The sequence below is a fragment of the Fistularia commersonii genome, chromosome 16 (assembly GCF_037954325.1).
Source record: "Fistularia commersonii isolate RoL2024-O1a breed Wild chromosome 16, RoL_Fcom_v1.0, whole genome shotgun sequence".
NCBI classification, from domain to species: domain Eukaryota; kingdom Metazoa; phylum Chordata; class Actinopteri; order Syngnathiformes; family Fistulariidae; genus Fistularia; species Fistularia commersonii.
In genome coordinates, this window is record NC_141299.1 from 1,829,663 (window position 1) to 1,930,930 (window position 101,268).

Sequence of the window (101,268 nt, forward strand, 5' to 3'; positions counted from 1 at the left end):
CCCATCACAACCTACCCTCCGGGAGGAGGTGCAGGTCGCCGGACGCCGGCAGGACCACACACACCAGCCGTCACTCTGTTGAACATATGAAACCCCACAACAGCTCACACAAACTGGCATTAACATCTGCATCTGAACAGCAACATCTGCATCTGAACTTCATCACGATGGAGACTTTATATCTCCTCATATCAACACACTGTCACTAGCTGTTGCTAGCTTTTCACACTATATACAGTCACTCCGCGTTTAATGATGACGATCTGTTCCAACGTCTGCACTGTTACACAAATTTGTCTTTAAGTGAAGGATTGCCTTTCGGTCAACTCAAATCGTGATATATAAATAGTATACCGTACAGCCTTATGGTACACTAGCCTACCATAGCCTAAAAGTGAACCTACTGTCAGTGAAAAGTTACAAGTTACCCTCGCACAATGTTGGTAGTGCTGACTGAAAGAGACTTTGTAGATGCTGGCTATACCTCAGCGCTGCCAGTTACCTAAGCCCAACTTATCGCACACAGCTACATTTTGGGTGCATTTAGTAGTTTGCAGACGACTCCTTGGTGATAGGACACGTCACCGGCGGAGATGAAACAGCCTACAGGATGGAGGCGGCCAGTCTGGTGAAGTGGTGCGAGGACAACAACCTCAATCTCAACAAGGACAAGACCAAGGAGATGATAGTGGACATGAGGAAGGAAAGGTGACCCCACTGCTTTCTCTGCTGAGTATCTACCACCGTAGGACCACATCCAAAGACCACATCCACCCCCAACGTGGACTGTTCACACTCCTACCCTCCAGCCGGAGGTACAGGAGTGTGAAATGTAGAATGACACGATTAAGGAGCTCGTTCTACCCGACTGCCATCAGACACTTCAACAACTGACACTCTTTCTTCTCCCTGCACATGTAAAGTCTGCTGCCACTTCATTTGCACTCAGACTGCACTCATCCTTGCATTTGCACTTTGTGAGTTGAATACCAAGCTGCACTCAAACATCTTATTGCACTGTACTCTACTCACGGTTCATATTCATATCTATAATCATATTTATAACAATGTTTCCACTCTCCTACCAGCACATAACCCAATGCACTGCAGACAGCAAAGTAGGAATTTAACTGTACAGGGAAACTTGTTTCTACACCGTACATGTGACAATAAACGCTTTGAATCTTGAACCTACGCTCGACTGCGCTGCCACTGTACACGGCGCATATACACTGACGTCGCAACATCAAGATATTTTCATGAAATGAGTATTGGTCAAAGTCATAACTCCGAGTTAACCAAGTATGTTGTTAAGTTGGGAGTGACTGTATATGTACTCGTTGTAAACGCTGTATATACAGGGCTGTCGCAGAAAATTAGAATATTGTGATAGAGTTCTTTATCTTCTGTAATGCAATTAAAAAAACAAAAATGTCATACATTCTGGATTCATTACAAATCAACTGAAATATTGCAAGCCTTTTACTATTTTAATATTGCTGATTATGGCTTACATCTCAAGAAAACTCAAAAATCCTATCTCAAAATATTAGAAAATCGTGAAAAAGTAATTTTTGTTTTTTTATTTGCATTACAGAAGATGAAAAACTTTATCACAATATCCTAATTTTCTGAGACACTCCTGTATACACACTTTACACTAGGGATGTCAAACTCAAGGCCCCTGGTTCAGAGCAGTTCAGAAATGTTCAGCTTCACCTTGGCAAGTGCCACTCTCATGACATTTTTGCAAGGAAGTGTTCCCTTAGTTTTGCTGAAGCTTTTTTGGAGGACATAATTAGTATGGTGGGATTACAATATTAAGAAAGAAATCACACGACGTATCGTCACGACAGTCACAAGGTGACGACCGAGAGCACCAAAATCCCTGCAGCACAGACCGACCAAGCTATTCAGCGTGATCACCTGCAGCAGGTGAAGGCCAAGCAGGTCGTGTCATGGCCGATTCTATGAGTCAGGTGTGTGTTTCGACCTCCGCCGAACCCCTGGGGTTCGATCGAACCCAGGCTAAAAACCACTGCTATACATACAATGTATGTACTGTAGGGATACCCTGTATATACTATATGGCCAAAAGTATTGGCAAATAATCAGAATCAAATGTTCCAATCACTTCCATGGCCAAAGGTGAATGAAATCAAGCACCTAGGCATGCAGACTGTTTTAACAAACATTTGTGAAAGAATGGATCGCGCTCAGTTCAGTGAATTCCAGCGTGGAGCTGCGATGGGAGCCACCTGCGCGACAAATCCAGTCCTAAATAATCCACAATCAACAGTCAGCTGGATTAGAAGAACATGGCAGCATTTTGGAACGACAGCAACTCAGCCATGAAGTGCTAGGCCACATAAACTGACAGAGCGGGGTCAGCGGATGCTGAGGCGCATAGTGCCAAGAGGTCACCAATTTTCTGCAGAGTCAATGGCTAAAGACTTCAAAACTTCATGTGGCCTCCAGATGAGCTGAAGAACAGGGAGCTTCATAGAATGGCTTTCCATGGCCGAGAAGCTGCATCCAAGACACGCTTCACCAAGTGCAATGCAAAGCGTGGGATGCAGCAGTGTAAAGCACGCCAACACTGGACTCTCGAGCAGTGGAGACGCCTTCTCCAGAGTGACCAATTGCTCGTCAGTCTGGCAATCTGATGGAAGAGTCTGGGTTTGGCGGTCGCCAGGAGAACACTAATTGTCTGACTGCATTGTTCCAAGTGTGAAGTTTGGTGAAGGGCTTGTTTTTCGGGAGCTGGGTTTGGCCCCTTAGTTCCAGTGAAAGGAACTCCGAAAGCTTCAACATACCAAGACATGTTGGACAATTCCATGCCCACAGAGCTGGGCCCTGCCTTTTCCAATATGACTGTGCACCAGTGCACAAAGCAACCTCCATGAAGACATGGATGAACTTGACAGTCCTGACCTCAACCCCATAGGGATGAATTAGAGCAGAGACTGAGAGCCTGGCCTTCTCGATCAACATCAATATGGTGCAAAATTGCCATAAACACACTCTAGAAGCTTGTGGACAGCCTTCCCAGAAGAACTGAAGGTGTTCTAGCTGCAAAGGGTGGACCCACCTCATATTGAACCCTATGGATGTCACGGAGCGGGCGGACTCGGACAGGGAACCACACCACCAGAGCTGGATTTAGATCGAGTCTCTTTATTTCTGACCAATTCTCGGGGTTTCGCCGGGTCGGGGTCCGGAGGGGGCTCTCGCAGGGTCGGGTGGAGGATCGCAATTCTCCGGCGCCAGGCGGAGCGTGCCACCGCTCTTTATGGAGATCTTGATGAGCGGCAGCTGGACGCTGCTGCAGCTGATCCTTAATTGGGACCCAGCCGTGTCTCCTCTCGGCTGCCGAGAGGAGATCCTGACAGTACCCCCCCTCAACGGGCGCCTCCCGGCGCCCCGTGGAGCCGGCCTGGGTGGAACTGCCGGATTAGTGAGGGGTCCAGAATCCGCCGAGCCGGAACCCAGGACCTCTCCTCCGGGCCATAGCCCTCCCAGTCCACCAGATATTGCAGCCCCCTACCTCGGCGGCGAACGTCCAGGAGGCTGGAGACTGTGTAAACGGGATCACCCTCCAGAACACGGGGAGAAGGGGGATTGGGAACGGCAGGGGCCAGCGGATCTTCACGGACCGGTTTGACCTGGGAAACGTGAAACGTGGGGTGGATCTTTAGTGAAGGCGGGAGTCGGAGACGGATAGATAATTGCGGTGATTTCGAACGGGCCAATCAATCGCGGGGAAAGTTTTTTGGGGGATGCCTTCAGAGGAGGGTCCCAGGTTGAGAGCCAAACCTTGTGACCGGGGGTGTAGATCGGCGCCGGTTAGCCTGTGTCTGAGTTCGCCGGGAAGCATGCGAACTCAGACACAGGCGCGTGCCTGGCGCCAGGTTCGAGCGCACCTGCGGAGATGGACACCGATCGAGGGAACCGCGATCTCTTGTTCGTGCTCGGGGAAACAAGGGAGGTTGATAGCCATATGCACAATGAAAAGGCGAGAGCTGGGTAGCGGCGCTGGGGAGGGTGTTGTGCGCGTACTCCACCCAGGGAAGGTGGTCACTCCAGGAGCTGGGGTTTCTCGAGGTGACGCAGCGGAGGGCTGCCTCCACCTCCTGGTTCAGCCGCTCCGCCTGACCGTTACTTTGGGGGTGGAATCCGGACGACAAGCTGACCTTGGCCCCAATTGCTAAACAAAAGGCTTTCCAAACGCGGGACGTGAACTGAGGACCTCTATCGGAAACGCTGTCTACGGGGATGCCATGAGCGCGGAAAATGTGAGAGACTAATAATTTCGCAGTGTCTAGTGTGGAAGGAAGTTTGGGTAGTGGAATGAGGTGCGCAAATTTAGAAAAACGATCAATAATGGACAGGATAACTGTGTGTCCCTTAGAGGGGGGTAAACCAGTAACGAAAACTAATGCAATGTGGGACCAAGGTCGTCGGGGAATCGGGAGGGGCAGTAACCACCCCGAGGTAGGTTGAGTAGAGGACTTATTCTGAGCACAGACGGAGCAGGCTGAAACGTACCGGCAGCAGTCACAGGACATGGAGGGCCACCAGAATCTCCGCCGCGCCACCCTCAGAGTTCTGTACCTCCCTGGGTGGCACGATAGCTGGCTGGAGTGGGCCCACCGGAGGACGTCGGCCCAGGCTGTCTCCGGGACGAACGTCGTCTCCGGGGGCCCGGCCGCCAGAAATACCTGGTTCCTTTGAGCCTGTCGGACCACGGCTTCTACATCCCAGACTAGGCCGGCTAGGTGGCACGGAGACAGGATGGGCTTGGGTGACTCAGAACCCTCCTCTTTAGAGTGGACACGGGACAAGGCATCAGGCTTAATATTTTGATCACCTGGTCGGTATGACCGGGAAAAGTTGAAGCGATCGAAATAGAGCGCCCACCTGGCCTGTCTGGGGTTCAATCTTTTGGCGGTCCGCAGGTACTCCAGGTTCCGGTGGTCGGTCCAGACCAGGAACGGAGTCTCCGCCCCCTCCAGCCAGTGTCTCCACTCCTCCAGTGCCGGCAACTCCCTGTTTCCCATGTCATAGTTCCGTTCGGCCGGCGACAGCTTCTTTGAAAAGAAGGCACAGGGATGGAGCTTGCTGTCCCCGTCGGAGCGCTGAGACATCACTGCCCCCACTCCGGTATCCGAGGCGCCCAAGCGTTTCGCCGCGTCGTCTCCCTGGAGAGGGTGGTCTAAGACCTCCCTCATCTCCGCGGTGAAGGCGGCATAGGACCGGCACGGCGGCCCGTCCTTTTGCCACACCGCTGTCCCCCAGGGTAGTGCAGCTCCGGTGAGTCGGCTGATGGTTTTGGCGATCTTTTGTTTGTCCGTTTGGTAGGACATCGTCTGCAGACCAAACACCAGTGAGACCTGTAGCAAAAAAAATCACCACACTCACCTTGGTCTCCGGAGTATTGCGGGGGATCTGGCACATGAGGTTCCTTCACGGGAGGATGTTGAGGGGCGGGTTCCAAAACAGGGGCCGGTGGAGCGGGTGGATTCTGCAGCTGCGACATCTGGGCTAGAATCGAGGAGATCTGGCCCAACTGGGTGTTGATGTTCTCAATCTGGCTTTGACTTTGGTGCAGAGCGGTGGCTAGGTCGCACAGTGTCCTCTCGTGTTGTCCAAGCCTCTGGTCTTGCATGGTCAGGGCTGCTAGCAGGTCGCCCTCGGGGCTGGGATCGGGTACCGGTGATGGGCTCCCCGGGTCCATACTGGCCGGAGAATTCTGTCACGGAGCGGGCGGACTCGGGCAGGGAACCACACCACCAGAGCTGGATTTAGATCGAGTCTCTTTATTTCTGACCAATTCTCGGGGTTTCGCCAGGTCGGGGTCCGCAGGGGGCTCTCGCAGGGTCGGGGTCCGGGGGTCCAGTGGGGGCTGTCGCAGGGTCAGGTGGAGGATCGCAATTCTCCGGCGCCAGGCGGAGCATGCCACCGATCTTTATGGAGATCTTGATGAGCGGCAGCTGGACGCTGCTGCAGCTGGCGCTGATCCTTAATTGGGACCCAGCCGTGTCTCCTCTCGGCTGCCGAGAGGAGATCCTGACAATGGATTAGGAATGGGATGTCACTTCAGTTCATATGCAAGTCAAGGCAGGTGAGCAAATACTTTTGGCCATAAAGTGTGTGTTACCAACACACACCTCCAACAAGTGGAAAGGTTTTAATTAACTGTAATTTTCCCTTTTCAGATGAGATATGATTTTATTGATCCCACTAAGGGGAAATTACAGTCTTTATGTAGTTTGTAAGGACCAACCAGTGACAGAACTCCCCCGCCATGACAACCGGTGATTGTTTGTTTGTTTACAATTGGTAGGTAACAGATAGAAAAGGGGGGGAGTGGAGACGGGATGGAAGACGGCGAGCGGCGACGGCGAGCGGCGACGGCCAGCGGCGACGGCGAGGCTGCGATGGTCAGACTGCATGTCAGAGCTGACGCCTCCAGCCCTCCCGCACATTCCCCACCACCGTCCCACAATCTGTCTATCATCCCCAGGCAGACACATTGCAGCGTTCCGCTCTGTGAGAGCATGTGTGTGTGTGTGTGTGTGTGTGTGTGTGTGTGTGTGTGTGTGTGTGAGAATGAATCAAAGTTTTTGAAAAAGAACGCTTTACATTGAGTGTGAAGGAAGCATAGCGATGTTCCACGGAGGCAGGTTGTGTTTTAACTGAGGCACAAAAGAGCTAAAAGATTAGATAATCTTGGATCTTCGCGCAAAGTAAGTCTCTCCAAAACAAGGCGGTTGCCTAGCAACCTACCTTTTTGTTTACATGAAGCTGACGACATGCCGATTCTGTCTCGGCCCTGCAGCCAGACGTCGACGTGACAGATAGCGGCGGAGACGCCAAATGAGAATTTGAGGAAATAAAATGTTGTCCGTAACCACAAAGGGGATGTTTGGGGTCCTAGGAAGCCGTGGACTGCAGAGGATAGGGGAGATGTTTGGGATCTGGACAGCGGTCTTCCACTGGCACGGGAATCCACGTTTGCTTTCAATGGCACGAGCCGCCTAGTTTGGAGGGGAAAGGCACCGTCAGAAGCGATAAAAACCTTCCTCCTGATTTCTTTCTTCTGCAGCTTCTCCCGCTCATCTGGAAAGCATACCGTCTTCGCCGCCGCCATGAGTTTGGCCATGAGCACATCACTGCTAGCTGCACGGCTAATTGTTTCATGGAGATACTGGGGCGGCCATGTTGGCTCTAGGTTAGATGGGTGTCACTGTTTCACTGTGCAGAGATGAGAAGATCTGGTCTCCAGAAACCAGGTCGCAATGGCCTCCTCTAGTCTTGACCGCCACTGGAAACTAGTCCGATGGACAATCAGATAGATATTTGAGGTCCTTCAGAGGCCGAGAACTTCTTCCTTGAGGAACAGCAGTGCAAATACACCCAATCAAAGGAGGAATGAGCTTCTTCTGTCTTCGGGAGGACGATATTTGGGAGCTTATTTGGACCCAACATCATTCGACAAGAACAAGTGGCGCTTGAGAGATTCGCCAACAAGATTTGAACAATTCAACAAGATGGCTCTCATTTTAGCTGCTGTCAGACACAGAAGATCCAAGAAGCGTCCAGCTTAAATTCCCCTTTGGAGGTTGCCTCCTCCAGGGGATCCGGTGAGGGACCACAGCAGCGATTGGTAGGACATGTACCTTACAATCCACACAAAGAACAAGACAGTGGAAGCTACCTCAGCGTTCAACCATGGACTACCTGATGGTTGAAGGGTTTATATCTTCTCCCTGCACTGAGTGGCCACTGAAGAACCCTGATAGCTTACTCCAAAATACTCTGGCCAAAATGTAGATGTTCCTCTGCAAGCCCTTCAAACCCCTCTGAGGTGCACCAGGCCAGAAGAGCTTGGACCTCTTCATCGCCCCGTTTCCCCCTGCTTCTGTCCTTTCAGCCCCAAGAAAACATTTGAGCAGGATAGATCTCAAAAACGGTACATGGTCAGCAAGAAGTATCTTATGATGGCTTTGAGCTCCACCAATCACCCATGGAAGAAGAAGAAGAAGAAGAAGACCCTGCCTCAGAGTAGGACCTCAGATGGTTGTAGAAGCTGAGGACCATCATCCCTGGTTCCTCTGCTTTTCCAAAGCACCAGGAAACAGACTTTGTGTGCTGTTCAAGGAGCCACGAGAAGCTCCTACAATGAAGACAGAGGGCGGGACCTCTCTGCGAGTGCTGACCGGGGGAACCCAGGGGAGAAAAGGCGGGAAATGACTGTATTGTTCAATCAGCCGATCGATCAAATGATCAATAACCCGGAGCTCTGGGTTTACTGATCCTTCTCGATGTCACGCAATCGAGACACACCCGCCGCCGGCTTATGGCGGTTCAATGGCCATGAGGGCGCAGGGAGCATGCTCGAACATCTGAGGTCACCCCGAAAGAGTCACCTGGTCAGTCAGACCTTATCAATCGCTTTGTTTGGTAAGACAACACACAACTACAGTCCTTAATCCGGCTGAAGACAACTTCTAGAGAACCATCTGAGGGAACCAGAAGATCTGAAAAAGAGCTCATTCCCTTGTTAGTGTGTTTCCAACACAGGAAGAAGAAAAAAAAAACGCAGATTAGCGCTTTGCTAACTACTCATGAAGAGCACATGGAGAATATAGTCACACATGCACACTCACACACACACACACACTCACACACTTGGAGGACTTACATTGGTCTACGTGGAGTGCTGATTCTCAGCCAGCCACCGCTGCCAGCAGCCCATCATCACACATTTCACCTGGCAGCCCGACAGTCCAGCACTTTGCAGCATCGCTGGTAAAGTGTGCGTGTGTGTGTGTGTGTGTGTGTGTGATATGCTAATGTCTCCGGGAGGAAAGTCACATGGAAGCTTCCGTGATCATCTCTGAGGACACGGTTCAGAGGTGGACACCTCCAAACCTCCAAGACCAAACACAAGCAGCCACCAGCTCCACAAACACTTGCACTCAATCATGTGACCAATGCAACATGACACTACTACTACTACCACTACTAATGCTTGTACTGCTACTGCTACTACTGCCCCACTCCTACTACTACCGCAATGACCACTACCACTGTTACTACTAGTGCTACTACAATTACTACTACAGCAACTGCTACTGCAACTACTACTGCTACCACTAGTGCTACAAGTACTATTACTCCTAATACTGCTACTAATACCCAAACTACTACCGTTACTTCCATCACTACTACAACTACCACCACCACTAGTAATGCTACTACCCCCACTACAACTATTACTACAATAGTGCTACAAGTACTATTACTATTGATCTTACGACTACTACTATAGTGAGTACATTGGTAGACGGATGCTGGAATTAGAGCCGTCAGACAGGAGGTCTAGAGGAAGACCCGAGAGAAGATTTATGGACGTAGTGAGAGGATATGAAGGTAGTTTGTGTGAGAGAGGAGGATACAGAGAATAGGGTTAGATGGAGAAGGTTGATTCGCTGTGGTGACTTCTGAAGGGAAAAGCTGAAAGAAGAAGACTACGAGTACTACTACTCCTCCTACTACTACCGCTACTACAACTACTACTACTACCTCTGCCACTGCCACTACTACTGCTACTGCAACCAGTGCGCCTCAACTATTACTACAACTGCTACTTCTACTTTTACTAATACTACTACCACCACATCTATTACTACTGCTAGTGCTACAAGCACTATTATTACTGATATTACTACTACAACTACTACTATTACTACTATGAGTGCTACAAGTACTATTACTACTACTACTGCTACTACCGCCACTATTACAACAACCACTGTTACTACTACCACTACTACTGCTACTATCCCCATGTCTACAACTACCACTATCACTACTACTGCTACTGTTACTACTACCACTACCGCTACTACCCCCATGTCTACAACTACCACTACTACTGGTACTACTACCACTACTATTAATACTACTACTACTAGTGCTACAAATACTATTACTGCTGATACTACTACTACTGCTAGTGCTGCTAATGCCCCACTACCACTGCAACTACTATTGCTACTTCTGCTACTACTACTACTGCTACAATGAGAAATTATGATTCCAAGAAAGAATGGGATGGTTCTCAGGTTCATTCAGAGAACATTCATCCAATCATTCATACATTCATTCTCTGCTGTTTGTCCATCACCAGTCGGTCTCAGATCTACATCTAGTGACATCCAATCATTCACCCTCTCATTCACACGTCTGTCCAATCCAGGGTCTCCTGTGAACCTCCATGTTTTTTGGACAGCGATTGGGACCCTGAGAACCCTGAGGAACCCTATGCCGACATGGGAGAGAACATGGTTGGGAGAAGGAAGCACCGTCCATCCAGCACAGACAAACCCGTCACATTGATCCCTATTTCACCTTGAGACAGGAGAAACACTTGTGACAGGAACAGATGGATGGGTGAGATCTTCAACCACGCCCAGATAGTCGGGCCATCCAACTGGTCATCCTAAAGAGCGTCAAGATCCACGCTGACTTTGCTCAAATGGGCTGAACGAGGACCTGCAAACACGGCGGTTCTAATTAGCTGCCCATCTGGGAGGACGTTTGGATTTAATAGACTGGTCCATCTCTATCTGGCAAATGAAAAAAAAAAAAGAGACTCACTCCACTCGGGTTGAAAAGACGATTCCAGCCTCGCGGTGATGGCTTGAATATTTAGTGGGTTCTTTCAGAAACGCGCGGCATCCGCATGATGGAATGTGACAATCAAGATGAAGGTGCGGGCAGGGGAAGGGCGGAGGGACGTGGAGAACGGCCACAAGCACAGAAGGGACATCGGAGTCACGGCCGGCTGGAGACGTCTCCGAGCGGGAGAGGTTGTGACAGAGAACTTCGGGGGTTTCGTCTGCGAGGTAAACAGCGGACGGCGGCTGATGAACACCATCTGACAGCTCGTGTCCTTCAGGCGTCTCCACGGCAGAACAAAGTCCAAAGAGGACTTCTTCCATCAAAACGGTGAACTCCACTTTCGGAGTCTCAAAGAGTTTCATGCCGGATCACACTCATCCATTCACACATGGACCGAACATCTCGGGGTCCAGCGTCCCCGCTTGAAGATAACTTTTGGTGAGAAGATAAGAGGAGATGGGGATGGAGCCATCAACCTTCTATGAGATGGTTGAATAACGGTTGCCGTTGTTTCTGGGCTATAAGCCGCTACTTTGTTCTCACGCTTTGAACATGGCAACTTAAACAAAGATGCGGCTACAGCACTTTAACGTAATAAATACACACCAGTACAAATCTTCTCCATCTGGCTTTTCCTTTCAGAGGTCGTCACAGCGAATACACCTTTTCCATCAAACCCTATTCTTTGGATCCTCCTCTCTCACACCAACTAACTTCATATCCTCTCCCCATCAATCTTCGCTTTGGTCTTCCTGTAGACCTCCAATTCCAGCATTTGTCTACCAATATATTCTCTATCCCTCCTCTGTACGTGACCCAGCCATTTTAGTTTATGTCCAAAAAAAAATCCAAAAAAAGTCCCGTCCCTCTGACGGACTCATTCCTGATCCTATCCACCCTAGTCACTCCCAGAGAGAACCTGGACATCTTCATCTCTGCAACCTCCTACTCTCCTATCTTTTGGTCATTGTCACTGTTTGTAGACCATCTCACCAATGTCTCTTCCACCTTTCCCTTTTATTCTGGCTGATAGTCTTCTATCTTTCTGTACCCCCGACACTTTTCTCCACCCATTCCAATCTGCTTGAACCCATCTCCTCACCTCTTCTCCACACTCTCCGTTGCTCTGGACTGTTGACCCCAAGTACTTGAAATCTTCTACCTTCTTGATCTCCACTCCCTGTATCCTCACCATTCCATCCAGATTCCTCTCATTCCTTCCCTTTTCAGAGCATACCTCCACCTCTCTGGATGTTCCTCCACCTGTTCTCTGCTCTTATTACAGATTACAATGTCATCTGCAAACATCATGGTCTTTGGCAATGACTGGCTTACCTATTCTGTCAGCCTGTCCATCACCACTGCAAACAAGAATGGTACCACAGCTGATCCCCGATGGAGTCCCACCTCCACCTTGAACTTCTGTTACCCCTACAATGAGCATACATGTCCTGCACCAGTCAAACATACTTCTTTGCTACTCCAGATTTCTTCATACAATACCGGAGTTCCTCTCTTGGTCATATGCTTTTTCTAGGTCTATCAGTAACATACACAAATATGTACTGGAAATGCTGTTTTCCAAACAGTGGGAACAACACGGCAGATGAAAAAGATGAGTAATATGTTACGGGTGATTCAAAGACTCCGGTGCAGAGCAACAAGACATGAGCAGGACTCAGAATTTAGTAATAAATATTTAATGATACCCCAAAATACAAACAGAAATGGAGCCAAACAAAACTGAATAAGGGACAAAGGACGACTAGCAACACTAGTGAACAGGCTAACAAACTGAAGGAGACTAGGTTTAACACTAGTGAACAGACCTAAGTGGCGATTCAAGCAAACATTATCAATTATTGAACGGGCTACGAACAAACAAGCAAATTTAGTAAGGCAAGGATTCCTTATCTAAACGATCCTACGGCACTCAACTGGTGGGAAAGCGGTGAGTCAAGCAGGGGGTTCCAGGCAGGCAGAGCACAGTGTGTGGCGGTGGAGTTGGATGAGGGTGTAGCAGACCGGTGGAATGATCCAGGGGTTCTGACGGACAGAAGCTGAGCTGGCGAGGGGGAACTAACAACTCTAGTAGGTGAACAGTCTAGGTAGTCGCATGTGTGACCCAGTGGTCATCGTTGTGGAATGTAACGTTCCGGCGATTAGACATCCGGTGTGTGCGGCTTATCAGCTGCACCTTGTTTGCTGATTGTCAATTGCTTCCACCTGTCTGCCTCACCGCCACATGCCCACCTGGAATCAGAGAAGGGAGGAACAGGGAGAACACAGACATTGCTTCTAGCGAACATTCCTAGTGGACGTTACAGTACCCCCCCCCCCCCCCCCCCCCCCACGCGCACCTGGAGGTGCGCGAACTACTCGCTCAGGCCTCCTCTTATGGAAGTCCCTAATGAGCGTATGGTCGAGGATAAGGCGACGGGGAATCCAGCTCCTCTCTTCAGGTCCATAACCCTCCCCATCCACCAGATACTGTAATCCACGTTCCCGTACGTCCAACAGTTGTCGGACCGTATAAGCAGGAGCATCGTCTATGATCCTGGGTGGAGGAGGGGGACGGGAGGGGCCAGTGGGCTCTCCTTGACAGGCTTTACCTGGGAGATGTGAAACGTGGGGTGGATCCGCATAGTTGCAGGCAATTTTAACCGTACTAGGGTTAACAATGCGGTCAATGGGAAAAGGCCCCACAAACCTGGGAGCCAGCTTCCGGGATTCCACACGTAGTGGAAGGTCCTTTGCCCGGAGCCAAACCCTCTGACCAACCGAGTATTTAGGGGCTGGAGTACGATGTCGATTTGCCTGCTTCTGCATCCTTTGTGAGGCCTTCAATAAGGAAGCTCTGGCCCATCTCCAGGTCCTTTCGCACTTCCTAATATATCCCTGGACGGAAGGAACATTGATCTCTTGTTCCTGTGAAGCAAACATAGGGGGCTGGTATCCTAAAGAACATTGGAAGGGTGAAAGTCCAGAGGAAGAGTTAGACAGAGTTGTGTGCATATTCAATCCAGGGAAGTAGAGAACTCCATGCAGAAGGGTTCTCAGAAGTCATGCACCTGAGAAATGTCTCTAAGGACTGATTAGTTTGTTCAGTCCGACCGTTGGACTGGGGATGAAACCCAGACGTCAGACTGACCGTTGCTCCCAAGGCCGAACAAAAGGCTCTCCACACCTGCGAGGTAAACTGAGGACCCCGGTCCGAAACTATGTTCGCAGGGATCCCATGGAGGCGAAACACATGTAAAACCAAAAGGTCAGCAGTTTCTTTAGAGGAAGGGAGCTTAGGCAGGGCAACAATGGTCAGTATGGTCGTATTTCCTTGAGGTAGGCAACCCAGTGACAAAGTCGACTGCAATATGTGACCAAGGTCGACGAGGCACTGGTAAAGGGTGTAGGAGACCTGTGCTGGGCTGAGTAGAAGTTTTATTAGCGGAACAAACAGTACAAGCAGCAACAAACTCACGAGTATCTTTTTCAATAGTTTGCCACCAAAACTTCTTTGGGAGTACCTCTAGTGTCCGGGAGGTGCCCGGATGACATGTCATCCTAGACGAGTGGGCCCACTGGAGGACTTGGGAACGAACAGAGTCTAGTACATACAGCCGATTTGGAGGTCCACCACCCGGATATGGGTTCAATTTCCCACACAAGAGTAGCAACAACACAGGTCTCAGGTAGAATGTGTATAGGCTCACCTTGAGTCTCCAAAGTAGTGAACTGACGAGAGAGGGGGTCAGGTTTAAAGTTCTTGGATCCGGGACCGTATGTCAGGGTGAAGTTAAATCTGCTGAAGAACAGTGTCCAACGGGCATTAACTCTTAGCCGAACGTATGTACTCCAGATTACGATGGTCGGTCCAGACAACAAACTGATGTTCAGCTCCCTCCAGCCAGTGGCGCCATTCCTCCAGTGCCATTTTCACCGCAAGCATTTCCCTATTACCCACGTCATAGTTTCTCTCAGCAGGAGAGAGGCGACGGGAGAAAAAGGCACATGGGTGGATTTTATGATCAACCGGGGAACGTTGAGAAAGGACGGCTCCGACTTCAGAAGCATCTACTTCCACAATGAATTGCTGACTGGTGTCTGGCTGGATGAGAATGGGTGCAGAGCTAAACTTGTCCTTGATTATTGAAGGCTTTGTCTGCCTCGGGTGTCCAAGAAAAGGTCTTGTGAACAGAGGTCAGGGAGGTGAGGGGGGCTGCAATCTCGGATGAAACAACGGTAGAAATTTGCAAACCCCAGGAAGCGTTGTAGTTGCTTGCGGGTTTCCGGCATTGGCCAATCCTGTACTGCGGACAGTTTCTGTGGATCCATCCTCACTTCTCCAGCTGAGATGATGTAGCCCAAGAATGAAACTGTGGATTTGTGGAACTCAACTTTCTCAGCTTTCACGAACAGGCAGTTTTTCAACAGGCTTTCAAGTACGAAACGTTCATGTTGGTGTTCAGCGAGACTTTGGGGGTAGATCAGAATGTCATCCAGGTAAACGAACACAAACCAATTAATCTGATCCCGAAGAACATCATTAATGAGATTCTGAAAAACTGCCGGGGCATTTGTCAAACCAAAGTGCATCACCAAATATTCAAAATGTCCAAGGGGGGTGTTGAAGGCGGTCCTCCATTCATCTCCCTGTTTAATCCAAATCAGATGGTAAGCATTGCGAAGATCCAGTTTTGTGAAGATGGTTGCACCATGCAAAGGGGTGAAGGCTGAATTGATCAAAGGAAGAAGGTATGTCTTCTTCAGTGATCTGATTTATTCCTCGGAAGTCAATGCAGGGACGAAGACTCTTATCCTTTTTAACAAAAAAAGAATCCAGCACCAACAGGAGACGAAGGCCGGATGATTCCGGCAGCCAGGGACTCTCGGATATAAGTCTCCCTAGCAGTCTGTTCAGGTTTTGAAAGGTTATACAGGCGGCTAGTGGGAAGGGTGGCTCCAGGAATCAGCTCTATCGTACTATCATACGGGCGGTGTGGTGGAAGTGAAAGGGCCTTTTCTTTGCTAAAAACTGGAGCTAGGTCATGGTACTCACGAGGAACTCCTTCCAAGTCTACTGCAGGGGGAGAGGTGAAGGAACTGGACTGGCAGGTGTGAGAGCTGAATGCAGACAGGTTTCATGACAGCGAGGATCCCAGGATATCACCTCCCTTTTTCTCCAATCCAGGTGTGGGTTGTGTAGCTGGAGCCAGGGGTAGCCTAAAACCAACGGAGAACTGGAGTGGTCGATCAGGTAGAGGGAGATGGTCTCTCGATGGTTTCCAACACTCGACAGGGTAACAGGAATAGTTTTTTGGGTGACTTGAGCGAAGTCGAGGCCATTTAAGGCTCGAATCTTCAATGGTTTAACAAGATTTTCCACAGGTACTCCCATTTGGAGAGCTAACTGACGGTCAAGAAAACTCTCTTCAGCTCCAGAGTCAACCATGGCTTGAAGAGGGACTGACTGATCCTGCCAACAAAGGGAGGCTTCGCACTGTAACCGAGGTGGGGATGGAAGGGTGGCTCGGCTCACCAGTGATTCCCTTTGTCTTTTACCAGACGGAGAGGACAAGCGATGAAGTGACCAGCCTTCCCACAGTACATGCAGGCATTGGTGTCCCTGCGGTGCTGCCTCTCCTGTACCGACAACTGAGTGTGACCCAACTGCATGGGTTCTGGATCAGGAATATGGGACTTGCGAACAGCTGGTGGTTGAGGAACTGGAGTAGAACGCCGCAGCTTCTCTCGGCGACGTGCTCTCATCCTATTGTCGATTCGGATCGCCAAAGCGATCATCTGGTCCAGACTAGTGGTGGCATCCCGAGTGGCTAATTCGTCTTTCACTGAATCATGCAGGCCTGCATAGAAAGCTACCTGGAGAGGTTCGTCATTCCATCCACTAGATGCCGCCAAGGTACGGAACTCTGCCACGCTGCGATTTCCTTGACGGAGATTCAGACGATTACTGGCATCTCGACCCCTGATGGAATGATCAAAAACCTTCATTTCAGCCACGAAGGCGGGGTAGGAGTCGCAGATGGCCTCATGACGCCTCCAAACCGCTGTGCCCCACTCTCTCGCCTCACCAGTGAGTAGGCTAACTAAGAAGGCTACCTTGGCTCGGTCAGAGGAATAAGAAAGAGGCTGAAGCTCAAAAATCCAAGAGACCCGAGTCAAAAAAGCCTCACATGAATCTGAGTCACCGTTAAAGCACTCGGGGACTGGAACACGCGGCTCACGTGTCGGTAGAGGAACATTCAAACTGGCAGAACTAATTGCACCTGATGGGTTAACGGTGGCACTAACCGATTGTCACCTGAGAAGTTAACTGGGCGATTTTACTAGTTAATTGGGAGACTTGGTGTATTACGGCACTACTGCTTTCAACAAGATTCTGCGGCAACGCTTCATGTTGACCTAAAATGGCTCCTTGACTAGCTATAGTTCGTTGTAAGGTAAACTCAGGTTGCGCTGTCTCTGCGCCGGTCTCGTTGCCCGCCGAGTTCATTTTGGCCGGAACGTAATGTTCCGGGTGATTCAAAGACTCAGGTGCGGAGCAACAAGACACGAGCAGGACTCAGAATTTAATGATGCCAAAATACAAACAGAAATGGAGCCAAACAAAACTGAATAAGGGACAAAGGACAACTAGCAACACGTCAACTAGAAAATCTAGTGAACAGACTAACAAACTGAAGGCGACTAGCTTTAACACTAGTGAACAGACCTAAGTGGCGATACAAACGAACATTATCAATTATCAAACGGGCTACGAACAAACGAACTAGCAAATTTAGTAAGGCAAGGATTCCTAATCTAAACGATCCTACGGTACTCAACTGGTGGGAAAGCAGTGAGTCAGGCAGGGGGTTCCAGGCAGGCAGAGCACGGTGGAGTTGGATGACGGTGTAGCAGACCGGTGGAATGATCCAGGGGTTCTGACGGACAGAAGCTGAGCTGGCGAGGAGGAACTAACAAATCTAGTAGGTGAACAGTCTAGGTAGTTGCATGTGTGATCCAGTGGTCATCGTTGTGGAATGTAACGTTCCGGCGATTAGACAGCCGGTGTGTGCGGCTTATCAGCTGCGCCTTGTTTGCTGATTGTCAATTGCTTCCACCTGTCTGACTCACCGCCACACAACGTCACATGCCCACCTGGAATCAGAGAAGAGAGGAACAGGGAGAACACAACAGACATTGCTTCTAGCGAACATTCCTAGTGGACGTAACATAATAAATAAGACAAGGAAAAGTCCATCCATCTATTTTTTTATCCCCGCTTTGTTCTCCTCCGATGGCTCTTGGTCTTGCTCCTGCGCGCTAAAACAGTTAAAGTCTTCTTCTTCCGTGTCGGAATTGAACAGCCTCAGAATTTCATCGGTCCGATGTGACGAGGCTAAATGTTTTGCCGGCGACAAGCTCGTTAGCCCCACAAAAATTAGCCCCAGTGTTCAAAGCGTGTGGAAAAAGTAGCAGTAATTCTGACACTGAGGAAGATCACTTTAATGGTTTTAGTGGCTCAGAATAAAGATGACAATCAATGACTTTTCCTGGTAGGCTACATTTTTTTTTAACAAGACGGGTTACAGGCGCTGTTCTGGGGGGGGGGAGGCGCATTTATGGTATGTATTGAATTAAAAGTTAAAAAAATATATTTCTGTGTAAATATCTCATGTTACAAATGGACACTTGCGGCTTTTACACAAGTACGGCCTGTATATGCAAATTCTTTTTTTGGTAAACAGAAGCTGTAGCAACCTGAGCCCCACTTTGTCGGCAGGCTAAAGTGGCGTCTGCTGACAGATCTGACATCTAGCTCCTCCGTCAGCCAGAGGGAGGAGGAGGAGGACCGGGACGGACCTGATCTCGCCTTTCAAAAGGGATGGCGCCCGAAGTGTAGGTGCACCGTGTTCCTGGACACTTCCAGGAATAACGCGCACAGGCAGGTAGGCCTGCTGAGGGACGCTCCAGAAAACCCATGTCCTTCAAGGAGACACCTCCCATGTCTTGTTTGCACTCAAATCACATCCATGTCTAAAAAGAAGAATGACGGCGCCCAATTAGCTTAGCATCTCCAACGCCACTTGGCTCATCACCTGTGCAAATACATCACCGCTGGTAAATTCTTGTACATATTGTCCGACGCCAGCGGAGACTTTATCTTTTGCGCTAACCCAATCTATCATCACACAGTCACACACCTGCGCAGACACACAGCCGCCGATGGCCGCCGGCCCCTCGCACCTTTTAACTCCCTGTCAGGTTATAAATGGGCCTCGTCCCGTCTTGGGTTTCCTAATTGACGGCCCCGTGGCATCCCTGCGTGTCCCGGCGGGTTGGGAGCCTCTGAGAACCAGAGCGAGAAGATTCCCTCACACTTACCCTCTCAATCGCAGCTGGACGGACGTCCCCCGACACCGGCAGCCACCAAGAAGATTGTTTTCAGCGGCGATGGGACACAAACAGTGCTCAGCAGATGTGATTAATTCAAGCGGCATTTGAACCGCTATGAATGACTGAATGTTTTTGCATCCTCTAGCTGGATGAATGGTTGCCACGGCGTGACAAAGCAGATCTCTTCCCCAAACAAAGTGGCCACTTTGGCCAGGAATGTGGCCAATGACCCCCGTCCAGAGGATCTGAGCCGTGGAGCGGTAATCACACCCACAGTGGGTGATATGACAGTGGGCACAGCAGTTAGCATCTCCTCCTTACAGCCAGATTTGCTCTGCTTGGATTCCCACAGGAGGGCTTCCTGTGTGGAGTCTCCACGTTCTCCTCAGGGTTCTCCAGGCTCCTCACACTGTCCAAGCACATGCAGGAGTTTCACTGGAGATCCCGCATTGTCCAGACGTGTGAATGAGAGGGTGAATGGATGGATGGATGGATGGATGGATGGATGGATGGATGGATGGATGGATGGATGGATGGATGGATGGATGGATGGATGAGCGAATAAACGAATGAATGAATACCCCTGTATTACCGCTTTCACTCTTCCACACCAGATCCCATTCACCAGCAGAGCTGCCATGCCAGAAGCTAACCAGACCATCAGGAGTAGCTGGAGGTCCAAGGAGGCGCCTGAGGAGACACCCTGCTTCTCCACTTGGTTTGACCCGTTGACTTTGTGTTCCTCATTGGAAGAAGATAAGAAGCACCAGCGAGCAAAGCTGCCCTGCAAGAGGTGAGGTTGACAGCGGCAGCAGGGGCCAAACTACAGCGAGAAGCATTCAGGAGATCTCAGTGAAGGAAGAACCCTGAATAACATTTGATAGACCATGATCTCATAGACGGGTGGAAGGAGGAACGAGGAACAGGAAGTCCATCAGACATAACGGAGACATCTTCTTGCAGGAGAGCTCAAACCTCTTTATCTCCATCTCACCTGCTTCCATCTAACCTTCTCCTTTCACAACCACAAACTCCTGTCCTCCTCCCTCCATCCATGAACCTCCTCTCTGGTGTTCCTCCAGACCTCCTTCCAACCTCAACATCCTTCCACCCAGATCTTCTCCATCCCTCCTCTGTCCAGGTCCAAACCATCTCGAAATGGATGAAGAGACTTTCCAACCCTGCACACATATCTCCGCCTCTTCTCCACCCTTCCATGACTTTGGACCTCCACCACCTTCATCAGCAATCCCTGGAGCCCCAGCGCTCCACCTGGGCTCTTCTCACAGACCAAAATATGATATAAAAAATGAAAACTAGCTCAGTGGAGATGTTGGATTATCCCAAAGGTTTCTTAGAAAGATGTTTGGATGAAGTCCTTTTTCTCCAAAGTGGATCTACAGTGGATCTACCTCCAGGTTCCAGGAAGAGCAGTGCGAGCCGTGACATGTAGCTGCATCAGTCCACGGGAACCCGTTCAGAAACGATAAATGTCCTTCTGATGACTTTAGTGAAGATACGTTCTCCATGATGCCCACTTGCATCAAACAAACACACACACACACACACACACACACACCTTATGTTCTGTGCAGCTACAGCGAGGCCTCCTAATCTCTGCTGCCGTCAGCGCCACCTGAGAAAGTCTCCATGCCTGAGACAAAACAGCAGATCCCAGACAAGAGTAATGGTGACACACACTCACACACACACACTCACACACACACACACACGGCAGACCATCTGATGGTAACGTGGCTTTCCCACGCTCCACCGTGTCTCCAGGGAGCCCCAGACACCTAGCAGGACTATCAAAACAAACTGGAAGTGTGTGTGTGTGTGTGTGTGTGTGTGTGTGTGTGTGTGTGTGTCTACATGTGGTCCACTATCACCTGTTGCATCCAGTGCAAGGTGAACATCTTGAGCAGTCCCATTGGAGCCCCGTTCCTCTAAAGGAGACGAGGGTTCTGTAATGGTCTCCTCCCGAACAAAGGAGGATCCATCAGATAGCGGCTTATCTGCATGCGTGAGGAGACAAAGGGGCTGAGATGTTGGCCGTCTATCTCCTGCCAGAGGAGCGTTCTGGTTGACGGGCAGCCACAGATAGAACAGACACGGAGGTCGGCGGCCCAAACCGCAAATCCCCCTCCCAGACCTTCACGTGATCCTCCGGGTAACGTGTGAATCTCCAGGGTTTTCCACGACCGGCGGCTCGAATGGCACCGCCGTGGAATCCATTATCTTTTTTACGGCAGGGATGGAAAAACAAGTACGACACCGAAGACGAGCGCGGGCATTCCTACGATGTTCTCCGTGACCGGATCCTAGAGTTACCTGCCGTGGAGGTTGGAACACCCAGGACAGGAAAAGGCCTCGACGGAGCCGTGGGAAAAACAGGCCTCGCACGAGGACGCTTGATTCGGATCCTCTGGATTTCACCGGGATTAGAAGGAAAACTGCAGAAGGAGAAGGGAGGCGGCTGAAGATCCAGGAAAGAAAGAAGGCTATTCTTAGATCGGTGTTTTCCATTTACTTTTGCACGTTGTAATAAAAAAATTTACAGGAAATGTAAAAATGTGTAGTATATAAGTGTTTTCTCAGTCAGTGCATGCAATGTAAATGACCACAGAAACATTCATTCATTCATTCATTCATTCATTCTCTGTACCATTTATCCTCAGGGTGATGGAGGACAACCATTTACCCTCTCATTCATGGCAAAGAAGACAGAACCATATACTCATTCATTAATATATCATAAAAAAACCCATTCACCACAGAAACGATTCATCCATCCATTTATTGATTCATCCATTGAGCCAAACATGCATCCATCCATGTATTCATTTATTCATCCATGCATCCGTCCAATCATTCATTCATTCATTTATTTATACATTCATTCATTCATCCATCCATATATTCATTCATCCATTGATTCAGCCCTTTATTCATTCACTCATTCATTCTTTCATCCATCCATCCACTTATTAATCCATCCATCCATCCATCCCTTCATTCATTTATTCATTAATTTATTCATTCATCCATCCAATCATTCATCTAGCCACCCATTCATTCCCCCATATATCCACCAACTTATTCATCCACCCATCCATTCATTCTTTCATCCATTCATTCATCCATCTATCCATTTATAGATGGGGTGCGGGTGTTCTTTCATCCATCCATCCATCCATTTATTGATTCATCCAGCCATTCATCCATCCACTTATTAATCCATCCATCCACCCATCCCTTCATTCACTTATTCATTAATTTATTCATCCACCCATCCATTCATTCTTTCATCCATCCATTCCCCCTAAAGCTTACCTTGCTTTTGTCGGCCACATCTAGACATCCAACCATTCTCCTTCTCATTCACACATCTGGACAATGTGGGGTTTCCAGCGAAGCTCTCGCATGTATTTGGACCGTAGGAGGAACCTGGAGAACCCTGAGAAGAACATGGAGACTCCACACAGGAAGACCTCCTGTGGGAATCCAAGCAGGGACCTTCTGGCCGTGAAGCGCCAACCGCGTTCCATGTTTGACAAATGCTAACGTCGAGCTGATTTCAGGTTGTAGCTTCAATCAACCAGTAGCATCCTTGGAACGTGTACAAAATCGACATCGGGCTCATCAACATTTAAAGGTCCACCAGAGCCCGGGTTAGCTTCTTTGCGTCAGTCGTTCCCGATCATCTCTAATAAAACTCCTCCTACTTCCGTTTCGGAGCCGACGTTCCTCCTCACTGATGTTTGATGAAAGATGGCAAGGCTTTGAACGTCACCCTCCGAGCCGCCTTGGCAGCTGCAGAAATGAGGAGCCACTGGAGATTTCATTAAGGCCGAGCTTCTCAGAGAAGCTCTCTTCTCTTTGGAAGCACCAGAAGCTTTCCTTCTCCTTCAGAACCTTGCTTCGCAAAAAAAAAAAAAAAGACTGTGATAAAAATGTGCTTCATGATGAACTCAAAGCCGAGGAACGCGCTAAGGAATGAGCGCCTACGATAGACTACCATGTTTGCAGATGACATTGTGATTCGCCGTGGAGGTGGAGGTATGCTTTCCAAAGAAGATGGGCCGAGTTTTGGAGCAGCAACAAAGAATACATGTCAATGAGAGGAACCCAAGCGGAGCATTATGGAGCATGGAGAAGGTGGAGGAGTTGGAGTACAGAGGGTCAACAGTCCAGAGCCATGGAGAAGGTGGAGAAGAGGTGGAGGAAGGTGCAAAGGTGGGTCAGAACACCTGGAGATGAGGTTTCAGGTGTGAAATGAAGATGTGGAGGTTGGTGGAGGAGATCAGGAAGGATGGAGTCCATCAGAGGGACAGCACATGGTAGATGTTCAGGAGCTAATGTCACACTGAGATGGTTTGGACGTGGACAGAGGAGGGATGGAGAAGATCTGGATGGAAGGATGCTAGAGGTCGGAGGACGACCAAGGAGGAGGTTTATGGATGGAGGTGAAGAGGACAGGACGTTTTGAGAAGAGATGGTTAGATGGAGGCAGGTGATTGGCTGTGGCTATTCCAGACCAGAGCAGAAGGATCAGAAGAGCGCAGTAGGACCAGAACGTGGAGGTCTGGATCTTGTCTCTTGTGAAAATAAAGGACAGGAAAACCTCCATGGAGATGTTGCCCAGTTGGTTTTCTGGGAGAACCACGGAATTCTAACAAATTTTCATTGTAAGTGACTTGTGTGAGTACAAGTTCTACAAGAACCTGAAGAACCAGTACTCGTATGGAGTTAAAGCACATGTGATCATCTTCTCAAATCCCTGTGGGAACAACACCGGCTCCACCATTCATCCGCTACCAATCACAGCCCTCGGCTCGTCAGATGAAGAGCGAGCGACACGTCTTATTGGACCAGGATGTTGGAGGCGTGAGGGAGCTGTGTGTTGCTATGGTTACGCTGTATCCCATTCATTCTTTCATTTTCTTGATTTGGTTCTTCTTCTACCTGAACATGTTAGCGGGAGTAGGGTTAGAGGTTTGGCTACTATGGCTAATAACAGCCACATGCTAATAGCTGATATCATCCACCGCAAACAATGAGATTTCTCCATTAGTTGTCTTGATGCTAACGCCGCGCGACACTGTGACAGGAGCCAGGGGATGGAGGGGGAGAGGGCGGCTTGGAAACACCAGACCGTCGTCCTCCATCAACAACCCACCGCACAGCCACATCGGAAGCACGTATCCCTCGCCGAAGGTTTTGTCCGAGGGCTCGGAGAGGAGGACATGAAAATGAAGGAGAGCGGCAAGCGGCGTCGCCAAGGCGGGCGGAAAGGGGAAACCGCTGCGCTGCGCGATCTTGAAATAATGCGAGTGGACAAGGGTGTGATGCCCGGCAGATGTCCAACAGTGAGCTCCATCTGAGACGCCGCAGCCGGAGACGTTCGAAGCATCCAAAGTTTGTCGTTTTGAGCGGAACGCTCCGGCGCCACGTTGACGTTGGGAAGGTCGTTGGTTGGATTCCCACAGCCGGCCTTCCCAGATAACCGTGGTCAGGGAAGTTCTTCAATGCTGAAGATATTTGAAAACAGACGTCCCCAACCGGCTGCTGACCATCTGCTAACAGGACGCACAGAAAGAATGCAGTGTGTTCAAATAAAATGAATATTTTCTTCTGTTTTTGGGTATTTTATCTTGAAAAGCTGCCTCACTCCTGCTCTTCACTCGGTCAAAGGGTTTTTCGGCAAGCTCATGGAAAGGAAACTCCAGAAGGACCTCAGAGTGCCGGCAAACGGAACTGCTTTTAAAAGAAAATACAACGGACCCTCGCTACTTCCCTTTTTTTTTTTTTTTTTTTCATAATTTGGTTCTCACGATTTACCATTTCGCGTTTTCTTGCATGAAGTCTGCTGGCGAGGAAGAGAAGCAACAAGAAGAGGAAGAAACCGAAGAGAGCTGTACTTTCTTTCTGACATTTGGCTCAACTTTGCAAAAGAATTCATTTTTTCTAGTTAATTATTACTTTCAGCACAAAAAGCAGCTTTAATAGCTAAACACTTGACAAACAAAAGCTGTTATAAAACAATACAATCCACTCTTCAGACGTCAGTTTACACATTCTCAGCTGCATCTCCCGTTAACACCACATTTCAACGCCCTGTTCACTTTTACAGCACGCGTTATTCATTGCTTCTGAACGGCAGCGGGCCACGGTTAAACCGCTACGGAAAGATTAAAGAACTTACATTATTTCTGTTTTATTTATCATCAGAGTCTGAACGATGTGTTGTTCAAGTTCTTGCAGTTCCCTCCATCTATGACTCATGTCAAGACGCTTGTCTCGCTCAGGTGATGCATTCATGCTAATATTGAATCCGCAAGCATTATGAGTAAAAAAACAGACGTCCTTGCAAAGGGGAAAAGGCCCAGTGAGGAGAGAAAACTGCATTTAACAGACAAAACCAGGAGAACGACTTCGAATATGGATTTATCACAACGGGTGATTCCCACGCTGCAGAATGTGCAGCGACTGGCTCTCCAACAAAAGCAATGAAGCCTTCAAAACTGGAGAGCAAGCATTAAAAAACAAGCCTCTGGACCAAAAAAGCTGGTATATTTATATATGAATACATATTTATTCACAACACCTTAAAGGGCGGTCAATTTTTTTTTTTTAATTTTCCTTTTTTTTACATTTTTTTTTGTCTTGCTATATCCTGTCTTCTCCCTTTCTATTTATATTTAAACTCATATTTATTTCCTTTTTTTTTAAATAACTGTTACTCTGCTGTGACAAAGGAATAACCCCTATGGGAATCAATAAAGTTTATCTTATCTTACCGTATATTGTTGGACTTTAACTGGTCCGTGGTGGCAAAAAGGTCGGGACCGCTGCCGTATGGCTTCACTGTGGATGGCAAAAGAAGGCATTTTGTTGTGTTTCAGACTAAACGCGTGGCAGTAAATACTTCAATCTAGAACTCGATGCTACATCCCATAATGCAAAGGAATGAGGCATCTATGGAATCCATCTTCTTTCCTCCATCCTTTCAAACGTCTCAGATTTCAATTCTCAATTAAAGTATAAATTCAATTTAACTGCTAGTAAGAGGAAGATCCTGAAGCCTGATTATAAATAATCAGGAGGATTTCCCATAAACAGTGTGTGTGTGTGTGTGAGACCCCTTTGCAAATCAGCAGGATTGGTAGGGAGGAGACGAGACGAGACGAGGGAAAGATGATGGAGACGAGTTGTGGGTGAAGATGGAGGAGGAGGGATGGGTTTGGGAATCCATAACCTCCACTAATGAGGGAAAATGGCTGCAAGAGGCAAAAGACGCAATTAAAACCCCTTATGGATCGTTTTGCTTTGGTTTCCATGGTGATGTGCCTTTTTCTTTTTCTTTTTTAATTTGTTGACTGATTGGAATCAGCAGGCACAGCATCAGCGTGGGGAACCAGAGTCTCGTTTTGTCCTTGGGAATAAATATTTGAGCAGAGCTCCAGGATGGGGTTCTCGGCCGAGAAGGGTCAGGAGGTTAAGTTCCTCCGCCTTCCATCTTTAGACTCCTTTCAAACCAACCTGCCAGCTGAGGACAGTCATGGTTTTTTTTTTGAAAAGTAACTAGTTGCTTTTGATACTTAAAATAACCCAAAAATGGTCTCCACAAGAGCTTTCATCGCCTCACGGTTTTCAAATCGCTTCACACTGGATTATAGTTACCCGTTCACACACACACATGCACTGGTGCCATAAGTATCAAATGGATAATAACAAAATTTTCATGGAACGTAATTGCCATTAATATAATTGTAATTAATCATTGTTTATTTTTAAACTTATTTAGATCTGATTTATTCACACGAACACGCACTCACTGGTGTCTTAACTATCAAATGGATAATAACAAATTTAAATGAAAATATAACTGCAACTAATATAATTGCAATTAATCAATATTTATATTTTAATCTTTATTTAGATCTGATTTATTCACACACACACACACACACACACACACACACACACACACACACGCAAACACTCACTGGGGCCTTAACTATCAAATGAATAATAACAAAACTTATATGAAAATATAATTGCAATGAATATAATTGCAATTAATCACTGTTTATATTTTAAACTGTATTTATATCTGATTTATATACACACACAAAAAAAAAATCAAGCTGCAGTGCCATAACTATCAGACAGATAGTAACAAAAATTGCAATTAATATAATTTATATTTTGAACTTTACTTTGTTAACTTGGTTCTTATCTATCTTATATGTTATGTTTTATTACTGCACGGTAAGATAACTTCTTCTGACGACTCAAAATTAAATTGCACTGCATGCGCAGCACAAGAACAATGGCGCCACCGTGTGGACAAACGTCGCTACTGCATCCCGGTGTTTTGTTTACTGTTGCCAGGCAACAAGCAGAGAACTCCACTGGGGACATGGCGGCGGCGCGGAAGGTGGACCTGGTCCACCAGAACGCCATCCACGTGGAGACCATCCGGAAGGAGCAGCGGCACCAGAGGCTGAACTGCCAGTTCAGCATCAACCCCCATCGGACAGGTGAGCTCCACCTTGCAGAACTCTCTTCACCTCCAGAGAAATCAACAGACCAGATGTTCAACGTTCTCGTTCTTCTTCATCAGTGCATATCCTGCCGGACAAACCCATGTCCAGGAAGCCCACGGAGGCGGTCAGCGAAAACGGTACGTCCACTCTTTTCTCCTCAATACAAACTCTAGTGTGGAAACCGGTGATGGAGACGAGGGATCTTCCACGGGACTGTGGAACCAGGTTGGTTTTGTGAAGGAAACTGGGCTGCGGTCCGTTTAGCACAAGTGAATGGAGATGTTTAGGGGGGTAGAAACGGAGATGAGAGAAGCCATGGTGGTGTGGAGATGCTGAGGAGAAGTTGTGAGGGTTCAGGAGGGAGTCCATCGGAGGGACAGCACAGGTCAGGTGTTCTGGATGAGGGACAGAGAAGATCCTCGATGGTGTTCGAGGAGCAGAGCAGACGCCTTCGGCAGTTTGGTCTCTCTGGCAGCGTCGCCGTGGTAACAGAGGGTCTCCAATAAATTCACCCGCTGTCATTTTCCAGCCGACTTCATCGAAGCCTTCCACAAGGCTCGCCAGGAGCCCAGCAGGAAGTATCCCCGGCCCCTGACGGAGAGCCAGGAGATTGGATGGGTGTCTGCCCCACTGGTGAGTTCTCACACACACACACACACACACACACGCACACACATTCTCTCTCTACATGCATTAACACCAGTTGAAAATGAGCTAACTGGCTAATACTATTAGCTGCATGGCTCCGCCCCTGAATTTTAAACTGCAAACTGCACCGTCTAGTTACGGCCACTAGGTGGAGCAGAGAGCCATCAATGCCATCTGACACGGCCGTGAGCAAGGAGGATTTTTAAAAACAAAATGCACAAATCTAACTAAAGTCTTTATATATTTGCAAAAAATCAAAAGTACAAAAACAGGAATGAGGTCAGCAGGTGCTCACATCCCCCCCCTACAGATCCCGTCCGACCGCAACGACCAGAGGTTACACTTCCACCGCAGGAGCTCAGACGTCACCAGGCACAAGGAGTCGGCCCTGCGCGCATCAAATTAACTCCGGATTAAAAGCAGGTGTTGCTAAAACCGCTGGTTGACGCTGGTTTATTGGGTTTCAGGGGGTGTACCTGCACGGATATCACACAGAAATCACACTGCTGACAGACAAAGGTCAAAAGTGGTGGCTGCCAAAAAAAAAAAAAAAAAAATCGAAACTCAGAAAAAGAAAATTAAATAAAACCATGTAGCTTTCCCCCAAAGGCAAACAGGGAATCCGAAGCTCGGACTGTCCTCTCCACGGTTCATCGCCCCACAAACGCCTTCCTCTGGTTCCCCACCCGGACGCAGAGGACGCGTTTATGCCGTCCTCCGCGTCCTTCCACGCACAGAAGACAAGCTTCACGAGAAAGTCACAAAGAGGTCCTGGCTCCTCCGAGCCTCCCGGGGGAAAAAAAAAAGCCCCCGATCCAAAGCGGAGTGGACGGATCAACCTCTACGAGCGAGACTTCATCTTCCTGCGCACAGACTTTCCTGGGCGTTTCTGAAAGGCAATGCAACATAGATTAGTGTCTCCACGGCAACAGAGGTGTGCTACCCCACGAGTATGTGGGGGTGTGTGTGTGTGTGTGTCATACCTGTTTCCCTCCTTTGCCCTTCTTCCCGGCCTTCCCGCCCTTGCCGTGGGCCACCTTGGCGTTGAAGCTAGACACGTCGTTGTGGCTCTCCTTGGTGTTCCATTTCTTTCCGCTCTTCTTGCCGCCGAAGCCAAACTTCTGGTCCTTGAACTTTCTCTTGGCATTGGGCCTGAGGAGAACCGGAGGGGGTCAGAGGATGCTCAAATCACAGGAGGGGCCAGACTCCTGCTCGGCATGGAGCCGTCGACTCACCCCTTCTTGTTGGACGCCTTCTTGGAACCCTGAGAAGAGTCTCTGCCCGCCGCTTGGTCTCCTTCCAGGAAGTCCAGCTTGTCGGTCATCCCTGGGAAGGCAAAAGACAGATACGTCCATCAGCAAGTTTCAACCGGCGCAGGGAGTTCGTTCCATCCGTCCAAGAGCTGACCTTTCTGGAATCTCTTCACAGCTGTCATCATGGCCTTCTTCTCTCTCTGCCTCTTCTGGAGGACTTCAACTTGTACCTATGAGCAGAGAAGCATCTCGGTGACTTTCATTGATCATCTTCTTCCGACTGTATCCAAGGAGTTACAAGAAGACAAATGGACTAGGCCGGGACCCACCTTCTTTCCAAACTTCCTCTGCTCCCGGATCTTTTTGGCCTTCTCGGATTTCTCAATCATGGTCTGCTTGGACATCAGTTTCGTCCTGATCTGGACGGATTTGAAATAATAAAAAAGGTTTTAACGTGAGATTGACGGAACTTGGCCGAGGTCCATCCAGGGATCTCGTTCAGATGGATGTGACAACATCGTGACGATGGTTATTGTATTCCGTAGGAATATATTGTTGCTTTAATGTTGATGCCTTAATGTTGATCCCTTAATGTTGATGCTTTAATGTCGACGATACGTATACTTATAAGCGGTATCATCCAACCAATACTGGGCTTCTTCCTCTTCTTATTCTCACTCTGGAATATGCTCTGCCATTAAAGCAAACACCCGTTCTAACGTCCAACTGATCGGTCTTGTACACACGGTACATTTCTCGAACCGAGAAACATTACATGGTGTCAGAGTAAAAGGGAAACTCAAGACGAAATGGACATGTCTGGATTGCCTTCGCCCTGCATGGACTGGGATGCTACGAACTTGCCCGAGGCATGGTGTAAGTTCAAGCTCCACGTCGAAATGATGTTGTCTGGACCGCTAAAGAAAAAAGGGGAAGACGAAAAGTGCAGCTATCTATTTCTTAGGGTCGGAGAACAAGGCAGAGATATCTACAACACATGAACACTAACGGATGGTGAACGTAAGACATTACACACCTACTACAACCGTTTTGAAGAATACGTTATGCCAAAGACTAACATTATCTTTGCACGCTACAAATTCAACGAAAGAATTCAGGGACAGAGCGAACCGTTTGAACAGTTTGTTACGCACTTTAAACTGCTAGCGCAAGATTGTAATTTTGCAAACCGCGATGAAGCGATAAGAGATCGTGTTGTTTTCGGCATCAACTCGCCCAGAGTAAGAGAAAAACTACTCAGTGTCGGATCTGATTTGACATTAGACAAAGCAATAGACATAGCGCATTCTCATGAACTAGCGCAGAGCAAGAAGAAATGCTATCCAAAATTCATATAGGCCATATGGGAACAGAAAAGTGCAAGCAAAGAGCTCGCGACATAGTGTTCTGGCCAGGGATGAATATACAAATAGAAGACATGGTTGCGAAATGCCCAGTGTGTTTGGAGCACAGACCAGCAAACACCAAGGAGCCCATGATCAGCCACATGATCCCCAACAAGCCATGGCAAGCAGTTGCTACCGATCTTTTCACCTGGAACGACTACTACATTGTTACCGTCCACTACTACAGCAGATATTTTGAGTTGGACAAACTGCACAACACCACTTCGACAACAGTCAAACACAAACTCAAAGCATCATTCGCAAGGCATGGTATTCCTGAACTTGTGATCTCAGACAACGGCCCACAATACACAAGCAGGGAGTTTGAGGCATTTGCAAATACGTGGGAGTTCAAACACGTAACTTCAAGTCCACACTACCCACAGAGCGATGGTCTTGCAGAGAAAGCTGTCCACATCGCCAAGACGCTTATGGAAAAGGCCAAAGTTGATCGCAAGGATCCCTATTTGAGTCTACTTGAGTACCGCAATACACCCATTGACAATTTCAAATCATCAGCCCAGCTGCTGATGAGCCGACGCCTGAACTCAATTCTGCCATGCACCTCACCAGCTCTCACCAGCTAAAACCAAAAGCAGTAAGCCACAAAGCTACTCATAGCATCAGAGCCTCTCGCCAAAGCTACCAAAAGAAATATTATGATAGATCCTCAAAGCCACTCTCAGCTCTTCATCCAGGACAAATGATTCGCTTTCGGGACAATGGACGTTGGAAACCAGCTGTTGTTGTTAGTACAGCAGACAGTGCCAGATCATACAACATCCAAACACCAGACGGAGTTCAATACAGGAGAAATCGTCGCCACCTGATGGACACTTAAGAAACCGTTCCCACTGGTGACCACTTTGAAGTTCAGCATGTACCTGAAGGGACTGACTGTAACTCGAAGTCACCACCAACTACAAGCTACCATACTCATTCTGGCCGTGAGGTCAAACCTAGAGTCATTTAGATCTATAACCTTTGTCTATGTTTACCCTACATTTTCAGTCTATTTGGATAATTGTTTAATGTTGCATACAGGCCACTTTTACTATACTCTATTTTGTTCCGCCGTAAGCTTTACCAGAGACTTAGTGCTTCCTTAAAAAGAAGGGGGATGTAATATTCTGTAGGAATATATTGTTGCTTTAATGTTGTTGCTTTAATGTCGATGCCTTAATGTTGATCCCATGATGTTGATGCTTTAATGTCGACGATACGTATACTATATAAGCGGTATCATCCAACCAATACTGGGCTTCTTCCTCTTCTTATTCTCACTCTGGAATATGCTCTGCCATTAAAGCAAACACCGGTTCTAACGTCCCACTGATCGTTCTTGTACACACGGTACATTTCTCGAACCGAGAAACATTACAGTTACTTTCTGAGAAATCGGGGTCACCTTCTGCATCTGCTGATCAGACTTTGCCATCTCCGCAAAGTAGTCCTCGGGCCTCTTGGTGGGGATGCCGTGCTTCTGCAGGAGGGGCAGGGCCTCCAGGACAGTGGCCTGTGCCTGACGGTAGCTGCACAAGACAAGCATTTCCAGGAGCCATGAAGAGTTGGAGGAAACAGAGACAAAGAGGGAAGAGTTTACCACCCATCTTCATGCCTCCCAATCAAATATCAGAGGAGAGTAGTGAGCACTGAACACTAGCGCTTCGTTTCGTTGGTCACCATCCCCTTCGTGTATCTTATTCTGGGGTCTTGGAAACTCCAATGTTATAATGGAGCAGAATAAAGGCATTCATTGTCTGTGAACATCTAAAAGCTGCACTTTGAACCAGGAAAACCCTGCATGTCGGACTGCTAACATGGCAATAAAGTAGGTGTAAAAGCGAGGCTGTCATTTTTACATATCCGCAGTGTTATGGAGACTCACAAGAACATCTCTCTTTGAAAGTCATCATTTGCGTTGACCCCACTGTTGCTAGCATTCTGAGGTTTGGTTTCGACCATGGAAAGAGTATCTTCCACGGGCACGTTAATCAGATCCAGCCTCTCCACCCATGGAAGGTCCTTTTTCAAGTCAGCCAGACACTGTCTCAGGCCCTCCTGCAGAAACCGTATTAAATTAATAAAGAATAATTATACTTTTCCCATGCAGGGCACCAATATTTAAGGGTTAGCAGCTCACTCACCTTGTTGTTGACCAGCTTTTTGGGTTTATTTACTACTAAGTTCATCCCAGGTTTCAACAATCCTTTGGAAAAGGCGTCCTGGAGCTGTAGACACAAGAATTGCGAAACGAAACATACGGAAAGTTGAGCCACAGAATTGAAACGTCTTAATAGTGCAGCTGAACCAGGATAAACGTGTTAAAGTGAAAAACATTTAAACTAAACACGCGGTCAATTTCCCACAAATCCAACCTAGCTCAGTTAGCATGCTAAAGCTAAGGTGCTCCAAAGCACCCGACTGACCTCACTGTCGGACAAATCGCTGTTCTCCTCATCCGACTGCCCGCTGGGCAGCTCATCGTCCTCCACTAGGTCCATGGCTTCAATGTCAACAGTCATACGAGAGAAAAGGTGGTAGTATTCTGGAGATGTTTGCTATAGACGCCGAGGACTTAGTGCTCATATGCAGCGGGCTGCCGATTCACGTGGGGCGGAAGTGAATGCGGAAGTCCCCCAAAGAAATCGCTTCGGGCGGAAAAATCCAGCAGACGGAAGGTTCCTACCTTGGAAACACACAGTGCATTTCCTATAAAACTCACGGGAAAATGATGAAAATACAGTGAAAATTATAAGTACATTAAATTTGTAACGATTTTGGTGCATGTACAAATGTATTTATTTATACATTTATTATTTCTTCAAGTTTTTTGTGCAGTACCAGTGTGTACCATTCGGAGGTGCTGGCAGATAGATAGATAGATAGATAGATAGATAGATAGATAGATAGATAGATAGATAGATAGATAGATAGATAGATAGATAGATAGATAGATAGATAGATAGATAGATAGATAGATAGATAGATAGATAGATAGATAGATAGATAGATAGATAGATAGATAGATAGATAGATAGATAGATAGATAGATAGATAGATAGATAGATAGATAGATAGATTAGGATTAGTTCCTTAGTTGCAGGCTGTTGATGTGCATATGTATATAAATGTGAAAATCCATGATCTCCTATGATCCCCCTGAACTTCAGCCATATTCTGATATAAACATCAAGGAAGTGAAATGAAGTGAAAAGTTAATGTTACAGTGCAGCCTGCGGCTCAGCGTGCATTGTGGAAAGATAGGAAGGCCTATCTTTCACTTTTATGTCGCATAAAGTCAGTGTATATCTACCGCCTGCAGTCATGGAGCAGTCATGAGTAGATGGTTTGCAGTTCGCGTCGCGCTGAGCACTACCTGCATGCTAATGGTGTCCTTTGGCCATGGACCATGAAAGTAACTGGATCTTGCTCCAAATGAATTTAGAGCTTATCAAGGACCCAAACGTGCTTTTGCGCATTTTGACTCCTCGAGCAACCGTAGACGCAGGACGACCGCCACTCTTAGCCTTTGGCATACCTGCCCTGTCTTACCGTCACCAGGTTACAGGTTCATCTAGCCGCTCACACACCATAACGTCCTTCAAAATAAAAATGCAGCTTCAAAACACAAGGATACTTCACATGGAGTGTCAAAGAGAAGAAATAATGAATGCAGACAATTCCCACGTTCACATCGCTGTCGTTGTTTGCTTTGAATTCCACATGCTGTCTGTCTATGTTATATTATATTATATTAGCAAATCAACCTTCTCCCTCTAACCCTATTCTCCTCTCTCACACCAACGAACTTCCTATATTATATTATATTATATTATATTATATTATATCATATCATATCATATCATATTATATTATATTATATTATATTATATTATCAAAGTCAGATTTTTTGTCAATGTACTGGACATACAGAGGAATGGAGAAGATGTTTGTCACAATCCCACGGGGACAATTAAAATAATAATCAAGTTCAAATGAGCAGTAAAGTGCACTGTTACATTCAACAGAAAATATCAAATTATGAGGTATGAAGTATAAAGTGCACGCAGATACAGAGTGATATTTGCAGAGGTTTAATGCAAATGTCGGTACCGTTATATTATATGATGCCATTATATGATATTCAATGTGTTTGCCCCGATCTGCAGTGATGTGTTTTGGACTCGGAGTTGATGTCTGCAGCTCCCCGTGTCTAATTCTGCATTTTCTCGTTCATACTTCATCGGTGCGGCTGAGAGGAAGGGACAGCAGCTCCATCACTTCCCCCAGATAGACAGAAGAAAGACCGACGACGGGGGCTTCGGCGATAACAGGACGGCTGCTTTCTTGAGACGTCATCAGTCTCTATAAGTGACTTATCCCCCCCTCCGTCCTCCAAGGCTTCAAAGCAGAATCCGCGCCAGAGTGACTTCCCTTTCGTTCCGATGGAAATCAATATTTACTATTTGTATTTCATTCGTTCGTCCTCTGCGTGGTCAGGGCGCCATTCTGCCACGTCTTCAAAAGCGCAAAAAAAAAAAAAAATGTAATTTCCATTTCTGTCATCGGCGCCGTCTCCCGCCGTCACCGCTCGTTTCCACTTCCTGACAGGGAGTGAAAACTCCTCGCTCGCTGTTATTCTTGGCATCTGGAGGAACACGTTCCCCCGCAGAGTGGAGGCTGAGGTCGGATGAAGGGTTTCGCAAATTCTCTCATCCTGATCGGTTCTTCCAACCGTCCACTCATTCCACTCATGGAGAGCAGGCATCACCTTGTGGTCGCTTGCCATCAGGAGCGACTTGGGGTTCGGCGTCTGGCCCGAGGAGCCGGGGATGGAGATCACCGGAGGGACGCCTCCTCCGACGGCCGGTCGAGGCAGAAGGCCGCCTCATTCGGCTGGGATCTGTCTGAGCCGGCGGGTTTCTGCGGATCATCTCGCGCTCCAGATCTGCTCGACGTGGGAGGTGTCATCTGGTTCGGGATTGTGCCGCGTAGAAATGAAATCTGACTTTTTTTTTGTGAAAAGGCATGACGAAGAACGCTAACCCTTCCGTTCTGCGTGACGCAGCCAGGAAGATATAAAGGTGGGCTGCGCTTGTCATTACATTGGGAGATTTATGGATTCTGCAAGGGGAATAGGAGCAGGCTGTAACTCAGCCCCCGTGGAGAACGAGGGGTTCGGCTTCACGACCGACCGGTCAAGATAAGATTCAATCCATTTGACGTCCGACGGCAGTGGCTTTTCTCCTTGTCACTCCGAAGGAGGCGGTCGGGCAGAAACTCATCGGGAAGCGCAGATTTGTTTGATCGGTCGGCGTGAAATTTACATCTTTGGAGATGTTCACCTGCGGTTTAATCAGGGAGCTCCCGCGAACGCGGGAGGCTGCCTCGATCGCTGATCCGAGACACCCTAATTGATAGTTGGGATGTTGCCGGCCTGAAAAAGAGCCCCAGGAGGCGAGCGGATGCGGGAGGCAGGAAAATACAAAGAGCGCTGAAGCGGAGAAACGAAGGGCTCTGAACCAGGCGGAGGTGATGTCAGACATCCTGGCCGGGAGACAAGACGCCTTATAACTCAGACCGCAGACCATCAGGCGCTTGTTCATTAAGTGCTCGGTGGCCACCGAGGTCATTAAGAACACCGGCCGGACGGCCGAAGGCCTCCGGGCCGATTCCTCCTCCCGCGAGGTCCCGAGTCAAACGCCTCAAGATCTCGTCGGGTCGTGCCAGGATTGTGAAGGCTTCAGGCGGGAGAGGAAAGGACATTAGAAAAGACAGAGCGGACGGTTATACGGGTCCAGGGTGAACCCCGCCTCTGGTCCAATCACATCCACGGCTGCGGGACAGGCGGTCCAGATAATGGATGAACAAAATATATCCCCATCCTCTCCTTCATCTAGAGACGTTCCTCAAACGACGAGGGAATTTAACTCCTGATGTCAGTCTTACCAGATACGAGCAAAGTCATCCTCGTGCACGCATTCACTGGAATGGCACGATGGGATTATCCGGGAAACAGGCTGAAAGCGTCGAGGATTATTTCGAATTTGAATGGATTACAAGGCTGCTGTCGCGCAAACAATCGTTGGAAAATACTCTTTTAAAGCGCGTTCAATTTGAAGACGTTAGAAAACGCGTACCTTTTATTTTTCCTTATTTTGAGAATAAGTTAATTTGTGGATTTTTAGATGAGAGCCATTCCGTAAACAGATTAATCGCAGGGCCGCTGAGAATTAATTTAGATTAATCACAACAAATAGCCATTTGTTGTTAATTGGATTTCCTTTTGTGTGCCAAAATGCAAAGTTTTGGACTCCTCCCAGGCAGGAGGGCCTGATTCTCCTCATTTTTGCGTCGCGCGCAGCCAAACGGCGAGGCGTCCGCAGATGGCTGAGGAAGCCAGCAATTAGGCACTGTCGTCGGGAAATTGGCCGCTATTAGCAACGAGCGCGGATCAAACTGAAAACACCTCGGGCGCTCCCCCGCCCGAGGACTCGCAGTTTGTGAAAACGTGGAAAGTAGAACTCTAGGCTGCAGTCTCTCTGAGCGGTGGGGAGGGAAGGGAGGCGCGACCCTTCTTCATCTCCTATGCTAATGTCCTCCGCTTCCGAGGCACATTGTTACTTTCAGTCAATAATGCAAATCCTCGGTTGACTGTCGCTAATGAGCTGCGCACAACGGGAACGCGAGCGGCACCTCTTTTCCTCGATAAGAAAACCCACGGATCCGGATGCAGGTGCCGCGGCAGCTCCCGGTGGCGTTGCATGCAGGACAACCCTGCAGCTCAGCTTACACAGTGAAATATCATGCTTCATAAGGCTGCGTGATTTTCTTTCAAGGGAGTGTTTTACTCTCTGGCCAATCAGTGTTTTATTTCCCGGAGTGCTCGGGTGTTCTATCACCCAGACAAGGCATTTTATGTATCAGTGCTCCTCTGGCTCTCCTCATTTGCTCCAATCTCTCTTGCGTTTTTTGGCCCAAATGAAGTGAAAATGGCATTGTCGCGTTGCAGCGTCCTGGCGGATTACTGACGCCGCGCAAGCTAATGGCTTTTGGAGCTCGGCGGCGGGCCGTTATGCCGCCTGTCCTTCTGGACATTTTTTCAGGCGGAGGGAATTAAAAACAAAATAGAGATGAGCTCAAAGGGCACTTGCGCAAATAGGTTGATGTCCTGCTGTCAACATTTAGCATTATTTCAATGGATGAATGCTAGAAGCTATTAGCTGGCAGACACCGTAAATCCATGTCTGCCGGCAAAGACAAGTGTAAACAGTTTCGAAGGTTTATCGCTCTATAATAATAATAATAATGATAATAATAATAATAATTATTATTATTATTATTATCATCATTATCATCATTATCATCATCATTATAATTATTATTATAATTATTATTATCATCATTATTATTATTATTATCATTATTATGTTTATTATCATGCTGGGGATGGGTTGGTACTGTTACCTCGCAGCAAGAACGCCTTCGGTTTGCTTTCCATCGTCCCTCAGCCCTTAACATCAAATTAATAGAATTGCAAAATTAAACCAACATCAGGCGCAGCTGCCGGTTAGACGGCCATTCACTGCTCAGCCATCACAACATTTAGATGCGGCAAGAACGTATTAGCCCAAAATTGGCAACGGTTTCATATTTTCCACTCTCTGTGAAAATATTTGCGTTAAAAATGTAAACATCTGAGCTGGGAAAGAGCAAACGCTCCCATGCTGGTCAAGGGAGCTTTGGATAAGAGAGATAAACGCCTGACTGATGTCCAAAGGTGTCAGTCGTGTTTAGCGCTGGAATTTGCTGCGCTAGATTAATTATGAAAACAAAATGGAATAATTCACCACAACATAAATGCACGTTACGCACAAGAACGTCCACACGGAGCGGGGGATGAGCCAGGGTTCCACATGCTAACCAGGTGATGTGTTTGTTTGCCATCACCTGGTTGGGGGGCCTCAGGGATCAGCTTCAAAAAAGGTCTCCTGTGCAGATGCACGTTTGCAAACTCCACCTTCCTCCTCCACCTCCTCCCCTGGCTCCATCTTCCATCTCCGTGTCCTTCCGCCATCCTGACACTGATTGGAAGCGAAGAGATAAATTAATGGAGGGGGCGCTGGGTTGCCAGCCTGCTCTGACGAAGGACATCCATGGAATTTTTAAGGGAAGTGCCACGTCAACTTCCATCAGTGCCGGAGCAGCAGGGTGTGTGTGTGTGTATGTGTGTGCACGTGTGTGTGTGTATGTGTGTGCAGTGCTAGAAGGGGTAACGCAGGGGCCCATGCATAATCACCTTATTACATTCCTGTGAATGGTATAGTGAATTGATCTTAGTAGCTCCCTCTGAAAGATGAGGGTGGAGAGGTGGAGCGAGGGAGTGGAGGAGGAGGAGCTGGACATGAGAAGAGGAGGAGGGAAAAACGGGCCGGTCTGATGGAGGGAAAGGAAAGACAAGGAAAGATAAGCTGCGTGCTTTGATTGCTGTGGAATTGCGGCTTCTGTCATTTTTCCACTCGTCCGTAAAACTCTTTCTTTGGACCGCTCCCTTCAGGAGATGCCGCAGCCAATCACGTGCTTCCATCCGACCCTCTCCTCTCACGCCGCAATTTTCCTGTCTTCTCTCCCTCCGTCCACCAACCTTATCTTTCGTTCCTCTAAGGTTTAGAATGGAGCCGAAGACCTTCTCCCCGTGACGCATTAGCGCTAAACGCGGCGCCACCGTGCTAACATACGCAAACATGTTTTTCCATTTTTACACAATGTATCATATCTTCATATCCATGGATATTTAATTACATCAAAACAGATATGAAATACGCTTAATTCATGATGTAAATAACTCAATTACCAGCAGTGACTATCTTGTCTCGAAATGCTAACATGAAACCACTGCTGGAAACTGCCAGCAGATCAGTTACATGTTTCTCCTGAAGTAAGAAGTGGAAAATTAATTTTTCAACAAGGATAGTCATACCTAGTACCCCCCTCTGGTAACCTATTTCACTCAGCTGTGTTTGCATTTTCAACATGGACAGCAAAGAAAGTAATAAAAGAAAAAAAAACAGTTTTAGTTGTCTGCTCGTCAGCACTTTTACCAAGCGAGTGTATTTACTATCAGCCCAAATGTACGGCATCCATTACATGAAACCGCTTTTCCTGCACACCCTGGAGGAAAACTCATATTTATTCATTTCTATTTCCTCTCACCTGGGCTTCTTCCCCTCAATTTGGTTGAGTTCTCGCTGATTTTTCAAAATAACAGCTTTTGGAAATGGAGTATTGAGTTCGAGTGCCGTCAACAGCTCCGTTTGAGGCCTTCAATGGGAAGCGGCCGCCACTTTTACGGCGCTACAGTATATGCTAGATAGCATTCACTCGTTCACACACACGGGTGGAGCCAAGGGAGGTGTGAACCGGACCAGCGGGGGTCACTTGGGTTTGTGGCGTCTTGCCCAAGGACGCCGCAGCAATGGAACCATGAGATTGTTTGGAGCACAAAATTCGTTTACATAACTAGAGGGACTTTCTTTACGGCCGTTAAGACAACCAAGGGGAGTTTACGATACTTCCAGAAGTGATGCCACAACAATTAGGACCCCCCAACCCTATCTGAGGTGAAAAAGAATCTTATAGGCTAAAGGTAAACCAGATACCACCAGCTCCAAATAAGGGCGCCAGAATCCTACCTGAGGTTCAGTCCATTACACGCCGGGAAAGGAACCACCAACCGTCTGGTTGGATGGACGCCGACTCTGCCAACGGAGACCAATCGGCCCAAGGGACCCAATATGACCCATCGGAGTGTTTGAGCGCGCCGAGAGTGAACCCACAGGACGGCAGCAAGTAGAAGTGTCCCGAAGACGAGGGGGTTGGACTGTCGGATGGAGACGACTGCACTTTTCATTGACCACCGGTGAAGACGACCCCCCCTTGTAGGTATCCGCTCCAAAGCAGGAGCACAGAGCCCAGACAGATGGCGGTCATGTTCTTGGATAACTACTCACGTTACCGTGAAGTATGATTCTTGTTGATGCACGCCGCCTGTCTTTGCTGAGATCCTTGTGGTCGCCTCTCTTGCCGTCACGTCCTCCTCACAGATAACGAACCAATCCCAAAGGCGGCTTGGAATTCGTGCGACCCAAGAGGAAGAAGAATACCGACATGGAGGAAATGCAACTAAGTTGGTTAATTTGGTAATACCGCAACTAGCTTACGCGGCACGCCCTGACCCATCTTCTCCAGGAGAAGCCCTGACTGCCCACAGAGGAGCGCGTGCATAGCGAATACACAGTCAGCAACTCTCCGGAAGGCCCAGCAGTAGATCATCATTAGAGCCAATCAAAAACAAGAGTACAGATTGTTACTTCCTGCCAGCCGGCCAACTGCTCCATCTGGCCGCTGCTCGGGTGACCGCCTGAATCCCAAATGCTTTATTTTACAGGGAATACGGAGAAGCGGTGGACACACACGTGGAAACCGACGTGGGTGTCTCAGGCATTTTTTCTTCTCCGGGCGTCGATCCCTACGAGTTGACCGCTTGTTCTAACTCGCGTCTCGTCCGTCCTCTCCCTTCTCGGTTTTCATCCCTGCTGTGTCTTTGTTTCCACCTCCCTCCTCCCTCCTTTAGCCCTCGCTGTGTTCGTTCACCTACATAATTGCTTTCCACGCCGACTCATTGTCCGGTCATTTATCTCCGCTCTCCCTATCTTTATGATTACCACTCTGCAAATCAGGTCCCCTCCGTCTCTTTGTGCCGCCCGTCGGCCTCTGCACCTCCACCATTCTGCTGCCGAATGGCTTTCAGCCTTCCCGCCAGGTGCCGGATGTAAGGGGAATTATTTGTGCCCTATTGTCGCGTTGGACAGGTTGTCTGTCGGTGGGATTACAAAAAAAAAAAAACCTGCGCTATTTTCACGATTCCTGATGTGCATTCGTTTTCAAGCATTACGGTTGACTATCCCCCGGTCTGAAAGGATGCTTGGGGAGGAGGTTTGAGTGACATCTACGTCGGCCATTGTTGCGAAGAGGTAATTGAGATACAAAACTGACTGAAGTCCTTTTCTGTGGAGTCGTCTTCAGATCTCCGTCTGAGGGGACGGACACCCTCTCTTTGTTTACAAATAGGCTAAAACCTTCTTTTTTGAGATAGCTTGTAGTAAATTTTAGCCTAGCATGTGTCTACTTCCTCCCATTTGGACTTGCGTCCCTTCATCAGTGCACGACTGCAACATCTTCTCCAGAGTCCCTGGGCTCTCATTGGACAGGTTCCCAGGGGGCGTGGCTTCATCTACTGCAGCATCATCGCCAGGCGTCCGTCTTTGTTATTTCTTCTATAAAAATTAAAGATATAATTGTGTTATTTCAGATATTAGCATGTAAGTGTTAGCACGAGTGGTATTAATGCCCTAATATCACCTCTGTCACCATCACATTGGTGCTTCCCATCTCTGCCCATCTCCATCTTTCTACCAGTGGAGGCAGAAGGCCGTCCGACTCTAGATAGAATCTGTCCGACGTTTGTGCGGCAGCACCCCCTCCTTGGGGGGGTGTTGGGTTGACAAGTGGATGGAAAAAGTTCTTACCAACATCTTCGTAGCTCATTGTTTCACCGTCACAACCACTGGGAAAGACAGCATTCCTTTTTAAAAAGCCATATAGCATACGCTTGCCCGCTATGATTATACATCAGAAGATGAAGCCCTGGCTGGAGAAGGCTGGCATCAGACTGTGCTTTTCAGCGAGGGAACGAAACGGACGGCGCCTCCCACTTCTGTTTGCCAAGTTCATTAAAAATACATTCATATCAGTGCGATAGGTAATCACCGAGCCGGCCGCGGCTGGAACCCAAGCGATGGAGAGGACAGGAGCTTGGTTTTGTGTTTCTGAGGAGGCCTCCCAATGTGCGTCTGACTCTCCCATGGCTTCCGAACCAAGACACAGAGCAGCATGCTTAAATGAATATTAATAGCCTTTAGTAAACCCAGATATGTAATTACCAGCTCCAGGTGAACGCCAGACAGCAGCGACAGCTGCGCCGCTAATGAAGATCCACATCCACGCCTTTTCTGTTAAAGAAGCCAAAATAGCTTCTTTCGCCAGACGAGCGACCCAAATTTGCAGGTCTCAAGCCGGGAGGTCGAGAGCGTCACCCGTCTTCACCCCGGACGAGCAGAGCATCTGCCAAGCTCCGGCAAACCGCCTTCACTCCTAATATGACCACAAGGATCAAACACGGAGATGGACGTGGTGAAGCTCCGCATCGGCTAGTCTCCAGAGAGGAGCGCAGGACTGGAAAAAGACAATCCGGGAGACAGATGAGATGAGATTCTGTGATTTCAAGGTGTCTGAACACTTGAAAAGAAGCCTCGGTACCTGCAGGAAATCCTCCCGAGCTCAAACATACAGTAGATCATCATTAAGGCGCTGACAAGCCGGCACGCTGGACGGCTGCCGCCGGGCTGAGGAGAACTCCGTCTTTATTTTTCCCCGTGTTAGAACAGTAATCAAAGGTATGATAATCACGCCAGCGTTTTATTTTTACTCTTATCTGTTCCACTAAAAGGAGCATTTTTTTTTTTTTTTTTTTTTTTAAACCGGAGTTGTGTTATCCCATTATCCCGCTTTTCTTGAGCTGAATCAATGTATAAGAAGGACACGGAGCCACGCGGCAGCCTGCTGCAGCTAACACCTACATGCATATGTAGATTTATATATATACATATATATATATATATATATATATATATACATATCAGTGACATGCAGTCAGTGGAGGCATGGGAGCCCGGGCCTCACCTGACATCATGGTAAGAAACAAATGCAAAATTAAAAAAAACAAATTAAATGGTTATATTTATTCAGTGATTTGTACTATAAAGTTATTTTCCACTTAACTTCGCCATTTTTAGTTGGTTTTTTTTTTAAATCGCTGAAAAAAAAATTCACACTCACTTTTCAAATATGAAGAAGAGACATGCGGTGACACAGCAACCAGCTGAGCCCACTATGGATTGCACAATGGTTATTCTAGCTGTGCTGGCATGCTATGCACTGAGACGGTATTGCTGTCTCTGTGTATGTCACTATTAAAAAACAATTTTAATATATGAACTAAATTTCCATTGTTTAGCTGATGTGTATAATGTTTTTCATCAACAACTGTTAGGTGTTTCTTGTGCTTAGCAATCATAAAACGACTGCGAAGAGACAGTGAGACGTGCTGTAACGGTGCCTCGTGTCAGGGTCATATATATATATATACATACAAATTGAGGGGAGCATCCATGCTGTATGCTCTACAAACAGTGACAATGACCAAAAGACAGGAGGCAGAGCTGGAGGTCGTAGAGATGAAGATTTTTCAGGTTCTCTTTGGGAGTTACCAGGATGGACAGGATCAGGAATGAGTCCATCAGAGGGACGGCACATGTTAGATGTTTTGGACATAGACTAAGATGGTTGGGTCATGTAGAGGGGAGAGGAGAGATAGTGAATATATTGGTAGACGGATCCTGAAATTGGAGGTCTAGAGGAAGACCAAAGAGAAGATTGATGGACATAGTGGGAGAGGATATGAAGTTAGTTGGTATGAGAGAGGAGGATCTAGAGAATATGGTGGTGGATTGCTGTGGAGACTCCTGAAGGGAAAAGCCCAAAGGAAAAGAGGAATTTGTCAGAAGGGTGTAGGACATGTATGACCGAAACAAAGTGATGACTGAGATGGTTTGGGCATGAACACGCCTGTGTTCATTTCCAAACAAATCAGCCTAAAATAAACTCAAAAAAGTAACCATCCGCATGATGAAGTCCATATTATTTAGATATTACATGAGATTGTAACCCAGGTGAAGATAGCCATTAGCTAATAAATAAGAATAAATAATGGGTAGAATTTCATCATTTTTTTTTTGTCATATTAGTAATATAACAATGTCTAAATGAGATAAATAGGATTCAAAATATTATTGCATATTATTGGTGTCATTTAGTTTAATAGACTGTAGATCTATCAGCCAGTCAGAACGCTGATAGACATTTTGTTCCAGAAGTTACAAAACAAACAAACAACAACAAGGTAAAAATCTTGATATAGGAAGTCATGCTGTCAAGTTGATGGAGAGAGTGAACAAAGAAAGGAACAGATATTCATCACTTCTGATGAATCTTTCAAAGCGTTTTATTTCAAGTTGATAGACTGTGTTTACTTTGAACATTTTCCTGCTAAGTTTAATGACTTTATGTTTGATGTGTCATATCTTGAATATGTTGTCATTGCAATTTAGGGTGTTCATTTCCTATTGTGTTAATTGAGATGCTTAATGTAACTCATTAATTACACTAGTTGAAATAACCTGCTATTAGGAGGATAATACTAATACTGGATTTCTTGACACTAAAATAGGCCTATGTTGATTTAAAAGATAACTGGTTAAAACATTTACCTTTTAAACATTTTAAAGGAGGACCTGAATAAGAACCTATGATGGACAAAGACTGAAAACAGAATTTAAACTGAGCTTAATTTAGATACTGAAACTAAATAATCTATGGAAGAATAAGAAATTCATATTTATTTCTTTACTTTAAGGGAAACAAGGGTTGAAACTGAAACTGAATTTGTATGTCTATGCAAATGATTTTGTGTACTTAATGTTGTGTCTGTGTAAATGTCTGTATGGTACCAATTGTACCATACATGTAATTACTACTATTTCTAACTACCTCAATTCTTTTTGATAAACAAGCCGGCATTTAAATGAAATATTGGTGTGTGGTGTCTCTTTATCTTTTAACCATTTTAACTGCCCTAGGGCTGGTCCAAACCCCGTTATATCTGCAGTAAGTGCAACAAGATGTTGCTGGAGACGGGGAGAAGGTTACGCTAACGCCAATACTGGTGGCTTAGCCGCGGCTTGATGAACAACAGGCCGTCATCTTTCATTCATCGGACACGGCTCACGCTTCAGTCAGCGGAGTATGAACGTATGTAGGGTCTCGAGTCAACCTCCTGCACGCTTGCATCATTGAAACCCGGGTCCCGCTCCAGCTCCGCTTCTTTCACGTTTACGACGAGCACGTTTCTCCCCCCCCCCCGTCAGTCGAGCGTAGCACCATAAATGTATATGTCGTCTTAAACGTCCGGAGGAGCCGCAATAAAAGGTGGCGGCTGTAAAAAGTCTATGAAAGGTCAGGTGAAGCTCCTGGCTGAGTGGGAGGGAGAGGAGAAGGAAGGATACGAGTGGGGATTTCATAAGAATACAACTATCAAGAAAAGAGGAGGCAGCCTGCAGCAGCACCTCAGCAAAACTGTAGCTTTGTCTTCGTTTTAAAGTATTTTATGATTTGAAGTATTTGGTCATTTTTAAGCATTTAAGTATTTTAATTTATAATACTTTTTAACTATTTTTTATCCCTGTATATATTTCGGAGAGACTTTTTTTAATAGAAGATATTTTATTTTATTTTATTTTATTTTATTCTGAGATAGCCTGTCACTGTCTTGTCCTTGTAAACAATTTCCCAAGCTTGGGATCAATAAAGTGCATTTCATCATCATCTCAACTTGCCTTTTTTTTGGTTCTGCTAAAACTAGCAGCAGGTTTTACCCGTCCATTGGACTGCCGTTTTTAGCGGGAGTTTCCCAGTGTGAAACCTCGTCCAAAACCACAGAAAAAGTCATGACTCAGGACCCGTAATGATTTTGTCACTGCAATTTGCGAGTTTCTCCGTTGGGCCGCCTACCGGCCCCTCCTCCCCCAAGGGGGGCTTGTTTTATCCTCCCATCCTGGAGGAGCTTTCATTTAAATGGAAATTAGACACCGGGTCTTATAGATTAAGGATCAGGTGGCCGATCTGTGCCTGATCGGTCGTGTGTGTGTGTGTGTGTGTGTGCAGATGGCGTCCTCTTGAACGGTGTTTTCATCACCTTGCGGTTTCAAAGTGCTTAACACTGGATCACATTCCATCCATTCACCCATTCACACACACTGATGGTGTCAGAGCTGCCGCGCTAGGCGCTAGCCACCCCACCTGGAGCCAATGGGAGGCGGTGGTGCCTTGCTCAAGGGCGCTTTGACATGCAGGCCGGGGTGGGAATCGAACCGGCCGCCCACCTCGCATTGGGATGCTCCGCTGCTTGTGTGTTTCCATCAATCTATGAAAACACACACTTGTTAGGAGCTTCTAGCTTCTACTTCGTTGATTCTTCTTGTTGAATTGGGGCAGAGGGGCTGTTCATGATCTTTGTCAAAACAAAAAAAAACATCTGTGAAAAGAAGAGGGGGCTTCGGACACAAACGTACAACGGCGTACCGTGATCAATACCAAGACGGACCGGGACCTTCTGCACCTTCCGAAAAACCAGGAAAGACCCACCACCAGGAGCAGCCCCCCGGTAACATCCGCGTGAGCTTCAGTTCATGCGATCCGACAGGTTTCACTCCTGTTTCACAAACCAATCCAGGTAATCCCATGAACATGTTGCTTCTTCAGAGCAACCCTTCCATTTACACAACAAGTCACCATAACCTAGACCCGCCCACAACCCTGGCGGGGTTAGAACGGAAGAAACCTGTGGGATGAGGGCTGAAACGTCTTCAAGTGAAGAAATTCAAGTCAAGTTGGCACGACAAGAAGATTTCGACCCGAGCCGACGCTGAGATAAACCCAGGAGGGACCAGCTGACCTGAGCGGAGCTCTGCAAAGCTGCTGGGAAACCTCTGTAGGACTCGAACGGCCGGGAGGATCACAAACCCATATCTAAACCCAGAGACCCTCGAGCCATGACGACATAGAATCGCGGAAAACCTAACGGAAAGACGCAGCCCTGCCGGATAAACTCAGACTCTGCGTGTTCAATCATGGCGAGGCTGGAAGGAGGCAAACATCTAAACCGCCGTGTTCCTTTCAGGGTCAATAGCTCATTAAATAAAACACAGCCGCGGCCCGAACCCTCGGGGAGCCTACGGCACCCTGCACCCGTCATGTGACCATCACCTGTCAATCAATATCAGCAGCTGACATCAGCATTTCCCTCAGCTTCAGATCCCCAACATGACTTTGACTTTCTCAATGCCAGCGGCTTCAGTCTCCACCTCTTGTCAGCACTTGAAACCACCGTTGCTCGGCTCTCACGGATTTTCAGAGAAGCAATAAGAATAAAAGTTTCTCGCCCTCTTATCCACATGTAGGGGGCTATTCAAGGAGCCTCCATGACCCTCCTGCACGTGAAGGACCGCGGGAGGAACCCGGAGAACCCTGAGGAACCCCACGCAGACACGGGAGAACATGGAGCCTCCGGAACGGATCGGCGGGAATCCAAGCAGGGACCTCCTTGTCTCTGACCACAGCAGCAGCAAACTACTCAGATCTCTGATTTTCGACATCACCTCAAGCTTCTGGTTATCGGACACTAGGGGGCGCTGTGGTGCAGCGGTTAGAGCTTACTCCTCACAGCAAGGAGGTCCCTGGTTGTATTCCCGCAGGATAAGCAATAAAAAAAAATGAATAAAAAGATCCAAATGATGAATCGGAGAGGTAAAACACAGAAAAGTGGACAAGCGGAACGCTCTAAACATCTCACGGATCGTGTGAATCGGCAGACAAGATCCTAAATGTCAGGATAGATAATATAGAAATACTAAAGATTTTAAATCTATTCTTCATCCTAATTTTATCGCAACAATTAAAACAATAAAATAGTCTTATCCCTGGTCGGGCTCTCGCATGTTGCCGGAGGACACCGGACACCGGAGCTTTCAGGTTACACACTCATGTCTAATGCAAGATGTTTGGCGAGCCAGCAGGTCACAGGCTGCCTGAGCACAAGCCTGGTGAGAACCAGCTATGGAACGTGAGAAGCTCTGGAGGGACGGAAGCTGCTCAGCGCAGTTCCTCAGGTGCTGATTTTGCGCGTCCAACAGCCGCTCGGGTCACCCGGAGGGCTCTCGGCCCAGAGGTGGGGAATGATGGCGTTCAGCTCTGTGCCGGTTTGAGCCGGTCCAGATGCGGTGTACTGCCGGGAGATGTTGGTGGTGGTTTCCAGAACGTCCTCAGACCTTCCTCCACCATCTTCTCTCTGTGGGAACATTTCGCAGGTCCCATACCTTCTTAGGAACCAGGCTGCACGGGGACAGCAGAAGAACCAGGAACCATCTCATTGCCATCTCAAAGGCGGGGTCTTTTTCCAATTGCTTGGTGGAGCTCATAAGCCACATTCATTCTTAGATACTTCTCGCAAAGCGCCACCTTAAAACCTCTCCTGGTCACAGCTCAGATGTTTTCTTGGCCTGCTACGCCTCCGAGAATCTTCCAGGGCTTGCAGAGGAACATCTACATTTTGGCCTGAATAAGTGCGGAGTTAGCTGACGGCTATCAGGGTTCTTCCGTGAACGCTGTGGCAACTTCCACCTCCGTGTTGTCTTCATCTTCATATTCTACTTCTTTTTCAGTGGTTTGTTTTGGAGTGTGGAGCTGAAGTTGCAACCCTACTGTGGTTCTTCACTGCCTGTGGGAGTGCACAACTATGAAGATACACCTGGAGGAGGAGGAGGAGAAGAAGGCAACGTCCTGGAACCAAACTGAAACACTTCTTGGAACTGCAGATGACAGAATACTTCTACCAGGTATGAAGGCGTGAACGCAGCCTTGATGAACATGTGATGAATGAAGAGGTTCTGGTTCTGGAACTATGAGGATTCACATATTCTGGGAGTTAAAGGAGACGGGCTGCGCTGTGTGTGTGTGTGTGTGTGCGTGTGTGTGTGCGTGTGTGTGGACACCAGTGCTGACAGATTGTGGTGCATCTGTTCCTGAGAACACTCCCCCTCTTACTGGAGTGTGTCTGGATGTCTAATAAACACAGATGGAGTGTGTGTGAGGGGCACCTGGAGATAAAGCTGGTACATGATGAAAAGCAAGTCGGCGGTAGCGGCGCGGCGGCCTTCTGGCGGCTGTGTACGGCCGAGGCGACGGAGGATACATGCATTTTCATTTCACTACACTTTACCGTGACCAACTGGAATGTACCAGACCACTTTCTAATGCAATGGGGGCGTGTGTGTGTGTGTGTGTGTGTGTGGGCCCGAAGCACTGTTATTCAAAACTTTAGATTAACTCTGCACTTCAACCCCTCGCTGAATTTCAACGAATGCCCGATTTGGATTTTCCACCGCGGTGATGGGAGACGCTTTTAGACGGGAAAGAAAAAAAAAAACACCTTTCCGCCGTTTCATTTCCATAAAATATGGGAGAATCCGTGGGTAACAGTTTGCCCTCCAAGTGCTAATTCATCTCCGCGTGTCGGCAGCCACTTTAAATTCAGTCAATACAGATATTTGATCAGCGGGCTGCTCGTAAAGCAATCTGCATTAGAGGACTTTAAAAGCAAACACAAGTTTCGTTTTTAACGTAATCGCATGTTTTTTTTTCCCGGCGCCCCACCACCACCTCCCCGATGAGAGGGGGCAAACACAAGAACCTCCAGCTCCACCAAAACTGCATGAAACCATCAGATTTAGTTTTTTTTTAATAGATTGGACTATTTCGCAGCCTCTCACAGACCTGGTCCCTGCAAGCAGACGGATATACTTTCCTGCAGATCATTTTCGGGACTGGAAAAGAGCAAGGAGGCGAATCACAGATAGTCACGGGTGCGACAGGGAACCGGGAAAATAATGCATTATTAAAAAGAGGGGAGGAGACGGAGGTCTTCCAGGGACCAGCAAACACACTACAAAGTGGACCATCAACTGGTGTCACTGTGGAAGCCACCTTCTCCTCTGAGCTGAGTCACAGACAGTCACCTGCCTCTATCTAACCCTCGTCCAATCACCTGCCTCTATCTAACCCTCGTCCAATCACCTGCCTCTATCTTACCCTCAGCCGATCACCTGCCCTCATATGACCTTCGGCCAATCACCTGCCCCCATCCAACCCTCAGCCAATCACCCGCCTCTATGTAACCCTTAGCCGATCACCTGCCCTCATATGACCTTCAGCCAATCACCTGCCCCCATCCAACCCTCAGCCAATCACCTGCCTCTATCTACCCCTCAGCCAATCACCTGTCCCCATCTCACCTTTTCCTCTCATACATCTACCCTCCCTCCATCCATGACCCTCCTCTCTGATGTTCCTCCAGACCTCCTGCCCGGCAGCTCCAACCTCAGCGTCCTTCTACCCAGATCTCCTTCATTCCTCCTCTATCCATGTCCAAACCATCTGAGTCCAGAACATCGAGCATGTGCCGTCCCTCTGATTGACTCCTTCCTGACCCTCTCCATGGAGCTGGAGAAGGAGACTATTCACATAAAGCTGGACACCGCCGTGTAAAATAAAGGGTGAATCGGAGTCTGAATACCAGGGTTGGTGGAAATGCCTGACCCTCTGCTGGAGGTCAAGCCACCTTTTGGGCAGGTCTTGTGCCCAGTGGGCCGCCAGCGGTTAAACATCTCTCCGTGGCTGCTCAACATCATCTTCTTCTTTGAATCTGCACATCACAGAGAGCCAGAGTTGGACATTCACCGTGAAGAGGAGTCAAACCCTAAAGAGGTGCAGCCTTCTCTTTCCCCTGGGCTGCACCCATGTTCTTCTCCCACATACCAAATCAACTCCACCCGTCATTTTCCCCACCCTTTGGTCTATAAATAAGGCTTTCTTTGTCTACACGTACCCTCTGTGGTAGCACCTCCGTTAGCAACACGCTAGCTGTGAATGAAGCACTTGATCTAATTTTGGATCGGAGAATAAAAGGCTGGATGTGAGGCGGCGGCGAGAAGGAAAAAAAAGTGTGGAATCAACAGATGGCGGTGAACGGAGAGCTCAATCGGCCCGCGTGGCTCCTCGGTGAGACCTTCAGGAGCTCCATCAGATACCTCATGGGCATGATCATGGTGCACCAAGAGCAGGAGGGATCAAACATGTACCTCATAGTTTTGTCAATGTCTGTTGCAAATTATTCTGTTTAGCAAAGCCACCAAAGCATACAGGACGGCCCCAGCCTGGTGGAACCCAAGAACCTCGAGGAGGAACATCCTTGAGGGGAGGAACCAAGGCTCCCCTCGGAACAAAGGAACCAGTTGCCGTAGCGTGCCAAACACAGCTGGGCCCACTGTGACAACAATTATGGACTCCAAAGTACTCAGAGGTACTCCAGAGTACTCAAGAGTACGTCTGAGTACTACGGAGCCTCCCGCTGGTTCGTCCCGGCGAGAGACGAACCAGTACTCCAGAGTACTCCGGGGTACTCTGTAGCACTTGGACTACCATGACTCCAAGTCTACTTCCTCTTGGAAACTCCCCAACTTGGGGTTCAGGGTCTCCAAGCAGGAACCCCACTTCATCGCTGAAGTTCACACTCGCTGTAGCTGCCATGTTTGTTATGGCACCCGGACAGGAAGTGCCCGGCATGTGCACAGGAAGTCCTGTAAATGCGACTTGGACTTGGAAAATTTGGACTGAGAACCTCCACAGACACTGAAGTAAACCTGTTTTGGACCAGAGGGTGGGATGGAGTGAAGATCTACCATATAAAAGATGATTTATCTACAGATGACTTATCTTATTCTGGAGGGACCATCCGTGACACAAGTGACTGGAGGAGGAATCTAATGTGCTCTTGTCTTCAAGGTCAAAGGAGACCTTAGAAGGTCACGACAGAGGACAGGAACGGCGGAGTCACGTGATGCATCGGTTGATCGATCAGTTCATCGATGAGCGCCGGAAACCTCTTTTTTTTTCACCCCCGCCGTCAAACCCCGCTGCTTCCGGTGTCACCTCCCCGTGGCGCACGCATGCGCAGTGTCCGTCCTCCCCCTCCCTTCCCGCCCGGCGCGCCGGCTCCGCCCACCGGCGTCCCCCGCCGCCGCCCCCGCCGACGCCGCCGCCGCCGCCGCCTCTCCACCTGCATTAAAGCGGGGCGGGAGTCCGTCCTACGCGGAGACGGTCGGCGGGAGGAGGCGGGACGGTTCGCGGCGCACCGAGCTCCGAGGGACGGACGGGAGAAGGAACCGGAGCCCGGGCGGGAGGAGCGCACACCACCGCCGGGGAACGGAGCCGCGGAGGACCGGCGGGGAGGTAAGGACAACCGGAGGCTCTCCGCAACTTTTCCCTCCGAACAAACTTTACTGTTCTCCTTCCCCGAGCAGCGAAAGGAGGTGAAGATCTTCATCCTCCTGCAGCTGCACAACCTTACAAGGATATTTCATTTTACTTCTTTTAAATTCAAGCCTTGCAGAAAATATCAATTTAAAGCTGTTATTTTAAGTATTATTTTCAAAAAAGTCCGATATCACAGCATAACCTTTGCACCGGCGGGATGTCCCGCACCGGACGGAGGCCTCGAACGCGCCGCCGATCACAGGTCTTCTACCTGGAGGTCGGTTCTGCTGCATTATGGAAAATCCATAAATCGCGGCGAGGGGAAGCGTGCGTGATGCTGTATTCAAAGTTACAGCGATCGGTGGCCGATCGATGCGGCCCCCCACCGACCCCCTGCGGCCGGATCTTTCGGGACATCTCATCCCAGGCCCGGGATGGATCACATCAGGTCCCTTTTGTTATTACTTAAATAAAATAAAGCCTCAGAGGTGAGCTTGGAGGGGCCACAATAAGCCGAGACGGAAAACGACATGTGATGGACGTCGTTAGGAGTCGCCGGCGAGCTCAGGACAAGAGAGCGGCGCAAACACAGGGTGATCGGTGATTGAGTCCGGGCCGACTAATAGGAGACCGGGCTTTGCAGGTGTGTGTGTGTGCGTGTGTGTCATGGATGCCAGGCGCTGAGTGGAATAGAGACTGGGACAGAATCTTAAACATCCCAGAGAGGCATTTTGTTTCACCGTCAGCAGATACAAAGTCAGGCAATACTGTCGTCAATAGCAGCTGGAGTGTGTGTGTGTGTGTGTGTGTGTGTGTGTCCTCTGTCCCTGGACAGCGTGTTTCCACCTTTCAGCATCATCGGCTCAGCTTTACTCGTGTACCTCGGAGTTGGCGAAGGATTAAATTGTCCAATTTCGTGTCGCAAAAACGCTTTTTGAAGGAAACTTCTTGAATCCTGAGTCCGGTATGGCCCAGCCATGCAGATGACTGTTCTCGCCTCTCGCAGGAGAGCCGCGACGTAACGAGAGAACAATGTTGGATAGGGAAAGAATATACTTTGCAAAAAAGGTAATAAAAGTACCCGGTTGAAATGGATGACGCCATAAGTAACTGGCACATGAGACAATCATAAGAGAAGGTCCGGCCGAGACCGGATGAACAAACGCGGTGCGGCCCAATAGCATCTCGGAAACAAGATCATTCGGTTCCGTCTTCTCCACCGAAGGCCCTCGTCTCCTTCTGCGGCAATTCTTCCCATCGCTGCGGAAATCCTGTCGGCCTGATTAGCTCACCTCATAGCTCCAGTCCGGCACAATGGTCCCCTGGAAGCCCTCCGGACCGCCCATGCACCTTCCTGTTATAGTCTTCGTCTTGGAAATCAACAATAGAGCCGTCTGGCGCCGACACCGAGTGTTTATTATGATAAAAGTGCCCGTCTACACAACAACGGAACATTCCAGTCATTTTCAAACCGTTCCACGTGCAAATGGGTGACGTTTTGAGTCCGATCTTGGTGCACGGCTGACCGTCGGGACCGCCGGGTCGCTGCAGTACACATGCCGGACCAGCAGGCGGCGCCGGGATTTCTCGGCGTAACGACCAACACGGGAACCACAGCGACCGTAAACAACGGCGAGCAATCGGATATTTGCACGGGCCGACAATGAGGTGGAGTTATTGCTTCCAGCGACCCTGAGCTACAAGGCGCCGTTGTAAATCTGCGTCGAAAGAGTCGATAGCTTGAGGAGAACGAGCAGAACTCCGGAGGACGCCATCGTTGTGATGGCCGACCCGCCCTTGCCGGCACGCATTCCCATTTTCAGGCGCCGCAACGAACACTGCTAAGGTTTTAAGTTTGCACCCGCTTGGTCACTTGGAAACTTTTCAAAGTCCAAACAGACGCCTAACTCGGCACGGGAACCCGAACTGGCAGCAGCTCCGACAAAAAAAGAGGCTAGAAATCAAGCAGAGATGATGTGACGAGGAACGGGAAGAGCTAACCGCTACGCGTCTTTCTGGGCTCTGAAATCGGGAACAGGTGGAGACGATCAAGAAGCGTCTATCCGAGGGTCGCGACGGTCAGCGCGGCATCGTGGACGCTTTACTCAACGTTTCCCCGACAGAACAGCCTTCGCTGTCGTCGAGCTTCAGATTTTATGATCTCGATAAAAATCGTACCGACCGGTGTCTGAACATTGATCACTGTCGCCGCGCCAGATATCATGTCAAAGTCACGTAACGATCTGCTGGAGGCGGGCGCGGCCCACGGGAAACCCTGTAACCCGTGCTGCCGGGTGGATTATTCATTGGCAATGAATCCAAAGTCCTCTTGGAGAGCTCTTCATTGGGTTCTCCGGACGAGGACTGTTGTCAAACACAATAACTTTCTCACTTTGAAAAATGCTGTTTTAGTCTCGGGATGTTTGGAAGATCTGTGGCCGGTGAGGGAAGAAAAAAAAATAGGGGTTCAATACTTGCTCCAGCGGCTGTGAAGCGAAAAAGCAAATCATATCTTATCGGGGTCTGGGGATCAGAACGTCCCTGGATGCGGGCGGACGGACCGGAGAGGAATCCCATCACTGAACGGGTGACCTGGTGCAGACACACCTGTTGGAGGCCTCCGTAAAGATCCCCTCCCCCAGGCTGCAGGGATCACATTCAGATCAGGAGTTTGTCGCAATCAGTAAAAGGGCCTCCTCCTCCTCCTCCTCTTCGCAAAGCAGCTTTTTATTCTGTCTTTTAGAGAAAATACAATATCCAGTTTACCCAAGGCTTGAGCGGGCCGTCTCGGGGGCTTTTCCCCGACAACTCTGCGGTGGTGTTCTGCCGTGATTCACCGAGTTGGAACGGCCCCATATCTGGAACCCGACGGTTCAGTCCAAGGTTAATCGGAAATGCGGCTAAACAGGCGATATAAGAATCTCTTCGCCTCGCCGTCCCCACAAAAGATGTACTTTTAAAAATGTGTATTAATCAGCACAAACACCTTCTGGTGTTATTTAATACCGCAGTTCCTGCAGAAGGCATCATCTAGAGACATATTACAGCATCAGCGTAACAAATTGCCAAGGTGAATTGGTCTGGTCTCCCTCAAATCACCTCAGATTTCGAGGCGGAGGGGGGAATAACAACCGAACCCTCCTCCGGCTGCAACCGGCTCCACCTCCGACCGCCCAGAGATGCTCAACCGATTCCCTCAGACTCGCAGTAAATCCATCCCCATCTTTTAGTTAGTCATTTAAAGCAAACATACCCTTGAGGTCGGTCGCTCCACTTCAGCGGCCGAAAAAAAAAAAGGCCTCGGCAGGGTTGGGCCCTTCCTCCTCCTTGATATGTCCTGGTAGTCCGTTGCGACAGGAGCCATAAAGGGAACGAAAATTCTGGCTCCCGTAGAGTGAGACAAGGTGTTGGTACAGAGAAATGGAAGAAATTAAATTGCGAATAGAGCAGGTGAATAAGGCTGGTCCACCGCTGACGCGCAACGGAAAACGAATCACAGTTCATGTAAACTGCTGCTTGGTGTTTCACAAAACGAGGTAACCGGGAAGGCGGCCAAACAGGTCGCCGAAGTCAAGTTACACCCGTTACGTTTGCACGGACGCAGGTGTTCCTGAAATATTTACCGGTCGTACCTACATGTCGCCCGCAGTGACCTGTCGCGGCGACGGTCCGCAGACGCCTCGGCCGTCATCGGAACTGATCCGGCAGCCGCTGTGAGAGCGGTAGCACGTTGTCACAAATCATTAAATCAGGTGGACAGTGGGACACGGAGAGCCGTGTCAACAACACCATCTGAAACAAGAAGTGGACAATGGCCTACTACAAAAAACGACTTTGCGGATTGTGGAGTGACTCAAATGTGGACGATGTCGTGGAGCCGTCCATAGAGTCTCACCTCCAGAGGAGGTCTGGAAGGCCGAGAAGTGTGCTGAGTGGTGCAGGACATGTATGAGGTGTGCTGTGGAGCGGTTGAAGGTGGGAGCAGCTCTGAACTCCTTGTTTGCAGTGGTGATGGACAGGCTGACAGATGAGGTTAGGCAGAGACCTCCATGATGTTTGTCGATGACCCTGACCTGCTGTGAGAGCAGGTGGAGGAACATCTTGGGGGATGGAGGTGTGACCTGGAGAGGAGATGGACGAAGGCTAGCTGGAGCAAGACAGAGTACATGGGTGTCAATGAGAGGAACGGGGAGTGGAGATGTTTGAGTACGAAGGATCGGCAGACCAGACCAACGGAGAGGATTGAGGAACGTGCAAGTAGGTCGGAACGGCTGGAGAAAAGTACCAGCCAGGTTGAAGGAAAGGTGGAGAAGGTGGTTTGGAGACACTGAGAAGAAGATGTTGAGGTTCCTCTTTAGGAGTGAGGAGTCCAGAGGGACAGCAGATGTTCTGGAGATAAAGTCCCACCGAGATGGATCGGACGTGTAAACCAAGAGGAGAACAATCTGTTGTGATTCAGAGCAGAAAATCTGCAATGACTGAACCCCATGAATCCAAGCCGGTGGCCTCAGCAGGCGTGGAGAAGAAGAGGAGCGGCATATTAACCAGAGATTGATGACCTTCTCAATGCTACAGCCGACATTCATCTCCAGCACGGCTGCAGACGGGTTCCACCTCAGAGCCCACGCGCATCATTTCATCAACTTGTTCCACGTCCTCAAACCTGACAGGGGAACGGTGATCTCCGCCTCAGGAGAGCAGACCTGGAAGTGTTCCCGGCGTCCCCACTAATCAGGTTCTGACCCCTCACGGTGCACCGTGACAATGGGTTCTCCATGGCAACCATGAGTGATAAGAAGTTTGCGAGATGAAGTGCTCAGGGAGTCAGGCAGCAGGAAGGTGTGAAAGCCTGGGAGATCTGGAGAAGCGGAGTGAAACCCCAGGAGAGGAGCTGGAGGGCAGTGAAGAACGAAGGCTCGCCGGTCACAACAACGTAACGGACACGTCTGGACACGTCGCACCACCAGAGCCGCTCGCTATCAGCTAATAAACCGCACTGAGGAGCGTTAGCCGAGCCGCGTTCGCTAATTAGCGCCGAGCCAAAGCTAAAAACGTGAACAAAGATCGGACGAAGCAGTTATTACTGCTCTGACAGTCCAGCAGGGGTTGCTGCGGGTCACAACGGTATGTCTGCAGCAAAACCTCGGGTCGCATTTAGTTTTTAAAAGGTTTCTATCAGTTCTCCCCCTGTTTGTCATGATTTCTGAGGTGATGCCTGACCCAAACGCAAGGACACTCCAGGAGGTACGGTGTTTTAGATTACAAGGAAGATGAACGGAGGGCTGTGCAGGGTCCGGGTTGTCTCGGGGGTCACGGGACTCTCAGGAACAAGGAAGTGGCGAGGAGAGGTGTCGGTTTCTGGACGTAGGAAGAAGCCTAGTTTGGGACTTCCAGTTCTGAAGTCAGGAATGAACCAGTGATAATGGATCTTACTTTGGAGATGATGACCACCAGGAAGGGGCGCATGGACTCGAGGAGCGGGGGTTAATTTGGAGGTACCCATTCTAGACAGCAATCTGGCGTCGAGCTCCTCTTAAGCTCAGCCCGGCGAGGCTTCGTGACTCGAAGCGGGGCGTTGCACCGTAACTGAAATCCATTGTCCTGCTCAGTCAGGCTCAGAGCTGAAAGGAGCCGCGTACAGACGCAGAACCTCGGTTGCCAACACCGTTCTGAATGCACGAGTAGATCAGTTGACTCGGTCTAACTCAAATTTTATTGTATTCGATGTTGTCCACTTGGCGAATAAAGAATTTATCTTGCAAATGAGGTGGATCATCTGCCGGTGACGCTGCTAGTAGGGACCGTTCCAAACGCGGGAAGGTGAGCAGGATCCCGCTGCGCCGCCGAGCTGGGTTTCCGGCCAATAAAGAGCCCTCTGTCTCTGTCTTGTCTTAGATTTCCAGCCGGTGAGCCGTGGATGAGCCGGGACGGTGACTCAGCCATTGTCTCCTCGCCGCCCGAGAACGTGGAGAACGACGAAGGAACCGCTATTTCTGCATGAAGACTCTCTTTTTTGAATTATCCTAGCCGCGCGTGCAAGACGACCGTCCCCTCCACGCAGCCCCGGGTTCCCCCCGGCTCCCGAATGACAGCCTCGGAAACATCCGTTCCCCTTCCCTCCCGCTCGGGCCGGCTTTCCGCTCGCTCCGGCCCCCGCGGCGCTTGGCACCGACGCCCATCACAGAGACAGATGGAGCCGACCCTGACCCCTCTCCTCGCCCGCGGGGACGCCGGCAGAATCCACGGCTGACAAGAGGAGAGAGAGGGGGCCGCGCGAGGGCGCGGGGAGGACAGTTTTGCTTCGTCACCGCATCGGCCTGGATTGTCCTGCAGCTCCGCCCGAGGCCCGCAGGCGGGAACCCCCGCCGTCTGCGCGACTTTGCCCGTGAATGAGCGACGACGGACGAGGGCGGGGATGACAGCGACGTGAGGCGCCATTTAAAAAAAAGAAGGGGACGCCAACACCTGAAGGACTCTTCAGAAACCGCTCCTGGACGTTTGCACTTTCCCCCCCCCGCTTTCCGTCGACTTTTTCATTTTACGCAGCCAAGAGCCGAACGCCCCATCCCGAAAGAGCCGTAACGGAGACGCTAACGGCGGGCGACATGCCCGGGGCGGGCAGAGCGGGGGAGCGGCGGAGTCCCAAAGCTTCCCAGGTAATTGGAGTGCAGAGCCACGCTGCCTGCTTCCCCCGCTGGTGACCTTGCAGAGCGGAAACTTAGAGGAGGCAGACGGCGAGAGAGGAAGGAAAGCGCCGCCCGTCCGATGTGTACCGTTGTGGCGCGCGTTTCCCCATCATTAGTCTCGGCGCATTAGCATACAAAAGTATCTCACGTCAGATACGCTCAGCTTTCCCGACGCATGAAAGGAATATCCTCGCCGTCCCGAGTCTGTTTGAGGGAAATGGCGATAATGATGGCAGGAGACGGAAAAGAAAAGGTGTGTGCAAGCAGACACCGTCCGGCGTGTTTGTGTGTGTGTGTGTGTGTGTGTATGTGGAGTCACAGGTATGCTCACCGTTAAAGATGTGATCCGTCTTCTGTCTTTTTTTTTTTTCCATTTTCTCGGCTGGCCTCACAGCAGAATACAACCATGTGTTTTACGAGTGGACGGGGAATATTTTCCAAATCAGAGATTACGGCCCGTTACATTTCAGGGGAGAACAGAAGGAATGAATATTATAAATGCATTTAAGGGGTTTTGACGATGTGAATAAATTCCAGCCGGAGACTATTTGTACAGACCATAATAATACGGCAGATCGGGAGGCATCGGGCCGCGGCCGGGCTGGAGAGGATGTTGTTTCCCCGGCCTCCACCCTCCTCGCAGCTCCGCCTCCACACCCAAAACAGCAACGGTGTTCAATTAAGGCACTATTTCTGTGGCGCTACCTGTCGCCGCCGCGCTCGAACCAGCCGGGATTAATTAGTGACTCGAGAAACACACACACGCACACACACACACCGCCTAGCGACTCCGTCTCCTGCTGCCAAACGAGTGCGTCAGACGTGAACGGCCGCACGTTTTACCACCTCGCTCTCTCTTTTTCTATTTTTTTTCTCGCCCGGAACACAACATGACACCAATAAACACCTCTCCTGCTCTGACATCACACACACACACACACACACACACCTCATTTCACAGCTCGTGCACGCGTCTCATACACCCCCACTCCTCCTCCATATCACAACCAATAGGAATATGACACTGTGTTCAGTTTAACAGCCTCTGCTGAACAGGACAATACAAGAGAAGGCAAACACAACATGCCGAGCAGTGTGTGTGTGTGTGTGTGTGTGTGTGTGTGTGTGTGTTAACAAGCGGTGCAGACGGCGGGGTGAGCCGTCGCTCCTGTCAGCTGGTGTTGGGGCCGCGTGGATTTGTGCCACGCGCCGCTGACTTTGATGGAAAGAAAGCCGCTGACAGCTTTTTAAAGACAAGCTGTCAACAGCCATAACCTTGAAGATGTTTGTTTTCGTGCGTGTGTGTGTGTGTGTGTGTGTGTGTGTGTGTGTGTTTGTGTGGGTGTTTACATGATTGTGTTACGGCTGTGTGACGAGGTTACAAACCACCCTGGGAGATAAAATATGCTGAGGCAATAGAAATATTGAGGAGGGAGAGGGAACACAGAAGAACCCTGTGGTGAAGCGCCGGCGATGATTTGTGGAAGAAGATCAGCCAGGAGGAAAGGAAAGGTTGAGGAGATGGAGGATAGAGAGGCGTGGGGTCGGGTTTGGAGACACTGAGGAGAAGACAGGAGGCTGCAGAGGTGAAGGTATGGAGGTTCTTCTTTGGGAGTGAGGAGGATGGAGTCTATCAGAGTGACAGCAGGTGGTAGATGTTCTGGAGATAAAGTCAAACTGAGATGGTTTGGATCTGGACAGAGAAGGGATGGAGAAAATCTGGGTAGAAGGATGCTGAGGTTGGAGGAGGTTCAAGGATGGAGGGAGGAGGAGAGGAGATGGTAGATGGATGGCAGGTGATTGGCTGTGACCTCTCAAGGAAGCAGCCAGAAAGAGAAGAACTACGGAGCGTTGCATGAAATTAGAAGATACCAGGTCTCTGCTCAGTGAGTTAAGAATCCTCATCAACACCTGCTAGAGCAACAGCAACGGAAACATGAGTTTATTTTTTCACACACACACACACACACACACACACAATACAGTTGAGGAATTGTAGTCAAGTATCCATCTAACTCAGATGGCACCCAGGCCGAGGCCTGAACCTGATCTGCGCGTGTGTGTGGAGGGTGCGCACACACACACACACACACACACACACACACACACACACACACACACACACAACCCCCGTAACCTTGACGACTGCTGACCACACACTCAGTCAACCCGACTGGCTGGATTCGCACCCGATATCTGCAGACGCCATGCAGACATTTAGGACCACGTGAAGGCCGAGATCATGTGATCGCTGACGTGCAGAAGGGAAAGGAATGTGTGTGTGTGTGTGTGTGCGTGTGTGTGTGTGTGTGTGTGATATCCACACACACACACACCTCCCGGGACGGGAGCTTCAGGGGGAGGAGCTCTTGGTTTTGGGGGTCCACATGGTCGAGTTTGGTCTCCAGGAAACCACATCAGAAGTGTGTGTGTGTGTGTGTGTGTGTGTGTGTGTGTGTGTGTGTGTGTGTGTGTGTGTGTGTGTGTGTGTGTGTGTGTGCATGTTTTCTGTGTGCGGGAGGTTATTGTTAATGCTATTTACAGCTGATGCTTGTTTTATACAGCTGCCTCAGTAGTGGCTGCTCATTAGCATAGCGATAATGAGAAATGGAAAAGGTTGCAAGTGTCAGCACACAACACACACCCGGCTTATTTTCTGTGCGTGTGTGTGTGTGTGTGTGTGCAGTCAAAATAGCAAGTTTAGAGAAACTAGGGAACTGACTGTGCGTTTTGAATCTATCAGAGTTTTGACGGCTTCTTTGTGAATCCAGCAGGCCTGGGAGGACCAGGAGGTCCGGATCTTCTGACCCGTGTCCTCTTCTTTCAGGGGTCACAGAACATCAGCTCTGTCTCTGGACGCCGGCATCAGGAGGAGAACGTTTGCTCCGACGGTTTGCGGCGGACTCCGGAGTGACTCCGACCCCCTCGGCTCTGTCGGCCGGGGATATTTTCACCCATTTCGTCCTTTTTTGGGTTTGAGTTTCAAAAATCTCAACCGGGGGGTGGAATTTTTATGGTAGAACTTCCCGGCGACCGGATCCGATTCTTCTGGAAGAGTCCTCTCGTACTCCAGGAAGGGGAAGCGGCAGCGGATGCCGTCCGTTCCCGGGCGGACCGTTCTTCATCTGCAGCGGAGGGGGTCTTTTCCATCCGGCCGGCGGAGGCGGCGGGATGCCTGAGCCGGACAGCTTTTCCCCGCTGAGGGGCCCGAACTCCGAAGGCCCCGCCGACCCGGCGCAGATTCAGCACAACATCCTGGAGGAGCAGGTGGAGCTGTGGTGGTTCAGGGATCCCGGGAAGTCCGTGCTCTGCTACAGCGTCGCCGTGTTCCTCATCCTGGGCTGCGGGCTGGGCGGCGTGGGGCTGCTCTCCACGACCACCAGCATTTCCAGCGAGTGGCGGCTCGGCGCCGGCACGGCCCTGTGCCTGCTGGCCCTGGGGGTGCTCCTCAAACAGCTGCTCAGCTCGGCCGTGCAGGACATGAACTGCGTCCGCAGCCGCCGGCGGATAGATCTGCTCAAAAGCGGCGGGTCGTCCGACTTCCTGGTGGTCCTGGTCACCGGGCTGGCGCTGTTGATTTGCGGGGGGGTTCTTCTCCACTTGGCGCTCGCCAACCACATGCCCAAGCCGGGCCGGGCGCTCAACGACATGTACATCGCCGGAGTGGTGCTGCTGGCGGGCGGAGGCGCGGCGGTGTCGGGGATCGGGGTCTACTCGATGGCGGTGGTCCTGCTGGAGAGGACGAGGCACGGACGAAGGCTGACGGACAGGGTTTTGAACGTCTTCACGGTCTCCGGACATATCGACCGCCAGGCTCGCAGAGAGACCACCTCCAGTCTGGCCAACCTCATCTGAACGACGGACATGAGCGGGAGGCGGAGGTTCTTCCTTTCTGTACTTTTGGGGGAAACCTCCTCTAATCCATCTTGGAGACGTTGTAAACTTGAGGGAAAGAATGGTCCAATCAGGTACGCGCTTGTTTGTCTTTCTCAATAAAACTGTACGTCCGATGTTTTCCACAGGGGAAAGTGCTAACGTGCGGCTGATGATGGTTCTGGCTGGACTTCATCCAACAGCGAAAGAACAACCCAGAGCTTTTAATCTGCCCTATTCCAGAATCCCGAACGACGAGTCTCTTTTAAAACTCTCCTCTCACAAACGCCGAACGTTCTGCAACAACCTGAGAAGTGACTCCGTCCTGGGCTTCTGAGGACAGAACAGGGCTCTTTGCAGTCATTCGTTCGCCTGTCCTGCACTCGGGGTTGCAGCCTATCCCTGTTGTGATTGGCTGGGAGGCGGGGTTCACCTTGGACCAATCACAGGGCCTCATACAGACATACGACCATTCGAACATCCGGGCTATTCGGGGTCTCCGATGAAGCTCCCGCGCGTCGGGAGGAACCCAAAGCCACCCTTGGTCATCTGTCTGCTTCCTGTCGTCAATAAACCCGGCGGATGCGTGCAAAGGCACGGTAACGCTGATCATTCCCTGAACGGAGCTGGACGATGGGGGACGGAGCTCCGGCCTCCCCTCGGCTCCAGGCAGACGTTCATCACGTCACCCTTCATCCACGCCCTCTGCGTGTCCTCATAAATCCCGCAGGGAAGGTCGCTCGGTGAGTTTCTCTGGGAAAATCTGCACCTCAGCAAACAACCGCTGACGGACAGAATCCCCTCCCCAGGTGCTCGTCCCAACCGCTCCTCCGCACCATATAGGAGGGTCGGTGAGAAGCTGGTGAAGAGATTCTTGGGTGGCGAACCACCGATAGATCTTTGGCTCTAGATGTTCTCCTTCACTCTTCTCACAATGATGAGGACGAGAAGGCGCTTAGAGGGACGTCTCCATCCTTCTGGAGTCATCTCAGCGCTTTAAATCTACGCTTTGTGTTCCAGCTGACCTGAGCGTGGAAGATATCCCAGAATAGCGCAGATATCTCTGAGGACTTCGACACACACACGACTTTGTACGGGAATGCGCGAGTATCCTGGAGATAAGACGCGTTCCCCGAAGAGCTCGGAGTAGCCGACGGGAGTAAACAGGGCCATAAAGGCCGGCGTTATGAAGGCGTTCCACAAGAAGGAGGTCACGTTGAGGGTCCATAAAAGCCGCCTGAGAGGTGTGCACGTTACCGAGGTGCACCTGATGGAACACAAACACCTGACTGCTGTAAAAAATAAACAAATAACACGTTTCATAAAGCAGGAGGAGCTCCGCCTCCTCCGAGGCCAGATGTTATCTTGCTGTCACAAGTGCTCCGTCTCCGTGACGACGGCGGCGGCGGAGAATCTGGATCCCAGGACTAGAACATTAAAACTATTGCGATGTTAAAAATCAATGGCCGACCCGAAGGCCAGAACCTCGGCGTGTTTCAGCACACAAACACTGCAAGGAACTTTTATCGTGTTTATTTCAGGTAAAAGATATAAAAGTAAACCGCTACGACCCAAGGCTCAGAAAACAAACTGTCAAAATGGTTCATAGCCACTGGGGATGGAACCACAGCGCACGCGCGCACACACACGCACACACACACACACACACACTCCTATGAATTGGGTTTCTGAGAAAAGGGCCCTTTGTGTCAGAGGCTCCACCGCAGGAAGGTGGACGGATCCTCGTGCTCGGCGGCAGATAAAGCAGGGTTTTCTCCTTGGAACATTTTCAGTCACACTTATAGGTGTGTGTATGTGTGTGTGTGTCTTTCAATATTTTATTTTATTTATTTATTTATTTTTAATTCGGGCAGCACATAAATGGCCTGGAGACAAAAGGGGGGTCACACAGTTAGCCATTGTTGGCGGAATGACGGACAGCAAGCTGGAGGCGCCATGCACGAGGCGGCGGACCAAAGGGGATGTCGTTGCCAAGCACGGCTCCCTCTCGGGCAGGGAGCAGGACAAAAAAGAAGAAGGGAAGAAAAAAAGACATCACTCACAGGAGTCCTGCAGTCCTCCCCGAGAAGCGCCCGCCTCCTGACCTGCAGGGTCGGGTTGTTTGTCCCCCCTCCGTCAGAGGGAACGTGGCAGATTTTCTTCTGCGGAAGCTTTTCGGGGATTAGTGTCCTGATGCTGGATGTCCTGCGCACACAGGAGGTGGGTTTGCACTTCATGTTCTCCAACGCACTTCAGTCAGAATGCGCCTCAAAAGTGATCTGCACGAACCTCTCCTCCAAGGAGGGGGAGCGCCTCTTAGGTTCAGGTGAAGTCTCACCATTCATGACCTCTGTGGAGTCACATGAGGAATATTTAATGTGTTATTTGACTCCTGCTGCAGCCCCATGCCCAGCAGACAAAGCAATGAGCTAGGAGACCACGTCGGTGAAATCCTCAAACAAATTCTTCAGACGACCAAACACTGATTAATAAATGATAAAAAGCGGACGTGCAGCCTTCAGGGGTGTCAGAGGACTGACGCTTTTCACGCAGAGGGACGGTGCAGCTTCCATGGCCGGTGCCTTGGGCAATACCGCGCCTTACAAATGGTCGACCGGGACTGGACGGCGCTCACGGTGCTAAAGCTGGACGGACGTGAGCAAAGGTGTCCTACAGGCGCGGCTGGGTCGGAGCGCTGATGGAAGTCAAAGCAAAGGTCACATGGAGATGTTTTCCTCCAGGTTAAATGGAGCGCTGGTGTGAGTACTGAGGAGAACTTCCTGTCCTCGCCGACGGGACGGCGTCCGGATCGGCATTTCCTGCGCGCTGCTGCGTCTTCCCTCCGCAGGAGGAGCAGATCGACCCGACCGGCAGCAGCGGCGTCCTCTAGTTAGTCCGGAGCTGGTAATCTGCAGAGACACAACAGCGAAGCGTTAGCGCACCGCTCTCCTCCCCTCAACCAAACCACATTAGCATTAGCATTAGCCTCGGCACCGCTCGTCAGCTGTCAATCATATCCATCTAAGGGGATTCGTCCACTCAGGCGCGCTGACTTCCAGCCGAGACCCTCAGCAGAGCAGATGACCTGAGACTCCTTCCTCTAGATCTTAGAAGTAAAACAGATGCTGATCCGGATCCAATGAAGCCGTTTTGGACCAGTGTTCATGATCACCATGTATCACGGATAGCCTGGAGGAAGATACCTTCCCCATGGAAGGGGATGTGGACCCAGAACAGATACAGGACAGATATTCATCCCTCCATTCATTTAACTGGGACTTTCACTGAATTAAGTCCCGAAACAGCAGAACTTTGCTGTTCCTCCAGACTGCAGCGCCACCTGGTGGTCCTGCACCTCAGGCCAGTGGACCCAGACCTGCTGTCGGTGCAGCAACTGCTTCCGGTTGTGATGTTCAATGTTCACAGGAGGAAACAAATGCCCAGTCATCAATCCAGGGGGTCAGCGAAGGGGACACGGGCAAAAGTATGTGTGTATGTGTGTGTGTGTGTGTGTGTGTGTGTGTGTGTGTGTGTGTGTGTGTGTGTGTGTGTGTCCTTTGTTCTGCTCCACTATGATCTGTTAGCTCGTTGTTGCAGAGTCAGTCTGGTCTCATTTGACCCCGGGAGGCTAAAGCTAACAGCTAAACGGCCGTGGATGGATAATGAGATGATGGATGGGCTTCCATCTCCACATCATCTCCATTCGCGCCTCATCAGAAGCTGCCGGTCCAGGGGGAGCTATGAGAGGCAGCCGGATGCTGATGTCTCACTGCCTTTTCTTTGCTTTGGACAGATGTGAGGCTGCAGGTTCCTCCTGGGGGCACGCAACCACTTCGATGACTCTGGACCATGTGTGTGTGTGTGTTAAATTGAGCCACATTCAAATCTGGACAGAGAATTTCCACTGGTTCTCAGAGGGCATCCCTCCAGTGTGCGCTTGGTACCAGACAGCACCACGCTCCGTATAAAACTGCAGAACTACGTTCTGGAACCGGAGGTGCTTCTAGATGGGTTTGTGCTTCTCCGTGAAGAAGCCATCTTCAACCAAGAGCGAATGTGTGAACGTTCTCACCTCCACTCTGTGTGATGTAGCGTACCCACGGCAACGCCTGGTAGCCGCTCTTCTCGATGATCTTCAGGTAGCGAACCTGGCGGACATAGACGGGCTTAATACAAATATGTCAGCACACATTCACACACACACACAAGTGATGAAAGTGAGAGGACAGTGTTAGAATTGAAAAACTCCTCCTACCTGAATCCCAGATATGGTGAAATAGGGGATCTCGAAGTTGACGGTGATGGGCCTCCGGGCCTCCAGCTCGTCGCTCTCCACGCTGGGCAACCCGAAGTGGGCCCTCATCACGTACTCCTTCCCTCCCTGCACCGGCAGAAGAGAAAAGTGACCTAACTGAGCACGTGTCAGGAGATGCAGGACGTCTCCTTGAGCGCTCGATAACGCTCACAGTCGCATAATGAGGAAAAGGAAAAATTGAAGAAGCGGAGGGGAAAACACTGATCTGCGGGGAAATGTGAATGACCCGTGCCATTCCAGGAGAAGCGGGCGAGGGTCTTCAGCGGACGGCGGCATCTGCGGTTTCCACGGTGACGGAGCCGCCAATCAGCGGAGACAGCGCTTTCTAGCGGCGGTTCCACACTCACGGGGAAAGACTTGATGTTCCACTGCACGGCGCTCTTCTCTGGCAGCCACTTGGCGCTGCCTGTGCCGGTCTTGAACCTGGGCGAGTCGGCGTCGCCGGGCACCGGCACCAGGATGGACACGTTATTGGCCGTGGAGCGGCTCTTAAAGTGACTCCGCGCCTGCAGGACGGAGTCAGAACGGAAAACACTGAACATCAGCTCAACACGTCTGAATCTTAGAGAAACTCTGGACATCAGTCACCACACCCAGCAGCTGCTTCCGGTCACTTCGGCAGTGATGGATGCAGCATAAATACTAAATAACTTCTGCTGGCAAGTTGATAACGAACCTGTGTGTGTGTGTGTGTGTGTGTGTTATCCATCATTACCTTCACCTTGATCTCCACGCGGCTGTGGGAGAACTTCTCAATCACGCTCTCGATCCATATGAGAGGCTTCACCTGTCAGAGCGAGAGGAGGGGAGGACAATGTCAGAGACACACACTCCGCCGGGACCCGGAGGGGAGTGTTTGTGTGTGTGTGTGTGTGTGTGTGTGTGTGTTTCCCCAGTGAGCTCCTCAGCCAACGCTGACCTTGCCTGCTTCACACCTCATTCTGACACCAGGGATGGAAAACTGAGCCATAATAAACAAACGGAGCGAACGCAGAACGCACATCATCCAGGAAGAGCAGTGAGGTGATACACACGCACACGCACACACACGCACACACACACACGCACACACACGCACACACACACACACACACACACACACACACACACACACACACACACAGTGTGTTTAGTTGTCAGGTGGTTGTTGATCTTCATGCAACGATAACCCCCTGCTTTGCCTTGCTCCGTGCCTGCTGGCTAAAGGCGGGACAGCGGCTAACGGACCGAAACATTTAGGGGAACTTATACCCAGAGTGTGTGTGTGTGTGTGTGTGTGTGTGTGTGCGCGCGCGTGTGTGTGTGTGTGTGTGAATTTGAGTAGATTTAAGCGGATCATTCATTGGACAAACATCAGACCCCGGGGGAAGGAAGGGTTCATCTCTAAATGATGAGAGAAAACTACTTCCTGTTTTGTTTTGGGTTTTTTTCCCATGCAGAATATGTTGTTGTTGGTGACTTGAGGAGACAGTGCTGAGGATATGTCTGCTTTCACTCTCTCTCATAGGTCCTTCTTTCTGCTCAAACAGTTTTCCTCAATAAATCACATTTTAGATACAAAAGTGATCATTTTTATTAAAAGCCTCTTTAGCGTGGGAGGGCTTCTCTTTTTTCCTCCAGATGAACTGAGAGGAAAACAAACACCAGACAGGTGTGTCTGGGTGTTTTAACCCCAGTGTAAAAATAAAAACTGCAACAAAAAAAGGGCTGATTTTTGGCTGTGAATCTACTGGTTTGGTTCAAATCAACATTCAGAGAGTTTCGTATGAGGAGCACACGAACTCTGCGCGTGTGTGTGTGTGTGTGTGTGTGTGTGTGTGTGTGTGTGTGTGTGTGTGTGTGTGTGTGTGTGTGTGTGTGCAGGCCCTTACTGTCGTGTTGAGGCGGTAGGACATGAGCTCGCTCTCGCCATCCGGGGGGATGAAGGAGATGGTGCGGTCATTCTCAAATCTCGACAGACGAACGCACTGGTGGAACTTCACGTCCTCCAGCTCCACCGCCTTACTCTTCTCTCCTGACACACATTCACACACACACATCTGGCGTGAGTGAGCGTTTTCCACCCAAGGTCAAGGTGATGATTACAGCCCCCTGCCTAACACACACACACACGCACGCACGCACGCACGCACACACACACACACACACACACACACACACACACACACACACACACACACACACACACACACACACACACACACACACACACACACACACACACACACACACACAGTCATATTTCAATCTCTTGAAGATGCCTCCTGACTGAGATTGGATATGTAGCGACTCAACATTTCACTTCACATTAACCTTAAACCGAGTTGTCAGTCTAACAGGTGACACGACACACACACACACACACAAACACACACACACACACACACAAACACACACACACACACACACACGATGCTTCTGAATCCATCTGCCATCCTCTTCCTCCCTGCTGTACAGTGTCTCCATCTCCACACACTCTCAGCGTGCTTCCCAAACTGCTACCGTCATCTTCTCCCCCTGCTGGTCCCCGTTCAGCTTCTTCATCTTCATCTCCACCATAACACACACACACACACACACTGGATGTGGACTTGTCAAGGTTACTTTCTGCTCTCACACGACGTCCGAGTGTCAGAGCAGCTCCCGGCTGATCCATATCCAACCCTTTCCAACATGCCGAGTGCAGAGAGACGGTTGACCTGGAGTCCAGAAGACCTCCGGCGTCACACTGCATCTCCAAGCATCAGATGCTGCTGCAGACCCTGAGCTCCAGGGACGCTTCCACTACTTTATCAAAGTATTTACTCAGCTCACGAATTTGGACATTGTCATCCAACCTTGTCATATCTGCAGCCTCCTTAGACCCCCACCACCATTATCATCATCATCATCATCGCCGTCTTCATCTCTGTCCACGGCAGCTTCCTCCAGTCTGCAGAGGACCACAGGAACAGTTCCCTGTTCTGCCATGACCCCTGGCTCCTTGCTCCGCGGCCACCTCTGCACTCGGCATCTACAAATGTCTGCGTCTTTGTGTCTTCTTATTTCACAAACCCATCGTGGAGTTCAAACCTTCTGGAATAGAACCAAGACCAGTGTGCGTTTCGTCCAGCACGTTCAGACCACAGTGAGACGTGGGTTCTTCACCAGTGGGATGAACACAGTGGCCATGCGGTTCACCTGGAACCAGTCCTTCTTCAACGCCAAGCTAAAAACTAAAAACAGGAGTGGAGTGAATGCAAATCATAGTTTGTGGAATCTGATCGGAGAACTGATGAATCCAACAAACACGTGTGTCGTGTAATCGCTTAGCCATGATGCGGTTTGTTCATCTACTTGGTGCTTCTTCAAAGGCTAAGGAAGAAGAAATAGGGTTTTCGCTGTCTGCTTCCCCCTGAGCCTCAGACAAAGCCTCAGGAGTGCAGCTCCAGGTGCATCGTCTTCTCTGAAAGCATCTGCAAGCTGCTGGAAGCCTGATGTTCTCCTCCTCCCAGCTAAGCTGACAGTGGAGGGCCTAAATCCTCCATGTAGCTCCTCAGCCCTGCAAGCACATCTCAAGGAACGTATGAATGAACATCAGAAGATGTGGATGCATTTTTTCCTGCCCCCCCTCCCATCTGTGTTAGTGTGTGTGTGTGTGTGTGTGTGTGTGTGTGTGTGTGTGTGTGTGTGTGTGTGTGTGTGTTCACAGAGCTCTCCTGCTCACTTATTGCCTGGTTTTTGTGTGTTTTCCTAAAGCACGCCTGAGCAGAGCAGATCTTACCCCTGGAGACCACCCTCTGTCATCCTAAAGGTCATCCAGGACCAGCTGTCACACACACTAAGGTGTGTACCCGTGTGTGTGTGTGTGTCGGGGGAGATGTGGGTCCCCTGAGGTTCACCACCTGCCCTCACACATCCATTAAGACAACAACAGCAGCCGGCGCCGGGACAACCGACAAACAACGGCACTGTCATCTTAAGCGGGGAAAAAGAACCTCAAGATTGCAATTTTTGTGAGATTAATTCAAATTATATTTCTAGTAATCATCTGTTTAATCAGGACATGTGGCCGTGTTCTAATTTCACTTCCCTGCAGATGCTTTCTTTTCCTTTTCTGAGCACTGCCATCAGAAGAGTGACTTCCGTCTGGGAGCCAGAACGAAGGGCAAAGCGTTCCCCAAAAAACAATGCAAACAAAAGAAAGCAAATGTCTCCCGACCCCATGTGGGGTACAGCCGACGAATGTAAACAATGTAAACGTCTTCCTCAGGGATGTGCGGTCAGGGGTGGCAGGTGAGACTCTGCCTCACCCACATTATGAAAAAACAGTGATAACCATTTTTCCACTGATCTGATTTATAAATGTATTTTCTGTCTGATTTCAATCATGTTTCAAATATTCTCAAGAGCAAATCGCTGCATTTTTGTATTTCCTGATCAAATGTAAGTAATTTCTGCACACGCAATCTGTCACAAATTGGGTTGCGTTTCCCAGTATGTCGCCTGTAGAATGCTAGTAGAAAGATTGATTATGTTATTCTTTCCACCACCACCTTCTGCAAGCTGTGTAAAGTATTAAGCGTAAGTGTGTGATACAAATATTATCGCTGATCGGAAAATAAACCGTCGAGAAAAGTCATGAGGTGAGGCAGGCAATACTGTGCCTCACCTGCAGGGGGCGTATGCGAGTCCCTCGAAAAGCAACGTAGGGTAAAATAAATAGAAAAACAAGGTGGACTTTTACGACAAAGTACCAGAGCTTTTGGTGGAGAAGTATATGTGCCTGGACTATAATTAAAGAAAAGACCACAAATTGTTTTCAGTTTAAAAAAAAAATGAGATGAAATTATTGGGAATAAGAAACTCTTTCGATTCAAATATCGTTCCAAAGGTGCCTCACCGGCCGTGTACCTTACCACACGCCATCGGTTTTCCTCATGTAGCACTCGCTGTGTGACAGCGCACTCATACTCGTACAACTAATTCCTACACTTGTTCTGTCTTTTAACATCACAGAAGCCATACGCCAGAGTGATGGAGGCATGCTTTCTTAATATATTTGTGGGAAATGTCGATGTAACCATGAAACGGCGTGAGCCGAGGACGCCTTGGCCAGGACTGGCCGCGTAAACAGAGTCCAATGACAGTCATCTGGTATTCTGGGCTTCTGGGTGGAGGCCAGCAGAGGGCAGTGCCTCACCGTTTATCCAGGCTCTCATCAAGGCTGCACCCAGATGAAAAATGAAAAAAGCTGCAGATCCTACAAAGAGGATCATCAGAGGAGAAAAGCAGTCTTTTCACCTGCATGTGGGTTGATCAGGTAATGTCATCATCAGGTGACTGGACTGGACTGAGAATGGATCCTCAAACCCTAAGCCTCCATCTCTGAGGAGGAACTCAGAGGCGAGACAGGGAACGCATGAAAAGGGGCGAGGAACGGGTGGATTCGATGGAAGAGGACGGTGAAGGCGGTGAGGGAGGATAAGAAACATATTTGACTCACTATCATTTACAATTCAGTTTTACAGAATATGATATGGAGAGAACAACAGGAAGTATCCTGGAGACGGACGCATATAGAACAAGGATGACAGATGTTCACTTGAATTATTATTTTGGAGCTTTTCTACTACAGAGGCAATTAAAGAGATCGCTGCCTCAATACACAACTCACACATAAACACACACACACACACTTAATGTTGTATTTGCACGATCCAATGATAATAAAGCCTCTCTATTCTGCAAACACACACAGACATACAGACACATCCACACACTTAATGTTGTATTTGCACGATCCAATGATAATAAAGCTTCTCTATTCAGCGAACACACACACACACACACACACACACACACACACACACACACACACACACACACACACACACACACACACACACACACACACACACACACACACACACACACAGACACCCTTAACATTAAGTTCCCGAGTGGAGTGGTGTAAAGGTCAAATGACTGGAATGGCCTGAAGACAGAGACACGCTCTGTATGTGTGTATGTGTGTGTGTGTGTGTGTGTGTGTGTGTGTGTGTCCAGCTGACTTGTCATGCTTGTATTGCATCACGACCATAACATGGACAATATTGGACTTGACTTTTGTCCTCCCATCCTATGTTGAGCTTTGACAAATACTGAACCTTCATCATGTGCCTGAAAGTGATGTTCACGTGAAAGTCAGAAGAAGCTCCACGCACCCTTTGTAGTGAGTCTAGTGAAAGAGTGAACAGATTATGAAATGTCAGTACTCACTGCCAGTGATTTCAAACAGCACTTTGTCGTTGAGGCCAAGGCGGAGCTCGGGCATCCCTGAGAGGACCACCCTGAGCTTGATGCTGCCCACAATCTCGCTCCGCAGGACGCTGCCGCTGGCGCTAACCTACGGACAGGTGGGGAATCACACCCACAACCAGAGTCAGCGCATTGTGGTCATTTCAACGAACTCTGCGAGGACCCGCGTAATAGAGAAAATGCCAAAATAGCTGACAACCAAGAACGACAAGACATCAGATTCCTGTTGGCTGACAACGTGGACCCACCCTCTCCCTTAGGAACTCCTTCACAGACCTCTGCTTTACTACCAGCAACATGGCCCACTCAGTTAGTCTGTGTGTGTGTGTGTGTGTGTGTACAGTTCCAAAATGTAAAAGGGGGATAAAAATGGCTGTATACTTGCAATGCATTTCTGTCTACTGTCTCATCCACTCATGTGTTTAAGTGTACAGAATGTATGTTAGACTGGTGCAGGACATGTATGCTCCAGACTGAGATGGCCAGACTGAGATGGTTGGGAGGAGCGATAGTGAATATTTTGGTAGATGGATGCTGGAATTGGAGGTCTAGATGAAGACCAAGAGAAGATTGATGGATGTATTGAGAGGAGGATCCAGAGAATAGGGTTAGATAGAGAAAGTGGCTTCGCTGTGGAGACCCCTGAAGGGAAAAGCCCTAAGGAAAAGAAGTTCAAGTTCAAGTGTACACACACACACACACACACACACACACACACACACACACACACACACACACACACACACACACACACACACACACACACACACACACACACACACACACACACACACAGTCATGTATTTTCTGAGTGGGAAATAGTCAAGTATACCGAGCCAAATTTACTGGAACAAAAAAACAATTGTAACCTCCTATTTTAACCATTATCTTGTGTAACGGTCTGCATCCAACCTTCACTTTGTGAGTTTTCGCCTAAAGCTGCAGCCAACTCCTCCCGTGTCCATCTGCACTTTCTCAACTCGCACACAACTGTTTACAATCCACTTTGCATTCTCCCTTTCAGCGTGCACGCCCTGCTGGTGCTGTTTACATTTCTCTGCACTGTTTAAATCTCACTGCAATAATTTGCTCACTACTCTTTCTTGCTACCTCTGTGGCTTCATGGCGGACAGCAACGTTTTATTACGTGGGAAAACACCATCCGATAACAAACACTTTGAGTTTTGAATCCTCAATTGTCCTGGATGTTCGTTTTGTCACGCAGAGACATCCGATGCACTTCCTGAGAGCTCAAGGTGGTGCCAAAGAGAATATTTCCTCACCAGAAGATTCACCGATTCAATCACGTCCATGAAGACTTCGTTCTTCCTGTACTTGATGCCCTCAGAGCGCCACGACACGGCGTTGGTGACGGTGGCGGGAGGTCGGACGGCCCCGGTCTCCAGCTTATGGCCCTGCTGGGTGATGTACCTGGGAGGTATAGACGGGGGGGCATGAGGGTCGGGAGCACAAACAGCTACACGCTAAGAGCTGAAATTAAACAATTATAGATTTATTTAAAATTCAAAAAAGACACAACAGTGGAACAAAGTTTCCATCTGGAAGCCTGTTCAAAATGGGCATTTTTAATGAAATATTTCTCATTCATAATATTATTTCAGGACTCCAAAAAACACTTTCAGCTCTTTTTATTTATTTTTCTAATAATCATTATTTTGTTTGGATTTGATGTTCAGGTCACTTCTTGATTTTGAGAATAAAAAAATCTTAATCAAATTTCTTCATAAAATCTGGTGCAACTGGTGATTTGAGGTTGCATCTGTGGGTTAAAAGTTGGGCTATTTGATGTGTTAAAATGTTTTAACCGTGTATTTCTCCATTGCCCAGCCCTGACAGGCTGAGATGTAAAACACGCAAGTGTCTCCTTTCCCAGCCTGGATCCCATCCCTCATGTTCCCTTTATGTTACTCACATCCCATGATTTATACCGTCCCCGGCGCACTAACACGCCCGACGAGCTGGGTATTTGTGTTGTATCAGGATTACTCGTGTGTGTAATTGGAAAACCGAGACCAACGTAAATCTACCGTGACGGCGGCTGCAGATAATTCTGTAACTTCTACGCACTGTTTGCATATATTCTGGGCCATTTAGGATGACTTTGTGAACCAGAGGCCTGCATCGGGGGGTTCTGCGCGAAACCGTCCTCGAACACGGACCTACTTCTACACGTGCGTCATCATCGTTCAGAATATTTAATGTAGCACGATTTCATATCATCTGCATGAGTATATTAATGCAGACCAGTGGGTTGTGAATGCACCAGCCCCAATGCAGCGGTCCTCATAGTCCTGCCGTCACACAGAAACACAACAGGCTTCATCTGTAATCACACACACACACACTCCTGTAGCCTAGTTGGAGCCACTCCTTCAACTTCTGACGTGAAATTTGTTTGGAGGTTCAATGAAGGAAGGATGTTAGATATTAATTCCACCTTTTACAAACAAATTGTAAAGCAAACATTGATCATTTACTTAAATTGGGGGGTGAATGCTTGTTTTTGAGGAACGCGGTAACTGCTGCTCCACACGTGCAGCGATAGAAAGCCCTACTTCGTTGCTGCTGCTCTGATGTACACATGTTTCTGATGCAGCTGCTCAGAATTCCAAGCCCTTTGCACCGGGTCAGTTTGGAGGTTGGATGTTCACCCAGCTGAGGTTCCATCTGCAGATCTCATGGCTGCATTCTCCGCGACAGCTTGTTCACCAGCGTCTGGGGCAGCCCGGGGCCCCCATTGTGTCCACGGCTGTGAAAGAACTGGGGAAAAATGCCCCTCGAATCCAAATTTTGAAGCTGATGGAGCGCTGTGTCGCCAATGCAAGGACTCCACATGAATCCCCCCTTTGCATCTGCCACAAGAGACGGCCACTGCATGCCAGGAGGTCACGTGGACCTCCATCTGTGTGACCTCTCTGACTTGCTTCAGCTTAACATCCATCTCATCCTCGCCAACCTTTTGTCCTTTTTCCTGTCCAGATCGGAGTCAACAGGTGCTTCTGTATCAGCAGTACCTTCTGAGTTAAGATGCCATGGATGGATGGATGGATGGATGGATGGATGGATGGATGCAAACACCTCCTCTTGTGTTTTCTGCCCCACTTCCTCCAACCTAGAAGCCTTCATGTCGACATAGAGCCGAGACTGAAGGTGGTAGGAGACGACAGGCGGTGACGGGTGGGCTCGGGCTCGGCGGTTTGCTGTGTTTGCCCCGATTCTCCTCACAAATGCTAATGGAGGGGAGCTGGCAGCAAACCAGCACATTAGCATCACAACGGCTGTCATAACACACACACCATCACAACCATTGCGTTCATGTGAATACACACAACTCAATGACCGCTTGAATTCACCTAACACACACACACACACACACGCGCACACACCCTCCTGCCTTCAGGCTGCTCCAGTTCTTTGACCTTTACACCCCAAACTGTACAAAAAAGTACTGGTGAGAATAGAATGTGTGTGTGTGTGTGTGTGTGTGTGTGTGTGTGTGTGTGTGTGTGTGTAGTCTGTCCATTGTCGTCATGTCCGAATGTGAACAACAGCCTTGCAATTATCAATTCCCTTCAGACTGCAAACAACACACACACACACGCACATGTACGCGCGTACACACGCACAGCTGAACCTTAATTCTCAAATATGCACTCATGGAATTCATGTTCCTGGAGAACATCCATCTCCATTGGAGCCATGAAGGGGCTGAAGAACATGGGAGAATAAATGCTGCAGAGGGGCAGAGACCACACTGCTGAGGACCTGCTGAGGACCTGCTGAGGACCTGCACACCAGCTCCAGTGAGACTGCTGAATTAGTCCTTAGAAACTAATGTCTCCAAAAGGAGGAAAATCTCAACAAGCCAACGGGTCCTGAGAGGAGCAGTTTCTCCATTTCACTCCATCCCTCCAGATGGGTTTGGGGCCCGTGGAGCACCGTGAGAGGCTGGGCTGTCCAGCACAGCTTCATGTACAAAGGAAGCAGCTGGGGTTGCAGGATGGTAATGGAAAAATACTTGAAACATGTCACGCAATTTCCCAGAACAACTCCTTTGTCTTCTCACAAGTGGGCATTTCCCTTTGCACGACTTTGGCGACTTACTCCTGAAGGATCTTGCTGTCGGTGGTCTGAGGGAACCCGAAGTCCATCACTTCGTCCAGGAGTTCATACACGGTCACAAAGTTGTCTCGGATACTCTCCTCCTCCAGCTCCTTGAAGTACTCCTTGAATACCTGCAGACACACAGAGGACGGACAATATGTTTGGAGGAAAAGCACAGCGCTGTCCAAGAAAGAAGGTTCTGGTGTCATTTTCCACCTTAAATCTGTGCGAAGACATCACGACCCTGGAAGACACTTTAGAACTCACCTGGGCATTTTGCGGCCCGCGGGACACGTCCGGCCCGTTTTACTTTTTTAACTATTTTCTTCGAATAGTTTAATAAGCATTTTCGATCAATATTGAATTTAGAAACTCCTTTTTTTTTTTCCTTTTGTTTTATTGTGTGTGGATGATTACACTCACAGTAATGTCGGTACATTTATATGATCATTAATGATTTAGAAGTTGAAATAAAATACTCAAAAATTGAAATATTTAAATTTCAATTTTCATTTTGTTCAACTTACATGATACCTAGTTGTCCCACGCATAAAAAATTAAATAAGAAATGTGACCCGTTAGTCCTTTATTCCTCTTGGATTTAAGATAAGATTGTGACTTATATTCACGATAAAATTAGCGTGTCATAATCCTTGTGTCATAAATGAATTTATGTAATATAATTGAATTACATCTTTGAGCAACAGTGCAACATTTGACATCAATGATTAAAAAGGTCACATGAGGTTCAAGACAGGCTGAGGACAGCACGAGGTGGAGGTACCTGGACGATCTTGTACAGGAAGGAGTAGACCAGAGCGGCGTTGGCATTCTTCCTGGTCATCGCCACCACTGGCAGGAGGACTGTTAAGGGGGAATGTTCATCGGCAACAAGCGCAGTGGTCTGCACAGTGCAGATCAAGGTCTTTGAGCGATTTCGACGGTAAGCTAAACACCGCCCTGATGACGGACAACTTGGCCGTCAATTTGTGTGGTCAATACAATGTTTATCCAGTGCTTTACATCCTGTATTTGCAGACATATAGACCGTGCAGTGACAGGTGCCAAGAGAGGAACTCTGGTATTGTATGAGCAAGTCTGGAGACGCAAAGAAGTATGTTGGACTGGTGCAGGACATGTATGCTCGCTGTGAGACAGTGGTGAGGTGTGCTGTTGGGGTAGCAGAAAAGTTGAAGGTGGAGGTGGGACTCCACCAGGGATCAGCGCGGAGCCTCTTAGTCCGTTAAGGTTAGTCGCTGCATGAATATTGGCCAATAGTGCCAGTGTATTCAGCGCGTATTTGAATTTTGGCGTAAAGCCTGTCACAACTCAGAGTCATCGTTAACCGAGTACGTCCACCTGTGCATTGCAGCTAGAGCTTGCTTGCATCTGAGCAAGGCGACCGTGACCACGGGATCAGCGGAACAAAGAATGAATTGATGACCTGTGACCGGTTACGGGGTGCACGCATTGATCTAAGCTCCTGGGGTGTGTTGGGAATGGTAGGAGAACAAGGCCCCAGGCAGGTCCAGCCGTCTCAAGCAGAGCGTTAGGAAAAGCAATAAGCAAGGAGTCAAGTATGAAGCCGAAAGAATCACGTGTCTTACGGAACACCCGGGGTGGAGATGAGGGGCCGGAGCGTGCACCACACGTTGCGCAGTACAATGCAGTGGAAAGAAAGCAGTCTTCATGCTTTCCTGCTTGGAGGATACAGTAGAGGTTGCTATGTTTGATCCACAGGAAGTGGGAGGAGCCGTGGGCGACCACCGGCGTCATCTCGGCGTCTTCCTCCCTCTTCACCAGGATGGGCATGAAGTGGTCGATCTCGTTCATGTCCATGTTCCCCATGTAGTTCCGACAGATCAGCACCTGGGTTGGAAAAGAGAAGTAAACCCGTGGTTACCGTGCATTTCCTGGTTTGACTCTGAGCTCTGAAGCTTCAAGGTCCTGCAGGTCCAAACAGCTGCTTGGACCTACAGGATCAAGGCGCAAACCCTCGTCTGACAGCTAACAGCCACCCTTTTCTTAGAGGAAACCATTTGAATGACATTTTCACTAAATAAGAAAGGATCTGCATCGAAGATCACGTCAAGAAATATGAGCAGAAGCAAAATGGGGAGCAGTTTAATTCCATCTTATGGTTTTGTCACTAATACACATTTCAAAATGTAATTTGCATCGAGAAAAAAAAAATACATGTTTTTTTTTTTTTTTCCCTAATGAATTGCCTACTATGAGTTGTTTATGGAGTTACATTTAGTTGAATTTTATTTCTTTTAATACCCGTGTTCCCCGAGCTAAGCACTGCTCCCGGGGGTGTTTTCGGGCTGTGAGGAAAATATATTTCTCATCCTTTTTAGTCACTTCTGGTTCAATTTAGGGACATTTTTTGCTAATTTTTAATCAAATTTGATGGTAATTTCATGCTAATTAGCATGAAAAATTCATGCTAATTTTGTGGGATGTTGCGGTACGTTGATCCAAATGGTCAGGTAAACATCTCCCGAATTCCATCAAAGCTTATAGCTCCACAACAGAGCAGTTTTTGCGATGAAATGTCACTGTTGCGATTTTAAATTAGCTTACAAAGATAGAGACTGTAGGCACTTCTCAGTGTGAGGACACACACACACACACACACACACACACACACACACACACAAAGCGGTCCTGCTGCAGTCTGGACCCAGAATGAGGTGGAGACAGGGATGAAAGCTCCTACGCTTCAGGGATCAACATCACAGATCCACAAAGAGCTTCCTGTCCTTCAGACGGAGACAGAGGGGTCACCCAGGGGTCAGCGGCTCCAAAGGTAGGAGGAAACGCACGTGGAGAAAGGGCCTTTCTGGGAAGCCCAACCATCTGAGGAGCAGGAATCAATGAGAACAGGCCGGTGCTCGGCTTCAGTCAGAGGGGCGTGGGGGTCAGAGATCACCGGATGAAGACAATGAGGAGGTATCGCGCCAAAGACTAGCGCGCTGATGCGCTTCCCTGGGCCGAGACACGGAAGCCGCCCTTTTACTTCCAGCACAAAACCTGGGTGAGCAGCCGCAAGTTGCCAAGGAAGCCGCTTCTGCTGCTTTTTTTAATTTTTTTAATGCACAAAGCCGCTTCCCGGCTGCAGGCTGAGCACAAACCTGCTGACTCAGCCGTCCGGGGCCGCGGGCCGCAGCCGCAGGAGGACACCAGTGAATTATTTACCACACAGATGTTGGGTATCTTCTTCAAAGATGAAGAAACCCGATGCTGAGTCGCTAAGCGTCTCCTTAAACTTTCTTTGTAACGAATGGCAGGTGCTTTGATACCAACAACAGCGAGTATGCTTGGTCAAACAGCTCAGTGGCTTTCCCCATGAGGAGGACGCTCACACTCAATGCGTGGAAACAAAGAAAATTCACCTCACAGAAGATATTGCATTGACATGCATCACGCTTGAAAATGGATGAACGGCTTCTGTCCAAAACACAGCTTTCTCAACAGTCTGAAACTCTGATAAAGCCCGCCTTTACAATCTGCGGGAGGGGGGACAGACAGCAGAGCCTCGCTAGGATGACCGCTGACAGTAAGCGCTGCAGACGGAAGACCACGCCGATCAAACCGAATTGAATATCTCACAGAGAGGTTTAGTGATTTAAGCGAGAGAAGCCTGAAATCGATTGCACGGGGGGGTGTTAAATAGCTAGAGAGCAAGGCAGCAGTGAACGTAATCCATGCAAGACCTTTTCCGTGAACAGAACCTGCAGGATACAGATCACTGAGGAATGCCTGCGGTCAGACGGTCAGCCAGAGAGAGAAGCATCCAAGACATCGCGTTTCATCGATACGCCGGATCTCCGCTCCCCCATTCAGGCTGGACCAGAAAGCCATGCAGCTGCAGACGGAGGAGGAAGTCCTGCACCGGACGTCTGCCACCCAGACCGGAAGCGGAGACCTTCCCTCTGGACGCTAATGGCCAACGCGGCCTTAGATTTAATACAATTATTCTTTTTCACCCAGATACCAGGCGTGTTGTTCACGGAGCGACACATCACAGCAACATGTCAAGGACCAGCACTGCGGACGCACATTTGTATCGATTTTATTTCCAGGAAATGAGACTTCCAAGGTTATTAAAAAGGGTTTTAAACAAAGAAATGCAGAATTTTTGTCATAGGCAAGTATTCTAAAAAATGGGATATATTTGCACAACTTTCTTGATTGCGTTTTCAGAATTATTCAGACACTCTCTGCTCAAATTTAGTGTCTGCCAGAGACACACCACTGAGTGACGCTAAACACAAACTGGACTTCTGTTTTTCAGATAAAGCATGAAATAACTTTCAGATTAAACTGTCACTGCAGTAAAGGTCACTTACAAAGGTAAGTGATTTCATTCATTCCCATAAAAAATATCCATTACCCGTTGGAAAGTCGTAAGAAAATTAAAAAAAAAAAAAAAAAAAAAAGAAATCCGACCTTGGACTTACACAGCGACCTTCAAAGAAAAACCTTCTCAAAGTTAGTAGTTGCTGGTTTTCAGTCCCAGACCACTGGATTTGAAGTTCAATCCATATCTAATCAACTTCAAATCCAAAGCAACCTGATGAGAATCGACAAACGGCGCCATCGGGTTTTTACAAGCAACATATATCTAAATATTTACGTATGTAAAGCACGAGTGATGCATGAAAAGCCCATATCGAGTCAATGACATTACGTGTGTGTGTGTGTGTGTGTGTGTGTGTGTGTGTGTGTGTGTGCAGCTCAGGGTAAACACACCGGCTCTTTTCATCAGACACGCCGGTAATTCCACCTTAAATCAGTCATCAGTAGCTGTGCTCTTCCACTCGCTGTCATGGAGAACGTCAAACTAGTTGTCACAATAACAGCGTATTATTGGATGCCGTGCTATTTCCAGCCCCCACTGGGGGGCTTTCCTCCGCCGTTAAAAACCGTGTCAGTCTGCTGCCAGCTCAGGGAGGCGACGATGAGAAACAAAGACCAATGAATAAATGAAGAAAGACGTGAAACTGAGCGCGATCTGGTTCATCCCTCGTCTTCTTTGAGAAGAAACGCATCAGACGTCCCTGATGGACACACGTCCAAGAACATCCGTCTGTCCGTCCGTCCACCTCATCAGCTCTGTTTTAGTTACAAACCGTGTTTTTTTGGGGGTCTGGAGTGAAATACTGATATTTTCTATAAAAGTACTGCGGACACACTTGTTCCATGTTACATTTCTGGAGATCAAAATTGTTAAACATTCACCCAGCTATACACACTAGATGGATATATATATATAGAAAGTGAGAGATTTGGAAAGCACCTCTGCAACCACGTATAACGTATGAGCCATGTTTTCCTCAGATAACCAGAGAAATATGGATATTAGTTTCTTCTTCCTCTCCCTATGCATGCCGCAGAGCAGGGCAGAACATCACACGACTAAAACCTGGCAGGAAAACATTTGAAGAAAAACAAGATAGGAACAACTTTTAAAAAGGCTAGGCTCGAGAATAGATGGTTTTTTTCGGACTTTTTTCCTCCGCACCCAGTGTTCATCTCCTCTGCGATATGATTGAGGACCTGCACGGACACAGAAACATCCCGGTCGCAGTTTAACTACAGTTTGGGCTCAAACGGGAACCGACCTCCGAGGACAAACCCCGAGGCAAAGGGCGGCAGGAAAAACAAACAAGACAAAGCCAATGCCCCTTTGTGTCCGCCATCTGCGGCCTCCAGCTCCGAGCGCAAATCCACCGCCGGGCACCACTTACTTAACGGCAGCTGGAATAATGGCACGTTTATTTGGTGGACCGGCTTCGGCCGCAGCTGCTTTCCATTGTGCGTGGGCTCACAGGGCGTGTTGTTGGGCGCACTGGAGCCCCACTGTTGCTCGGGGTTCTCCGGCCAACGAGGGAGCTAATTAACATTAGCCATCTTTACCCTGCAGCGACAGGTCAAAGTACCAGCTGTGTGTGTGTGTGTGTGTGTGTGTGTGTGTGAGGAGGATCATGAATGATTAACAATTGCGACCCTTAGGTCCAGATGAAGGTGGTCTACCATCTCCAACATCTACGCCCTGAAGCGGACCCTCTGAGCAGCACCATAAACATCCCAGAGGTCCATTTACAAATATTATACTCCGGGGTTTAAATTGAAATTGAAATTGAAGAAAAACGCAGAAATGGAGTGAGTCTGCTCACACAGGGTGGAGGTTCAAATCCCAATAAAGCAGTCCCAGCTCAGGTACCTTCATGGTGACCTATCATCTGAAGCGCTGAGCTCTTGCGTTTTGGTTATTTCACGCTAATTTCCCCCTTTTTTTAATACAAAAAGTATCGTTAAATTCAAAACAGGTGGTAAAATGAAGAGTTTAACATTTCCTGTCGGACTCCAGCCCTGTGTGATGCATCTGGTACGGGCCTGGAAGAGTCACGTTGGGCTCCAGAGCTCTCCTTCAGATGGACACCTTCTTCACCGATGTGATGACGAAGTTCACGCTGGTACTCAACACCAGTCCACACGGGACCTTCAGCGTGAGCTATCAAACATCTAGGACTTTACAGATCAATAGTTTGATCATTGACCCCAAGGAGGTTCTGGTGATCTTTCACCAACTTAACATCCGGTCTCACACTGCTGCTCTTCACCAACACCTGACACCGTATGGACGTCTGTCCACACTGTGGAGTGGACAAATGTTCTGGTCCAGGACGGACAAGTGTTCTGGTCCAGACTAAACAAGATCTGGTCCAGAATGGACATGGATCTTCTAGCTGCTCCATGTGTGTTGACTAATACACCAACTGGTCGGACCCCAAAGCTCTCCATCGGGTGGACTCATCCACGTGTGTGTGCCTCCACTTACACTCTCTCACACACACACACACACACACACACACACACACACACACACACACACACACTCCGGGCAAAGTTCCCCCAAATGTTTCGGTCCATTAGCCGCTGTCCCACCTTTAGCTAGCCGGCACGGAGCAACGCCCGGAAACGCCCCAAAACGGGGAAACTCCGTCGATAAGGCCGGTTCGGTTGGTCTTAAATTATTAATATGGATAAAAGTGTCCGTACGTTGGGCTGGTGGGGACGGGCGGCGGTGACGGGAGCCCCGGCTGGTGGGGGACCGGAGCCCCGGCTGGCGGGGGACCGGAGCCCCGGTTCGCCCGCAGCCAGCCGGGCGAGTTTGACAAGTTGAGCCGGACGGGAGGAGCTCATGCCGGGGAAGGTTACCCGGCCCGCCCGGGACAAACCGCGGGTATATAGACAGTAAAAGCCCGTGTGATCGATCGATGAATCGACCGTCCATCCCTCCCTCCGGTCCTCAGGAGTTCGGGACCCCCCTTTCCCCCCTCCGGGCTCCAACAGGTCCGAACGCTCACCTTCCCCTTCACGTCCAGGATGAAGACCGCGGACGCAGACATCCTCCGGACCGGCGGGCCAGCCCCGGGCTCGGCCGGGTGCTGTCTGGATCTCCAGCTGGGTAAAGGGGTCAGTTATGCGGGATGATACGAGCTGCCATCCCGCTCTTCTTCCTCCTCTTCCTCCTCGGAGACTCGCCGCTGGCTCCCCCCGAGCGGAGCGTCAAGCTGGGCGGGGTGAGCACGTACCACTTCCGGTGTGGGCGGACACGGAGCTTCGCTGCGGGTTGTTTTTCTAGTTTGACACTCCTGATCTTTCTGTTGTGCCTTAGTTTTTATTTGCCTTAAATCCAGTTTCAAAATGTCTTTGCTGACAGCAGCATTCATCCTTAGACATCCCGACGTGCACACCTTTATGACGATACCTTTTAAATGTTCATATTATGATATTAAATGTCAACTGTTTGAATAAATGACTTCTTCACATAGAAAACTGGGAGTTCAGTCCTGCAAATGAAAACAGTTTTTCCAGTCCATTTATTTACAAATGTAATTTTTTTTTCGAGCATGAAGAATATTCCGTTGCCCTTAATAAATTAATCAAAACACAACCTCTATTTAGCGATATAGTACGGACTAGTGCTTGAGGCAAAGCGATCAGAGTCCAGTGACCTCCGGCTTCTCCCACCGTCCTCTTTTGTAGCCTCGTATCCACTGAATGTCATTTTCTTGCCATTAAATTTGTGAAAAGGCTTCAGATTATAGCAATGACTCCGGTCTAAGTGTAGCCGACGTGATACTTTAACACATAATTGAAACAGATCAATGATTGACATGTTTTTCTTCATTTCTGATGGAAAAAAAGAGTATTAAACTAAGATGATTTTATTTTGCGAGATAATTTTCTGAGGGTAAAGATCAGAATCCTTATGAAACCATATCCAGATCTTTTGTTTTCTTGATTAGAAAACATTGGATGTTTGCTCCGTTGTGATCACTTCCAAGTGCTTGCAGAGGGGCGGCGGCTGGAACTAAGATGGGAAATTGAACGGGTAAAACAACGTTTTTTTTTTTTTTTACAGGTTTTTGGTGATATTTAATGAAACATTCATGTGGCTGTGCATGTCACAAATTTTCCAATCACAAGCTGTGAAAGATCCTTTCCTTGAATCAAATATGTCTGAGGCCTTCTTTGTCTCAAGAGCGACGGCCCAAAGAAGAACTTCTCCTGGCTGATGTGCAAAGTGAAGTTGTAGCGGTGTTTGGTGGAAATTGCTGATTAATTTTGATTCAAATTGAGCGAAGCATTGATTTCACATTCCTTTCTTAGAATCGTCAGCCTTGTACTTGAGCAGGGGTGCCCACACTTTTTCGCCTCGTGAGCTACTTTTCAAATGACCATGTGAAAATGATCTACCTCCACTAAAAATGCTGACTATATATCAATACATTTAGTGAGTATACTTAACTTAATAAATGTTTGTGGATCTTGCATAACTGCATGAACCCATTTCACACTACAACACAGTACTTTTTTGGTAAATACCTTATTCTGATGACTTGAATGGAGTCAGCAGCATAGTTGAAGTTAGCTGTGAGAAAAATGACTGCTCTCCTGACAGCTGGGATTTTAGTTCCTACACTTTTCTCCTTCTCAGCTGACTTTTCGGAGGGAAATCGGGGTCATAGTTTTTTATAAACGGTCTGAAAATGCCGCTCCACATTTCCCTTCTTTGCTATAGCAATGGCAGACTGGCAGATGAGGCAAACACACTTTAAAAGTGACATAATAAAAAAAAAAAGTCCACCTCCCATTCCGTATAGAAGTGATATGTTTTAGTCTTTTTACTCGGTCCAGCTCCCCCACTCATTTCTATACCCATAAGTTTAGAGGACATTAATTGGAGGCTAACTCGCTAGAATGTGCCGTTATGTGCACATGCGTAGTGACGCCTGTGTCAGAAAAGGTCAGATTGGACAAATCGACAGTCAGTGAAGTGACAAACTTCATAGTGAGGAGGACAGGCTGACGTCAAGGTTTTAACGCCATGCGATCTACCCACACTACCTTTGCGATCGGCCGGTAGATCGCAGTCGACATATTTGGCACACCTGTACTTGAGTCTTTGGGCCAAACAAGGTTTTCCCCAGGCCTCAGCAGACCCTTGGACCCGCTGCTCGGGGTTTTATTTTGAAGGATTTTCCGTTTTCCTGTCCGCCCCGCCGCAGCAGATGGCCATCAGCTTGACTGCGGTGTTTTCAGGGCGCCTCCTGGAGCTGCCGGCCTATTCGGGTCCCCCTGGCCGGCCTGCTGTTTCTGCAGGACTCCGACGTCCGGCTCGATCACCGGTCTTCACGTTGTTCCCAGATTCCAAAGGAAAGCTGTGTGTGGGATCATCGCCGGTTGCATCCAGCGAGGAATCAGCCGCAGATGTTAGGACGACCCAGAAGGCAAACTTCAGCCCGTGTTTTGATTTAACTGAAACTAAAGTTGGCCAGTGAGCTTGGATGAAATGTCAGCTGCGCCGCCGGACGTGGAGATTGAAGGACATTGCTGCAACGCCGACCGGTCCCGGCGTCCACGTGGGTGGACCTGCGTGTTCAGCTGAGCTTCAGAAGACTAGAAATGTCTTCTGCCAAAACACCAAGAGGTCGGTACGATGCCGAAATGAAAGCAGGCTTTGCAGCCTTGAGTTTAATGAACCAGGACTTGAACTGAATCACAACATCAGCGGGCGTCCCACCGCCATCTGACGCACAGCAAACACCAGAAGACCTTCACGCTCTGAAGCTCCAGCTACACTTCTCATCCATCTTTGAATTTCCATCTTTTGGTTCCAGTCATCCTGGACCGTTCATCTGAAGATCTAGTGCAGGGGTGGGCAAACTTTTTGGCTCAGGGGCCATGTTTACTTTTAAAATTTGACAAACGGGCCGGGTCACCACAAGATACGACACATAAAATTTTTTTTTTACAAAAAACGCATTTGTAAACGGTACATATCAGACTCATCGGACAATTGCTTTGAAAAGAAAACCAGCTTGGTTTGGAAAGCTCTGGCGTTTGCTCGCATTTCGTGGACAAACCAGTTTTTCCCTTGTAGCTTCACGTCCAGCTCATTCATGTGTCAGTATGTTTACAGTAAAGGCTAAATCAGTGATTTTCAGCCTTTTTTATGCCACAGCACAGTTTTTACATTTACAAAATCCTGGGGCACACCACTAACCAAAATGATACTCTAACACAGCACATATCATACATATAGTTAATAATATAGTTTTTAATGTATTCATACTCATTTACTGTGACAATAGATATCCAGGCAGTCATGGTAGAAAGACACACACGAATCTCTTGCTTAATGTTTCTGCCACAGTGCGGGACTTTTTGATTTAGCTACGAGTTCAGCAACAAGGTAACTAGCTTTGAGGGCTCTCTCGTTTACCTTTGTGGTTTTTCTCCCAAAAAATTGCTCGTTTCTCATTGTGGGTACGTAAGCGCACAAAATGGTCCATCGGCTTATTTTGAACGGAAGGGAGTTTCGTTTGGAGATGGCGTTCAAGCTTGCTTGGCACCATGGCGCTATTGGATAGCTTCTCACCACACACCAAGCACAGGAGTCTGTGTCATCGCATCCCCGGTGAAAGTGAATCCAAATGAAAGATAGCTTTCGCTGTATTGCCTCAAGCTCACCGTCTTTTCTTTTTTTCTTTTGTCCATCTCCATCACTGTCACTCACTCATCTTGCTGTGATCCCAAACTGCCACTGTCGCGCAGCACTAACGCTAACATTGACGTGACACTCAACGAACTCTCATTCAGCTCAGGAAAATTCTCAAGTAGCTCCAAAAATGAAATCATCTCCTCTTTGAGCTCCCACATTCATTGATCCAACCATTCATTCATTCATTCACATCAAGTATGAATTCTGTACCGATCTTTAGCCGGCCGGATTAAAAAGACCAGCGGACCGGATGTGGCCCGCGGGCCGCAGTTTGCCCAACCCTGATCTAGTATCTCTCTGATACTCCATCTATGGTTCTAGGCTTTTGGTTCTAGCCACTTGACGGAACATGGAGTGAAGACCACCTGCTTTTGACGGGACATCAGCACCTTCAAATAGAAAATCTGTACACGGTTCCTCCTCTGGGTGATAGATTAGCTTTCGACATTGGAACTTTGACTGACGTTTGTCCTCAAATGAGCCATGCCGTGACGGTTGGAGTGGACTCTGGGCTCACCGTCCGTCCTACGCGATGGTGAACTCAATGTCTTCCATCTCCTCCTCCGTGTCCGCGATGTTCTCGGCGGCTCTCTCGGCCCTGGCCCGCTCGCTTGCTGGGATGTAGTTGTCCTCGATGAAGCCGTCGTCGTCGTCGTCGTCCTCGCTCACAGGGGAGCGGTGACGGTCCATCCCCTGTCGGCCCTGCATGGCGAACTCCACGTCCACCGCTGGGAACAGGAGGAGAGAAGATTCAGGGGGGGAGAGAAAAGAGCAGGGAAGGAAAGGTGGAGACGGCGGAGTCCGGTTTGGAAACATTGAGGAGAAACAGGAAGCAGAGCTGGAGGTTCCTCTTTGGGAGTGAAGAAGATGGAGAGGGACAGCGCATGCGAGATGAGATATTTAGATACAGACAGACGAGGGATGGAGAAGGACGCCGAGGTTGGAAGGAGGTCTAGAAGAAGACCAGAGAGGAGCTTCATGGATGGAGGGGGAGACGACAGGAAGTCGGTGTGAGAGGAGATTAGATGGAGGTATGCGATTGGCCGAGGAGGCCAAACGGGTGGAACGACACACTTCAACATCACCGCAGTGGATTGTCTGATGGGTGAAAGGAACCTGAGAGGTCACAGTGGCTGTGAGCGTCCGTGTCCCGCAGACGGGTGTGCCTGTAGCTCTCCAGGTAGCGTCGGACCACGTGGCACTTGGCGAGGAGGGCGAGGAGGAGGGAGACGGAGATGGCCGTGGCGAGCACGCCCACCAGGAACGCCCAGTTGTGAGAGACGGATTTGCCGGCGTTCGTCAATGTGTCTGAGGGACGACAAGAACCGGGGCTCAGATGGTCCGACGGAGCGGCCGAGGCCATCCGGGACTTGATTCTGCACCCCGAGTTTGCTCCCACGATTCACGTCAACTCAAAACACACATGTGACCCACTCCATCTGACACCAACTGCTCTGTCTCTTTGATTTTCATTTTTTAATTAATTTATGACTCTGTATTCTTCCTTTACCGTTTCACTGCTTTGAATCTTTGACAAATTCTGTTAAACAGGGGTATCAGACAATAGTTTGTGGCCCCCTGCCTGAAATCTTCTCCAATGCATTTGGGGGTTTTACACAGTGTGTTTTAAAAAAAAAATGGGCAAGGAAAAAATAAAAAAGTAATTTCGAAATGTATTTTTTGCTTCAAAATTTGAAAACAAAATGATTTTTGGATGAGAAAAACGTTGAGTCACATTGTAAAATCAATCTTTTCTTATTTCTATAAAAACCTCAAAAACGATAGCAAAAAAAAACAAACTCGCAAAATTAAAAAGATTAGATTAAGAGATTTAATAACCAGAATAGCCACCATTACCTCCTCTTACACATGGAACCAATCAATTTTCTTATAAATTCTAGTGGCATATTTTCTCACAGTGACGAGATTTTCTCTTTTAACTCAACACTCTTTTTAAGGTGTAATTTCATCTACTCTTTTGTTTAATATTCATTTTTAATATAAATTTTTCATGTATTTTTGGGAGGAACAGTTCTTTACATTTTCATAATTTACCTGTTTACCTCCTTTATACCAAAACAAAGGAAAAATTTGGACTTAGTGTTACTTCTAGGTAATGATTTTACTGGTCCGGCCCCCTTGACATCAAATTGGCCCCCGGACCAAAATGACTTTGACACCCCTGCTGCTGAATCGGTATGTTTTTCTATACCTATATATCCTTGAGTGTCGAGTAAGGCGCCTTGAATAAAATGTATTATTATTATCATTATTAATATTATATTCGCCCAGGCGCCCGGGACCGACCCAAAGTCGGGACAGGACCTGTCGAATTACTGGAGGAGCTGATCCGAAAAGCCCAGATCAGCCGTTTGGAAATCAAACATCTGCTCTGTCCTGCATTAATGCTCCAATACCAAGAAAGAAAACATCTTTTGGAGATGGGTAGTTTTGGTTTGTGACTTTTCCAGAAATTCACCAGTTGCCGACGCCATCGGTACCGTACCATTTTGAGCGGCGACTGAGAAGGAGCTGTTAGCCGCCGGTTCCATCCGGCCCGGCGGTGGGGAGGGTCTCCTCCTGCTGGACTTGGGTCGCCGCTTGCCGGAGGCCTTCCAGCACCATCAACGCCGGGGTGGAACCGTGAGCCCGGGGAGCTGAACGCCTCTGCTCTGGATCTCCTCTCCTTCAGCAGCAGACACCCAGACCTTCTCTCAGCTGCACCCTCAGAGCACCACTAGATGGTGGGGCTGAGCAGGGTTGGCGCCGCTGATCCTGCCAAACGAAGAGCGGGAAATCAAATTCCCGTCAAATTTTCATTTGCACCCTGAATGCATCATGGTTTTCTAACCCCGTGCACACCCGGGCTCTGTCGCGGTGATGGCCCAGAGATCCGGGACCATGCGGCTCCGTCAAGGAGCTCAGGGGGATTCGACCCCACAAGCAGGAAGAGACCGCTGTAAACAGGAACTTCAGCACAACTTAGGACCCTCCTCCGCAGGCCTGGGCGACAACAAGCACTGGCTCAATAACCAATATTGTGTGTGTGTGTGTGTGTGTGTGTGTGTGTGTGTGTGTGTGTGTGTGTGCGTGTGTGTGAGAGAGGGGTGTCAAACATAGCTGAGAGTTCACGGTGTGTCAGAGGACGAAGGGCTGGGGCGCCAAGGAGCGCTCACCGCTGATTTTGAGCGCCGGCCGATTTGCATCGTTTTGAGTAAACAAACGTGACCACGTGATCGGCGGCCTCATTGGCTGTGGAATAACAGCTTTGGTTGCAGGTTTGAAACAGTCATTTCATGCAAGTTAATGACCTGAAATCAACAAGAGGAACAAAAAATGGGAAGAAAAACAAGGTTGAAAAGAGCGATCAATCACCGGAAAACTTTCCGGGAATCATTTAAAAGAAATCAATGGGAAATAAACGATCTCCGAACTGAAGAGGAGCGACAGAAAAGTTTTTTCATTATTCGGCTCCTACTTTTCGGAGAACTCCGGGAATGAAGTGCTCATCACGAGCCTCTGCAGGACAAAGAGCTTCTCAGACCGGCTTGAATGCCGTTCCAGGAAGTAGCCTGCACCAGGGGAACCTTAGCGGTGCACTCCGGCAGACGCTAAAGGACCCCAGTCGGCGTGCACTTTCAGCTCCACGCTCCAAAACAAAGAAGACGACGACACGGACACCACGGACGGCGGCGGAAGCTGCTGCAGCGTTCATGGAAGAGCAGCCGCAGATTTCTATTTTCTCCCTGCACTGCCTCGTCGTGCGAAGATCCCCGTTAGCAACTAGCTAACTCAGAAATGATTCTGCTCAAAATGTAGCTTCCTCTGCTGTCCCGATGCACCGAGGAACTCGTTACTGAGCAGGTTCTAGGAGCTGCAGAAAACGACCGCTGTGTCGAAACCTTGCTCCTTTTAGTTTCATGTTTTTAGTTTTATGAAAATGTGAGGAATATTAAAAAATTCTCGCTCCGGGCGATTGTGACCTTCATGTGTTTACTCATCTCCTCAGCATCTCCTCAGCTCTCCGCCCCCGTCCGCCAGGCTCCGGGGTCTCTCAGAGTTCCCGTCAAAGTGTTGCTGATTTTCCCGCCGAGGCCCGAAGCCGTCGCCCTCAATCAGCCTTGGTTGAAAGCAGAACGCCGGGAGCGCGGACCTGCCAGATCCGTGCACGTGAGACGTGCTCCTCCGCCGCTGCCAACGGAGGTTCTTGACCACACGTTCCATTGATTAGCCGCTCCACATCTATCAATATCTGCTTCACGTCCAAACAGCTGTTTGCGTATTTTCACTTTTCAGTTTCGGCCCGTTATTTAAAGAAAACCCGGCACAAAAAAAACCCAGAATGGGGTCCTTCTTTGCCGCTTGAGTGAAACGATCGCTTTCCACCGTTTAAGGCCTCCAACCCACGGGGGCGTCCATGACCCTGAGCTCCAGGATGGTCCATTGTCCCGTGGACACACAGAGACAAACATCCACTCGGCCTCTGCAGGTGTGTTTGGTGAAGCTTCTATTTAGCTTTCTCCGGACCAGAGGACCATCAGACGTTTGGCGGGTTTAAGAAATAAAAAAAAATCAATATCAGCCTTTTGAGGGAGCGGCTTTGCGGGATGCCAGATGACTGCGGATTGAATCCTCTATCTCTTCGGCTGCTCTTTGGGCCACAGTATTTGTGTTTCTTCACGTGAAGGCAGCAAGATAGGTTGTAATTTATTTAAAGCAAGCAGGACCTTAATCGCCCCCTGCAGCGTCCATTAGCCATTAGCCCCCCCTCCTCCCGCAGCCGTCCTCCTCAACACCGCCGCTGTAAACAAACCATCCGGCCGCCTTTATCTCTTCCTGTTCTGTTCCCACAAATGCAGAGCTGGACAAAACACGGTCCCCTGGCCCTCTGCAGCCTCGGGGCCCGAGGGCGGGGCTCTTCGCTGGGACGCTTCGCGACTACAAGGCGTGCATCAGTGGCGTGAACGTGCGCCTGCAAGAGTGAAGAGTTTAAGATGGTCCTCAAACATCCAAAGAGTAGATGAGGGTCTTAATCTGAACTTAAACGTGACTGGCACGGGCAGGACTCTCCCTGTCCAGACCTTGGGATGACCCCCGGCCCTCCAAAACAAAAAAGCAATCACTGAGGAGGAGTGTGCACGACTCCCTCTTCCCCTGTCATCCCGCTGCCAAGCTCAGTATTTTTATCTGGTGTGAGTTCTGAGGAGTCCCACCGCTCCAGTGTTTGTCCGAGAGAAGAGCAGCGTGGAAAAAAAAACCTCGATCTTGTTTACCGGTGTGAAGTAGCGGCGGGCCTAGAGCCAGGAGAGGCGGCGGTAAATAGACGCCGGCCCTCTGATCAGAGCTGCTGATTGGATCGAGCTCACAGCGGCCAGAGCGGGACTCCTCACAACTTTGCTCCTTCTCCCTTACAACTCCCCTTCTTATGCCCTTACAAAAAGCGCAGCAGAGGATGGTCAAGCCACATGTCCCTACCCGTCCCCTCCGATCTGCCACCTCTGGGCGACCGTCCGCCCCGTCACTCCGAGCCCCCGGCTGCCGATCGAACCGGCCTCGGCTCTTCTCGGTCTCGGCTCCTCAGGGGTGGAACGAACTCCCGAAAAAGGTCAGAACAGCGGGATCGCTGCCCATCTTTCGCAGTGAGCGGAAAACATACCTCTTCACCAAGCACTACCCTACTAATCGCACTTAGCCACCCCAAAAAAAGAAAAAAAAATGAGTGTAACGGTTTGTATGTATATAGTTCTGACTTGGCTATTTGGTTGAGTGGGCACTTCTGATTTCCGACTACTCGTACTTCGGATGTTCGGTGACTGAATTGTACTTCTTGTAAGTCGCTTTGGTTAAAAGTATCTGCTAATTTATATTATGTAATGTAATATAAGGAGCGCAACGCCATTTGGTTTGTGCCTTTCGGCCCGGGATTGATGACGACGAGTCAACAGAGGCTCCGTTGTGAGCGAGAGGGGGATGTTGGCGCTCAGGAGGATCCGTGAGCGACAGGGCGAGGCTGGGTGTGAATAATAAACCCACCTGTTTGCAGTGGAAACATGTGGGTCAGCGCTGGCAGAGGAACCAGAGGAACCAGAGGAACACCTAATAGATACTCCAGGAAATGTACATCCTTATTTAATCTTGTTATTATTTATACTACCATTCAGGTGTGACTGAAGAGCAGAGATCTGTTCCAGAGGGACCAATACTGCCATCTAAAAGTAGTACTGGAGTGATACTCTAGTAAAAGTAACGATGACATTATTACTTACGCATTATTACTTCACACCTTTTTCACACTTTTGTCACCAGGCTAATGCACACAGAAATATCAAGAAATGCATTTAATGTAATCTACCTCCAAAATGTAGTGGAGATGAAACGGTCTTGCAGTAAAAGTACAAAGGAGTATTGAAATACTCGAGTAGAAGTAGCTGGACACGAGTTAGAAGTAAAACCACTGGGTGCTTCTATCAGTGAATCTACTGGATCATGAGACATTTGGTATTTTGCATTAGTATTTGACATATTTTGCATGTTAATAACCAAGCCTTAAAATGGACACGGTAGATATAAAAAGTAGTTTGTCCAAAAAACAAGGCTGCAAAGGAGTGTTACATCATTGCATGCCTTTACCGGTGGTTCCCGGCCGTTCCGTGGAGCTGAAATAATAGCCTCGTCCTGCCGACTCGGCGCCCGTCAAGGATACATTTGCAGTCATACCTGTCTCGGGCCGGCGCCGCTGCCTCCGCGCTCCGTCTGTCACGCCGACGTTGACTCCGTTTTCCCTTCCACCTGTAAAATGGAGCGGAGTTGAGCAAAGGTCAGGAGGACTCAGAATGGGGGCAAGTTAATGTGCAACCTGGTTGCCAAGGTGCGCTCCCGCCCACCTGCCGCTCGTCCTCGCGCCCCATTGGCCGAGCGCGACGGGTCGGCGCCGCATCGGGAAGCGGCCTCCCTTGATTTGCAAGTAAAATGTGCCGTTTTACGTGCAGGCCGCGCACAACCGGCCCCACTGCAGCCGAGTCAATATTGATCATCTCGGATAGGATTCCCCGCTGTGTATTTTTGCAGGCGGTTTGGTTTTCGTGCACGGGTGCGTGTGTTTGCATGTGTGTGTGTGTGTGTGTGTGTGACCACGCCCTTCGCCCGCTGCTTAGCTCCACACCGATGAGACAGGAAAACAGACAAGATAGGGCTCGTGGCGAAGAGGAGCCGTGTTTGTGTAAGACGTCCAGGCTCGGAGGAGGGGGGCGTCCCTGGTGGCTCGGAGAGGAAAAGCGAGGTGGCCCTGAAAACAATAGGGCCACTTCCTGGACACTTGGCGCTGGCTGGCTGTCTCTCTCTCTCTCTCTCCTTCTCCCTCCCTCGTTCTTCCTCTCCCTGCATTCCACACCGCCTCGGCCGCAGGTCTCGGGACAAATGACGGGGACGAGGAGAGGCCGGGGCGGCAAAGGCCAAACTCAGCATTCACACGAACAGAAAGAGGACGTTCCCAAAAGATACTGGTTAGCCGACAGGCTACATTGGTCAGGGTGCTGAGGATCACATGGCTTAAAGACTTTATATTGTTGTTGAGGTCTAGTGGTGTATTTTTTTTCCAATTGTCATCTCTGTTGTTGTTGTTGTTGTTGATGTTGTCTGTCTACTATCGTTGCTGTCTATTTATTCGTGGATTTTTTTGTCTTGCTATATCCTGTCTTCTACCTTTCTATTGATATTATACTCATATTTCTATTCATATTTATTTCTTTTTTTTGTCTCGCTATATCCTGTCTTCTACCTTTCTATTGATATTTATACTCCTATTTACATTCATATTTATTTCCTTTTTTGACATTATAGCTGTTACACTGCTGTGACAAAGGAATTTCCCCAATAAAGTTTATCTTATCTTGAGTGTGTCAGGTGATCTTTTCCTTATATGGGCTCAATGAAGGGTCGATTTCACCTTAAAACAAAAAAAGAAAAACGTTCATTTTGACAAAATGGCTGAAAGTTTCCAGATAGCTGTCCAAGCTTTTTTTCTTATTTCTTTTTAAGCTTGTTAACTTTAACATACTGGTAAAAACCCTGATGATGAATAACTAGGGACTGAATATGTCGTATAATAATGAATTTTCCCCCACGCGGAGGAGCGATAAAGGGCCAAGCCCACAACAGAACAGACTTTACTGAAAGACAAACGCTAGAAATATTTAGATAAATGAAATACAGCGATATGCTACGAGTATAACCAAATACTGTCAAATAAAATAAAATTGACCAAAGACACATGAAACTCCCCTGTAGTCCGTGCTTCCTCACAGCACAGTTTTGGATTTAAATGATAATAACAAGCCGCGGCGTTAGCGGGCCTCAGTGAGTTGCCTTGAGGTTCGTTCGAAGGCGATTCATTTTAACGGGGAAATTTAATTTGATACAAGAGCAAATCGAGTTACCAGCTCGGCCGCGGACCAATTCAACTCCTAAATCAAGGCTCCACTGTGTGCGCACGCCTGTATACAGTTTACATACTGTAAGTGCAGGACGTCGGCCGGGGATTTCCCCGTTGCCTGTTTGTCCTTGCGAAGGAGCGGTCGAGGTCCGAGGCCACGGTGGCCTCTTCGGAGAAGATGCGACGCCTTCCCCAAGTGTTTGAAGCAGAAGGGGAAATAACAACACGTGTCATGCTCCGCGTAACAATGGCCAGCTGGACTCTTTGGGGAGGAGCGGCGCTCTGAAGGGCCCTGATGGGTCCAGAGAGTGTCCTGGTCACTATGTCTGATCTTCCACCTTTGCTCTCTGGGCTGCGGTTGCACGTTTCACCTGCAACAACTCGTCACAGTTGAGCGAGGTGACCTAGATATTCGATGTGAAACTTGAAACTCTTTAACGAAAAGGCTCTGCCGGGGTGACGGCCCAGTAGTTGCAGTTTTGGTCTAATCGAACCCTGAGTGTAATGTTACACACCTCTCTGGCGGCTGAACGTGTTTGGCAGGAGCTCCGCCTGCTCTCCAGGTGGAACTCTCTCCGCTCCCTGTCACAAACGGGCTTTTTATCTCATGTTTTTTTTTTTTTTTCCTCGTCGGAGGTTTGACCTTCATTGTGCAGCGAAGGGTTGGGCCGACCAGGATACAAACGCGTCCAGCAGGAGGGATTTGGCAGTCCTGCCTCTCACTCAGAACTGGATCCTCATACGATCCGACATCTCCTTCCGCTCTGCAAGGCGACGTGATTCGGCAATGTGTTTCCCGTGAACTCGATTCAAAGAGTTCGATCCCCGAACTGAGCCTCCGCTACGGCCCTATTCCCTTCGCCCCAAAACATGGAAGGTTCGAACCGATCCCCCGCAAACGGCGGGCGTGGACCAAACCTGTCACATTGTTTTCCGTCATCCGCCGTCGCTGCCGTGACGACGGATGACGGAAAACTTCACCGGGGCACGACTCGCCGCAAGTGGGTCTGCCATGATAGAAACGGTCAGAGTGCATGTGAAACCTCACACAGTCTGACCGCCGGGTGTTTTTTAGCGAGACAAGATAAGGTGAGATAGACTGCTGGTCACAGGATGGGGAAATCCAAATGTCAGCAGCAATACAGGCAAGAAAAATGTGCAAATAGAAGAATATGCAAATAAGTTATGGGAAACAGTCGTTGAAACTCCGCTGAAAAGTCAGCATTTGTGAGCAACGGTATGGGCTCATACAAAGGAAGAGTACTACAGATGCAGTAGTTGCTGGTAGATAAGTCAGAGAACGTATAGGGAGCTGCGTTGTGCCTCAGTAGACCTAGAAAAAGCATACGATCGGGTGCAGCGAGGAACTCTGGTATTGTACGAGGAAGGTCGGAGTAGTAGAGAAGTAGACTGGTGCAAGACATGTATGCTAGCTGTGAGAGTAGTGCTGTATGTGTGACAGATGAGTTCAAGGTGGATGTGGGACTACATTGGGGGTCAGCTCTGATCTACGAGGGCTGACAGATGAGGTAAGGCAGGAATCTTGACAGACAACGGTGTTTGTAGATGACACTGATCTGTAGTAAGAGCAGGGAGCATGATGAGGTGGAGGTATGAGCTGGAAGGTCAGCTGCAGCAGGACAGAATACATGTGTATGAATGAGAGGAACCCAAGTGGAACGGTGAGGCTACAGAGAGATGACGAAGGTGGAGGAGTTGACATGCTTGGGGAAGAGGTGAAGAAAAGGGGTTCAAGGATGTTGGAACGGCTGGAGAAAAGTGTCAGGGGTGATAAAAGAGTATCAGCCAGAATGAAAGGAAAGCTGGCAAGACCAGCCATGCTTTATGGATGGAGACACAGCAGAGATGAAGATGAGGAGGATCTCTTTGTGTTATATGGGAAGAGTCCATCAGAGGAAAAAAAAAACATGTTAGATGTTTTTGGAGATAAGGTCAGAGAGACAAAAGGAGGGATTGTGAATAAATCGAAAGACGGAAGCTGAGGTTGAAAATGCCAGGTTTGGAGTCCGAGAGCAAGACCAGAGAGGAGATCTATGGATGGAGTGAAAGGGCAGGACAGAAGAGGATTCGATGGAGGAGGCCGTGGAGACCCCTGAAGAGCAGGTCACTAGTGGACATGATGTGGGGAGTAAGAAGTGAAAGGAGGAGAGGTGAGGTGTAGGTGGAGGACGTATAAAGAGACAAAGGATATTTTTGCAATGCCTGGGAGAAGCATCAACATGGTGGGCGGGTGTGTGTTTGTGGTGTCTTGCAGTCTGACAGTGGAGTGAACGAAGGACCTGCGGGGGCGTTCCTCATGGCAGCGTGGATGCAGCAGTTTCGTGTTGCATTCACAGACCGATCATACGGATTGTTTCCATGTGTGACGGCCGTCCGTCTCGTAGCTCATACGTGTCTGCTTTCTGAAACACGCTGCTGGTTTCTGCCGGAGGCGTGTCCTACCGCCGCGCTGAGGTGAACTTCTCCTGAAAGCCTTCAGCCCTGAAAAGCCGTCGTTCTCTCCGAGCCCAGGCAGAGTTGTATTTTCTCACCTCTTGAAGGAGGAGAGTTACTCACTGCTCAACTCCCTCCGGGTCGAAGGCCGGATTTGTGGCCACCGCCTTGCCATCGGGGCCTCCGGCACCTTCACCAGGATTGGAGGTGACACTGAAACTCACACAGACGGACATAAAAATGTCAGCGGTTCATTATGTTCTGACCTCCACCTGGAATTCTTCGGCACATGAATCCGACCTGGCTCTCTAATCCCTCCGGGGAAGCTGTTCGAAAGTACATGTGAAAGATGAGCCTCCTGCAGGAGTCGGCGTTGCTTCGGGGAGTAAAATGTGTGCGAGATGTTCCTCGGGGTGTAAAGAACCCGAGCGCTTTCGCAGACACTCGACTGAAATCGACGCAGGCCTGACGCCCAGGAGAAGGTCAGCTTACCGACACCTCCACGGGAGTCCGCCGTTTACGTCGTGCCAAATGGAGTGAGCTGGTTTTCTTCTGTGACTGGACGTTCTTTCACTCATTCATTGTCTAGATTGCTAATCCTACACTTCCCCAGCTGTCACCCTGGACCAGGGCCACATGCAGAGACATCCAACTGTTCACAAATCTGACAATGCGGGGTCTCCGCCGAACCTCCTGCATGTGTTTGGACTGCGGGAGGAACCGGAGAACCTGGAGGAACCCCACACAGACACGGGGAGAACATGGAGAACAAAACCCTCCAGTGGGGTTCCAACCAGGGACCTTCTTGCCGGCCTGTGAATGCTCCAAAGGACCATCTCTTTGGGAGCGAGGAGAATGGAGAGGGTTGAGAAGGAGTCCATCAGAGGCGTCTGGAGATAAAGTCACCCTGAGATGGTTCAGACACGGACAGAGGAGGGATGGA

The 101,268-nt window shown here is 48.9% G+C and overlaps 5 protein-coding genes across 6 annotated transcripts; 2 read left to right on the forward strand and 3 right to left on the reverse strand.

Annotated features, from left to right (window-relative positions):
• Positions 1–27,316: 27,316 nt before the first annotated feature.
• On the forward strand, positions 27,317–28,698 carry cfap144 (cilia and flagella associated protein 144). Its single transcript, XM_086162172.1, has 4 exons — positions 27,317–27,638; positions 27,722–27,781; positions 28,174–28,277; positions 28,603–28,698. The coding sequence occupies exons 1-4, from the start codon at positions 27,410–27,412 to the stop codon at positions 28,696–28,698; spliced, it is 489 nt and encodes a 162-aa protein (XP_086018298.1). The 5' UTR covers positions 27,317–27,409.
• Positions 28,699–28,729: 31 nt separating this feature from the next.
• ebna1bp2 (EBNA1 binding protein 2) lies at positions 28,730–41,220 on the reverse strand. Of its 2 annotated transcripts, none has more exons than XM_086161498.1 (10): positions 40,647–41,220; positions 33,381–33,636; positions 33,099–33,182; positions 32,840–33,012; positions 32,360–32,483; positions 29,875–29,964; positions 29,700–29,775; positions 29,528–29,618; positions 29,276–29,444; positions 28,730–29,181 (listed from the first exon to the last, which is right to left on the reverse strand). In XM_086161498.1, the coding sequence occupies exons 2-10, from the start codon at positions 33,474–33,476 to the stop codon at positions 29,134–29,136; spliced, it is 951 nt and encodes a 316-aa protein (XP_086017624.1). In that variant the 5' UTR covers positions 33,477–33,636; positions 40,647–41,220; the 3' UTR covers positions 28,730–29,133. The 2 variants fall into 2 exon arrangements, with proteins under 2 accessions (XP_086017624.1, XP_086017625.1); XM_086161499.1 differs by having other exon boundaries at positions 33,381–33,640.
• An 11,675-nt stretch (positions 41,221–52,895) lies between these two features.
• Positions 52,896–63,758, forward strand: tmem125a (transmembrane protein 125a). The gene is made up of 3 exons (XM_086161771.1): positions 52,896–53,034; positions 58,954–59,714; positions 62,572–63,758. The coding sequence occupies exon 3, from the start codon at positions 62,916–62,918 to the stop codon at positions 63,597–63,599; it is 684 nt and encodes a 227-aa protein (XP_086017897.1). The 5' UTR covers positions 52,896–53,034; positions 58,954–59,714; positions 62,572–62,915; the 3' UTR covers positions 63,600–63,758.
• Positions 63,759–65,134: 1,376 nt separating this feature from the next.
• ap1m3 (adaptor related protein complex 1 subunit mu 3) lies at positions 65,135–85,937 on the reverse strand. Its single transcript, XM_086161963.1, has 12 exons — positions 85,737–85,937; positions 80,070–80,226; positions 79,142–79,209; positions 78,358–78,488; positions 75,516–75,663; positions 74,194–74,320; positions 69,804–69,946; positions 68,648–68,719; positions 68,280–68,438; positions 67,873–67,998; positions 67,690–67,765; positions 65,135–66,526 (listed from the first exon to the last, which is right to left on the reverse strand). Exons 1-12 carry the CDS (start codon positions 85,776–85,778, stop codon positions 66,504–66,506), a joined length of 1,272 nt encoding a protein of 423 aa, XP_086018089.1. The 5' UTR covers positions 85,779–85,937; the 3' UTR covers positions 65,135–66,503.
• Positions 85,938–89,413: 3,476 nt separating this feature from the next.
• Positions 89,414–96,268, reverse strand: c16h1orf210 (chromosome 16 C1orf210 homolog). Its single transcript, XM_086162376.1, has 4 exons — positions 96,158–96,268; positions 91,947–92,215; positions 90,557–90,748; positions 89,414–90,168 (listed from the first exon to the last, which is right to left on the reverse strand). Exons 2-4 carry the CDS (start codon positions 91,990–91,992, stop codon positions 89,966–89,968), a joined length of 441 nt encoding a protein of 146 aa, XP_086018502.1. The 5' UTR covers positions 91,993–92,215; positions 96,158–96,268; the 3' UTR covers positions 89,414–89,965.
• Between the last annotated feature and the right edge of the window lie 5,000 nt (positions 96,269–101,268).

Coding starts and splice junctions, on each gene's coding strand:
- cfap144 (XM_086162172.1), top strand. CDS start 27,410: ATGCGCAGCACAAGAACAATGGCGCCACCGTGTGGACAAACGTCGCTA. Junction 27,782..28,173: donor GGAGGCGGTCAGCGAAAACG/GTACGTCCACTC, acceptor GTCATTTTCCAG/CCGACTTCATCGAAGCCTTC. Junction 28,278..28,602: donor GATGGGTGTCTGCCCCACTG/GTGAGTTCTCAC, acceptor CCCCCCCTACAG/ATCCCGTCCGACCGCAACGA.
- ebna1bp2 (XM_086161498.1), bottom strand. CDS start 33,476: ATGACTGTTGACATTGAAGCCATGGACCTAGTGGAGGACGATGAGCTG. Junction 29,965..32,359: donor CTGATCAGCAGATGCAGAAG/GTGACCCCGATT, acceptor AAATCCGTCCAG/ATCAGGACGAAACTGATGTC. Junction 29,182..29,275: donor AGGGCAAAGGAGGGAAACAG/GTATGACACACA, acceptor ATTGCCTTTCAG/AAACGCCCAGGAAAGTCTGT.
- tmem125a (XM_086161771.1), top strand. CDS start 62,916: ATGCCTGAGCCGGACAGCTTTTCCCCGCTGAGGGGCCCGAACTCCGAA.
- ap1m3 (XM_086161963.1), bottom strand. CDS start 85,778: ATGTCTGCGTCCGCGGTCTTCATCCTGGACGTGAAGGGGAAG. Junction 69,947..74,193: donor GCTGTTTGAAATCACTGGCA/GTGAGTACTGAC, acceptor AATGTGTGTCAG/GAGAGAAGAGTAAGGCGGTG. Junction 67,766..67,872: donor TCACCATATCTGGGATTCAG/GTAGGAGGAGTT, acceptor TATGTCCGCCAG/GTTCGCTACCTGAAGATCAT.
- c16h1orf210 (XM_086162376.1), bottom strand. CDS start 91,992: ATGGAACCGGCGGCTAACAGCTCCTTCTCAGTCGCCGCTCAAAATG. Junction 90,749..91,946: donor CTCAGTCGCCGCTCAAAATG/GTACGGTACCGA, acceptor GTCGTCCCTCAG/ACACATTGACGAACGCCGGC. Junction 90,169..90,556: donor CAGCCACTGTGACCTCTCAG/GTTCCTTTCACC, acceptor TCCTGTTCCCAG/CGGTGGACGTGGAGTTCGCC.